Below are 126,412 nucleotides of genomic sequence, written 5' to 3' on the forward strand. Positions count from 1 at the left end.
ATGTCCATGAAGGAATTACCAGGGTGGGATCTGTCTCAAGAGGAGCGATGACCTCCCAGCTTATCGTGAGCCAGAACCCATTTGGTTCTACTCTCTAGTCTGTATTGTTGGTGAAGGTCATGCCCTTGGTGGCCTGTTGCGTAATGTTAAAAGACGGAAGCATTGCTGTGTTTGACCCCAGATCCAGTTGTTTCATCCAGTCAGCAACACACCCCACTTTAGATGGTTGGACACAAAATGGCGCAGGAGGAGGTGGAAGTGAAATATTCACATAGACGTAGGAGGAGGTAATAAGGAAAATCTAGTAACCAATATAGAAATTGGCCATCAGCTTTTTGAGATTTTGTTCAAGATACTGTGGGGGGAATTTGACAAACTGGAGATGACCCAACACAGAGCCCTGGGACCGCCAAACCACCCATGAGAATGAGCTTTGAAAAGCAGCACATTGTCCCAAGAAGAGAAGTTTGCTTTTCTGATTTCAGCAGGGCGACTGAGAGCTGTGAAGGAGGCACCCAATGTACCACCTGTCCTTTCAGATCATTGTTGGAAGGTTAGGACTACCTAGGTAAAATCATAAATAAAACAAAAAAGGAATAAAGTGTGACACACGCATGTACTGTGTGTGTCCAGGACATAAGCAAGTAAGTGTGCGTGTGTGTTTGTTCCTTTCGGGTGCACGTTACCTTTCTGTAGGTTGTACCTGAGTTTATCACTGAAGCTGTCAGAGCAGCTAATCAGTCAATCCCTGTGCTATTGTAGTTTGGTTGGGTGGACTGTAGCAGTTGCCGCCATCTTCGCTGGGCGGGTGAGGTCAGTCAGGCCCCCATCCAGACAAGCGGCCCCTCCACCCACTCACTGAAGAGCTTTCAGGAAGCCTGGTGGTGATGTGGTGGCCTTATTACTATTGGTAGTTTCTCAGCTGTCCAATTGTTCCTGTGAATGAGTGATTGATTAAAAGTTATACCTACTATCTACCACTAGGGGGCTTGACTTGTGCGTATGGTCACAATTTTACAAACTTTCATTTGTTCTTGTCAGCGCAAAATGTCCAACAGGGGATGAAATCGGCCCTCGTCCTGACATTATCGGGAAGTTGTTCTTGGAAAGTTGCCATTCGAAATAATCCTCAAAGCAGTGTGATTAAAACGTGTTTTACAGGTTTTAAGATGACCTCATCACCAGTGCTTGTATTATTTACCTAAATTACATGCCTCAAAAAGTGCCATTTTGGGAAAAATCACCATGAGCCGACTCGTGTCTATGCAATAACAGAACAAATGACACCACACCCTGCAAACACACCAGACTTAGGTTATCTGATGCCTTCTAAACAGTTCAATTTAGCTTAACTTTGTTTAGAACTTTAATCAAAGCTGAAGTAAAATTTAAAATGTCAACAGTGCATGTGGCTACCTTGGAACAAAGACCAATAAACCGTTGGACAACTTTAAATACAATGAGAAACAAAGCTCTGTAGAAACGTCATCTGGGTGTTATGAAGCAATCTTATCACAGATTTTTATGCAATCTGGTTCAGTATTTATCTAATGAGTTAGAAGAAAATCCTATTTTACATTTCCAATTTTAAAAAAAAACCCATCCCAAAGCTGCAATCTAGCCCATAAATGCACATATTCGACACATTACGGTTTACATTATTACTATTATTTGGTGTATTTAAGCGAGGCAGCCCGGTGACCTCAGTGTGTGACTGTCATCCGACAGCGTTTCTTGGTGTTGGAGTATTAACAGATGATCGGTTGGATCAACTACGATAAACGACCAGCCCATCCGCGTCACAAAGTTAACGCGGCGGACCGCGACCGGCCTGGAAACGTGGAAATAAACGCTCCGGCGGACGGTAGCAACAGGCCAAACACGGTGAAAAAGACGCACTGGGAGTTATATGTGTCCTGTAATTCTGGCCAGTAAGATTTTATTCGTCATGGTACATCCGGGCACCTCGTTATTTGATTGACAGTTGCCATGGCAACAAGCTAGAGCATCGCCATTTTGTCAGTCGGGTTTTTTTTCCCCGAGCTCAGTCTTTTCAAATGTTCTCCCTTCCCGCCGGAATAATGCTGTCAATGGACGTTTATTTGGCGTTTTGGGATATCGAAGTGCGTCTGGAAGAACGGATTAAGGAGACCGAAAGGCCGTCGTTTTAACGTAGTTGAAATTTCTAGGCGGCGCCGCACTAACTCGGTTGTCCGTGTCTCTGGTCCACCGGGCCGGTTCACTGCGCAGGTTTGGACCGCGCGCCATTTTGTGAAAATTGACACAAAATTCCTAACCTAAATTACCAGAGGACACGGTTTCGTTTTCGTGACTGAAACAGTCTGCCTCTACTTCTGTGGTCATTTTTGTCGAAGAGACTGACGAGAGATTTGCAAAGACAACGTAAAATCTGAATTTGGCATAACGTTTATTTAGCGGTGGCTAGAATTGTTAGCTTCAGGCTAGCCAGGCTCTACACCTAACCAGGGCTGATAGCAAATGTTAGCTGCGTTCATTTTGTCAACTAGCTAGCCAGTTTCGCTAAGGTTAGCTAGTAAGTTATGCGTGCTAGTTAACGTTAGCATGTTGCTTTTATCAGCTGACGGTAACGATATTTAAAGTTGCTTCGATTGCCGATGTTGTTCGTTACAGCTTGGGAGATGAGTCGCATATTAAATTCTTCCGGCGAATTCTTTTAGTGTGCCGATCAGAGGACGGGGATCGGATTTAACGTTAACATTGCTCGCTAACCGTGTAGGGAGGGGAGAATCTCAAGCTGGATAAGTTTCCTCATCATACAGGTTATTGGACTTTAAATGAAGATCGTGCCATCAGAGGTAAGCAACTGCAAAATATTCTAACCGGGCGTTATTTTTAATACCACAAGGTTAACGTGGTCTGTTAACGTTTTCACAGATGTGTATGAAATATAAGTTGAATGGTAATGGTGGACGCGACAGTGGATTTGAGAACGGTAGCATAACGTTATGGTATGGCGGTGAGCTGGGTTGACGTTGGATGTTGACCCGAGTGAAGCCAAGGAATATTTGCTTGCAGTCATAGGTCAGCAGACTAATTTTAACTTTGGAGCGGACTGGTTTCCAGGTTGTGGGGTAGAGGCTCTGAAGGATCGTGTGTGTGCTTGGACGGCGGCTCATGCTGGCTCGGTGTTAGTGTCACAGCTAACGTTAACCCTGCAACATTATACACTGTCATTGTATGATTACAACCAATGTTGCCCCGTTAGCTAATCTGTCCGCTTGGTTTCCTACCAAAGCTCTCTCGGCGTTAATCTTCACATCTTGTGGTTTACATTTCAGTACGGAAGCGCACACAGCTAACCTGGCTATGGCAGGGGAGCTAATTCGGCTAACCTAGCTAATGGTTAACGCTGACTTGTTGACGAAACAGCTGAATGGGCCCTACAACCCGCTGGCTGAACACAGCGTCACTAGCTAACGTTAACGCTGGATCGGTGAGATAGGCTTGCTTGTCCCGCAGTTTTCAGGATAACGACAGCGACGGCAGCGTTAGCTAGTTACACTGCTAACAGTAACGCGAGGCTGGACACAATTGTCATTTCTACGGGGAAAAATCGAGACATAGAAGATCGCCATGTAGTCCGAGTGGACGCAAATTAACATTGAATATGCTTTCTAGATTTCAACCATGACGAGATCTACCCCATCGTCTGTGAGTACGGCTGATCGGGCACCGTCTTTATCCACGATTCGTCGGCTTTTAATTGTTTTGGTTGGGCTGTATTTTGTTCCGCTTTGGACTGGATTTAAGTGTTGGGCGTGAGGAGATGAGACATGGGCTCGCCACGGAGGTCTTTAGCTATCACTTATGAGATGATCCGGCTACTAATAGCAAGCTAGCTGTCGTTCTATTTACACCTAAATAGGCCCGTCGATGCCGACGAGCTGAGCCAGAAAAGGAACTGTTCATATCTCAGTACTGAAAATAGAGAAGAATCAAAGGTTTAAAAGAGCTACAAGTGCGTCTGCAAAATCCTCTTCTGTTGAAATACACGGCCCATTTAAAGATTTAGTTGGGGTCCCCCCCACCCCCAGCGTGTAAAATCAGCATCTCGGTATGGCAGAGTAAATAGACATTTATGTATTTCATATGAAACTTTGTCAAGTTCCCATAATTCTGCAGGTACCTCGTTAGAATATTTCCATCTGCTGGGTTATCTGCACATGCTGAGAGGAGATCCGTTTAAATCGGCTCCCTTCAGTCAGAATGAAGATACATTCTCATCAACCTTTATATTGGGCCTCTTTAACTGTGGATCCACAAGAAGTTCTCCAAGACGTCCCCTTAGTCTTTTACCCCCCCCCCCCCCAGGTTCATGTGAACCTCAGCATTCTTCAGGTTCCAGCCTCTGTTTGGACTCCCCTGAACTTCTCTAAAAACCTAAAGTTTGCTCCCCAGCACAGATGCAACCGTGATAATCATGTGTTTTTATTCTTTTAGTGGGTTGTGGTTTGCTGCTGGACTCTCCTCCCAGGATGATATGAAATTTTACAGATGATGATGCATCCAGGTTAGCTGCTACATATTAAGCTTTGATTCTCTGCTGCTCTGTTTTTAAAAGGGGGCAATGTATATATTTATATATATATATATATACCTATACAAATATACACGAGTATATATGTGTATGTGTGTGTATATGTATATATCTGGGCTATAAACTGGTGTTGGTCGTCCTCTTTCTCTCAGTATTGGTGTATTTTTCCCTTTCCAAAGCTGCTCGGCTCTCTAACGCTCTCACATAGAGTGCAGGTTTTGGGCTGTGCAGCTATTTTTTTTTTCTTTTTTTTTTCCAAATTTATTTATTTATTTTTTACCGCTGTCAGGCTGTCGTGTTGAAAGCGGCGTCTAAATGTGCCAAAGTTCAATTTTATTTCTTGTTTATTTCTTGTTTTCTCATTGGAAAATGGGAGCAGCTCTGCCCTGGCAACAAAAGTAGGCTATTTGCATACTGCGTTGTGATTGGCCTGTGCGTTGATGGGCTTGCCAAATCACGCCGTATCTGTGTGCTGATAGGCTATGCTAATTAGGTGCTGTTGCTGGGATTCTGAATAGTGGTTACTGTGTGGCGCTGGTCAATTGTGTTGTCTGCTGAGAGATGCTGATAGCTCAACATGCTATTTGATCATTTTTTGAGTCCTTCTGCCTTAAAATGAAGGATGATTCACTGTATTGTGTGGAGATGCTTTCTTTTCACCCCTTTTCCCTCTTAGATCTGCCGTTCGGCTCCTTTTTCTTCACAAAGGTTGACATATATTGCCGTTAGGATTTATGTGGATCTTGTTCTCTGATGCATTTTTTCTGCCTGCGTTTATTAATATCACACGTGTTTTCATAATGGCTTTGATTATGATTTGATCTTAAAAATGACAGTTTGTCAGTATGTGCTTGATCAGTGGAGGATACACGTTAATATCACGACTACATCATTTGCATAACATTTGTTTCTACATTTTTTTTTTGTTGCAAAGAATGCATATACCTGTATATTATAGCGCTGCATATTATCCTTTTAATAACACCCTGTGCAAAGCAGGAAACGCGGCTTCTGTCCTCGAAGATTATTGCCCTCTTTCTCCGTTGTCTTACTTGTCGTCTTGCACTGGAGTAACGTGCAACTCAAAGCGGTGTTAATGTCTTCCAGGAGGAGAGACTTCAGCATGCAAACCTTCGTCCGTCCGGCTTGCGCCCTCTTTTTCTTTACACACTGCTGGTCTTCAGATGGCTGCTCCAATGCCCCATACGCACCAGCAGTACAGTGACCGCCACCAGCCAAGCACTGACCAATCTGTTACGGTTTTACCGTACAGCGACCAGACACCACAGCTCACTGCCAATCAGGTACACGAACCCGAGCCTGTCCCAGTGTGCATGTGCAGCGAGACAGAAGTTCTGATACCGAATGTGATGGGAACATCTTGTCATTTGCTGCTGTCTCCAGGCAGAGTAGCTGCATATAAACTGTTCCTTCAGTCTGCCCGTTTAAAGTGATGCAACATTAATTGCATTAAAGATATTCAGTGTGCTTTAGAATTTTATTTTATTTTTTTAATGGGATATTTATCGGCGCTTTTGGATAAACGCGTGTGCATTTTTTTTCTCTTATAATGCGAGTTTGCTTTCACTACTTTAGAGGCACATGCCCCAGTGCTTTCGTGACCCAACTTCAGCTCCCCTGAGGAAGCTTTCCATTGACCTTATCAAAACATACAAACACATCAATGAGGTGAGTTTTTTTATTTCTACTTTCTTCAGATGGTGAAACCTGTGCACTCTAGGAGGCTTTGACTTGCCGTTCTTTTCAAATTTTCTAGGTGTATTATGCAAAAAAGAAGCGACGCCACCAACAGGGTCAGGGTGAAGACTCGAGTCACAAAAAAGAAAGGAAAGTTTTTAACGATGGGTACGACGATGATAACTATGATTACATCGTCAAGAATGGGGAGAAGTGGATGGACCGCTATGAGATCGACTCCTTGATAGGAAAAGGATCATTTGGACAGGTATTTAATTCCTAAACACGTGCACGCCATTGGGATGTTAATTGTTCCTCATCGTTTACTGAACCTTTATCACTTCTCCTTTTTATTCTGACAGATAATAGTTGCTTTTGTTGTCTTTTGTAGGTTGTGAAAGCATACGACCGTGCTGAGCAGGAATGGGTTGCTATTAAGATCATCAAAAACAAGAAGGCTTTCCTGAACCAAGCCCAGATTGAAGTGCGCCTCCTCGAGCTTATGAACAAACATGATACCGAGATGAAATATTACATCGGTAATGACCTCTTGGGTTTGGAGCTTTCAGAATTTAAATAATTAAAAGCATTTTCCTGACTTTGACTCACCGGCGCACAATGTTTTTTTTTTCCTGCAGTTCACCTAAAGAGACACTTCATGTTCCGTAACCATCTCTGCCTCGTGTTCGAGATGCTTTCATATAACCTGTACGACCTTCTACGAAATACCAACTTCCGTGGCGTCTCACTCAACCTCACCCGGAAGTTTGCCCAGCAGCTATGCACAGCGCTGCTTTTCTTGGCCACGCCTGAGCTCAGCATCATCCACTGTGACCTGAAGCCCGAGAACATCCTCCTCTGTAACCCTAAGAGGAGTGCCATCAAAATAGTGGACTTTGGCAGCTCCTGCCAACTGGGACAAAGGGTATTTATCAGCACTTTTCTCTTAGCAACAATAAAATACACCCGACGAAAGCTCCCCACTGCGCTCCATTCTTCCGAATGTTACCATCCTGCACAGTTAATTCAGACTTGAGAGGCGCGGGGAAAATGTAATTGAATTGTTTTGATTTTTGTAGATATACCAGTATATCCAGAGTCGCTTCTACCGTTCTCCTGAGGTGCTGCTGGGAATGCCCTATGACCTGGCCATTGACATGTGGTCCCTGGGTTGCATCTTGGTAGAGATGCACACTGGAGAACCTCTCTTCAGTGGAGCCAATGAGGTGTATTTCTGCTTAGAGTTGCAGTATTGTTCAGACTACAGGAGATAAGTTCAAGCGTTGAAATATTATTGGCCACATTCTCCAGCTGAAATGATGTTTCTACAGTATTTGCTGGCTATAAAAAATGTGCTTTCACGTGTTGCACGTTGTAATATGATCGCTAATTGTTATCCAAGGTGGACCAGATGAACAAAATAGTCGAGGTTCTTGGTATCCCACCTAATCACATAATGGACCTAGCCCCAAAAGCCAGGAAGTTCTTTGAGAAGCTTTCGGATGGTACATGGAGTGTTAAGAAGACCAAAGATGGTAAAAGGGTGAGCTGAGCTTTTAGCCTTTTACTGCCATTATTGCTGAATGGTTGTGGATTTGGTCTAAATGACATTCTTTTCTACAGTATAAGCCTCCAGCCTCACGGAAGCTCCACTCCATCTTGGGTGTGGAGACAGGGGGTCCAGGTGGCCGGCGGGCTGGGGAGTCTGGCCATGCTGTTGCTGACTACTTGAAGTTCAAGGACCTGATCCTACGGATGTTGGACTATGACCCTAAAAGCCGCATCCAGCCCTACTATGCCCTGCAGCACAGCTTCTTCAAGAAGACTGCGGACGAGGGGACCAATACAAGCAGTAGCGTGTCTACGAGCCCCGCGTTAGAGCAGTCCCAGTCATCAGGAACCACCTCTAGCACCTCCTCAAGTTCAGGTAAAGTCCACTTTTTATTGCATTTCATCTGCATTTTTGAGCTCTCGTATGTTGAGACATCCACCATCAGCTGCATATACTTCTTTGTTTAAGAATATTATGGTTTTCATTCATCTGTAAACTGTGATAGAGAGAAAAAATAAAGCAAATTGTAGAGACTAAGATGATTTTAATGGTTTGCCGTTTTCACAGTTGTTTTTTGAGACGATGTAACCCCGTTGATGCCTTGAGAGTATTTCATGTGAAGTTAACGAGGCTACATTTTGGTGACTCTTTAGGAGGCTCATCTGGGACAAGTACCAGTGGCAGAGCAAGATCTGATCCGACCCATCACCACTTGCACAGTGGAGGACATTTTGGCACGGCCCTGCCTGCCATTGATGGTGACAGCCTCTGTCCCCAAGTCAGTAACAGGAACACACTTTTTTTTTTAATATAATGTGTCAGATGCAATAATCTCCTGAAGTTTGACTTTATTGTGTTTCACTGAAAGCTCTAATTGATGAAAATTGGGTGTTTGCTTTTACACTCACAGACAAGACAGCCTTACCCACCCCCACTGGTGTGGGGAGGTGGCGTTGGACCAGAGCCTGTCGCTGGAGAGACCCACCCGGTCCAGGAGACAACTTTCCACGTGCCCCCTCAGCACCCTAAGGCCCTGCATCCCCACTCACATACTCATCACCACCACGGGCAAATGATGGCGACGCGGCCACGCCCACGCCATTACACCTCCCCGACACACAGCTCCTCGACACAGGACTCCATGGAGGTCGTTCATGGCCATCTGTCCATGACCTCCCTGTCTTCCTCTGCCTCCTCTTCCTCTACATCGTCCTCTTCCACTGGGAACCATGGCAACCAAGCCTACCAGCTTCGCCATTTGCCTGCTGGAGCACTTGACTTTGGTCAGAATGGTGGGCTGAGTATGGGGCTAGGTGCCTTCTCGAACCCACGGCAGGAGACTGGCATGGCAGCACATCCTGCGTTCGCCATGGGCACGAACACGGGGCCTGCCCACTACCTAGCGGAAGGTCACCTGGGCATGAGGCAAGGCATGGACCGGGAGGAGTCTCCAATGACTGGAGTGTGTGTGCAGCAGAGTTCTATGGCCAGCTCGTGACTGCACTGACATTTGGCTGTGTGTTCCCCCTGTGCGTCATTTTTAAGGTGGTGTTTTTTACTACAAGGTGTGTTGAGAACAAAAGCTGCTCACATCAGAAGGGAGATATCACTGAACCGCTACTACAGAGAAAAACCTTTGTTAAAAAGTATATATGTAATTTTCATCAGTTTTTCTTTTGCAGTCATTAGGCACAAAATAATACTGCAGAATAACCATAGTAAGATTGAGACATCCATCTTACCATTTCACCAGTTTCATGTAACCACCAAGTAATCACCATATGGTATTATGTGACAAAATCTTCTTAAGAGCATTTCAGAGCAAAGTTTGAAGCTGTTTCGCAGGTAGCTGTTGGTGATGAAATGCTTGGCGTCCTCTTTCGGTTCAAACCGTGGACTGCCTGACATTACTGTTCCACTGGTTCTTAATTATTTTTTTGCCCTTTTTTTTGTTTTGTTTTTTTAAAGTGAAATTTCTCGTAAAAGCTGCTTGTGAATCCTGTAGCTTGACAGTGAGGGGAAGTGTTTGCGGTGATATTTCTTGTTGTCGGTCGGTATTGTGTAACTCTGTTAAGGGGAGCACATAGCAGTGGAATCCCTATAGAATGTGCTGGCCGGGTGGAAAGGAGACCCCGCAGGTGGATACCGACAACCGGGTCGAAGGAGAATAAAGCACCACCCTTGAGGCCTAGAGGTTCCGTATTCCTGCAAGCTGCAACCGGGCCCAGCACAGATGAGAGCAGCAGTGGGCATGGGAAACATAAGGATCCAGCCCAGTGAAAGGAAGACAGTCAGTGGCTGGTTCTAGATAACCCTTTGGCCTTATGACTCATGGACTTGGAATGGGATGGAGCTGGACATTATCATTTGAATTAAGATGGCTTTTCTCTATTTTTCTCTCTAGACAGCCCTTAATTCTTTAAGGAAATTAAAACAACTTAGAAAAGGTAAATAAGAATGGTAATTTGAGGCCTTTCTCGACAAAGATTTCTTCTTCAGCAGGGCCCCACATAACAGGGTCTTATTGTACACAACAACCTCCTAAACATTACTTCCTTGAAAATCTTCACTGGTTAAGGATTTTGCAGTGGAAAGAACTATCTATTCCAGAGTCTACCCTTTTATGTTTTTGTTATTTTCCCCTTTTGCATGTAGTTTCTCATCAAAACCACCTGCACAAGTCTCTCCATCCAAAACATGGAAACTGAAGAAAAAAAAAAGAGTTTAAGTGACTGCCTTTTTTCTCCTCAAATTATGCTGTGAATTTTACAAGAATTTATTTTCCCTTTGGATATGTTTTTATACCAAAGCAGTTGTTTTATAGCATATAGGTGTCTGTAACCAATAATGTAGCAGTTCACCATGTTGACGCAAAGTTTATCAAGATCTTATTTTAACGTCAATACAAACAGCTGCAATATATTACTTTAGCAAAACTGGAGAGCGTTGTGGAGAGCGTTGGCTATCGTGTATTCTGGCCAGATTTGTTTGCAACGTTTTACCAAAACTGTTTCCATATTAATTGGTAGATTATTTTGGGAGTCTTTTAAAACTTTGGTATGTTAGAAAATTTGGTAGTTACTCTGCAGGCTCCGGAGTAGCAAGATAGAAACTGATGGTTTAAAAAGGAGACTAATGCGTTCTATTTCTGTGTTGTTTTTCTTTTGCCCCTCCCCTCCCCCCATACTATTTCAAAGGGTTTTGCTGCCTTTCATACATCATTTGGTCAACCTGGCTAGTTTCTGCTGTGAAGCAAGACTTTGTCATTGTCTTGGCAGGATAAGGATAATTAGGGCAAATTGGTTTATGTTGAATGGTGTTTCTGATTTGGTAGGGCAGTTCCCCCATGATTGTTGTCCTACTCAAAGGGAAAGGGTGTCAATCAACCCACAATCACATGCTTTCTCAGAAGACATACATGTTCTCAAAACATTACACTCAACAGCCACATTTTTTTTTTTTTATTATCAGGGATTTTGAAGTGCTTTCTTTATTTCCGTTGCTCATTTTACCAGCTTTGAAATTAGACAGAAAACAACAACAACCAACCCTGCCCACAGTCACCTCATAAATTAAGGGCAGGCTACAGGTCATGATCTTGTCATTCTAAAGGGGAAACCATCATAAGAGATCACGCTTGGTATTTCCACGAACCAATGTGTAACGCTACCTATACCAAGATTGGGTTTTATCTGGATGTCACGGTTAATTGCAAATTTGCAATCATTTTTCATACCCCACTGAATTTGAGACATTTAGAAATTGCCGGTGGTTTTATTGCCGGCACGCATACTGGTACTAAACATTCCAAAAATAAAGACTGAAAAAAATTGACTGCAGTGACTCGTGTGCGCCTACTTCAGATCATGCTGATTGACCTCTTATTTAGAGCAGTTGTCATGAAATGCAGCCCCTTTTTAATAGTTGAAATAGAATTTATGTATATATTTATATTTTTTTAATAAAGGAAGTATAGAACTCACTACCTTGCTCCTGCTGGTATGTTGATTATGTTTGTCGATTTGGTGACCATTCAGTGGGCAGGAACTCCTGTTTTCTTAGTGGAAGAACCTTGCCTTTTGGCAGAGGTGCTTGACTACATCAGGACAACACTATGAGGTAGGGTTTGAAACAAACAGGGAAAGCTAGATCTTCAAACCTTAATAATTTTCACAGGGTATATTGTAAGTGCATGTACATCACAAACCTTAGTTTTTTGGTTAAATGAGAAGCACATGGTTGGAAAAAAGGTTCCATCTTTCATAAGCCTGTTGAGTTTGTGGGTTATACAAAACACCTATTCTTATTGACATATCTGAACACCCAACAAAAGTTAAAATCCTATTTAATTTGAATTTTCTCTTTTTCTTTTTTTCTTATTTTTTTCATTTCACATTTTTTCACTTTTTTTGTACATGCAACATGCACTATAGAATTGAACAGCATGGGGGAAAGGATAAGTCCATGTATCCACAGATTGTAAGATCTAGTCAAGACTTTGCTGTGTTTATGACAATGCCCTTTGTATTATATTAAGACAGTCTTATGTATGATATATAAAAAGAAGTTAATTGAACTGCTCTGTGTGTCCTTTTTTTCTATCAGTGCGTCCGTCCCTTTAATCCAACAATATAGTAATTTGAAAACCACTTCGAGAACCGTTGACATTGGTGTCGGAATTTATGTGAAAATGCGCACGCCCAGATCTGTTCAGGCTCGTTGGTCTAGGGGTATGATTCTCGCTTCGGGTGCGAGAGGTCCCGGGTTCAAATCCCGGACGAGCCCATTTTTTACCCCCTACTTCCGTCAAATAATTATTTGAAATCATTTCATGTATACTGCGATGACTATAGCAAATTTACCAAATGTCAAGGATTAGCTGTTCTTTTGATAAATGTGAAAAAATATTGTTTTTAGTAGCCTTTGTAGATTTGCTGCCAAAAAGAAATCCCCCAAAAAATTTCTATTTCGTCGATGCTTGAAAACAAAACCTGAACTCTGAAAAAGAGGGCTCGTCCGGGATTTGAACCCGGGACCTCTCGCACCCTAAGCGAGAATCATACCCCTAGACCAACGAGCCAGTCGTCGTGGTAACGCGACCATTATAATACTTACCATATCAAAATATGGTAAGTAGGTCAGAATTTGTGTGTTATTAGAGATTGTGATAATTGTTATCTCTGACCCTATTCCCAGAGTTGAGTTTGTTCTTCTGACATGACGGTTAAGCGTCAGTACACAGTGTTCCCGCTCAGTACAGCGATTGCGTCATTGTTTTACCCTACGACAAAAATAAACAGTAGGTGGCAGTAGTGCTAGTAGGAGCTCGAAGTGCGCCAGAACAACGGGAGAAGAAGAGTGCGACGAGAACGACCAATGACGTTTCAGATAATACGCACGTGTTATCTCAAAGTTTAGCGTCACCCAATCAGAACAGTTCTTGTCTGACTCGTTTCCACCAACGAGTTTTCGCGGAGCTGCTGCTAATGTTGCCGTGAAGCTTCTGTGGGTTATTTTGATTGTTTATAATTGACCCTCTCTTTGGAGTCTCTGTGAGGTGATATAACGGGTATTTTAGTGTGCGTATCACCCAACGCCAACGTTAAACCCGACTTAAAACCCCAGCAGATGTTAAGGAAGCGGTTTTAGCTCAGGCCGCCTTGAGTGTAACATGCCGAATTTTTGCGCGGCACCGAACTGCACACGGAAAAGCACCCAATCAGATCTAGCATTCTTTAGGTTTCCTAGGGACCCGGAAAGGTAAGTCGTGCAGAGATAATCTGTCCTCGTCCAACACAACGTATACATAAATTCCACACATCTCTACAGCGATGCGCATGTTTTGCAATTGTCTGTAACTGCGTCCTGCAGATGTCGGATTTGGGTAGAGAACTGCAGACGGGCAGATCTGGAGGGGAAAACATCAGACCAGCTAAACAAGCACTATCGCTTATGTGCTAAACACTTTGACCCAGCTATGGTGTGCAAAACGGTAAGTAGTTCACAGATTCATTCCCCTTAAAATCAAAAACAAACGAACTTATTTGTGTTGGTTGTATTTCAGAGTCCCTACAGGACTGTACTTAAAGACACAGCCATTCCCACTATTTTTGACCTGACAAGCCACCTAAAGAATCCCCATGCGAGGCATCGCAAGCGGATTAAAGAACTTGTAAGAATGAAACTCAACAAGTCTCAAGCTTCTCTTTGTATCCCTCATCACCACCACCAGCCCAGTAAACTTTGCAAATTAATGTTTATTTCAGACAGAAGAAGACATAAGAAAGATGAAGGAGAGGAGATGTAAGCAACCGAGCATTTATACTCGGACTTCTGGGCAAAATATTGTGTGTTTGTGGTCCATTTTGATTCCGTTCTCTCTCCCTCAGTGGCATCTTCCATCGAACAGCTCAATTCCAAGAAAGACGCGGCGGCTGAAGACGCAAGTACCAATGAGGAGGAACCTCAGTGGTCCACTGAGGAGAAGGCTTTTCGCGAATATCTGAAGTCCCTCTTCGAGATCTTGGTGATGTTCGTTAACCAGGGCATTCCGTTGGTGGCAAACAAGGTGTCTGAATCTGAAATCACCTCCAGCAACTTCCAGGCCCTGATCAACTACCGCATGAACGCCGGGGATGAAGCGTTGAGAAAGCGTTTTGACACAGCGGCCGTGAACAGAGAATATGTCTCCGCCACGCAGCTGAGCCAGCTCCTGGACATCTTTGAGAACACGGTGAGGGAGGAGATGCTCATGGAGGTGAGGGAAAGCCGCTTCTTCTCCTTGGTCACAGGTGACCTTGTAGAGTTTGCAAAGGAGAAGCACCTGCCTCTGTTTTTACGCTTCGTGAATCAGCATAACGTCCTCCGCGAGGAGTTTTTGGACTTCCTGCTATTCGAGGGCGACGAATCTGTGCTGGTGGACAGACTGGAGGCCCAGCTGACGGAGCGCTGGGGCCTCAGCATGGAGGACTGCCGCGGCCAGGCTCACAAGGCCACCGGCACCTCCACCACCAAAATGAAAGCGGTTGCAGTGTTACTGATGGAGAAGTATCCTCTCGCGCTGCACATGTCTTGTTCGCACACGGCACTGAACATCCATCTGGCCAACAATTTGCCTCTCCCCAATGTCCAGATTGTCATGGTGACGCTCAGGAGGATCGGGGCTTTCTTTCGCACCCCGTTTACTCAAGACGAGCTGGAGAACGCCATCTTTGCTCACTACCATAAAAATGACGAAAAGGCCAATGCGCTGAGGCACGCGTGCGGCCCCGGTTGGGTCGAGCAGCACAACGCGTTTGACCTGCTGCTTGATTTGTTGCCTCCGCTCGTCCTTTGCATGGACGTCGTCCGTGACAACGACGGGGGGAGGTTTGCCAACGCCGTCACGGCGGAAGCATATTCCATCGCAGAAATCTTGGTGGATTTTGAGGTTATTGTCACCGTTGTCATCTTGAAGAACGTTCTCACCTTCACCAGAGCCTTCGGGCGAAACCTGCAAGGCGAAACCTTGGACGTGTTCCTCGCCGCCACCAGCATCACCGCCGTCCTGCATTCACTTAACGAGGTCAACGACAACATTGACGTTTACCACGAGTTCTGGTATGAGGAAGCTGTCGGCATCGCCAACGTGATGGAGATCCCCGTGAAGGTCCCGAGGCTGTTCATCCGCAAGCAGCGCGCTGTGGACGAGGGGGAAGTCCAAGCAGAGCTGTATTATAAGGAATATGTGACTGTCCCTGTGATCCATGGCGTCATACAAGAGGTTGAAGACATGTTCTCAGAGACTAACCTCAAAGCCCTCAAGTGCCTGTCGCTAGTCCCGGCTGTCATGGGACAAATGAAGTTCAACACCACCGAGGAGAACTACGCAGACGTTTACTGCAATGACCTCCCCAATGCAGATACGCTTCCGGCCGAGCTTCACTGCTGGAGGATCAAATGGAAGCACAGAAGCAAAGACGTCCGCCTGCCCACCACCATCCACGAAACGCTCCAGCTTCCAGACGTCAAGTTCTTCCCCAATGTCAACGCCTTCCTGAAGGTGCTCTCCACCTTGCCGGTGTTAAAATTGGAGAACAGCAAAAGTAGCTTGGCCAGCAACCGGCTGCAGGCTTACCTGGACAGCATGCCCGCTAATCAGAGGAACAAAAGCCTCGTGATGCTCAACATCAACACTCATATCAAACATGATTTGGATGTGATGGTAGATAAATACTGCCGACTCTACCCAGAGGATGAAGCTGAAGTCGAGGCTGAGGCAGAGGCAGAGCCTGAGGAAGCAGATGAAGAAGTTGTGATGAAATGATGCAGTGTAGCAAAATCATGATGCTGATATGCACCTCCTTTTGCCACCTATTTGTGTGTTTTGAAGACTTGGATATAAGAGCAATACTGGTGCGTTTAAATTCCTGCTTTGTAATTTCGAATTTCTCAAATTTTCTTTGTCGTATTGTATGCCATTTAACTATGTTGTGATGTATTTTTGTCAGTATTTCAACCAATGAGGAAGAATGTCTAATAGAGACAGATTTTTTTTTTAAAAAATACCCAATTTATAGTATATTCACTGATAAATTTGTTATTTTTGAGCAATTGGTCCTGTTTTTAAAGCCTCCAGTGCTTGCTGTGAGGGATGTTAACCACAAGAGGGAGCTGTAACACCATCTCTGCCACAGAGGCAGAATCCATCTTTTAAAACATAAAGATATTTCTGTCATGTTTCTGAAGGCTCTATGAAGTTGATTTTGATGACACCTGACCTGTTTAACATGTTCATTGATGAACGGAAACGCCTTTTTTTTAATTGTTTGGCTTTGTTTCTTTTGAGTGCACTTAAAAGTTCAATTAGATGTTTTGTTTTTTGTTGTTCTGATCTGCTGATGCCCTGAATAATTACCCTTTAGATTGAATTAGGTTAGGCTGGACAGTTTTTACGGTAATAAAATCTTGTAAATAATGCACAAGGAAGTCTCTCCGCCTGAGCAAAGATGTCCATTTTCAGCAGCGTCACTGACCCGTTTCTCCAAATGGAACCACATTTTGTTGTCTAATAGTTTTATTGGATTTCCTGACGCAGGAGTTAATGTCCCTCTTCTCATTTTCTTCCTCATCTGGGGCTGACCAGACGGTGATTAGCTCTGGGGGGAGGGGGGGTCGTGCAAACTCAGAGTGCAGACCCCTGGAGCATCCCAAGCCCACATGTGGGTGGGGTCGCTTTGATACGCAGTAGGCAGCGATGTGCGTCCCGCGCAACGCACCCCAAAGTCTGTTTAACTTCCAATAAGAGCACACAACCTGCAGAGGGAGGGGAGGGTTGTGGCGTTGCGTGGGCTCCACTTCCTTAGTGACATGCAAAGATTGCTGAGATACACTCGCCAGTGAATTGCATTAAGCTACAAGGAGGCAAAAACCCTGCCAGGACAAAGCTGAGGAGGGTGCACGGGGAGGGGCCGTGCAAGTCTTCGCGTCGTGAGTAGGACTTGTAGACGTTTATCCCCGAGTTGTGTGTTTTATTGAGCGCATCTCTCCCAGTCTGCCTGCTGCTCGCCATGGCATGGCCGTGTATTACGCGTGCTTGCTGCATCAACCGCTTCTGGACCGAGCTGGACAAGGCGGACATCGCGGTGCCTTTGGTGTTCACCAAATACTCCGACGTGGCCGACGTGCAGCATTTTCCCCACCACCCGCAGCCGAAGCAGAACAGGGCCGGGGCCATTGCCATAGAAACTCAGCCCCATCCTCATCGCGGCGAGCCGGAGGCAGGTAAGGCGCCGCCCGCGACGGGTGCCGCAGCGGGCGACGATGGCCTGTCCGTCATGCGCCACGATTTCAAGGCGTGGAGAGTGCGTCCCGAGCCGAGCTGCAAGCCCAGGCGGGAGTACCAGCGCTCGGCGGCCCCGTTCAACACCGAAACGCAATATCAGAAGGACTACAAGCCGTGGCCTATACCGAAGAAGAACGACCACCCATGGATCCCCAAGGCCAGCCCCGGCTCCACCTCCAAGGGCCCTGAACGCAGCGCCAAACTGGAGCAGGCGGCGAGCGAGGCCGAGAGCGGCGTGGAGAAGAGCGAGATCGAGGAGAAGATTCACGAAAAGGAGTCAAAAGAGGTGACGAAGAGGGAAAAGTCTGCAGAGAGAGAAGTGGGAGAGAAGACGGAGCCTGCGTGTGCGGAGACGAGGAAAGGCAGAGCGGCGGCGGATGCTCTCAACAGACAGCTCAAGGAGGTTATGTCGACTTCTAGTAGCTACAGGTATTTCTGTGAGCTCATATAACATCTGGGTAAATCTGGGTGTTTTAATGTGAAATCTCTGCTGAGCCGTTACACAACATCTCATCTCTACTGCAGCCTATCAGAGTCCCTGAACGCAACATTGCTCTGCCCAATAATACAATGTATATGAGACAGGCCATATGTTCCTCAAAGGCTCATGTGATTTCCCAAGATTTGCTGATATCTTCAAGGATAAGATGAGCATCATTACTGATTTTTCCATTTTAATTTCCATTACGTGGCCACCCAATTAAATTAGCAACCCAGTAAAACCATTATTCACCCAAATTGAATCGCGTCGCCCTAATGCGCTTATGTCAAAACTCACTGATTTGGATTTACAATGTGATACTAATGCCACAATTGCTCAGGACTGTGCCCAAGGTCAGCTGTGCATCATGTTATTTTCATGTTTACAAAAAAATATAGGACTGAATTCAAGGCTTACAAGGATGTGAAACCCACGAAGCCTATCAAAGCTCCGTCCCAGTACAAACCCCCGGGGGAGGAGACCAATCTGGAGACCAGCTACAGCGCAACCTACAAGGGAGAGCAGGTGAAGGCGCACCCCGCTGACAACAAGGTGATGGAGCGCAGGAGGATACGCAGCCTGTACAGCGAGCCCAGCAAGGCCGGCGCCAAGGTGAGAGGAAGTCCGGTTGGCCCAGTAGTCCACCACGTTGGTGCCGCTCTGTGAAGCACCGGTGCCCACATTTTTCTTTGGTTAGAACTGGATTCCATTGTGATTGTGTGCATGTTATTGATAATTCAGACAAAAAATGGAGCAGTGATGTGCCTATGATAGTGTGCTCACGTGCCCCCCCATCTCTCGTTCTTGTAGGACGTCTCAGAGATTGAGAGCAGCTCTGTTCTTACTCTACTGTAGTCAGGTGTGTTGTCTGTTTCCTCGAGAAGGCATGGAGGCTGCCCTCAATTGAATTCCAAGAAAAGTCTCACACACACTCACACGCGCCCCAGTCATAACAACCTGGCTGCAGCCATCATATCAACCACATCCTTACCGTCTACCCACTCCTCAAACTGCACCACACACTCTTTTTATAGAATCATAGAATCATTCATACATACCGTAATTTCTGGACTATAGAGCGCACCGGATTAAAAGCCACATAATCTAATTTTAGAAAGAAAATCAATTTTGTACTTATACAAGCCGCACCGGATTTTAAGCCGCAGGTATCCCACGTAGTAATATGAAGAATTAGATCGAAAACATTCAGTACCGGTATGTGTTTTTATTACCGTAAGAGACGAGTCACTGACGAGTGACCAACAGACAGGTAAGAAACAACAGCCACTCTTTGCACTTGTATGTTTATACAGAGGCCTTAAATCCAATTTTCATCATGTCAGGATTTTTTAACTTTTCTTTTAATTTAATCCGCTTAGCAACATAAACAAATATATTCTACCGGTAAATGCTTTTTTTTCTAACGGTGTCTGTAATGCAGCTACCTTGAAATATACGTTTGTATCAGCTACACCCAAATTACGTTGTTTATGCTTTTTTACTCAAACAATGAACAATCTAAACCCCCCCCGATGGCCCACCTCTAAAATCTTCTATTTTCATCGCGGTGGCGATTGCTTTTGCCTTCCGTCTGATTTGTACAGCGGAAACACCGCGGCCGCCTGCTCTCTGTGTGTTCACCCAGTCTTCCAGAACGTTCTGAAGCTCGGGCCACCTGCGATGTTTACGGCTAAAAGCTTTTGTCGTCTTTTTGCTTTCGATCAGTTCTTCAGGCGGGCGCCCCCCCCTTCGCCATCGATTACCATAATGTATGCCAAGATTACGTGCGCCAGCCCGATTTCCTTCTTCAACTGCCAGAGTGATCGCTTTTAACTTAAAAGTCGCATCTTATGCTTTTCTTCTAGTATTTTCCATGTTGATGAGGTTAGTAAAAATGATTCACAATAGTTGTGATAGTGTGCCACGAAAAAAAACATAAATAAGCCGCACCGTAGAATAAGCCGCAGTGTTTAAAGTGTAGGAAAAAAGTAGCGGCTTATAGTCCGGAAATTACGGTAATTGGACCCAAAGGTCTGCAGATGAATTTGGCTGCTTACATGCGTGTTTCCGTGCGTGCACTGTTGTGGGATACACGCTACGGTCCACCTCTGGTCACAGCTTTTGCAGATAATGTTTTCTTTTCTCCTCTTGATGTCTGATTTAGACAGTAGACACTTTTGAAGCAACTTTAAAGATCTATATTCATTTCTCAGGTACCACAGAACCGGGGGAAAAGGTTCATACACTCATGCTAGTTTTTTCATGATACTTTTGCTCATCATAATAATTTCCACCTTTAGCAAAGAAAGGTTGTGGAAACTGCCCAGATTGCTGCCAAAAACCAGCAAAACCTTTCACAGATTGAACACCAGGAAGTCGACTATCCTTCGGTCACATGCCTGTTTAAGCCTAAATATCATCATAAATGAATGCAATAATGGCCTTTAAAGTGTATGAGGCATGATATACTAATAAAATCCTTTTTGTTGATTTTCTACCAAACTGCACGGACCACCGAGATGGAAAAAGAACGGCACTGGTTGTGCTTTTTCTTTTCTTTTGTCTTCATTGCACTAACCACATAAAGGAAAGATCACCTTTTCTCACATGGACTCATTTGCCTTGTGTCATTATATAAAGTAACCTGGGTAAAAGGGTGTGAAGTGCATGTTTACACTGGAAAGCATCAGAGCTTCCATGATTTAAGAGAAATGTGTCATCAAGTATAATGTTTTGATGCTAAGATTTAGATGAGAATATCAATATAAATTAATCGCCAACCTTATATTCTATATTTAGCAGACCATGGGGATGATGCTGGTATTGATCTTCTTATCCAAATCTTCACAGAATAGAATCATTAAACCACTTTAACTGATAGTTCTGTGGGGAATGGGTTGGGGGGTCTCTCATGTTTTGTATTGTCCACAGGTGGATAAACCGGCGTCTCACACCAAACCAAAAAAGACACCGACGACAGCAGGAAAAATGGGGAAAAAATCAAAAGAGAAGCAGATTTCCGGCTCCCAGTCAGCTAAGAAGAAGCCATCTTTGGTCAGCGCAGAACCCAAACCAGAAGGAGTGATCACAAAGAAGAGCAAGGAGATCAGCAATAGACTGGCTGAAGCAAAACACTTAAAGTAGATCTCTCTCTCTCTCTCTCTCTCTCTCTCTCTCTCTCTCTCTTCTCTCTTCTCTCTTTAACGTGCACCACCACAGGTTACCTGCTGGCCTGGGCGCATCATTTCCTGGCTTTTCTGCTGAGCTGTCATTTACTGTTCACTTTTGGGCACTGATATAGAGTGTTTAGAAGAAAATTGTACTGTTCCTGAGCGTATGTGTGTGTGACGGTGCGTGTGTGTTCAAGTTGTCACCTCGCCCCATTTTGACTCTTATTATTTATTGAAATCTTTTCATCAAAAATCACACCTCTGGATCGGGTGTGCTGAAACATGTGGAAGCGCACATACAGTAACTGCTTTACGATATTAGAGCGCACATTATTTGCACAGCTGTTATATTCTTTTTCTTTTTTTTGCCTTAATCTGGTTAGAAGGAAAAACATGAAATCCTGTGTCTGGAAGAGCGTCCATGTTTATGACTGAGTGGATGTTGGAAACGATTTAGCAACACGTCCTGCTTTTTCTCTAAGAGAGTTTTTGCAAAAAAAAAAAAAAAAAACGCAAACCTAAACCCGTGACATCACTTCACCTTATGACAGTGCCTCCTCTGTGTGGTCCTGGTTGTCATTTCAAGTGTTATGAACAATATCTGTTTTCATGAACTTGGAGTGGACTTGAAGGAACTGCTTCAAACTGCATGCACGACCGTCTCTTCAGTTGAGTCGCATCTTAGGTCGCGAAGGAAGCCGTTCCACAGACCTGGAACACGATGCATGAATCAATTTAGGTTCTGGTCAAAAAACAATAATACCTTAGGTGGTTGTAGAGACGCCAATGGGATGGTTTTACTGACTGGCTGCTCCTTTGGTGGAATACTGTAGCTTGTGTGCCCTCAGCATCTTGTGACATTCTGAGCTGTGCTAAACACGAAAACAATCATGCCTTAGGCCTCAAAAGCAAAACCACCAACATAATCACTAATTTCTTCTTTGAACGGGTTGATTTCTGAAAGAGTTGAAGGACCGGAAATGTGCCAGGACAAGAAAGTTCAGCTATTCAAAATGCTGCTGTAAAAAAGAAAACAACACATAAACACTATCTTTACTGTAAGTGCTTTTATAAACCTGTGGTCACAGCCTTTCCTCTCTGAGTGTAAACACTGATCCATCGGCTGTAGGGCCGAGGTGTCTGCAGGGTCGGGTGTGTTGCTCGTAGTTTTAGCTTCTGTGTGCGAGTGCGTGCGAATGAGCCCTTCTTGTCCAAACCTCTCGAGCCTGCTAGCGTTGATGTACTTAGACATGCTTCTATGCACACTGACACCCTGGTGCTATATCCATCTGGTTCCAAAATGTTTGCATTTTCAGATTACATACGTTGTCATGAAGGTGCAGACATATTGTGTTTTTGTGCTTGTATTTTCCCGCTTGCTCTAAATGATCTCTGATTAAAATGACGAGGCAAACGGTTGTGGCATGACTCATTTTCTTCTTTGTGTTGAACAAATATGGCTTTTTACTTGACAACTGAAAAAAACAATATTGCCAAGATGGATTCATTAAAGCAATAAGAATTCATTACAAAAAAAACCCATTTGGTTTCACTGTAACAAAAATAAAATAAAAATGTTGGAAAGAAAACAAGATAATTTGATCCTTTTCAGCCGAATTGGCTGCTTCAGCTTTTTGGACATCTTTTTCCTGTGAATCAGTCATCCTGAGGTAAAACTGTATAAATTATTCATTTGTCAGTCATCCTTATGTTTGCAGGCCAGTATGAAATATTAAATATGAGACCAGACACGGCACTGGAGATTGGCTCTGCTGCATCTCTTAAAAGACTGATGGCTGTGGCTGATCACAGTCTGACCTACATAATTGTTTCACATTGTCGCACCCAAAAGACTCAGGTTATACATTTTATGTGTAAATACTGCTTACACATAATAGTTGTTCACAAATACCAATAAACATTATTCCATCTCATAACATTGCTGCCTTTTGTGGAAAACATCAAGTTAACTTAAACCAAAGAAAGTACACAAATCCCTAATGTATGTTTTTGTAAGTAGGAATATATAAATATGAATATGCAATCTAAATTCTTATTTTATACTGCCATACTCGTATACATTTTTCATGTTATTACAGCGATAACCTCCTGATGGCGGTGTTTCTGTTTTTAAAATAAAAACGACGAAGAAGAAAAACTTCCGCTCTGGCGCGCCAAGATACCGGAAATAAACAAAGAGTCAAGCTCTTAGGAGGGAAGAAGCCGAGTAGGCGTAAGTTCTGCAATATCCCTGTTGGGACTTAGTCTAAAACTTCAACTTTCACAAAAGTTTGAATGTTCGGTGTCTTTATAAATACACTTTTGGGTAAAAGGTAATATCTTCTCTTAAGCGAATCGTATGCATTTTTTATCCTTGGAGTGTAGGTTTTCGAGATCCCTGACAGGCTTGATGTTAGCTAAAGTGTTAGCTAGGACATTAATACCCATTAATAATATAGTAACAGAAAAGTCAACACCCAACACGTTAGTGTTACTGCTGTTGTCAGCAAATAAAATACACATAATTACATTTATTGTCGATAAGTCATGTTGGACGTAGATTGTGTTATTTGATAATCGGCTTACTTGATCAACCTGTCATCGTACGATTTTGTCAAAGACTTAAATGTTGATTCAAAACAGTCTTTGTTTCGAGGATTAGACCACGTTTTATTTAAATAACTTTGATGTTTTCTCTGTTCAGGTTGTATATGGACGCCAAGTGACCATCATCATGATGGCGACTAAAAGATTAGACAATTTTGAGGTCACCTGTGAGTGGTCTTCCTGCACTTTCAAGGGCCACAGTATGGAGGAGTTAAGTGATCACATGTTACTCCATTTAAAAGATTACCTGGGAGATAATGATACCTTAGAGGACCTGGGTGAGTGAGTGACATTTATCTAATTGTTTTTATTCGTTTGTCTATGTTCTGTGTTCATCCTGTGCCATGCAGTATTTTTCTCATCTTTTATTGCATTAGCCTCTTCTCCCCTGTGTTTTTTTAGACGAGTATGCTTGTCTCTGGAAGGGCTGTGAGTTTCTGTCCATGGGTAGCCCTGCAGAATTGGAGGTCCATGCCTACTTTCACAACTACCACGGAAAACTCAAGTTCATTGGCTCACAGCTGCTCACGTCCCACCCCGATTTGCCCAGCTGCAACCAAGGCTTACACAGCAACAACCTTCTTCCCGAAGGATCAGAAAGATTTGCTTGCCTGTGGGAGCACTGTGATGTAAGTGTGTATTCTTTGTTTTGTGGTTCTTCTAGTTCATCATGTGGGTGAAAGCAGCATTATCCTAGACTTCTCATGTGCCCCTCTTTATACAGAGTTCATTTAACAATCCTGAGTGGTTCTACCGTCATGTGGACAATCACGTTGAAAGCGCTGAGCAACAGTCTCTTGCACAACAACAACAGGCTCTCTTCTGCCAGTGGAATGGTACGACGGATTAAACACGTGTTAAAAGATGCCCTTTCCTTTTTCTGACATGTTGTGAGGAGTGTCCATTTTAATCTCGCTCTTGCAGGCTGTGACGCTTTCTTCAAGATTAGGTATCGTTTGCGAGAACACATGCGTAGCCACACTCAAGAGAGGCTTGTAGCCTGTCCCACGTGCGGCAGCATGTTTGCCAGCAACACAAAGTTTTTTGACCACCTGCACAGGCAGGCTGAGCCAGTAGGTAAGAAGGATTATTGTTCTGCATTTCAGTCCTAAAAATATCGTTAATAAACGTGATTTTTATACACTTGTTGCGCTTCAACAGAGTCGCTCGTGTGTGAGCATTGTGGCAAAGCTTTTTCCAGAGAAAGGCTTTTAAGGGATCACATTCGTCAACATGGTAGCGTTATCCCACGTCTTTATTCTTAAACTTATTTTCATTGTGTGCATTTCAGATTTGGGTTTATTTGCAGATATACATTATTAAATGTGTTCTAGTCCAGTTGTAAAGCTTTGTTTTATATTTCTATGATCTCAGTAAATCAGGTGAAGTGTCCATTCTGTGACATGACGTGCACCACACTGGCAGCTCTGAAGATCCACATCAGGTTCCGCCACTGCGATGAGAGGCCCTTCCCCTGTGACTTCTGCGACAAGAGGTAGAGCTCAAGCAGATGGCAAAATATCACCAGTCGGATAAACATTTTTAAGAGCGCTTCCCGTAAATCCGAAAGTCAAGTCATTTTAGCCTCTCGACATTTCTAAAATAACGACTAACCACTTCCATCTGCATCTGTTGTAGATTTAAGAACCAGCCTGATCTCCAAAAGCACACTGAGGTTCACAATGAAGGCACCGTGTATCGCTGCACAGTGGAGGGTTGTGATTACTCCTGTCAGACCTTCTCAACCATGAGCTACCACTTCAAGAGAGCGCACCAGGTTTAGTAGCATCAGCTGCCCTCCAGCATCACATGATTAGATCATCTGTGCTATCTGCCCTGATCTCAGTTGCATTTCAACTTGTGACGAATTTTCAGGTTGGAGGGCTGCCTAAATATAAGTGCCATATCTGCGATAAGGTCTTCTCTTGGTGTTACACCCTTACGCTTCATCTCCGCAAGAAACACGAGCTCAAATGGCCGTCAGGTCATTCCCGCTTCAGGTTTGTAGCAGAGGGAGTTCGTCACCGACACAACAATTAGTTAATGGTGCTCATAAAAGCCCCACCGGCACTAAAGGGAACAAATGAATGAAATATGTCTTGTTTGGAATCGGCTTTCACAGATACAGGAAAGATGTCGACGGCTTTCTGAAAGTGAACATGGTCCGTTTTGAGACCGTGGAGGTGACGAAGGAGATCATGAAGAACATGGCTAAAAAGCCGCAGAGCCTTCGGAAAAGTCAAAGGAGCGGCACCCAGAACAAGAGGGGCGCGGCCTCCCCGGAGAGCGGCCAAAGCTCTCCCGCGGGGTCCTCCTCGCCTTCCTCCAGCTCCTGCTCCTCCTACTCCTCTGACGCGTCGTCTCAGCCCAGCCCTGGAGGCGGCGACTCTCCCAACTACTGTGTCATGAGCACCATCCCCAACGTGGAGGAGGAGCCCGCGGGGTTAATGCCAGACAGTTGTGACGATGGCCACGTGTCTGGGGCGGTGCAGGCTCTCACTGAGGTGGCGAGAGGTCTGGGTATGGATGTGGTTTGATTCTCCCATCATGCACTGCGTCACTACAGGCTCCCGTAGCTCCTTTACATTCCCGGTGCTTCTGAGCAGCGTTCTTACAGACCCTGTTAATGCTATTGAAATGTTACTTAGACATCTGAACAGCTTTTTTGGTTTGGATTCTGGAAATGTTTTGTTATTTATGGCTTGAATAAATTTTTGATACACCATCAACCGTGTTTGCGCTCTTCTACCCCCCCCTGTGGTGTTGCAGGTGTTGACTGTTCATTATTTATATTTACATTTTAGTGAGATTATAGCATCACATGACTTGATTTAGCAGCAAATGATACAGTTTTAATTCAGTTCAGCCAATGATCGAACCGATCCAAGCGTCAGAACGCTAACATTCCAAAACAAAACTGGATGGAAAACAAAAAAATCAACTGAAGCATTATATTTAATGACTAATCTAACAAAGGGATTATGATTAGCACATAATTCCAGATGACCGCACCTTAGGATCCCCTGAACAACAACATATTTGGACTTAGATAAAGTACTTGGATAAAAATCAATGCATCCAAGGTAAATACTGGATGTAAACACATTTTCACTGCGTTCATTTGGCCGGGAAACGACCCTAAAACAGACGCTGTGATTGTCGTCGTGGCAACGGCTCCTTTCAGGGTCCAGGGTAGGATGCTACCAGGAATCCAGGAGGAGGGGGCTGGTGTGTGCAGCAGTTCGGACCCTCCCTCCTCCTCAAACCGTAGACCATCGTGTGAGGGAAATGAGGAGGAGGGCCACAGAAGGGGTAAATCTCCTGTTTGTGCCCCTGAGGGGCAGCAGAGAGCGTGCAGGGATGCAACGGATACTCCTCAAAGGCGCGATGCTGACCTGATCTCCTGCAAACTCCCCACACAGACTCCCATGAAGGGAGAGTCCTGGCTCCTGGAAAAGGGACAAACCTCCCTGTAGGTCCTGGAACGTGACTTGCCCTGATGCTGGGGCACAGCAGAGGTAATTCAGCAGCATAAACATGTGGCACTGGCACGTATAAAGGCGTGGAAGAGACCGGGAACTTTCTGGATTCACTGAAGCTGTTAGACTGTAGCGGCTCCTTCCTGCCAGGTGAGTCCAGGTCAGACATCACACGTCTGTCCAAAGGTTGGTCACCGACAGGTGGGTCTTTAACAGCCTGACGGCCTCTGCGTTTGTCTCTCCAACGCAGGTTTTTGCTCTTGAGATGATGAGGCGATGGTGGGTCCGGGTCGGCCCGGCGGCCACCAGCAGTCGGTGCTGCCGGTGAGACGGACAAACTTCAGTCAAACCAAACATCTCTGATGCAACTTTTCGACAAATTCAGCCTTAAACTCACCCTGTTGTGCCCATTTCTGTTCAGACCGGAGCTCACCCGGGCCCTCGGCTGCAACGTCTACGCGGCGACTGTTGGACTTTTGCTGAATTCTCTGTTTGTAAAGCAGAAACAGGGGTTCTGTGAACAGTCAAACTTCAACACCTATTTTGTGGTTGTTCACAAAACAGAACATGAGATACGGGCACGTCTGTCATTAAAAATCTTGCTGGAGTTTGATTTTCTGTCGTCTGATCACAACCCCGTGCACATGCCCTGTGCATTCATGCCGATGGCATCAGGTCCTTTGTAGCTCACCTTGAGTTGCTTGTGATGGTAAATTTTCCATGCGATGCAGACATGAAGCGCGCCCCATCGCCTTCGTTTCTGGGGAAGACAAATGCACACACATCATCTAAAGAGACTCAAACCCTCCAGAATTTCATCATTATACTGATGCAAAGGCTCACCGACGACCTGACGGACTTCTGGGTTCCCAGAACGTCAGCTGGAGCAGAGCAGCTCGCGGTTCTTCTTCTGGGGAGATGTTCTCTGAACTGTAGAGGGAAATGTCCAGACTGAAGAACTTCAGTTCAAAAACACTGCATATGAAGTTAAAGTGTTCCCCCCCCCCCCCCATCTTACTCTGCTGTGATGAGTTTCCATAGCAGCGGGCAGGATGTCTGGGATTATAGCAGGATGAGAGCGAAGGAGATGCGTTGGAGCACGTAGAGGATGAGAAGGGGAGGTCTCATGTCAGGGGTCGTCTTCAAGCCCCTGAGCAGCAACGTTAATGGAGTTACTGGTGAGTGGAAGCAGGTTTGGATGATGTTACATGGGATTTAAAAACAGAACAATTCAGAGTTCTATTCTGAAAATTCTGAGCACAGATTTTCCCTCAACAGTGGATTCAGAGTTTGGGAGGGAGGCCAAAATCAGAGAAGATTCATGCAAAGAGGCGAAAGTTAAAACCAAAACTCTCTACAATGGAATTTGACCAATTAACATGCAAATGACCAAATCCTGTTAGACTGCTTTACAGACTATAATCTCTTTGGGGCATTTTCTGCTTCAATCCTGTTAGTTTATTTAGGATCCATCCAATTGAAGCACACCTGATCATCAATGCTGTTATAAATGGAGAATGCTGCCATATTCCGAGAAAAAGAAGCTCTTGGAGCCACAGAGTCCTTTCTCCTTTAGACACTATTGTGTGATTAGACATCCTGTGGGTCAGGATTTCTGTCCCTGTCAGCCTGCACAAATCTCTTAATCTCGTCAATTAGACGGTTGTTAGGAGCACAAAGCTGCACCCGAGGATACAGGTGGGAGCATCCCAGGGAAAGCACGGTGTCTGTTCCAGCCTTTCTGAAGTGACGTCTGGAGACATTTCAATGTTCTCAGATGTTTCCCAGCATTTCCATTTGGCATTTAATACAATGATAGTGGCAAATTATTGCTTTTAAGTTGAGCAGATGTCCTTTCTCTCTTGTGGACACTGTTCCCTCAGGAAAACATTCTTAAATTTATTTCAATGTAACAATATCAAATGTTCCTATTGCTGATGAAACCTCTAAGAGCTTCTCACCTGTTTGATGCAGTAAAACTCCTCTCTGAAGCGTCCAAGAACTTCTTGTCTGTTCTTTCCTTGAATTCAGTCCTCGAGCCGATGACAGAGGCTTCAGCGGCTCACCGGACCTGGGCTGTCTGATGGACGCCCAGTAAGTGTTTCTCAGTAACACAAGCAAAGACCATTAACCAATGATTGGTTAATGGTCTTTGCAATCCAACTGGATTAAATCTAATCTAGTAACCTGTCTGATTCAGATCTTCAGTGGCACCAGCAGAACTGTCACACTAAAATAATAATAAATGCTAAAATTTGAAGGTAAAGAGTACTTCTTTTTTTAAATAATTCTAACTTATTTTCATTGAACCAGCATGCATTTACTTGCCAAAAATCTTGTCTTGTCATGATATGGTTTAATTCAAAACCGTAAAATAAATAGTGTTAAAAGTGAAGAGGAGCTTTACTTGCACTGAGGTGCACTTGCTCTAAATATCTTTAAGTACCTGCCTCAATGTAGAAAGAATCTCTCATTTTCTCAATTACAGCTGGACTCTTCTTTAAGGTAGGTAATAAAAGTGAGGATAATCACGATGGAAATGTTTCTGTGTGCTTCTGTTGCGCAAAAGGCGCCTCGCACATTAAGCTATTATTTAATTGGATCCAATTAGGAAGAATAAATTATTTTGAGTGGGGATTTGTAATTACACGTCGCACTCTTTATGCCGCCGCACGCACTAACAACCTTAATCCTTCTGTTAGCGTGAAGCAAAGGAGAAAAAGAAGAATAAGGTGGTAAATATTCGACCATGGATATGTTTGGATATTCGATATGTACCGTTGTTTTACCACCAGGAGGCGCTGAAATCAAGACATTCTCAGGTTTGCGTTTGCGATCGTGTTAATGTTCTGTAGTGGACAATACCGAGTGGTACACCTGATTCCCTGGGACTGCGTTTGTGGCACGTCAAGCCACGCCCACGACGACAAAACACGCCCATAGTCACGTAAAGCGCGTCCTTGCGTACGAGACACGCCCACATGCACCATAACAGCAGGAGCAGTAGTTCACGCCTCCAAAAAGGTACGAATATTATTGTGAACATTTAAAAAATCCCAAACTTTGATTGCACATTGCTAACACATTATCATTACACTCCTCAACGACGCCAGAAAAACACACCAATACTGACAAAACATTCAACATCTGTGAAAGTAATTATTTTTCTAAATTAGTGGCTCAGGATATGCACTCGGTCCAACCTTTTTTTGCACTCCTAGTTGCTTAGCACCTCTAGACGTAACAACCAAAACACTAGTTTTTAATGTTATATATTAAATATTATAGCAAAGCGTAGGAAAACATCTGGGACAACAGGAAATTAAGGTAGACGCACTTTATTCCTAAAACAGAAGCTGCACCATCAGTAGCGGCACACAATTATATATACACATATACACACACAATTTACCTAAATCTGTTATATAAAATATATAATCTGACATTGTACCTTTGAATTCCTCTTCAGAGCTCATTGAGTTACTGTGCGAGAGACTCTGGAGCCAAAGCAGACAGAGAGGTAAGTCTCATCCACTCATTGGGTGGGACACAAATGCCCGAGCCAGCTTTTACTTCATTTTTACAGCATGGCAATAAAAAGGTCTGTACCCTCTGAAAAAATAATATTCTAAAAGCAATCTACAGCAAATTCACTTGAACAGGTTTTTCCACGTTGTAATTGAGAAAATTACACTTCTTAAACCAATTCCTTTACAGCGAGATGTACACACTTGAAGATTTGTAATATATAAAAGATATTAAGCATTAAAAATTCCACATTTAAAAACTTACAATAAATAATATATGCAGGCATTTCATTAAGATAAAATTTCATAGATTGCAATCTACAGTCATTAAAAAGACAATTTATTCTCCTTTATGAAACGTCCCTTGAGCTTCCAAAATGGATTCTTGGCATCTGATTGATTGAGTGGAAATTTCCAGTTGGGAGTTGGAAGGAGCAGGAGGAGCCAAGCTTCCTCCACGTTTGCTCCGATGGGAGCGTGAGGTCCTTGGGACTGTACCTCGGAGCAATCCGCCTAATAGATCTCTGAAGATCCCTTTAGAGCTCAGAGCATGTTCATGATGAAGTTGTACATCTGAGTGAGCACCACGAAGTGAACGGGCAGACAGGAGCGGCGGTCTTGGGTGGCAGGGTCGCATGTTAGCCAGGAGAGGGCGTTGTACTGCTCCAGAACAAATCTGTGGAACGGAACCCAGAAGCACATTAAACATCGCTCCATTTCTACTGACGCTGAGCTTCTTCAAGAGAACTGCTTACCTGAGCACATCAGACGTGTGATTAGAGTCCAGAGGGTGGGAGTGCTTGCTGTGGAGGAGCTCGTCCGATTGGACAGAAGACACGTGCAGGTGCAGGGAAGCCTGTGGGGGGAGTTGGAGAATGAGAATATTCCTACTGCAGCCATTAACCCAACAGGCTTACAAATAATTCGGAGCGATTGTGCACCTTGAGGAAGACTGGGCACTGGTTCTGAGCTTGAGGACAGGCTGACCAGAACCAGTCGGGCAGTGGTCCGGTCTTAGCTGTGGAGACAAAGTAGCCCAGAGCCATCGGCTGCTGCAGGATGTTGAGAGCCTCCTCGTGGGACTCCATACGGTCGGCGCTCTGGCCCTGCGAGGAAGCACAGCACGCGTGAAGAAACGAAGCAAAACGCACATTTTATTCCTCCTGATGACACTTTTACAATGAGTGAGGGACAGTTATAATAAGAATATTAATAATGGCAGACCTTGCTTCCATCTCCTCCGTGATGGTAGTGCGATCCCGGAGAGTGAACGGGTGAGGTTGTGGGGGAGTTGGGAAGGATGTTGATGAGGTCCGGATCAACCATGTCGTTGTCGAAGAGGTCAAAGATGCCCATTCCATCAGATCCATCTGTGAACGAAGGGCAGAGTTTGCCTTTCTGGGACTCCACCCAATGTCTGTGTTACTCTGGAGTCTCCTTTAGGAACGTACCCGGATTTATGGGGTTGAAGTTGATGTCGATGGGCTCCGAAGTGTTGGTGTTGACCTGCACCATGGCAGAAGTGGGGAACACCAGGATGTGCGTGCAGGACGTGTCCTGAGGCGTGCTCAACTGCGACGTTTGCATGTTGAGAGTGGTGCTGCGACCGAACACTGAACCCGTCGACACGGAATCTGACAAGATGGAGGAAGACCAGCAATCAGCTCCACAACTCTCACGCCAAACGGTGGCGCTGGGCTCGAGCTTCTCTCTTACCTGGCATGACGACAAAGGAACCCTGCGGTTCCATCGCGACCAGACAGGCACTGAGGATACTGGGGGTGTCGGCGGCGGAGATGCCGCACATCCTGCAGGTCTCCTTCAGACGTTTACTGAGGGACTGCAGGTTCCTCCTGCTCAGCAAAATACTCCAGTCTGGAAAAACAACGTGGGCGTGAGCTCGGAGGAGAACGGGCGACGCACCTGCGTGGGATCGACGCCAGAGTAAAGCGCGTTTACCTCTCAGCTCGCCGTGACCCATTCTGCCCAACCGCCCGATGACCACCCTCCACGGCAGAGACGTCACCTGCACCAAACCCAGGCACCAATCCCACAGCTTCTGCAAGCCGACCCGCCTGATGTTGCCATTTTTCCTGCGAGCTCTGCAAAAACACAAACAACTGAAAGCTCGCTTTCACCTTTGACCCTCCCAGCGCTGGCGTGGGGCTGTTTAACCCTTTCTTGTACCTGCTGGGGACGTCTATGCTGATGATGCAGGTCTCCAGTAGCTCCCCGTGTTGGTCGGTGCAGGAAGCCAGCAGCCAGCGCTGGTCGTGGGACAGACAGTAGCCGACAAACAGGACGTTGTACTTTTGGGAAGCTTCGCCGAAGGTCTCGCCGAGCTCCGTCTGCTTGTCTTTCACCGGTGCCAAAATAAATGGAGGCGTATACAGACGCAGACATTCTGGCCGCTGCACACGGGGGAAATTAGTTAGCGTGACAGAACGATTCGAAAGGAAAACGCAGAAAATCAATCTTAATCGCGTGTGCTAGCAGAGCAGTGGGTCACCTCTGGGTTCTTGAGCGCCGTGTCGATGGCGAGACCCGGACCGAAGCCCGTGAGTGCCTTGAAGTTGGTGGAATTGGGCAGAGGCCGGCGGCACTGAGTGTATACGGAGAAAGCCAGCGATTTGAGGTGCTGGCTGTAAACGTGGCGCTCCCCACTGTGCACGGGCTGCAGCAGATACTGGCAGGGAACGATCTGTGCAGAACACAACAGTGGCTCTCATCACACACTGCTCATCAAAAACAGTTAAATATGAAACTTGAATAAGCCTCATTTTTAATTAACAGCTACAATCCCGTTTTAAAAAAGGAATTACTTGTTATACTTACAGCACAATTCTGAAGATATAAAAAAGAAGCCCATTAAAGCTGTGATTACATTCACACATTAGCGCGTATCAGCTTCCTGTTCAATGAAGCGATCACCAACAGAATGAAGGTTGTGGAAGTTAACGCCTCCATTAATCTCTGCATGCCTGCTCCTTCCCTTCTAAATGTGTTGCTAAACTGGGGAAGCTGGCGTCAGAATCAGCTGATGTTCAGCAACTGTGAAGTATCGATGTGATAATCTGACACCCTCAAAAGGTTAAAAGACTGAAGGGAGCCACGGTGGCGCCTACCTGTACGGACACGGCGTTTCTGATCCGCGGGGGCAACAGTTTGAGCATTTCCATGTAGCAGCACAGCAGGCCCAGGGTGTAGGTGCTGGAATGGGCCTCTTTGTCTGCGTCTTCATAGCTGAAGGGGTCGACGATGTACACCATGATGGCAGGCGGATAAGACACTGCGTGAGACTCTCCGTCTGTCGGCTTCCCCACTTTGTCCCTCTCTACCGTACTGTTGAGAGAAGGAAAACTATAGATTAGGAATCAGAAAAGGAGATCAATCATCAACACCGACTGTGTAAATACCCCCCACAGACTCCTGATCATTTGTTTCATTCCAGCACCCAACAAGGGGGGTTACAGTACAGAGACCAAGCTGTTTGTGCGCCTGAGGACCAACGCATGCTTAAAGAACTCAAATTATTGAGGAGGAAAGATGAATTCAATTATCTGTGACCATCTTCTGCAAACCCACAGCTGTTTTCCAGCTGTGACCTTTTGCACCAAGGTGACTCAAAGTCACTTGAATGACTTGTTGGTAACTTGCCTCTCTGGCACTTCAGCAGATCCTTGGCTCTGGTTGGTAGAGGGTCCATTTTCTGCTGGGCCCGCGGTACCCTGTGATGTTGCCTGAGGTCCGTTTTGAGAGCTGTTGCTCTGCAAGCCTGTGTTCCCGAATGGCGAGTAAGAGCTTGGTTTGGATGGGGTCATTCCCGCCATAGTCTGGGAGACTGAGGAGGAAGAGGGAGGAGTGCTGCTGATCTGGGCGGGTTGGGCAGAGGTGGTCGTGCTCTGAGTTCCTGAGGTGATGCTGGAAGAGCTGGACATCTGGGAGGGGGAGGATGAGGAGGCCAGAGCTGGGCTGCGCTGGGACAGAAGAGAGCTATCCAAAGACTGCTCCGACAGGTATGGAGCTGAAAACAATTAAGAATGACACAGAATTAGCATTAAAAATTCAACCGCGCAGATCTGGGACTCCGCAAATAGTAAAGATTTTACCTAGATCATAGCAACACACTTGCGCGAAGAGTTTGAGCTTATTAAAGGCTTCATTGTATCTATCTCTGGCAGCCATCTTGAGAAACCAGTCGCTAAAAGGCTGCTCTGTAACGCTCCTTCCTTCTGTGGCACCAAACTTCAATATACCCTCGGGGTGGCTCTTGCAGATGGGCCTGTGTTGGCCAAGCTGACAGGCCTGTTCAGAAAAATTAAGTGCGATTATAAAATCCTGTTGCAAGAAGGAAACCATGTTTCATGCAGGAAGACGCCTACCTCATACGTAGTGCTTAAATCTTTAAAAAACGTCTTTGCTCTGCTGAGGAGAGCTTCGTTTTCTGGACAGATGACGACGTATCCCACGTCTCTCTGAGACCCGAAAGGTTCCAGAAGAAGCTTCTCCCAGTAGGGCAACACAAAAGGAGACAGCACCACAAAATCATACTCGTAACCCACCAAAAATGTGGGGATGGGCAGAGGCTCGGGGGACTCATCAGTGCCTGTAATGAAGAGGGTTCACAATTATAAATGATACAACTGAGACCACAAGCAGTTTTCGACTTTAAACACACCATACGATCCCCTCCCGGCCATCTTGTGGAACTGCTGCCAGGTGAGCGGTCCCTGAACGCCCCAGGAGCGCACGCTTCTCTTTTTCTGAATGGTGTCCTGCAGCACTGGCTGGAGAGACAACAACACCCGCAGGACGTCCTGAGAGAACAGCTTGCTCATGTCTGCTGCTGCAAGAGAAAGTAAACAAAGAACAGTTCAGATACACAACTTATTGTGTGCTCCTTTGTATTATTTAGCACTGAAACGTGCCCGAAGATGGAAGAAGAAATACGCACACTTGCATTTTGGCCACCGATGAAGGCAGGTGCTTTTCACTAGTGTTTCATCTACTTTGCCCCCCGACATATTGTCCATGAACTGTCTGCCGTGCTCCAGCGCCATGTAGCAGTCGTTGTAACAGTCTCGCTCTTCCACTCTCAGAAAAGAAGTCGGGGGGGAGTTTGTTTTGGAGTGCTCCACGCCTGCCATGGGGGCAAAGGGGTTGGTGCACTGGTCCTGCAGCAGCATGATCAGGTTGTCCGGAGGTTTCTCCACTAGACTGCCGGCCTTTTGCACCGAGGAGGCGCGCAGCTCTTCGAAGCACCTTTCCGTGTCTCGACTGGAGTCGGAGCCTCGTCCGACAACGTCCAGTTCATCCTCCAGGAACAACCCGGCGGACTGGCCGAAGCGTCGGTTGGCGACGGCGCTAAAGCCGCAGGTGCAGGGGTACTGCGCTTCGCCGTTGTCCTTGAGGTACACGCCCACGTCCGCACCTCTGATGTTCATGTTGCAGACGCACACGCAGCAGCTGTCAAAGTTGCAGTCCTTGAAAAGGTTCATGACAGACTCGGAGAGGATGAGCGTGACGTAGAGGCTGTGAGCCTCGGGGATGGACGGCACGGTGGCCGGCTCCACGGAGCTGAGCGGGCGGCAGGTCGAGGGGGTGGAAGCGGGAGAGTAAAGGTCAGAGTTGTCGTATTTGAGCGAGCCTTGGACGCTTGAAGGGCCGCGGGGAGTCCGTGGAGTGCGCGGTGTGCGCGGAGTGGGCACGGAGAAGCGCGGTGTCGCTGGGGAGGGCAGGATGCCGGCGCCGCTGTTGCTAGGAGGGGCACTGCTGGACATGAAGGGTGTGTGGGTCTGAGGTGTGTAGGTCTGGCTGTAGTCTGGCTCTACACTGGGGATGTTGCTGCGACAGAAAATAGGCGATTAACGACGGTTAGCATAGAAAAGGCTAACAAAGGATCTAATCATGATAAACAGTAAACAAAGCTACACTTCCTGGTCCGATGCTCGCTCACCTGTCTTTGGCGAGGAGATTGACATTGGTTACGGGGGGGATCAGTTCCATTTTGCCCAGAGACCAGCTGGGCGTATACACACATTCTTCAGGCAGCTTGATAGGCAACAGACACTGGCTTGGTAGCGTCTTCAGGGGAGCGTACATGGAACAGCCCACAAACATCTGACTTGTCTCCGCCTTGTACACGAAGGAGAAGTCCTGAAGGTGAAAGGAAAGTGGTGAAGAACGCTAGGGCGCTTTCCAGTCGTGCTGTGGCACCTGGTTGGATTGTAGCACACCGTACCTTAATGTCAGATGGCTTTGGGCTGCAGAACCCTTCCTCCACCTCCATCTTGAAATGGTTGTTGAGCAGACTCCCATCTGCTCCTGCCTCCAGGCTATCCTTAGTGCCGGAGTTCATAGGAGAATATCCAGGCTGATCCAGGGAGGGCGGGGTGGGAAACATCTGATGCAGGTCTGCCGAGCCTAGAGGAACAGGAAGTTTCACTTTTCTTACAACGCGTGTGTTTGCAAATGTTCTGCCGAGCGAATATTAAAATCATCTGCTTACTTATACAGGAATGGGGGTCTAATGTTGCTGCTTTCGTCTCTTTACAAGCAAACTTGTCATCTGAACCAACACCGGCTCTTTTACATCCAGGCTGAGTAAAGAGACAAAAATCAACTATGGCCAAACCTGTGATCCAACATATCAGCAGAATTCTACAGCAGTTCCCAAAGACTTGGTAAAGGAAATAGAAGCGTTGGGCCACACTGTTTACACTTACAGCTAGCTCATCCTCGTCAGAGTTAAAGATTTTATCCAGGTCACTGTAGGACACCGCTAAATCGTTCACGTGGATCAGGCTGGTTGATGCTGAGGGTTTATTACCAGCTGGGCCTTGGCCATCTACAGCGGCAAGCAAGTGAGATATTAGCAAACTAAGAGTAAGGGGACAAAAATAGCATTTTATTCAGTTACATAACAGCTAAATGACAAAAACCAGACAAGAGTTCTCACCATCTGCTGAAGTTCCACTTCCGTCATCCCCCTTAATAATTAAAAACAAACATTTTTTTTTCATTTTTAAGTTACATCAATGGGAACAGGAGAAGAAAGTTCCTCTACTGGGCCACAGGTGCAAGTCTGGATGTTCTGAAGCCCACCTTGTGTTTCTTGACGCCGTCTTTCTCAGTTCCTGGCTTGTCCTTCTTCTCCGTGAAGGGAAACTCGTCGTCCCCCTCTACGAAGGCGTAGGGGTCCGGCTCGTCGCTCTGTTCCGCGTCTCCTGGGGTGGAGACGAGATGGCTGTTCCTCCGTTGGGTGTAGGTCTTGATGAGCTCCTGGGACACCTTCAGGGGATGGGTGGAGCTTGACATCACCCTGAGACGAGGACGACAGAGAGGGTCAGAGAGGGTCAGACGGTTACAGAGGTGAGAATGTTTGCTGGGGAAAAAGGCTTACTCTGTGATGGAAGACACGCTTTCCGTCCCTCCAGTATCGTCCCGCGTCTTATCAACAGGTAGCTGTGGGGTCGGGAAGTTGAACGCCTTCTTCCGGGGGAGGTTGAAATATTTCCAGGGATTGTGGGTGGTGTCTTCGTTGGGATTGACTGCGGAGCCCACAAACATGGTGGGTTCTAGGGTTTCACTGTAGGAGGGCGGGAAAGGAAGAGGCAGGGGTGCGTTTTCATGCTGCGGCTCCTCAGACGAGCCTTTCTGCGGCAGTATACACGGCTCCACGGATGGCGGGTAGAACGACTGGTGTATGGGCGTGGAGGAGTTCTTCATTCCGCCTGGAGTGCCGTCGCTGTCGGCGTGGTCGCAGAGATGTGGGCTGAGAGGAGGGGGAGGCGGGGATCCACCCAGATCTGCAGGAGGACCGTGCGTGTGCAAGGTCGGGGCCTTGGAGGGCACGGCGTCCACGTGGTGCAGGCTGGGGTACGAGCCCTCCTCCTGCGGTCTCAAGCACAGCCTCTGGGTTTGCGGCTCCAGGGCCTGCTCCTCGCTCACAGAGCTGCGATGGTGAAAGGGGGTCTGGGGCCTCTTCTGCTGCTTCTCGGACTTCTCCAGCTTTTCCCCCAGCTTGTGTTTGGGGATCGGTTGTGAAAGCTGGCCAGAAGATGGTGGGTGTCCTGAGGTACTGTTGGATCGCTGTTTTGGATTCTTATGCCTGTGGGAGCATGAAGAATCAGTGACACTGGAAATATGCATATATTCATAAACAATTTGGCGATTTATACACTCAAACATACCGTAAACAATTGCAATGCAGCCCATGAGTGGACTCAACGAAATCCCAAATTCCAGTCCTGTCAGGTTCTTCCTCGGAGGTGCCGTTGGTTAGAGTGGGAAACTTCCTCCTGTTAGAAACAGAAGCGGTGCACGTGTTGAGCACAGAGGCACTTTTGGAACGTTTGCGTGGAAACCAAGCCCATACATACTTGTGTCCCGTGCGGTTTAGATGATATTCCTGCCACACAGTTTCTACCATCTGACCGGCCATCCTGCGGGGGATTTTCCCCCCGTGAAGAGTGTTGTTGGAGCTGTAGCCGTCAGACGCCGACGACAACTTGGGCCATCTCTGAGCCAGTTGGTAGTCTGTGCAAACAGAAATAGAAGCTTGTGAACCTGGAGTTGACCGCTGGATTAAAAGCCGGCCACTGCGGATCTCACCAGCCTGAGCCTCCTCCGGCGATGTCGGGGGAGTCAGGGTGACAGAGGAGATGGCAGGATCTCTGTGGGCGGCCTGGCCCTGCTGAGCACCGCACATGCTTCCTGAGGTGTTGGCTGAGCCCTGGGGGACCACAGCGGGGAGGTCTGTCAGGGGAAGGAGCACCAGGCAGGAGGGGTAAACCATCCTCACTCCCGCTGGAACCAACACAGACAGTTATTTTAAAACAGACTTTTCACCCAGCTTGTCCCTTAAAAGATTAAAAACTACACGCCGTCTTACCGACGAGGACCTCCACAGCGGCGAGGGAGTCGTCCTCCCAGTCCGAGTCCTCCATCTTGTCCTCCGGGACCTCCTTGGGATTGGGGCTGATGGGATAAAACTGCCTCCATTCCTCGATGAGCTTCTGAGTCGGGTGGTCCGACATCTTAAACGCCTGACCGGTGAGGGTCCCGTTCAAGCCGTAGGGGCTCAGGATGACTGCGAGGCGGAGGACAGCCCATAATGAGCCACACCGATCAAAACCTGCTTCCCAAACGTTCCACTTCCTGTTCTTTCCTACCTTGCAGTGGACTCGAGCTCTGCTGGGCGAGGCTGAGGTGCTCCTCGCTCAGCCGCTGCAGAGGTTGGTGCTGAGCGATCTCCACACTCGTGCACACGTTGCTGTCTCCGTGCACGAAGAAAGTGAAAGCGCACGACAGATGTTCGCTGCGGGACAGAATGAGAGGTCGGATTTCAACGGAGGCGGTCAGAAAGTTTTACTTTAAACTTCTTTTGAAATGGACTCGATCGCACGTCTGATTAGAGCTTCTAACTCTGAGAACGGTTCCGGTTCCGTTCTGCAGGTTCTGCAGGACACTGGGCCCGAGGACGCACTGGCGGCGGAGCGTCAGCAGCTGCTCGCCAGCCTTCTGGGGCTGGAAGCAAAATGTGGACGATACTCATCGAGCGTCCAGGAACATGGAGAAAACAGGAGTTCCTGCTTTAAGGAGCCAGGAGGACACGGAGCAGAAATCCTCCAAAACTCTAAAATGACCTCCTTTGTTGCTTTTTTTACTCCAGAATGGGTGAATACAAAATAAACTTTAAAAGGCACAAAAAACAACAACATATGATCCACTTATTGAGAGTAAAATGTCAAAAATCAATAAGTGCACTTGACCAAAAAAAGAAAATATGGATGAGATTAAAGGTAAAGTGCTATTTTAATTACTATCAGATTAGAATGTTCAGGATGAGGGTGGAAAAATGTGTTTTAGTGAAAATGTTCACTAAAACAATGCAACGATGGCACAATGATGCATCTATTGTTAGGAGGATAAAAACAGGAGGATCTGAGCAGCCTGAGGCTGCTTTTCCCCTGAAACACGCACCCACATTTACACACATTCTGCTTAAATGTGACCCTTTTCCCGATGGGAACGGGACAAAATCTGGGAAATTATTCCAACCCCGACTGAGTACATGGAATACTGAAGTTTACATCCGCTACCCCCGAAGGCCAGCTGGTTAAATGGACTAAAATAGTACTTGTTGACACGGTTGCTGCAAAACCACAGTGCACACTCAGCACTTTCCAAAAACTGTCCTGTTTACCAGCCAGAGAGGGCAGGGGGACGGAGGGACTGCCAAAGTCCTGTTGTAGGTGCTGCCAAAACAACACGGGCACATCTTTAGCACCCTAACAAGCTGGATCACCTCTGAGGTCCGACCCACAGCTGAATCAAAGGGATCCACATCACTCAGAAGTCGGTCCGGATCATGTCTGAGGGGCGGATCTGCCCGGACGGCTACACCCACCCCCCCACAAAACACGCTGCATCTAAACACGCTCGACCCCGCCGTGCACGCGCCGCCATGTCGCCGCCGAAGGATTCCGTGGGAGATTGGAGCGTGCGCGTCCGTGATCGATCGCTCGAGTTTCTCCCCCAACGGCAGGAAATGAAAGCGAACTTCCGAGGAGCCGAGCCAGCTGTTCCGATCTGTGCTGCATGTGGCGCTGCGTTGCTGGCCAGCGTGCACATGCTCCGGGCTGCCCTGGTGCATCTCCAGGCACTCGGGTCTGGAACGACCCTCACTAAAAATCCGAAGCTAAAGGAAACCACGGGAGGTGTGCAGGAAAGCCCGACTCGGCGATTCCTTCCATATTTTTCCGTGTTTCCAGCGATTTGACCTCCCCCAGACACGACCATGCAACCTTTCCTGTCTAAAGAACATTTGGGCGACTCTCAAACATCCCAGGACTGAGCACCAGCGTGACTGACAGCTCCTTTAAAGCGTTTTCAGTGTGCAACGCTCCTTTATTTCAGCAGCTTACGACATTTAAATCTGTTTGCTGAGCACTTAATCACAAATACTCTCATAGTAAACAGCAGAAGCAGGACGGCGTGATATAATGTTCCGTTTAGCTCGCCCCAGAAGGCCTCTACGGGGACGCAGGCGTTACCTTTTGTTGATGCTCTTCTCCTCCTTCTGGTATGGCTTCACAAACCACTTGCCGATGCGGACGAAGCCGCGATTCATGAGGCAGCGCTCCAGCAGGTTGTGGATGGCTTTGAACAGGAGCGTCCGGCACTCGTAGGACAGGCCGCTTTCCCACTCGCCGTCCTCCTCGCCTGGAGACAAACATCTGAATCAGCACCTTCCAGCGAGACTCTTACCACGACAGAAATACAAGTACAGACTGCGCGCGCTTTGAAACATGCCCACCTTGCCCAGTTTAGGCTAATTAACGCTCTCCTATGCGTAAACGCCCCAGCTCTTACAAACGCCATCACTGTTGGCTAAATCCTACAACCTTCAGGCGCGTGGAGGAGGACGCGCGTTCCTCCAAACACCGTGTTTTGAGCTGCGTGAGGGGTAGCGATCCCGGGTCATTAGCAACATTAGCGCCATTCCTTTATGACTGCGGATCTCTTCCGACAGGACGCACAACACCTGGCCGGCACCTGCGGCTATAGAAGCCATTAATCACGCGGGAATCCACCCTGGGATTAATCACAGAACTTCAACAGATTTTAGAAACCAAAAAAAAAAAACAGCCTCGAGAAAAATTAGCCAAGGTGTGACGGGTCATAATGAAACCCGTCGCTGCGGTGATTAACGGCGGCTCTGAGCGACCTAATTAAAACCTGTAATATTTTAAAACCTAACTCGCCTCCTCTTGTAGCAGTTCCATCTTCCCCTGAGATTAATGTGCATCTCCATCACTCTGCTTTCTCTCTAGAACTTTATATTTTGGGCCACTGCTGCCCTGCAGGTACCGGCGCCCCCCCAAGACCTGAGAGGTGTCAGAGAGGTCCGACACTATAGAAACCATGTTTCTTTAGCCAATACATATTACAACTGTAAAAAATGTGGTCATGAGTCACTTGTGAGTAAAAGATCGCCTTACAGGGAAAACACGAAATGTTTGGCAACTCAACAGATGATGCCGAGACGTTGCGAAATTTCCACCGAACACGGACGGGGTTCGTCCGCAACGCTCGAGGACACTCACTTGACAGCTCGTTATGGATAAGTTCGGCAAAACTGGGGTCGTCCCCCCACCAGAAAAGCCAGAGTTCCCTGCGCCCCGGGGTGTGGTGCCTCCTCCACACACTGAGCACGTCTGCAGCCATGCAGCGGCTGAAGCTACACAGGATAGGGTCCTCTTCTGTCACTGGGAAAAGGATGGGCGAGGAGGTGGGACCCTGCCACACAAAACGCCTCCATTTTATTCCAGTCAAATCGGCCTGCGGGGGACAAGAGAGAGAATTTAGTGAATTAAGAACACTGATCATCTGTTAGCCTGTACAACTGCACCGGTTGTGTTTCCTCCCGCCTGCAAAGTAGCAACAAGCCGAAGACTCGGTTTCTTATAAACACAGAAAATCAACTTGAATGGGAAAGTGTGAGACTTGCTGACATCTTGGAAAGTTTCGCAGCGCTTGTGTGCAGGACATGTGAGCTCATAAATGCATCTCGAAATCATAATAATAATAAAGTGCATGAGCTGGTTCACCAGACTGGTCTCAAAGCGTTTGCTGTAAATTTAAAGGGAAATAACTGAAGGATTTTACTTGTTGTGCAGCACTGTAACAGTTCTCTATCCATAATAACAGATTGTGGCATATTTTTAATGATTTCTCTGTTGGCCTGACCTGATTCAAGTGTTTATTACTCTGATATCTCGCACAATTAAAGCAGCGACTCAGGAGAAGCGTAATCTAGCTTCGCGGAAGGGGGATTTAAACTATTTAGCGGATATGCAATAAACAGTGTTTGTTCCTAAAGTTATCCAGCACTGGATCACAAATTACAAACTGTAGGCCCGATTCCGTCACGCCAGTCTGCAAGTGACGTTACAAAGCTTGTTGGCTGATTAGCCAAAATGGCTTTCTGGCCTCTCAGAAACACAGCTAACGCTAGCTAGCACAGAGAGACAGACTTACCAGACAGAAGAGGTTGGAGTGGCAATCCTCCAAACTGGCCCCGTTTGGTACAAAGCACGGATTCATCGTTTCACTGCGAAGTGGTGGCTTTAAAGTCCATCGTTTCAATCACCGTCTGGGGCAAGGGCTGATCTTCGAGTCGTTGACGGCCGACGTTCAGTTGTGATTATACTGTTAAAGCACTGGGTAACCTGCTAGCCACCGCTAGTCAAACATAGAACTTCTTACCCGGGGATAGCCACCGCTAGCCCGGTACCGAAGCTAACGTTGGACAGGCAGCCAGATAGCGTCAACTGGAAGCTAGTAGCTATTCGATTCATCAATCCTATTTGAAATGTATTGTCTGAACTGGTTAGCTTCGAGCTTACTTGTACATGACTTTAACATCAAATGGTCAGCGTTAATACGGCCCGGGCAAACAAGAGACAAAGGCAACAGCAACAGAAAAGTTGTATGCGCGTTAAAAAAGCTCAAAGACTAAAACAACTTCACCACCAAAAGCTTACTCCCTGGTGTGCTAATGCTAATGCGAGCTAACTGGTCTGAAACAATTTCAAAGCAAAGGAACTCTCCCCTCCCCCTGATCTCTCCTAGCCTGCTAGCACAAAAGCTAACATACCAGAGCTCCAAACGCTAGCTTGTTAGCTAAATAAAACAATTAGCTGTCTCGCCGTCCTTTTCGCTAAAACATCCAGGGCGCTCCGTCATGGCAAAAGCGCTCTCGAAAGGGACGAAATGCCAGCTCAGACAGACGACTCATCGGCTACTTTCCTCTGCCAGATCCATGGGTGCTGCGGATTTCCATTATTTCAGTTCATGGATTGAATTCTTTAATGGCGGCCAGGAGGACAACTCTGCCTCTCGGCTCCCATTGGCCAATTTGCGCTAATGGGGGCGTCATCCGTCTTCAAGTCGCTCCGTGACTTCACAGTTTACAAGATGAGAGCTGCGGTGCATCTGTCATGCAGTCAGCGGTCATTCCACACCGATGTCTGTTACCAAACATGTTCCGTGGGCTGCAGCACTCGTGGGGGGGTTCAAAAACTGCTGTTTTGCGCGACGTGTGTCGATCCATGCGCACGGGCTGCGCGTCTATTGTCTGGCTGATCCTTTGTGCGTTGACACATCCCGCACGTATGAAGTTATCTAGGTCAAGCTGTGCAGACAAAGGTGCGTGTGCGCGTTCGGGTCTCCTTCAGCTGCGACGTGCATGAGAAGAAGGGGGGGGGGGGCAAAGCGCAATGAGATATTGTCGCTTGCGCAGCGCAAACACTTGCGGCTGCGCAGGTTTTGCGCATTTATTTCGGCCGCACTTTAGCCCCCCCCCCCCCCGCGTCCTGTCATAGCCACACTGGGCCACAGGGAGGAGACTTTACCCAACAGCCCCCACTTCCCCTCATGTGTCCCCCCCAGAGAGGCGGATCCGGCGGAGCGTGGAGGAAATATGATCCACAGACGGACAGAAACAAGATCCTCAACAAAAAGAGGCAAAGTTAAAGGTTGATGGCATTAAAAGTCAGCCTGGCCTGGTGACTGTCCAGCAATAATGATCTAGAAGTGATCTGGTGCCGTTAAATCGATGGATTTGATCAGCATCCGCTATATGTTGCAGATTTAGATGATATTTGCAGCATGTATGTGTGGAGAGGGACGTATATTTATAAGGATGTTCACGTAGAATATGTATAGGATGACTATATTGACATATAGTTTATATTTATTATTTATTTTATTATAATTATTTTGCAGCGTGTGAGTGTATAAGGGGCGTAAAAGGTGCTTCTTTCTTCCTACTCCCATTTTCAAATTTGTTAATTTTGTTTCCCTTTTCTATATTTACCCCCCCTCCGCCCCGTTTTTATTCATTTTTTTAAATAAAATTGAGAATCTATTGAGTCTATTGATTAATCCCAGAAATATCTTTTCTTTGATCTTTGCCAAAAGATCAAAGCCTGGGTCAAGTGAAATTATTGATGGACGTTCTTTGGGCCTGAAACAGAACCAATAATGTCACCAGTTCTATATTTGTTTGTTTGTTTTATAAAGCCTTTGTCCCTGTTGGCCACCAATTAACGAGCAGGATTATTGAATTTGGAGAAACGTGACAGAACTTGACAACATTCCTGCGGAAAAATTCAGGTCTGATTGATGAGAATGGAAACAATCGTAATCTTAATAGTCATTATTGGATAATTAAGCAAAAAGGTCAATATGTGGCTGATGAGGGACCTCTCACTGGGGGGGGGGGGGGGGGGGTCTTCTCTAAGGTTAAAGGTCAGTTTATACAACATCTTTTTATGTGAGTGTTTTCTAAAATATTCTTGATCTTCACTTCATGAGGATAAAAACGGACAAATGATGTTTTCTATAAATTATCTTTTTACAAGAAAAGATCGTTTATGATTTTTTTGGCGTTTATTACTACAATAATACTATAATAATAACTACTATGTTATTATTTTAGCTATATATATTCACATTTGATCTTGTTTGATCTCCAGCCGAATCTCACAATTACAAATGTAAATTTTAAAGCAAGCAAACAAAAAACAAATCAGGTGACGTTTCAACCAGTTTAAACAGTATATCGCAACTTTTTCGTGCATAGAAAAAAGTATTTAAATGAAATACGGGAGAAATCGTGACGTAAAAATGTCCGCGCATGCGCACAGAATAACGCATGCGCAGAACCGACCAGGTTCAGATCGGTTTCCGGGTTCTGATCGGACGCAACAGTATTGTCAGTTACTTACATTTTACCTGTCAAAAGTGATCCCACAAAATTTGATCCGTGTGGTCCGATATTTAGAGCATCCATTTGCGTCGCAGAAGTACTGAATCTTTGAACAGTTTTGTAAGAAGCTCGTCTGCTGATAAGATTAAGTAGAATTTGTATTTGGGTCGTAAAATCAGCTTTTTAAAAAAATACTCAAACACCCTGTAACATCTACAGGTGTGAAGCTTTCAACAAAACAAACAGTTTGGACGTTGTTCCCAAATTCAGCGAATAATTCTACTTTGATATTCGTAGATGTCCGTAAACAGCAGCGTCTAACCCTGTACCAAGATGGCGGCGCTATAGGCACCTTTCTCCCCAGTCAACGCTAAATCTATGAAAATACATCTATTATATGAACAACATGCCGGAGCCCCGCAGAGGAAGAGACGACCAGCAGGATCGGAGAGACCAGGGAAACATCGTGTCCACGATCTCCCACTTTGTGGATGATAACTTAACATTTGTGAGGGTAGGAAGTGTTTTGTCTCCCAGTTTCCATCTGCTGATGTGAGCCAGTGTTGACCGAGACATCCCCAGTTGTCCCCAGTCTGCATTATGGCATCTTACTGATTGACACCTGTCAGAATTGTCCACCTGGACATCATCTCTGTCTCTGTGTGTCTCTCTGACAGAACATCAGCACCGTGCTGGCAGCCACAGGGGTTGTTGTGATAGTGAGAAGCCTCAAACTGGTGAGAGACAAAAACTGCCAGATCGGTGTTCAATACCACTTATAGCAACATAAAAATATTATTGTTCAAAGTTAATGTGGACTCAAATGGATTCAATAGGACAAAACTTTACCCCCATATGCTGTAAATCATGTTGTTTTAAGTTGAATCATGTTGTTTTATTAAATATTGCCCTTGCGTGTCTTCGCCTATTTAGACAACCAGGTTTCGAGCCGCCTCTGAGATTCCCGCCCGTTTTATCGAGAGGAACGTCAGCCTCAGAGGGAGAGTCCGCTCTGTCTCAGACAGAGGGGTGGAGGTGGAACACGTCCCCATATACCTGCCTGTCCTCTCGCCATTACTGTCAAAAGTCAAAGGTATAGACTTCCAAACACAAGTGACGGGCTAGCTAATCTGCAGCGTTGGTTTGTTAGCATTTAATTTTAACAGGTTGCTCCACCAGCAACTTCACAGTGAAGCATGTTTGAAAATAACACCAAACCAGTTTGAAAGGTTTTGTTGTCAAAGATGTCATCCTCCCTAGGGGTGGACTCGTCCTCCATACTGGTGCACCTTGCAGGCGTGGAGTTGACCCCAGAGGGCAGAGTGTGGCTCCAGGAGAACCTGGCTCCTGCTCAGACCGTCTGGCTGAAGCTCATCAGCCGGGAGGACGACATGCTGCACTGCCTGGTCCGTCGCAGCCAGGTGAGGCGGTGGTCGACTGAGATGCTGCAGCCGACGTTCCTACTGTGTTTTTAAAGTTTGCATCACTTGCCTTCCCTTTCATGTCCAGCAGGGGTCAGTGTGGGGCCGCTGTGTGAATGAAGAGCTTCTCTGGCTCGGCCTAGCCCGCACCGCGCCCGTCGTCGGGGTCCGGACAGACTCTCGCATCTACTGGCATCTCCACAAACGGCTGCACAGGGCAGAGGTCAAAGCCGAGAGGAAGGGGCGGGGCCTGTGGCAGCGGGACAGCACATGGGAGAGAGTCTCCAGAGCAATCCTGGACAGCAGCGTCATCAGAATGATGAGGAGAATCTTTCAGAAGACAGGATGAGACGCAGACTTTTTTCCCCCACTTGAATACTGATTTTCGTTACTTTGACTTTGTTCGGATCTTTTTAAAGCTACACACAAAGTTCCCTGTTGATGTGTGTGTTTGTGAGTGTGCACGGACGCCTCACTCGGCACCAGACGGGGGCAGGGTATGTTAATGGTACTTAAAATGGAGATGGGCAATTGTCCCTCTATAGATTGCCGTTGCCATAGAAACGTCCACTGTGAAACACAAAGCGAGGCAAAGGCTAAACTCTATATTGGCCAGTGTGAAGACCCTTGGGAGCCAGGAGTGGGGGGTTTAAGCACCTCTGTGTCGGGGGAATTTAGGCTCCAACATGACAACATCAGCCCACTGAAGCGAAGAAACTGGACAGAAAAGTGTGTCTAATAATACCCCCATAAAAAGCTGTCAAGCTGTTTATTCTTTGTCCAGGAAGTGTGTGTCACCTGCTGATAACCTACAGAGGAGCCGTGTTTGCTGGGTTACGCTCATGTGATTGTGATCATTCATCACACAACCGCGGTAGGAAGGAGCACGCGTCCTCTCAGGGGTTCGGTGCACGAAGGAGAGGAGGGTCACCAGGGCTGGAGGGGGAGATCTCAGCGGGGGGGCCGAAGCACAAAGGCAGCTGAGGAGGAGTCGGGGTGGAAGGGGACCGCAGGAAAGGGGCGGGCCGATGAATCGACTCGCCTTTCTTTTGTTGTGCAAATGTTAGCAGCAACTGTTGGGGCAGGGAGAGGCTCCTGATTGGTGGGCTGGTTTAAATTGTAAGGTGCATTTCTGGCTGGTGGCCACTGCCAGACTTTGGACTGTCACCCAGGGGAGGGGTGGGAGGTAAACCACGGCAGAGTGGCGTCCCGGGAGATGGGTGGCATTGGCTTTCTGCATCCCACCAGATGGAGCGATCAGGATAGAGAAGAGGGAAAAAGTATGATAGCGATTTGTCAAAGGAGAGGGAGCTATCAGAAATATCCTCACTCCCAGAATTTAATTAGCTATTGTTGGTAAAATTCAGTCAATCTTAAATTCAACCTGATGGAAATGATTCAGAAAAGATTTTTCATCAGCCAACATAATAAATTTCTCTTCAAAAGACATTAAATGAGCGAGTCAGTCATTTGTTCAGATTGTTTTTAATTGAACTCCGCTCCAGCTCCAGTCCAGCTTTTCCCCCACCCCACTGGTCTTGCACCAGTAGCAGTCATTTGAAAAGGCGCTGTGCCTGCTGGAGTGGTGGGTAGTTGCCCACACCACTGGAACTCTTGGGATCCTCTCCTTCCCTTTAACCTCCGGGATTTGCGCCATGTGGCGTGGACGCCTGACACCCCGAGGACCGCCGCTGCTGCTGCAGTGAGGAAACTGGTTTTACAACCTGAAACTGAAGTGACAGAAGTAAGTGAGCATGTGAAGGTCTGACACTTATTTACAGAAACGGAGTGTGACAGGTCGACCACATGATGTACAGATTATTCTAAAGTTGCCACTTTGGGTTTCGGTTGCCGGGATGCTGTAAACGGTGCAGATGTGCACCTGTCAATCAAGTGTAGATGGAAAACTCGACATTCCAACCTGATTTTTCCCTGTATGGCTGTGTGACTGCCGAGACATTTTCACTGTTCCTCAACTCCTTCCTTTTGTACTGTAACAACTGAGACTTGCAGCAGAGCAGTTTAACAAAGGCCTTTATTGCTCTCAGCCAGTAGCCATCCCAGTGAGAAAGAGATGGGGCACCCCCCCCCCCCATCTCAGAGCCGGGTCCCCTGGGACTTCTTGATTTGATTTGAGTGGTAGAGAGAGATTGGGTGTGAAGGACAGAAGGATTTAAAGAGGCAGACAGCTGTCAGGACACCCCTGGAAAGGTGGGCTTTCATGTTTTGGCCTTGTCACCCTCTGGTGTGAGCAGTTTTGGGTTGATTCTGTGGGAATCTTTAAATTCCTCATTTCCCAGACTCACCTGGGCACACATTTCATCCACTTTTCCCATAATCACGGGTTTATCTCCAGCGTAAGCCAGATATTCCGCGTGTGGGTGGGTGTGTAATGGAATTTATCGCCCGAAAAGCGACTCCCTTGTTACTCTGTGACTCACAGCATTGTGAGCAGCGTATCGGCTTGCTGGTGTCGAGTTGTAGGAGTGGTAACCCGACTCTCTATGGGCGCTGTGATCCTACGTGAATAATTGAAGTTTCTCAGTGGGAAGTAATGAGACAAGAAATGGGTGGGGGGGGGGGGTTGGTTGGGATTGAATGACTTATTGTGCACCTACTGTATGTATGAGGGTCAGAACCTCCTGAACTCAGCTTATATATTTCTAAAGGACAGAACAAAATGCTCCAAATGACTTTGAATCCGAGGAGTGGGGTCTCCGCTGGAAAAGGGGGAGCTGACATGTGACCATGTGACTCAGTTTCACCCCACCACTCGCACACATGCATGCGGCAACACAAATCAAAAGTAAATCAGGGCATTTCAGGAACACTGGTGTGTTGTCCTGACTCGCGTCTGATCGTTACATGGAAACCCTCCCCGATCGAAGACCGACAGATCCTCTTTTGTTTTTGTGGTTTTGCTTTCGCAGCTCCGTCGCGTGGGTCTCCAGACAAACTCGGCCAGTGATGCAACTGTGACCTCCCGCGACCCCGAGGGTCCCTCTGTCTCCTTATCAGCTCGCAGAGACTCGTCTGGCCGGGCGGTTTAGATTTTACAGCCTCTCTTTCATCTTTCATTCTGGAACATGCTCATTTAGAGTGCAGAGTATTTTATAATTGTCAGATTTTAGGAGCAAAATTTACAATATATTTGTTAAGTTTGGTTTATAGTTAAACATTTCTAAAGGATAACGTGTTCATTCATGTTCAAATCCAGCAGAAATGGATGTCGCCTTAACAAACGGGTCAGTCAATCAAACCCCTGCAATACAAAAAGCAATTCTTTATTCTCAGTTGCAGCTCTCTCAGTTTGTTGAATGCAACAAAGGTTGGTCGGGTTTTCTCTCTCCGTCCTCTCACAAAACAACTTCTGCCAAACAGTAAAACCTCCAAATATACGATGTTTTCTTGCTGCTCACACACCTCTGGTGGGGTAAAATAAAAAGAAAACAACATTTCAAGGAATAGGACATCCTATACTAGCAGCTTTCTCCCTGATGGTGTCCTTTAATTGGACAGAGCTTCTGTTACAACCACATTAAACAGCATCTTGTGACTTTGCTCACACAGAGAACCTTTCAAAGGTCTTCCTAAATCTCTACATGTCATATACATATATATAATCTCGACTGTTGCATCGCTAATGCTACGGACGTTCTAAACGCCCCCTCTGATGAGAACAGCTCTGTTAATGTGTAAATACTCACACGCCCAGAATGCAAACACATGTAATTCAGACGCTAAAGGCTTGTTTTCCTTTTGCCTTTATTGCTGAGGTTTGGAAGGTATCTGTTTGGTGATGGCATTGTTCAAAATCAGGTCTGGAAACAGCAGCATTAAGCTACTCATCAGCCTACACACTAACTGCAGATTTGACCTGCGTAGCGATGGAACGTGGGGGAAAATACGCGGCGCCACCAGCTGACGCGGATATCGATGAATGTGTAATGATCACTTAGCTTTTACGGCAGCTGGCGACGTGAAATAGAGCAACTGACCTTGATCTCTTAAAGCACGTCTGAACAGAAAGCTGTCTGGCGTATGTCAATACAGGGTGACAGATGCTGCTCTCATTGTCTGCCTGTCCTGAGACGGCCATTGTTAAATACACAGATACAGTTATAACAGCCCCGTTATCACACGATCACAGTATTATTTACCTGTATTGGTTTTTGTTTGGATGTAGCCTATACTGGACTTTATTCTGAGGCCCACACTTTAGACTTTCAGCTTTGGGCAGCATCTGCCTTATTGCATTACTGCTGTCGCGCATGGAAGTATGAGGAAAGCGGGGGCCTTGTAGCATTTTATTGTTTGCTGTTTGTCCATACAGCTTCCCAAAAACAGCATCGCTCCTGTCAGTCAACGCTTGGAGCCAAAATAACAGCATCCTTGTCTTGCTTATAAACCGCTGACCTGAGACAAATGTGAATCCAAGTGTTTTGTGCTCGCTATGATACAGCAACACTGAAGCTGGGGGAGACATCAGCGGATCATCCAGTCTGGCTGGACTGTCTTGTAAGCAGTCCGTTGATGCTCCTCTGCTCCGTAGCTCTGATTTGGACTAAATTAGAAGCATTATACTGCGATTATGCAACAAGGAGCTGCTGGATCAGCAATGAACAGCGCCTCCCACATCTCCCACCTTCCTCCCACCGAGAGAAGAGATCAAGGACAGAACAGGAGAGCAGGCAGACCCCAACGGACCCCCCCCCCCCCCTCCCCCAAGTGTGACATGTGGGGGAACATATGCTCAGCAATAAACATCAGCGTCATCACTCACTGTCTCTTAAAATGGGGTTTGGGCAGGGTCAGAGGAAAGCACTTTCACCTCCGAGATACTTGACCCGTGTTTGGACTCCCCGGGTCAGCGTTTGGCGCCGTGGCGCCTGTAGCTGTCACAGAGGCTCCTCGCTGTTTACTGGGCCTTCATCCTCTGAGAAATCAAGGGAGAGATTCTCAGCGGGAGGCCATAAATCACAGGCAGGAGAACAACAGGTGTGGGGATGTTCAGGAGTGGGTTTCTGTGGGGGGGTGTGGATAACTGAAGAGGAGGAAGAGGAGGACGTGGGGGGAAATTGGGAATCCGGATATTATAGCAAGGAGAAAGGGAAAGAAGATTAATGGGGAAGCAAAGGTCAAAGGGCATCAAATGTGTAGAGTAAAGTGGGGAAAGTATTCTTGTTTCCGCTTTTCTCTGCCTAAAAATAGTTTTATTTCTATCATTATGGTCATTGAATTTTCAGAAGAATGCTGTTGGACTAATAACAAGCAACTTAAACCTTTAAAGTCAGGGTTTACTTGGTTAAATCCAGCCCAAAGGCCAGAAGGAATTTACGACTCTTGCCAGAATTTCACCTACACCCTCTGTAATTTAGCTTTCTCTATGCATGTAGTAGAATGTAAACATCTGGATATTTTTTGATTGTAGTAGAAATCACTCAATTTAATGCTCTTTTCATTTCCAGATTGTTTTTTTTCCGGCGTGTCCATCGTCCTCCCACCATGAGCTCCAGGGTGGTGAGCAGGAAAGGAGAGCCTCAGTATCGCAGGCACTTCCTATCAAACAACAGCAGCTTTCACGGTAAATAACACACACACACACACCCACACACCCACACACACACGAAGAAAAACGTTTGTTCTATTACTGTAAATCACATGAAAGAACAGTAGGGGGAGACTCATCTCCACTACCAAGCCTCCCATTTCTAATCTTTAATGTGGAGACACCAGCAACGTTCAGTCTTATGACATAAGAGATCCGTAAATTACATTTTTATTGTTGCCTTACGGCAGACTACAGCAGTTACTCTGAAAAAAAAAAGAATCCCATAAATCACAGGGGCCAAATAGATGAAGCAAAAATCTTTTTGACGTTTCTGTCAGGCAGTTAAATGTTTGGATGCATCAGCTCGAGTATCCAGACAGTTACTGCACGCACGCGTGTGTGAGAGAGTGTTTCCCTGCCGATCTGACGGCTCTGCTATGAATGATGGATTAACTCGCTGGTCAATACGTTCCCTCTGTCGCGCCGAGAAAAGATGATACAAATTTCACCCGTTGTTTGGTCTCTTTCGTTTGTGCCGGGGCCGGCTGTGGCTTCTGCTTGGTGCTCTTTTGATTAACACCGTGAAGCCTCAAATGAATGGCTCATTGAGCATGAAATGAGTGCATGTATTCATAAAGGCAGCAAATCCTCAGGCTTTTGTTTCCGAGGCTTCATGAGGAACAGAACAGATCCATCTGAGAGCAAACTGTCTGATCAGGCTGATCTGATCTCAGATTTCCTACAGTGTTCTGTCTTCGTACTTGGAACCAGTGTGAAAACAACGGGTCTCTTTTCCCTCTTGGCTTTACTTCTCCTTATTTCCAGTCTTTTAGTCACTAGCAGGTTGGCTGTTGGATTTGTTTGGACACTAATCAGTGTGTGCAGTCATTCAAAATAAGCCATCATGTCAAAATATCAAGTACTTGCAAATCTCACAAGAGTTTACGTCAGTCCCCTCTGCATGCCCCCCTCCACACTCTCGTTGATTTAACGCATGCTCCAGTCACCTAACCTGGCCCTAACCTATACCTATAACCTATACCCAAGTCCCAACCCTTAAACAGCCCTTTGAAGCTGTCCTCACGTCCCAAAATTTCCTCCCTTTGCTCTCAAACTGGTTAATCTTGTCCCCACATTGAGGCAGGCGCGCACACACACACACACACACACGCACGCGCGCACGCACACACACACGCACACACACAGACACACACACAGACACACCACAGAGCTCATATGTTGTTGTAAGTTTGGGTTTCAACATCCTTTTTCAGCCGCACTAATCAAGTAACCGCTACCACAGATAAACAGTGTTTGAATGTGCTGGCGGGGGTGCGCACGCACGCACGCACACGCACGCACGCACGCACGCACGCACACACACACACACACACCCGGGGGGGCCCAAAGTGTAAAATGGGCCAGCGCAATGGTGACTCCGATGAATAACTGACAGAGACCAAACTGGTGCGAGACCAGTTCGTCTCGGTGGGGAGTCCAAGCAGGCTGTCGGGAAATTAAAAACAAACAAACTGATGAAATGTTCACCTAGAGCGGCCACCTGCTCGGCGCCCTCTCACTCAGTCTCGTTCCCTCAGTGCCAGTCTAAAGCTCTCGCCTCTTAACAGCCAGTTTCAGTGTCGGCGGAAAAATCGGTTTATCGCCTCACCCGTGCGCTGCGCGGAGAGGAGAGGAGAGGATGTGCGCGCAGGGGGCTCTGGATGTGAGCTGCTCGACGGCTGAATCCACGCAGCAGATTAGGCAAGGTGCTAGACGCTGAGGAGCGGGGCGTCTGTGTGCGCGCGTGCGTTTTTTCCTCCCATCGTTCGAAGTGTAAGTTTGTTCTTTATGGCGCGCTTCAGTTGACCATGAAGAAAAGGAGCAGTCAGACACGCTTTGACGGCGTTTCACCCAAAATCAGGAGGTAAAAATGATGTCCAAGACGCATGGAGGGATCTTGTGAGCGCAGTCCCAAATGGCAGAACTTGAAGTTTGCAGAAATCTCAGTTTAGAGAAGGGTAAGTGGTCTGTTTTTTTTTTTTTTACCGTTTTGTTTAGGTAATTTTGGCTTGTTATTTCCTGTTTATCTCCCACGTGGACATAAACACACGAAGTCGTGCACACATTCCTTTGGGTGCCTGCTGATCTTTATGCAGCTGAAAGCGATGCGTAATTTTAGCATCGCTCCACCACACTTACCCACGCTGCCCCTTGCTGCCGCGGAAAAAAGATGTAATTGAACATCATTTCAATTTACATTCAGTCCGTGTCCTATAGCGTGCACAGAACCTTTGGGTTTGAATGCGTGGGAGGGGAATTATCTCCTGTAAACTGATTCAATTGGAAAATACCCCCTTTACACCCTTCACCAGGGGGCAGAAAAGCTTCTTGATTTTTCACTCTTCTCTTTGCGTACAGCCCAGGTGTGGATGTGAAAATCCCTTAAACCCCCGCGTGGAAAATCAAAGCAAAGCCGAGACATTTGGTGTGATAGTGCGAGCTCCTACGGGTGCATCCTGAGGTTGAATTGTTGAGGGAAATAGGCAGCCAGACGGGCATGTTTGTACCACACAGTGTCAAACAGCTTTAGGTTGAGCCTTGATGGCAGAATAATGGCTCCAGACGTCTCAGGGCCATTACCGCCACTCCCCGAAATATGGCTCACCCGTGGCACATAGAAAACACAATGTGTGGAGCTGTCAGGCATCACCCCCCTGGGCGCCTGCTTTCTTTTATCGATGTGAGTGTTGAGGTGAGAGCGGAATGCCCCCGCCGGCCTTCCTGGCCCAGGGTTCCTTCCTCTTTATTCGTTTTGGCAACAAACAGAGTTGCACAGCCATCACAACCCTTTGAGGAGAGCGAGGCAGCGGCAGGGGTGGGGGGTGGGTGGGTTAGGAGAAGACTGTTAATCTCCCTCACATGGAAGAAACAATTTTCCCATCCAAAATGCGTGGTTCCTCTTGTGGGATCCCCGTGCAAATGATGATAAATCTGAGCGTGTGCGCTGTCCTTTTGTCACTGCTTCTTCCTCTCTGTCCCTCCAGGGCAGAGGAACAACAAGCGGGCGACAGGAGCAGGAGATCTATGTTATCTCTTTATGTTCACTATTTATAAAATGGATCATTATGAATTCCTTTTCGGTCTGATTCCATTTCCTGTTGCTCTTTATCATTTGTGCTGATCAGAAATCTGGATTTTACACAAAATCAGATTTACAGTCAAGAGTCAAGTACTCTCACATAGAAGCTCCGCTCTTCTTGGCTCAGAACAGCACCCCCCATCCTTCTCTACTTATTTACATTTCACTTACATGTCATTTTCAAGCATTTGAGATCATGTCAGACTGGCTCTGCCGCCCAAGATACTATATCTCAATCTCCCCATCCAGTCTATGGAGGAGAAGAGGCTTGAAAGATGTAGCAGGGCGCACTCACACACGCTCGCGGTTCTTTGATGTTGGGACTGAACCCCTCCACTCGGGGAGCCCCCCTGCAGCAGCTCTGCCGATGGTGAATGCATTATCATGCTGCAGTTGTCATGTGTTTATTTTTAATTCTCTGCCGCTCTTGGCTCAGCACTCCGGGGGAACCCTGGAACCCATTTGTAGCGTTGTCAGCCTGAGGGTTGCCCAAGGTCCTCTTAATTAGGTGAAGCAAGCGAGTGCCAAATGAGGGTGTGTATTTCCCCTGAATTTCCTGACGTTTTTCCTTCATAACCCCCTTTTTTGCCTTTGTTTGTTTGTAAGACCAAAAAGCCAAATATGCTTCCATGTGTATTGTCATGCAATTCCAGAGCTTAACACCATTAAATTGAATTAAGCTGTAATTAAGTTGTAATGAGCTGCAAAGGCATTCTGATGCACACAGTCACAATTAGCGTCCGCCCGTCTGAGTGGATTGAAAGACAGTCGGCTTATATTTTAAACATGTCTTGTTGTAGACATGTGAGCAACAGGGTCTCACAGAGGACATCCACTAATGCGGAAATTCTGCTTCAGGTCATAGTCACATTTGTTGCTTTTTTTTCAGTCAAGTGTTTTTAAAAAAAATATTTTAATGTGGTCAAAGCTTAAGCACAGTGCTGCTGCATAATGTTTTGGCGATGCTAGAGTGGGCTGCAAAGGACAAAAGCTGATCCGTTTTGACTCTGACCTCACTCCTGGAAATGAGTTTCAGGTTCAGGGGTTCCAACAAAAGGCACAACAGCATAAGAGATTTCCTCCTTTGTAGGTTTGGTTACAAAGACTTTGACACCTTTATTTTCTCTAAATTTATGAAAATGTTGCTTCTTCATTGAATTACTGGGTGACTCCTCCTGTCTCTATGCAGTGTGTTTATCCCTCTATGCAGTCTGTTTATCCCTCTTGCACATGTGCAGTTCCCTCTTTCTGTAACATCGCTAATACGCAAAACAGGGCAGAGCACCTCCAGCTTGTCCCCAAGGTGCAAACGAGTGTCCCTGTCTATCTCTGTTAGCTCTGACTGACAACTGATTCAGTCTGTTTTTCTGCCGTCGATCTTAAATAGAACCTGTTTACTCCCTGCAAACTTCAAAATTCAATTCAAATTTTATTCATGACACGCCTTCGGTCCAAAGTCAGAGAAAAAGAAAAGGAAACAGACAGAAGTAAAGCACAAAACACTCGACAAATCTCTCATTTACATACAGGCAGTGTGGCCACTGGTGCCACGAATCAGAGGAAAACCTGGCTGAGCTCTACATGGGGCTCGTCAGTGTGGAGACGAAGCTTTTTGCTGATTTACATCTGTACATATGGTTACGCAGCACAGCGGCGGCTTGGCACGCCAACACCTGCAAACATCTGGCTTGTGCTATATGCCACACCGAGTCTCTCCGTCCTCTCCTGTAGTGTTAATGGCCACTGGCTAACGGGGCGCACTATGCTTTAAACAATGCTATTTTTATGGGCACTGAGGACATGGCAAATTTCCTGAGTAACATGTGTGCTTGTGTCTCTAAATGTCCCTATCATCAGAAAGATCATCAGTGATAGAGCGTCCTAGGTGTTTAACCTCATCACAGACACTCAAGAAGGCACCAGACTATCTGAAGCCACGAAAAGACATCCTGCCATGCCATAACATGTTGCGACGGTTGCTATTTTCACACAGGTATCCATACGATGCGTAAAAATTGTAAAATCCTAATGCCTTGCGCTGTTGCACGGAGCCAGCGTAGTTTGACTGTAATCTGCAAAGCACTGACTAAAATGCCTGAAGCAATAATACAACACCATCTGCACCTCACGGGAGTCCAAATCATCGCACGTGTCGGAGGAGGAACAGTCGGCATTAGTTCTACAGCGCTTGCTAAGCTGTGTAAAAGAGCAGGAAACAAACCAGGCATAAACATGTTCTTCAGCTTCGTTGGCTTTGGGGAGTTTGAGTTTGCACAACGCTGAATAAGCAGGGGTGAATTTCCCAAAGAGCAAAACAAGGGATGATGTAACCACAAAGATGCTGTGATGGGATTACATGATTTTTTATCTTAATCGCCTTTGATTTAGGCATGATTCAGGACAGAAATCCAATAAAACGCTCATATATTTTCATCCACCAAAAGCCCAGAGATGCTAGGTTCTTTTAGAAGTTCTCACAGAACATTTACCGGTATAGAAGAGGGTGATTCATTGTCGAATAAGCATTCTCAACTAATGATCTCGATATTAATTCGCCCTGTGTCTTTTCCACATGGCACCATGGTTCCTGGAGGTTGCCTAGGCTGTGTAAACCAGAAGGACTGTTCATTAAGAGAAGGACAGATGTTTTGTTGCCCGTGCCATCTGCAAGCGCGCATGTAGATCAGCCCATTAAACCTTTTAGTAGTGCATTATGATGACTGTTATGTCATCCTCTGATCCTTGCATTTCACTGGTTGACCTTAATGAACTGCTACCGGGGGGGGGGGGGGCGCCCATCTGCTCGTCCTCCTCACCGCCTCATGAACAATCAACAAAACACAGGGATGCTCCATCTGAATTTGCAGGTGCCGTTTTGACACCGCAGCACAATCCGAGCAGCCTTGCGAGGGAGGTGGATTGATCCTGAGGAGGAGGCAGCAGAGGGGTGGTGACCCGGAGACAGGTGGGAATGGACGTGCTGCCAGACTGGACCAAGATCCACGGAATCCCCAGCGACGGGTTCTGAGGATCTCGTTTGTCTTTTGGGGCACAGACAGAAAACGGAATCAGGGGAAACCGAAAGCGACTGATTTTTGGGCCACAGGTGGATGCACACATCTCGGGAAGACAACCGATACATTCTCATTGATGGTCTTGGAAGGGGGGGGATGGAGGAAACCTTTTCTCTTTTTGGTCCCGTTCCGCTGTCTTCTCATAAAGTACGGGGTAACTTTATGTACAGCCCCAGGGAAAAGTCAGCTGTGTTGACCGTAGCGACGCTCCTGGCGCGTACCGTCTTTGACGTTGGTGGCACAGTGGCTGTACCACACAAATGCAGGCTAACGCAGATCGGTAAGTAAATTTGTGCCTTTTCGCATGGACAAAGACATTGCTTGTCAAAAACATCGCTCGCTGCGGCTATTTTTATCCCGGGAATGGAGCAGGAGCTCATGTTTATGTATCAGCATATCCCCTGGGCGATCGAACGTCTCCGTTTCTACCACAACTTTGAACCTGCGGGACTCTTCTCTTAATGAGCTGTTGCTCATTACACACTAGAGAAGACCTGGCTGGTTTGTGCACAGATTCAGGACCATTTTAGCAATCAATGGCGTGTAAATGTAATTCAGTTAGTCTCATCTCGACCACACCTCGATTAAACATGAGAGTGGAAAACCAACCCTCGGGTCAGAAGAGGAGCAAACAGACCATAAAAAGAAAAAAAACATTCTTTCCACCCCTTCAACTTCTATTTGAGATTGATTGTTTTGCTGGTTGCGTTTTATTAGGAGGCTAACTAACTCGGCTAGTGCCTTATGTCCCATGAATAGTGCATGAAGGATCAGGCAGATGCTGCTGAATATGAATATATGTAGTTATGAATAAATTATTATCCACTCATAACCTTTAGACCAAGTCCTGACGTGCATTCCATGTGCACCTTCTCCAAGACTGTAATTATTAGCCCTAAGTGATAACAAAATTCTTAAAATGAGACAGCGCTGGAGGAGCTCCCCCTCCCAATGAGATGGAAAAGGACAGTTTGAGATTGAAAACGATAAATGAATAAATCTGGCGATTGTGTCGGTTGCGGCGGCCATTATCGGAAGGTTCTAAGTGCGGATGAGCTTTGTTCATCAGGCTATCACAGAGGCGGCGCTCTCGCCCGCCCCATTTAAATGTGTTTGAATTGGGCGTCTGATGCGAGACAAAGCTTTGATCTGCCCTCCCTGCTCTGCTCCGACGGAGATGATGAGCTTTTTACGCGTGCACGTGCGCACGCGCACGGAGACACAAACACACAACAGCGGACGCCGCCACAAAGACTCGTTCTGGTTTAAAAGCATCTTGGAGGCAAAAAGTACAGAGTGCTGCACTTTCATACAGCGCAGAAAATGTGTGTTGTGTTTTTTTTTGAATCTTCGGTGGAGATGTTTTGCTCACACCACTGTAGGTAAAACTGTCTTCTGGAAATGAAATTGAAATGCCACGTGGGATTCAGACAACGTCTGTAAGCATCCTCTAGGAAAGATCCTGGAAAAAGGTGTTGACGTTAAAGGGAACGTTTAAATCTTCATTCAAAATGGAACAAAAGCAGCTTTGAGATAGAATTCCAACCCGTCTTCTGCTCGTCTGAGGGCCACTCGCATGACTTCTCATCTCTGATGACGAGACAGAGCTCCCCTCTTGCAGGCAGAGATTAACCCAGATACCTTTTCACCTTCAGCTTAACGGGGCTGGAGGTTTGACTCCTCGTGGGGCAGCGCAGGCCTGACACCTACAGCGCCTGCAGGGATGGAAGGCAACAGGGAGAGACTAGTGCGGTGAAGAAAAACAAAAACCAAGAAATTTGAGAGATAGAAGATGAATGCAGACTTCATACTTGAAAATATTAGTCCTGCTTCCACAGAAGCTGCAGGAAATAATGGACAACTTTGAGATCACTTTTGTGAAATCTGTCTGACGCCCTCTCGGAAATAGACTTTAATGCCGCTTCGCTGGGAGGGAACCGAGAGAAGCCTCCTGCACTCAATTAATCGTGAACTGTGGAATTTTGGGTGCGATTTATAACAAATTAAGCATTTGAAAGGACTGTCAGGGAGACGGTCTAGTCTGAGTCATGGGTTTCTTTCCTGCTCAGGCTGAAGATGATCAACTGGACACATCAGACTCTCCCGCCGTAATGGCGATGCTGTATAATGACGCGATTCATCAGGAGCTTTGTGCGATAAAGGATGCGGCGCAGTTGGTTCTCTTGTTTCTGTTTAATTGTTTTTCTTGTGCCGTCAACCTTGTTTTGTCAGTAGCCAATTATGTTTGCTGCTCTCAACAGATTAATGTGCGGCATCTGGCCATCGGTGCCTTGCTCAATCGTGAGGTTGAACCACTAGCTGTTCTGTGACATGTGGAGACACAGAAGGTGGAGTGTTTCAGTGGTGCTACCGTTGGTGCATTCATCTTTCAGCAAGGTTCCGGGTTTGTCAACATCTCGTTTTCCATTCTTTGGCCAATTATTGAGCAAATAGACAGTCTAAAAACATACACATTAGGCGGGTTGGAGACTGTAAACTGCCCCTTGGTGTGAGTGTGTAAGTGTGTGTAGTGCAATGAGCTGGTGACCTCTCAGCCTGTGACCACTGCGATTAACTCCAGCGACCCCTGAAGCCCTAATTAGGAACAGTCAACCAATAAGAGGAAATGGATGGAGAGGAAAAGAAGGTCAGAAAGCATCGCTTTTGAGTTTCCAGTGATTTGCACCTAGCAGCAGCAACAAAACCAACACAGAAGCAAAATGTGAATGATTTCATTTGACAGAGCAGCTTTACTTACTATCCACATCAAAACAACAGCAGCGAGGACACCGAGCTTTGAAAGGCGACCGTTTTGAAAGGTGACCCATTAATCTTGGCTGAAACCTGAGGGATCGATCAATCAGTCATCCCGCAGCAGCCCTGTTTAGACTGGAAGGAACGAGCTGGAAACAACGAGCCGTAGCTGCTCTTTGGGTCTGACGTTCTCTTGGTCCTGCAGATCCTGAATTCATTTTTTACTGCAGTTAATGGCTGAACATTTCTTCTCTGGCGACAGATGTTGTGCGTTCGTAATTCCTTGTGCCCCTCGATGAACCACAGGCAGTGTGTCTGAGACTATTTGTGTGTGTGTATGACACACTGTCTCGGATGTGAGCATCCACTCCAGGAACTGACAAAATATTGAGAGCAAAATATGTGTGTTTGCTGAGCCTGTCCTGAGGACAGAGGAATTCTGCATTCTGCCATCACACTTAAATAGGTGCTTTAGCTCCATCAGTCCTGCAGATCAGGTCTTGACAATACTCGCGTTGTGTATTTGCAGCCGATGTTGATGTTTGAAAACTGTTTTGTGTAATAAATTGGTATTTGGATATATCAGGGGAGGACGCTGTCCATCAGGGACTTTATACATCCTGATCTCAGCCACTGAATTTGAGCAGCGCTGCTTTTAATCTCCCAGCGTCTCTTGTGTTTTCTCAGACGTTATGTAAGCACAACATTAAATCACTGGAAATACTCCTTTGCTATAATGATACGTCGTTTCTGCTGAAAACGAGTAATTGCTCACAGGCATTTGAAGGCTGCTCATACTGGTTTTTTATCACTTTATTATCTGGAATCGTGTTTTTTTCCTGACCATTTTGTTTTCAACCTCACTGCAATGCTGTAGCATTTCAGATAGATTCAAACCTAGCTTTTAATATAGATATTATCATACAGATATAGATATTATTATTCTTCAGCAACTGCAGGAATATAGAGGTAATCTTTTTAAATTGTTTGGAGAACTTAGTAGTCCCTGGAGAGACCTTAAGAAATTACCTGGAGAGACCCAGTTTCATGTCTGGTGAATTGTCCATATTTAGTGATCAGTAACTATGTGATAAATCAGCTGTTGGGTCATTATTGGGCTTTAAAAATACACATTTGCATGCATTTTATTACACATATTATTTGTGTCCTTTTGAGGACGTGCTGTGCATTTAGCTAATTGCATACATCCGTACACACAAAAAGGCGCGGGCGCACGCTTCTCTAATGAGGATAGAAATCTCGCAGTCTCTCTGCTGTCATCTGTGTCTGTGTGGCTGCCAACAGCTGCCGGGAGAAGTTTGAAGTTTTGTCTTTTATCCTATCTCTGGATTGGACAGCACCAGGCTCTCCAGCGCGCAGCTGCCAAATTATTTCTCCTGCTTGTGCCAGTTTAGAAACCTTGGCCGCTGCAAACTATAAGCTGGTCCTATGCACGTTTTACCTCCATCCACAGTTTCATACCTTGACGCAGAGCCATATTTTTGGGACCTGTAACGAGCCGATACACTTTTCCTGACCTGCTGATGCGCTTTTGTGTTAGTTTTATTGGCCCCAGATAATTAATTCCTAATTAGCCTCAGAGTTGAAATTAGGCTGTGGTGTTTTGGTCCAGGGCAGCTGCTAAATTAAATGCGGTGCTTGGGCCAATCTTCGGCGGGTACACCCTCCACTGTCTGTGGTGTTGGTGTGCACACAAGCGCATTAGTTTGATTTCATTAATAATACATTTATGGTGTTTACGTATAGCCACCGATCAGTTCTCCCTCCACTATAAGCTCTCTCCTCGTTTTCATGCTCTCTTGGGTGCTCCGGGCAGATGTTAGCGTCTGATAGAACAGCCACCCTGTGTGTTCACACAGTACCATCTCTGTTGCACTTTTGGACTCAGACCCACATCAGCTGCTGGGTTAATTGTGTGACACTTCACCGCGCTTCCTCCTGATACGAATAAAGCCAGGCACCTGTTCCCTCCATTTTAATAAAGTGCTCCACTGATCCCAGTGTTTTTTTTTTGCCCCTCTTCTTCTTCTCTGCAGTGGAGCGATGCATGTGTGTGATGCAGTCCGGCACACAGATGGTAAAGCTGAAAGCTGGGTCCAAAGGGCTGGTGAGACTGTTCTACCTGGATGAGCACCGCTCCTGCATCCGCTGGAAGCCCTCACGCAAGAGCGAGAAGGCCAAGAGTGAGTATGCGCACACTCATGCAGCGGCATAGGCAGACACTGTCTTACTGTACACGGGCTGATGCTCACTGCTGCACACCTTCAAACCGTGAGTGTTGAAAGACAAATGGTATTTTTGGATCTCATTTTCAAAGTGCACGTAAAGCATTTCCATGCATATAAATGCGTGTGTTCATATATGTTTTAGTTGTCATATATTGGAGCACAATTTTAGTCTCGAGCTTATGTAACAGGATGAGATTGCTATATATAATGAAGAGGAATGGAGGGAGATGCTTATGGAAAAGGCAGTCTTGGACTGGTTAATGTCAAGGCCGATATTCTTTAATCATTTTTGTTAATATAGGTGTTTCCCAAGCATAATGGCTGGTTGGGAGATAAAGCATCCGTACATTGATATGTATAATTATTGCATTGTTTTCATTAACAACATTAGCTCCATGCTAATGGTTCTCAATTAAGAGACGATCCAGGAGGAAGAAATAAGGCTACAGACACATTATACACATTATAATTGTATTAATTCAGTTTAGTTTAATATTTGTAGAGCTTCTATCGGAGAGGAGGGGAGAGGGGGAGGGCAGGGGAGGTGGGGAGAGGAGCGGAGCGGAGAGGAGAGGAGGAGAGGGGAGGAGAGGAGACGTGGGGAGAGGAGAGTAGAGGGGGAGGAGGGGAGAGGAGAGGGGAGGAGAGGGGAGAAGAGAAGAGGAGAGGAGAGGGGAGGAGAGAAAAGAAGAGGAGAGGGGAGGAGAGGGGGGAGAGGAGAGGAGAGGGAGGAGAGGGGAGGAGAGGAGAGGAGAGGAGAGAAGGGGAGAGGGGAGGAGAAGAGGAGAGGGAGGAGAGGAGAGGAGAGGAGAGGAGAGGAGAGGAGAGGAGAGGAGAGGAGAGGAGAGGACCTGAAGGTCTTTCTTTCTAAAAATCCCACTGTGTTGGCATTTGTAAAGCATTTGTAGACTAAAGGAAATGAAATCATGTCCCGTAAACAACATTTTTAAATGTTCTTTTCAGCTCGTAAACAAACATTCAATTTATGTATAAAACTGTTTCATCAACCGCTCTCCAAGACTTGCTGGATTCGTGCTTGTGTCTGTTGTCAGGGGTTCCAGTTTCCTCTTGGAGGAATTAAGAGTGTTAAACAGCCAAATTCAGACAAAGGAGCGAAATATAAAAAGCCAAAAAGATAAGATGTCTAAATGGCCTCGTTATCTCCCCATGGTGCCATTCAAGGCTTTATGAGCTGCATATTATCAATTTAATTGTGCGGTCTTGTCTTTCCTCTTTCTGTCAGTCACCATCGACTCGCTCTACAAAGTGACTGAGGGCAGTCAGTCAGACGTCTTCCATCGCCACGGAGACAGCAGCTTTGACCCGGCCTGCTGTTTCACGGTGTACCATGGAAATCACATGGAATCTCTGGACCTGGTGGCATCAAATGCCGAAGAAGCTAGAACCTGGGTGACCGGCCTCCGCTACCTGATGGCCGGGATCAGTGATGAAGACTCGCTGGCCAAGCGGCAGCGCACGCATGACCAATATCCTTTAACCCCTGCTGGTTTGAGTGTGCCATTTGACTTTTTGGAAAAAGGAAAAGCAAACCTAAATAGCTGAATCCACACTTTTCCTCAATGTCCGCTGTGGAACGTGGCTGAAACAGACGTTCGAGGAGGCCGATAAGAACGGCGACGGGTTCCTGAACATCGAGGAGATTTACCAGCTCCTTCACAAGCTGAACGTGAATCTGCCTCGGAGGAAGGTCAAACAGATGTTCCAGGTAACGAGAAAGTAGCTATTTTTGATTTACTGTCAGCACCAAACTGTCCCAGACGCTTCGATATGTTGCCAAAGAAAGCGGAAGAGATATTTTTTAATCGGATGTAGCATCAAAACGTATCGCTTCCTACCAAAGCTTTACAAGTCAGACCATCACAACATATCAAAAATAGCTTAGCAGCATTTTAAATTCCTTTTGAATGAATATTTGATCTCCCTGATGTCATATTCCTGATGCATTTTTTAAGTTTAATGTGAATTTGTGTATATCAAATAAATATGAAAGTAATATTAGATATTATAATGCACTTTAATGGGAAAGAGGATGAAATATGAGCTCGTGAGGTGAGGACAGCTTCAATATTTTAAAGAGCAGTCGCTTTCTGTAATGTTCTGTTTCTGTAATGCCGGCACTTTCTTTTGAAACTTTTTTTTGCCAGAAATGCCAAAATCAAAATGAGAGCATCGCAGGCGGCGATAGCGTCGCCTTTTGCATTTCGATCAAATCTCATTAATTTATCTTTTTCCATGTAGTGGCTTGCTGACGACTGCTCGCCACCTGAACAGCTTGTGCAGCTGCTTAAAACACCGCAACCTGCCTTTGTTTTCCATTTTTGTGTTTCACATGAAGTCCATTGCCGTGATTTACCCAGCTGGTGTGTCGGTTCTCCCTGTGATCGAGTCCCTGGTGCACACACTGAGCTCATTACGGGCCTGTGATGGAAGCATTAGTTGGTATTATTAGATTTGGTGCAGAGACGAATGGGCCCCCTGTGAGATTCAGGTAAAATGAAACGCGCGATCCCGGCGAGCAGACAGAGCGAGGTGGCAGGATGGAATGAGCAGCGGGCCACGTCGCCGTGCGTGTCCTCAGGCAAAATGTTGCAGGGATATGAGGTCATGGAGAAAAAAGATGGCTGTTCAGGTAATGGAGTTGTGCTTTGGTGAGAATTTGAAACGTGGGTTCTCTTGAGTATTCTGAGACTGGAACATTCAGCTTTAGACTAGATTAGACACAAGTTTGACAAGTTGAGTAATTATCTAGGCTGACAGTGTCCCTGAAGTCCTTTTTGGACGATATGAAATGCACACCAGTATTTCTCTACATTCTCCACATAGGAAAAGACTCCAGGATCGTGTTTTTGGTTCCTTATCGAAATGTTTTTATGGGTTGTCAAAGTAAAGTCTGGATCACTCCAAATCCTTTTATGCAGCATAATTAAAAAGCACTTAGGTTGAGCCTGCGATGACACCTCCTCGTGCTCACAGGAAGCTGACACGGACGACCAGCAGGGCACGCTGACATACGAGGAGTTCTCCGTCTTCTACAAGATGATGTCCCTGAGACGCGACCTCTTCCTGCTGATGATGGCGTACAGCGACAGGAAGGATCACCTGACGGTGGAGGAGCTGGCCAACTTCCTGCGCAACGAGCAGAAGGTCAGAGGTCGCGTTGATGATACCATCTCTAACCATCCTTGTTCATGAAATTGCCGACTCAGCGGTGCCCTTTTCTTCATCTCTCTTTCTTCGGTAGCTATTTATTGAGTTTAACACACATTTTAAGTCTAACCTGAAGCGCTTTGCACACGGTCTGCAAGTGGGGCTGCTCAGCAAGCAATACTGTCCTTTGTGTTCGCCGAGATGTGTGAGTAAAAGTGTGAAGTCGTCAGTCTCTTCGGCAAGTTTCCTCTTTCTCCCATGTAGATGACCAATGTTACTCCAGAGTATGTTACGGAGATCATCCAAAAGTTTGAGGTGGCCGATGAGAACAAACAAAAAGGAGTGATGGGGATTGAAGGTAACAACGTCTCTCTCTCTCACACACACACACACACACACGCACGCACACACACACACACACACTCTCTCTCTCTCTGTCTTTGCCTTTCCTCTTTTGAGAGCATCCGTATAAGTCAGCCTAGCCTATTATTCTAATGTACCAAAACCTGGTCTTGGGAAATAGGCATAAACATGCTCCATCCTGTCAAAGCAGATTGAAAAGCTGTGTTGTGCATTGTGGTGACATCAGATAAAGCCTAGCAACAATATTCTAGCAAGAAGATGAGGAATTTCCTATATTTGATTTCCAGATACAAGTGGAATCAGTACGAACCCCAATTTTATTTTCACTTCCACCTCCAAAACAAACCAAATAAATGTGTAGATTAAATAATCACCGTGACAGTTTTGGGCCATCGTCTTCAGCACATGCTAATATTCAAAATGTTTCTTTCTCAAGTAAGCGGCGCATTTAATAGAAGGGCGAGCTTTAGGGAGAAGTAGAGAGGATTGAGTCAGGATGTGGGTGGCGGGAAAGAGGAAAATTTGACAGAAACGAGAGGAGTGTGTGCAGGGAGAGGAGGAGGAGAGCTGAGGCTAATCTTGTTTGTTGGAAGCATGAAGGTTAAGACTGTGGATGTCTGACTGATCACACCAGCAGGCCTGATGTCTCGCCTGCGGGCCCGAAATATGTGTGTTTAATCATGTGCCGTGTGCAGATGAGACAGATCCACGCCGACCTCCTTTTGATTGGCTGTTACCTACACCCCCTGGGTCACTGTATCCACGTGCACGCTACAAAGAGTTTGCAAACATGCATTTACTGTAACCATAACTGCAGCTGACTGAAACATTGGATCCAGTCTGTTCACCTCAGCACTGAAATCTTTTTAATATTATCTTTTCACGGCTCAGACCCCTCTCCTTTTTTTTTTGCACTTTCCTTTCTCTTTCATGTGTTTTCTCTGGATGAAAGGATGCCTTCTGCCCTCTCTCTCCCCATCATGCTGCGACACATAAAAGATGTTGGCCTCATGAGGCGCGTCTCGGGTTTTGAGTCCCACCTCTTGGGTTTTCCTTGAACAAAAACGATTAAAAAAAGACACAATATTATTGAAATCCACGCGCGCAGGAGGGATTGAGGTGTCACTGGAAGGCCACTGTGGCTTCATCCCCAGTGCAGTGAACCGGCATCACAGCGCAGAGGTCTGATGTAGCTGTCACGCACGAGTTCTCTTTAAGGCCCCACGTCAACCCTTTGCATCTCCACCTGTATTCCTTATTTACCCTGGAGGTAATTAGGACCATTGGTGGCAGCAAAAGTCATTAAAAAGATGCAGTTTTTATTCATGACCTGAACACGCGGCGTAAATCGAGGGGAGACGGCGGCCATTTTGCTGTGTTCAAATGAAAGAGAAGAACTCTTTACCAGTGTCCAGCTGCTATATGCGCACACTGGTGGAAGCCTGATTCTATTCAATGTCGGGATTATCCACCCGTTTATTTTCTGTTAAGCACCATTCATGCCCAGAGGGCTCACACGCCAAACTCACTCACATCCAGGGGCAGTGGAGAGCTTCCAATCAGGCTAATTGGTTTTTAGATAGAGCAGAGAAACCAGAGGAAAATACAGGCAGGCTTCATCCATCCATCCATCCATCCATCCATCCATCCATCATCCATCCATCCATCCATCCATCCATCCATCCATCCATCCATCCATCCATCATCCATCCATCCATCATCCATCCATCCATCCATCCATCCATCCATCCATCCATCCATCCATCCATCCATCCATCATCCATCCATCCATCCATCCATCCATCCATCCATCCATCCATCCATCCAGGTGAATGATTATCTCTGCACGCTTTCAACAGGATTCACAAATTTCATGCGCAGCCCAGCGTGCGACATCTTCAACCCCCTGCACAATGAGGTGAACCAGGACATGGAGCAGCCCCTGTGTAGTTACTTCATCGCCTCGTCCCACAACACTTACCTGACTGGAGACCAGCTCCTCTCCCACTCCAAGACCGACATGTACGCCTGGGTGCTGCAGTCCGGCTGCCGCTGTGTCGAAGGTGGGCTTTAGGAAAGGATGATATATGAGGACTATCTAGAATGCGCACGGGTGACATTTTGACACATAGCAATTGGAAAAGCACAGGTGCAAGTAAGGAGATAAATGTTTGAAATGCACGAAGCGATGCGGGGACCCGTCTGACTGGCATGGCTTAAGGTTAATATTAGCAACACTTTTGCTTTTCCCGTATTGGCATCTCAAGCTTTTAGAGCTTCCTATTGCAGTAAAACCTTTGCTAAACCACCTGGTGGAATCATTTAACAGCAATATCAAATCATCAAAATCATAATAGATCGAGTAAACGAGAGCTGTCACTCAAAATAAATGTGACTGGTGCATCATTTCTCCTGTTTCTTCTTTTTTTCCCCACAGTGGACTGTTGGGACGGTCCCGACGGGGAACCAATGGTCCAACACGGCTACACCCTGACCTCCAAGATACCGTTTAAATTCGTCATAGAAACCATCAATAAATACGCCTTCGTCAACAACCAGTGAGTCTCAGCACCCTGATATGTTTTTTTGTGCCATTTTCCTGAAACAGGCGCTTATTGTACTGGAAAAAAAATATCCCAGAATGCCAAGCAGGAGAGGCACTTTTTTTCCGTTTATTTTTTTGGAACACTAATCCAAATAACATTTGTGTAATGTTAACATTTTTCTAAACGTGTCGTGTTTAAGGTGACACATGACAGAATTCTTTGTTTTTCCTGTTTTTTTTTCTCACAAGATTAAAGCACATCGGCAACATTTAGACTACCAGGTTTGTGCATGTGCTTTTTAGGGAATATCCTGATTGTTGGCAGTAATTAGCACCTATTACTAAGCCATCTGCTGAGCAGTGTTTCCCCGGACTCCCAGAGGAGCCCCTGTTTGTCTCTGCTCAGTCCAACAGTAGCCAAACAAGTAGGTGAAGGATGCAGCTTCCCGTCACCATGTTGGCTCACTTTGACTCAACACTGACGCTGTTTTACAGCCATTTGCTCAGTTCCAACACGAGATGACGAGTTGGAGTTGAAATGAATGGAATTAAACTGGAGACATCTGGCTTATAACTAACTCATGTTGGTCAGTGAGTCTTCCACTTTGTTTTGGTTTTTAAGGTGTAGATTTTAATTTTAACTGAATTTACAGAATAAATGTGTTTTTGTTTAGAAGTGTGAATATGTTTTACAAATTTAGGAGAATAATTTGATGGATTATTAAGTGCCCCATTAAATGTTCATAAAAAAATGATGACCCTAATTAAGGATTCCTCCCAATTCAACAATTTCCACACTGTCAATCAGTTTCTTAACTTAGATGATAATGTGCAAATTAACAGGGGGGTGAAAACAACTGCTAATGGTAATAATGGGATAAGTTATTCAAAAGTATGCTGAAACAATTTTATTAAACAGAGCTCTACTATTGTGATCTTTGTTTTCATGCAGGAATTCTTTACACCCAAAAAGGGTTGAGTGTATGTTTTATAGCATTACAATCTCACAATATATTTAATGAGTAAATAAATAGAGCATCTGTCTGTCACTCGCTCTTCACGTCACACTCAACTAATGTTTTATCATCAGCACCACCTGTTAATGTGATTAATGCTCCCTGGGGCGCAGACACACACACACACACACACACACACACACACACACACACACGCACACACACACCCCACAGAGCTCATATGTAAGTGACAACGCTATTTAATCTGAGAGATGTTCCTGTCTCTGTGTCGACTCTGATGGTTGCTGTTTATGTGCCGATTGGTTTAGGTTCTTTAAATTTGACAGAAATATCTTATTTACTGATTTTTTTTCCACCTTTTGTTGCTGAAAATATATATGCTTCCATACATCCAAATGAAGAACGTGTAGGTCAAGATTGACTGTCAGGGTTTCATTATTGATCCCCCTCAGGAAACACTGTTTTGTCAACGTTGGCCCATCAAAACATGATCTAGGAAAGCTCCCAGAAATTTTCCAGTTCATCACGTTCTGATGGAGACATGAATCCATACTGAATTTTGTCTGACAAGCAAATTTAAAATGTTTGTTTTTTCACACTAGTAAAAAAAATGTCAGTGTCATTTGGTGTAAATAAACCATAAAAGTCATTAGTTTTAGTTACTGAGCTGGAACAAACAACAAAATGTAAGAGAGAGGGAGACAGTGTGTTCTTGTAACTTACTGAGTACCAAAAGCCACATTCTACTAGCAAAGCGAGGACAATTTTGTTGATCCTTACAAATTCAAAATACTGTTTGAGGGTCATGATTTCAAGTCATGATTTTAAGGTTGAGGTTAAATCTGAGTTCAGATTTGGGTCAAGGTTAGGGGTTAGTTGGAATGTTAGGGTTAGAGTGAGAGCCTGGGGCATGCGTTATGGCTATAAAAGTCCTCACAAAGATATACAAGTGTGTGTGTGTGTGTGTGTGTGTGTGCGCGAGCTTGTGTGTGTTATGGGGGATCAGTGGTGGGGTCCCTGAGGGAGGGGTGTCAGTCTGCCAAGGCTGACATTTCAGCGTTTACGAGTCATTTCACTTTGTGGCTGGACACACACACTCACACTCACACACAAATACACACACAGATGCTGCAGTGCTATGTGTCTTTAACACACTTTTATTAAAAAAGGTTACTGAGAAACATCTCAGCTCCCTCCAATTGTAGCAACATCCAAACAAAAAAATCTGAACTGTCCTCAACCATCTGGCTACCGCAGCACAAACGGACGAATGTGTGTTCATGGACTTTGTCTCCATTTCAACGTAAAGCTTATTCTACATCAGATTCCTAATTACAACCCAGTTAGCCTCACGAGAGCATTAATCCAGCTGGTCTGGTGGCTCTGGTGCTGACGTGGACTCTTCATCTCTGCAGGTATCCGGTAATTCTGTCCATTGAGAACCACTGCACCATCCAGCAGCAGAAGAAGATTGCTCAGTACCTCAGAGAGATCTTCGGGGACAAGTTAGATGTGGGAGACGTCCTGAATGGAGACTCCAAAACACTGCCCAGTCCAAACAGCCTGAAGGGCAAGATACTCATCAAAGTAAGAACAAACTTGTAGATCTGACCGTTGGACTCTACCCTTAACTTTCTACTCTAGCAAGACAAGCAGAGCACTTCATTCTAAAGATTTCTCTAGAATGGCTGCAGCCAATGAATAACCATAAAAAGATGAGAAGATGGAGAAAGTGAAAGGAAATCATCATATTGTCTTTTGAGTTTGCACTTGTCCAACCGCTAAATGGCTATGGGAACGTTGAAAAGCTTTTAAAAGTAAATCCGGTTACATTTTTATTGCTTGCTATCTTGTTTGCATGCAACAATCCTTCAACAATCCTTCAATTTTATGATGACTCCTTCAAAATAATTAGCTAAATCGTTTCATCTGCCACTCATGAGGCCATTAGACGTTTTAAATCACCACATGTGATATTTTATGTCTAAGTGTGTTCAGTTCATGTGCCAAAACTACTCATGCCTCAGCAAAATGGGTGATTTGGAACAGTTACACGAGCCTTAATCATTTTTTTATGTATAAAAAATACACTTTGACACGTGTAGAGCCAGAATAAAGCATATCAATCACAGAATCAGAGAATCTCCTGGAAAACACTTGTAGTGTGAAGAAAGCCTGATGTTGTTGGAGGAGTCCCTGCCCGACGTGTGGAAAGCGAAAGAGGGATATTGATTTTCTATAAAGCCCTTTCTCCCATCCTAGCAATCCTCACCCCCTCTTTTCTCCCCTTCTCTCCCTCGTGTGAGACCCTTTCACTTCTCTCCACCGAACGTACCGGGAGAGTCACGTGACCGTACAGGACAAAATGGGGGGGGGGGGGGAACTGTTGACGGTGACAGAAATAGACAAAAGAGGTGGGGTGGGAACTTGTGGCAACATCTGCAAACAAATCTGGTGACGTCTCGCAGCTGTGTCGGTGAGCGGGTCCGCGTCCTGCAGGGAGTCGGCCATTGATTTTGGAAGAAGCTTAGAAAATCTTCACTCCCACTCACACCTTCACAACAACTCACTAATGGGCTTCCACCGCTGAAAGGGCTGCTCCGGGAGCTTCTCTCAGAATCTGCAGCTGCGCGTGTGTTGTTGCGCACATCAAGAGTGTGTGTGTTTCCTGTGGTGACTGCTTTAGAATTCAAAAGACTCAAAATGGCCACTTTTCCACAGTTAATTACGCTTTTGGGTCGAGCGTCCTGTGTTTTTTATTGGAGCATTTCTGAGGTGCAGGCTGCGTGAGCCTCCCAGTGCAGGAGAGCTTTAAAAAGCATATATGGGTCAAACGTCATGTCAGCGCTGCCCTCTCATCTCCTTCTCTTCCCCTCGTCTCCCTGCAGGGAAAGCGTCTGCCTGCGTATCTGTCCGCAGACGCTGAGGAAGGGGAGGTGTCTGATGACGACAGCGCAGATGAAATTGAGGATGACTTCAAGCTGAAGAGCAGCAACGTAAGAATTGTGCACATCGATGTTATAGCGACGTCAGATCCATTGGTTCAACGACGATAATGCTGCTGTGCACAACCAAGGGCGGTTGAAAACAGCCATAATGGTTTTTTTTAAAAATGTTGTACAAAAGGGAGGGGGAAAAAATCTCCTGCTTCCACAAATGGTGCTTACATCTTAAAGATCATTGCTCTGTTTCATTCCTCGAACCAGTAATTAAATTATTCAAAGGCCATTACAGCAGTTTTATTGCAGAAATATCAAAGCACAGTGCAGATGTTACATTCCAATGAATGCATTTGTTTTTATTCCCTGATGCGTTAAGAGAGAAAACACCTTCTTAATTCTTGTCACTTATCCTGTGATACTGTCGAGCCAGGTTCCCCCAACGACATTTAAAGCATAAAAACACACTCCAGATGGCTCACTTGTGTAATGGAATATGACATCAGCCTTCTACGTTTAGCTGCAGGCATGAAGCTGCACATGCCACATGTAATGATCGCTGCCATTTTCAGAGGTTTTCGCGTGGACAAGAGTTTCCGTTTTAAGCTCATTAAAGTGACTTTTTCTGTGGCCATCATGTCGCGTTAACGGCCTCTTGAAGCCACGATCCACTTGCTGGGGTCTTCTGGTGGTTTGTAGGTGTTGTTTACACCTACTGTGGTTGTCACACTGGATTAATGCTTACACTTACCTTCCACCTCATTCATATTTAGCAGGGAGTCGAGGAGCTGCTGAGACTTGTTTTACACTTTTCAACTTGTGCCACATGGATTAGAGGGAAAACACCACCAGGATCTTGGAACAAAGTCACATTCAAGCTGGTCTTTAAATACCCAGTACCAATGTGGCAGCCTCAGTCAGCTACGTCCAGTCCAGGATGAAAGTATGTGGAGTTTGGGAAGAAAGAGAATGTCCGAGGAATGCTGCTCAGGCTATAGTCTGGTTACAATAAATCTTTGATCACTTTGAAGCATCTGCGCTGCCATAAATACACCCACAGAGCAACGTAAGCCCGAGGAAGAGATTATATTAGAGCAGACAGTTGTGCAGATGTAGCAACTAGAGATGTGATACGGCTAACGTGAAATAAAAATGGACTCCTGCTTCCTCACATCATATGCAATCAAACGCAACGTCTGTACAGAAGTAGGACTAAAAGTGCAAATGGGATATTTTATCCTTAAGCTTCCATTTTAAGTTCACTTAAAAAAAAATTGAAGAATGTGTGCATTACGTACACGTCGTTGTCGTGGGTCATAACATTAGTAAAGGGATTTTTATTCACAGAAGGGAAGAAGAAATTCCATCAGAGTTTAAAAAGTGATGGTAGTAACTGTTATTGCCAACATCTTACATTTTTCCAAGTTTATTAAGTGTTATTTTATTCATTTATTATTTAAAATTTAATAAAGGGTTTATCACAGTTATTAATTCTACCTCTACCTCTTTTAGAAAAGAGATCCACAACAGTGGTTCTGTCTGGTTCTGTCTACTCACAAATGAGGTGGTGGGAAGAGATGTTGTATTTTGGGAAATGGTTCTGAGGATGGGAGAAGAACAGAATCTTAATAAACAAGCATTGGCTTGTGTGTCCACTGAGATGTCTCGGGGTTCCAAAAACCTCCCAAACTTCTCATGTGTCTTCAAAAGGACCTCGTATCTCTACGCTTTGTTATTTATTCTTTTTCCGCCTCAATAACTCTTGTTTTCCTACAGGGCAATGGCCACCATCAGGTGGAGTCCCACATCCGAAATAAACTGGACTCTCTGCTGAAGGAGTCTCGGATCGGTGACAAGGAAGACACCGACAGCTTCAGCATCCGAGCGTTGCTCAGGGCGACACACCAGGGCCTCCAGAAGAATCTGCGGCAGGTATGGCCCCCAGGCGGAGAGCGCGGCGTGATCCTCGCCGACAGTTAGGGAGGAGAAACAACCGCGGTGTGATAAAAACTAGAAAACTAGGCCATGGCATTAGTCACGGAAGGAAAGTGAGAAAAAAGAGGAGTACCGTGGTTACTTTCAGATGAAGCCCATCCATTGAACGGATAAAAATAAATGAAGACAGACAGTTAACCAGCACTTCAGAGGAGGGAGAGATAGCATATGTTTCCTCCCAAGTGACGGGGGAACCACATATCTGCAGTGTTACTTAATTTTTAATTTCCCAGCTTGTTTCTGGCACTATATATAGCATCACTTCCTGACAGCCATTTTATGGCGTGCAATGTGCACAAGGGTTTCCTATTCTCTTTTTTCCGCCTCTGCTTTCTGGGTGATCTCCTTCACCTCAAAATGAATTCCCTCTCTTTGTTAAAGACAAAAGGAAATATTGCACCTACTCTCTCTGTGTGTGAGTGTGTGTGTGTGTGTGTGTGCTGTGCCCTATTTTTCTGGCTTTTCTGCAGTCGGATCTAAACGACTCACTGTTGTGTGCAGACTCGCATCATTTGACTTATATGCACAGCCTGTAAACACGCGTGTGTTCAGATAAAGAGTGGTGAGTTGCTAAAATGTCTCTTCTTTCTAGAGTTCCAAAGGGGTCTTGAAGAAATCCCAGAGCAGATCCTTCATCACAACCCTCAAAGAGAAGGTGAGGAGGAAGATGATACAGTTCCTGTATTAGTTATGTAATGACCAAGTTCCAATAAAGTGCCCTTCACAAACAAGAACTGATGCATATCTGAATAAATTGTTTTTTTATTGTGGCCCTAAATGGGGAGAATTTGCTGATCGGAGCCAGTGCGCTGATTGATTTTTATGACCTTGGTATTGTCACTGAATATTATTCCTACGCTTGCATATAACAACATAAAGCTCACGCAGCCCTTTATTAATTCCGAGTCATTGTTTCCAGTTGTGACCCGTCTGGGTGTTGTTTGACCTCTCCTCTTACAACCAGCTGGACATTGTGAATAATCCAGCAGATGGATCGTGGTGCTGTTGCTCCAGCTGTTACTGATTTATCTGTTCAAGTTGATCTGACAGATGTGACCTCGTCTCCTCTTTTGGGACTAATTAAGTGTAACGATGATAATTATGTAGCTCAATATTAATTGTAGAGATCCAGACAATCACACACACACACACACACACACACACACACACACACACACACACACACACACACACATACACACACACACACACACACACACTTGGATCATGGTGGATTTGTTTTGAGATCTGCTGTCACAGATTTGCACTGACTGCCAGTTTCCGATGCGGCCGATATATTTGTTGCGTTTTTTCCCCCACGTTCCCTCGTTTTCTCACCCAGATATATCCCACGGTGAAACCCTTCCTCTCTCCATTTGCCTCTTCTCCTCTCTGCTCTTCCTGCATTTACCCACTCGTGTCTCTTCATCCTTTTATGCCTCCCTCTATGCATCCTCCCACGTATGTGTACACAGCTTATGCGCACATTTAACATGTTGGCAAGCACCCTAAACCCTGTAATTATGGCGACCCTCATCCTCTTCTGAACTCCAGTTTAGCCCTAAGAGGGACGTTACCGTACTTCTCTTTAAAAAGAAATGCACACTTCATCAAATATACACCCTCACTGTAATTACATAGGCTACACCTAGAACACCCACTAACATGTAGAAACGGCTTCCACAATAATGTTGGTGCGATTGCCGCAGAAAAACAGCCCTCTTGGTTAAGATGTCTGTGCAGATTCTCAGATTCTCCCCCTTGGTTAAGAAATGTGGTGTAGGTGGGATGTAGGTCTCATGATACCACATGGACAGAGACACTCCTTTTTAGGCTCCAGTTAAAGCTGAATTCTCCCTTTTCTAATATATTCCCTTGTCGATGTGTGTGTTGTGTGCTGCAGAGGCACTCCAAGTCCCGGCTCACATGTCAGAATGTGGAGAAGGAGGATGACGCTCAGGAGAGATCAGGAAGGGAGGCTGGAGGACAGTTTAACAGGTAACCTTTGACCTGCTTCAACACAGCCCCGGTGATCCCTGAACACCGAGAGGTTCGGTAATTGCCGGGAGGAAGTGGGGGGTGACGCGGCTCAGGCCTCTTCAGTGGTGATTTATGCTTGTGGGAAGAAAAAGGATGACGGAATGTAAGCATTAAAAGAGGAGGAGCAATGATTTGAATATGTTATTATGTCCACACCTCCAAGCCAGAGAAAATGAAGGGCAGGAGGAATGCTAATGCTGCTTACATGACATTTTTAACATAGCATGAGGAATAACATTAAACCACCAAAAACAGGTGGCTCTGAATTTGCCGCCAGGTTTAGCGACGGAACGTGCAGTGTCATCATGCATCTTAAAGCAGTTGTTAATGCATATTTATAGTAAATTAGCAAAACAAATTATCTCAAAGTTTAAGTGGAGTACACAGACTTGACATCCAGTGAAAAGCAACATTACAACTTAGCTCTGGTTTGCTAACGAGAAGAGGAAGCTTTTGCTTTATTTACAGAGCGAGGCGCACGCTGAAGAACTGGGGGCCACTGTTTTTGTCTGCAGCCTGATTATATCCCAACTTCACACATGTTCCCTGTCTCACATCCCTCTCTGTGGCTGAGCACGAAGAGTGGAGACGCGTTTGTGTTTTGTTCTCTTTGTCACTCTGCGTGTCAGACGTTTGCCTTTGCGCATCCTGCCCCTCTTCCCTGTTGAATATTCATATATGCACTTCCATGGGAACTGTCAGCGTGTAGATGCAGCATGTGTCTTAGTGGAGATGTGACTCTCTCTGAGCCAGACCGGGGTGCATAGCTTGTGTGTGTGCATCGAGGGGTTGTTGTGTGTGAATCTTGCTGCACCGCATGCACTCTGGTCCCTATTAAGCATTTTTCCTTTGATGCTCTTTCCTGTGGTTTCCAAGCTGCCTGACTGATGCGCAATCCTCTCTTGCATGCTGCTTTAGCTGGTTTGCTCTAAGGTCCAGTGAATAGGACAGAAAATAGATATAATATTCATAATTATCCATGCATTCCTAGACTCCACAAGCCATTGTGTTTTCCTTACCTTACATAGAGCCTTTTTGTCCTGCGTGGGTGCTCTGCTTACTCAGTGACCCTTTAAATAGTGTTCTGGTCTTCATATACTTGCCACACCTGTCTCATTTATCTTCATGTGATCTTGCGTGCTCTCTTCCCTCGTCTCATCTCCTGTCCTCTGGCAATTGTTCAAGAGGTGGGAGGAAAAGGAAGACAATGAAACTGAGCAGGGATCTGTCAAACCTGGTGGTCTTCACCAACTCTGTTGCCTCTCAAGAGTGTCTGAATGAAGGTAAAGACGCCTCTGCTCTGACACTTCCACAAACACAAACTGGTATGTTGAATGCTTCCCCCTGTCATCATTTCCTCACACCTAACCCCTCGTTGCTGCATAGGTAGTCCAGCCGATGTTCTGTCATTCAGCGAGACCAGGGCCCAGTCTCTGGTCAATCACAGAGCCGAACAGTTCCTAGCTTTCAACCAGAGGCAGCTGTCAAGGATTTACCCCTCGGCGTATCGCATCGACTCGTCCAATTTCAACCCCCAGTTTTACTGGAACGTAGGATGCCAGCTGGGTAAGACAGACGTCACTCTCACATGCAGGCAGGAAGGTTACCTGTTTACCTGCACAAATAAAAATGCAGCTTTAGTTTACACACATGTCCAAAAATTTTAGACCCCGTTCAGAGCGGAAGGTTCCTCCTGATTTCAGCTCACATAAGTCGACGTTAACAGCCTTGAGGGAAAACTGGGATCTTTCACAGAACTATATTCTGTGATGTGTTTGTCCACTTTACACGTTACAATTCTCACATTTATTTTTAAAAAGTCTGGTTATACTGCAGTTACACTAGGCGGTGAAACAAACTGCACTTCAGTGGGAAGCAGAGACACCGATCCATTGTTTTTTTTTGTTGTTTTTTTTTTCTTGTGCAGAGGATGTCACATGAGTTGGCAGTCTGTCAGTGTGACTCAAGATAGATTCTCCTCCTGCTAAAAGAATATGGCAGCATATGGCTTAAAACTGACTCTTCTCAACCGGAGAGCCAGGAACCCAGTGGCGGGACTAATTAGGGCTTTATCTAACGGGCTTCAGAAGCACTGGCATTATTTAGTAGCAATTAATTTTTTTTTTTAAATTAGTCATCTTGAGAGTCACAGGAGTCACAAATAATTGGTGTATTAAATGAATGAAGCAAAAGTATTGACTTGCCCACTACAGATAGGCCACAGATATCAGCATCATGTTATTAAAAAGTGCCTGTGGGTGTTGATTTTCTCTTTCAGTTGCTCTGAATTACCAGACAGAGGGCAGGATGATGCAGCTCAACAGAGCCAAGTTCATGGTGAATGGGGGAATCGGCTATGTCCTCAAGCCGCCACCCATGTGTAAAGGTAATGCTGCAGACAGACGGCATGCACGAAATCCCAAACACAGATCCATTCAGTTTATTCACCTGTAAATTCTCCTAAATCATTCCTGTTTTGTCTCCGAGCGGGTTTTATTCTATCTAAAGTAGTAAAAACTCTTGACACCGCAATATTGTTCATGCAAAATCTAAATTCACTTGCAATGTTCCTATTTAAATAAAATAGGATCTTTGTGCCTTATGTAGTAGATTTTCCTTTGGCTCACTTCTGTAGGCCAGCATAACATTTTCCATCCACAAATTATTAAAATGTCACACATGAGATATAAAAACCAGCCATAACTGCTATTCATCTGTTATTTTTATTTTAGAATGTTACGATCATCCAAGTGTGTCAATTTACTTTTACTTGGTACTTTGGAATAATTTGCTTTGCTTTATGATGTGGGCCTTATTGAGGGAGAAACATGGCATGATTATTATGCCAGTTCCAGAAATGGTGGCTCATTTGGTGCTCAACACAATCGGAGAAGCAAAGCAATTATGACTGGATTTCAGGGTTGAGTGACGACATAAATCAAAGTTTGTCTCCGCTGTTGTTCATTCCCTCCAGGCTCATTTAATCCATTCAGCGATGACCCTCTTCCAGCCTGCCCCAAGAAGCAGCTCATTCTCAAGATCATTAGCGGGCAGCAGTTGCCCAAACCACCAGACTCCATGCTGGGGGACCGTGGAGAGGTACAAAGACACCACAAATATACCCATGTTCTCTCTCTCTCTCTCCCTCTCACACTTTCACACACATCGAAATCTTTTCCGTTCTTTCTCTCAGATTATCGATCCATTTGTCGAAGTGGAGATCATCGGCCTGCCAGTGGATTGCTGTAAGGAACAGACAAGAGTCGTTGACGACAATGGTAAGAGGAGAAAAGTGTCAGAATTTGCTGCCTGCCCTGCTGTCGGTGGTGGCAGCCTGTTCCTGTACTCGGGTTTGACTCTAATTTGACAAAATCCTCATCTGCAATTTTATTTGCATGACCGATCTGTTCCACACCTACAATTCAGCAGTCTGCTAAAGTGCAAAGAGACTTTTAAGTTATTAAAACTTTTCAATTCTTAAGGCACGTTTCCACTCCAGGAGTTCCTAGTAAATACTGAGGGATGGAACTTTACAGGAACCGTTCCTCTCACTTGGCCCTCTCGATGGTCGAGTCTCCACTGTGGGTTAGGACCTTTCACAGATGTCACGAGTGTCCATTGCTGCCTAATCGGTGTGCAACAGTTTTGTTCTTGTCGTCAGCCGGGTGGGCCGCCAGAAGCAAAAATAATCACAATGAAAACAAGAAAGAAGAAGTAGGTAAACATGGATGGAGCTGACATGGTGTAATAGTCTAAGAGAATATGAATTCCTACAGCTCTGTGAAGTCCATGTGACATTTTGATTTTGTTCTGATCTAAGTAAATAGCCGGGATGAAGGACTCGATTCGGCAGTTCCTGCAGTGGAGACACGCACCAATGGCCCCGGCCCCGTAAAATTCCCCTAAAGTTCCTACAGTGGAAACGTGCCTTAGATGTCACAGGTTCTTCAAGAAACACTGATGGAATGGTAGCTGCAACTTCAAGTGAAGCACATGCTCCACAGACATCAACCCGCTCTGCCGCCATGTGTCATCAGTGTCAGTGCCCCTTTTCATTCAGTCTTTCTAGACAACTGGCAAGTCAAGCGAAGAAGTACCCATTTGTGGAACGCGTTGTCATTGTGGGAGATGAACCAACTATTTTATTGACCTTTTACCCAGCACGCAGCATGACTTGATGCCACTGTATTGGAAGTAAACACATTGATTGACCAATGACTCGTAAAAACTCAACACGCTGCATGTGTATTAGCTTGTAAGCTGTGTCCGCAGAGGTATTTGGAATCATTATCCTTCTTAAACACGGACATTATTGGCTGAATATTGACGGTTATTTTTAGAGCAGTAATGAAATGATGCCATAGTCACAGATGCTGGACGTGAAGCTATGATATACTTCCAGTATTGAAAGTCTGATGAATTAATCAGCAGGATAAACATAATGAAGCAGGTCTGCTGCTGGCACCCTCGAATTGTCCCCACATTTGATGGCACCCGGAAGGGGGGAGGGACAAAAGCATCCTGTCGGAAAGGTTATGGAACCCTGACAGTTCAACAGTGTAATAAGATTAGTCAACAGGGCATTGATCCATGAAAAACTTACTTTAACACATCACTACCTGTATAGATGTACTCTATAAATTGCGCAACATATATGGTTTTCGCTTTGTTAAAGTATTGCTGTAATGATTTTTGTATGCACACATTTTTTTCCTCCAGGCTTTAATCCCGTTTGGGAGGAGACACTGTCCTTCACCCTTCACATGGCTGAGGTGGTTCTGGTGAGGTTCCTTGTCTGGGATCACGACCCAATTGGAAGGGACTTTATTGGTCAGCGAACTGTTGCCTTCAGTAGCCTGATGCCAGGTCAGTTCTATTTCCATATATTCTGTATGTTTTATTATTTCTTCCTGTTTCATGGTGTTTCATTTGTTTATTGATCCATGATTTACTTGGTTTTTGCAATGACAGGTTACAGACACGTATACTTGGAAGGACTGACTGAAGCTTCCATTTTTGTGCATGTGTCGGTGCATGACGTATATGGGAAGGTAAGAGCCGTACGGTCCTCTTTCTGTTTTCTTATTCATTTCTTTTCATGTTTATACATTTATACATCAGGCATACATAGTAACACACGCTATACTCCTTAAATCCTTTGTCCTTCTAGTGGAGCCCTCTAGTCCTGAATCCCAGCTATACCATAATGCACTTTCTTGGATCTAACAAGGTATCCAGGTGTCCTAGATTCTGTGTGGAGCTGCATGAGAAATGTATGCGGCACAAATGAGCATATTCGGTGAATTGGGTGTTTGTGACATTAAGTGCTGAATAACATCTGTTGTTACATTTGTTTTTATGTAAATATTGTTGGGTCGTGTGATGGAAAGATGTCGTGTGATGTAAAGGTGTTATACTATGCGGCGTAAGTGTGCATGATTGATCCCGCATGGTTTCGTGCGTAGTCTAATGCAAATCAGGGACAAGGGTGCCCCCTGCAGGCAAGTTACAGCATGGCTCTGTACCCTTACTGTGGCGTATTTTTGTATTGATGTGATAAAAATGAGCATCTGTGTGGAAAACTGTAACCTCCTGTTTTCTCCTTGATGACATTTGTATTTCTCTGCTGTCCTGTTTCAACTACCAGGGTCATCAGCTACGAGGTATCCGCGGACTGTTCAACCGTTCTTCCAAGTCCTCCATAGAAACGAATTCTGGTGGCCTTCGGAAGCGTTCCATCAGCGACCACCTCCTGCGGCGTACGGCCAGCGCCCCGGCAAAGGGAAGGAAGAAAACAAAGATGGCCCTCTCGGAGTCGGTGGCTTCCATTTCAGAGCAAAAGAACGGCACAGATACTTTAATGGGAGATGAGGGCACGTCAGTGAGGGTAGGAGGGGTGGAGAAGCCACTCCAGCCACGGGCTCCTCTCACTCACAGACCCATCTCCATGCCCTTAGATAGGCTTTTGCAAGGGCAGTTATCCATCTGCTCTCCAGAAAAGGAGCCCCGTGACCTGGGTGCTGACGCTGTTATTGGTGAGCGTTTTACCTAGAATCCTATAAGAGTTCCCTGAATTTCAGACTGAAAGATGCAATATTCTTTATTCGTTTGCTAATATAAACACAACAAGCCATTAAAATCTGTGCGATTAATACTCAATTGTTGTAACTCTTTAAACTTCTTTTTGTAACTATTATTCTTGAAACGGCATGTCATTTGGAGGCATGTATGACGTAATTTTCTCTGCCATACATTCTGCTCTATTCAAAACACAAATAACCTTGTGAACTGACTACAGCTTTCCCTCCATGATGCCTTAACATGCCTTTTCTGTCCCATCTTCATTTACTGTGCTTCTCTGTAGTAGAGAACTGACTAGGATATTCCTGCAGGTAATCTCAAATCCCTCTGTCTGGCAGTTGCATCAGTCAAAAACATGCCAGCATTGCGTCCACCCAGTGTATTTTGTTCCAAAGTGGTCTGGAAATATATTGCTGTGTCATTCTATTCCATGTGACTAACCCGATCTCATTTGACCATATCGTTCCCAATCTGATATATGTGGAGTCTTTTCTTTTTAAAGACAAAAAAATGAAAAAACTCCACAGCCTCATTGTTCCAGTGTCCCTTTCACAGTTGCACTCGGTGATCCATTTGTCTGTGTATTGCTATCGCCTTGTATTGGCTGGACTGTTATTTGTTGTCATTTATTTGGTTGGTCAGTGGGATTGATGTTTTGTGACTAATACTGGGCGTATAATAATAATTATTCTATCTGTGTCCACAGGAGGTTGTCCCTTCAACATGCCCAGGTCTTCCTCTTTGGACCCTTTCATTGAATCATCATTCTCTGTCAAGCCAAACACATCCTCCCCCTGTAAAGTTTTGGTCCAGGAAAAGAAAGACACTGGCCAGTCAGCGGAAACCTCTTATCTGGTTATTGGTGGCAGAGAGACGAGCAAGGAACACGATTATGTCAATTACCAGGGTGAGGATAAAGATCTGGACAAATCAAAGATCCTCTCCACTGGAACGGAAAAGAGCTGTTTTGTTTCACCTGTTATAAACTTCCCCATGCGTTCAGATAAACCAGAGACATTATCAAGCAGCACAACATTCACAGTTGCACTCTCTGTCGCCTCATCTTCCTCCTCTGGCCCTCCCCCTGTGTCTCCTCGTTCCCCTCTCAGCATGGATCACGATCTGAAGTGTCCCAGCTCCTTACATGACAGCAACATCTCCAGACTTATTGATGCAGTGTCCTTAAGCAATGAACTAGAGTCAAATGGTTCTATTTCTGCTTTGATTGGTCAGTTTGAAAGCCCTGTTAACCAAAGCAACCTTACAACCATGTCCCACAAAACTCCTCTCTGTCTGAAGTCTGTCCAGGACTTAAGTTCTCCTCTCAGGACTAATGCTGCACCAACAAATGAGATAGCCCTAAATAGTCCCCACCAAGCAAACAATATGAAACCTGGACTCATTTCCCAGGCAGATGGACCCACTTGTGCTCTCTTCTCTAGCCCAGAAACTGCTGAACTCGAGGAGGTCTATACCATTCTTGACGAGGAGGTTCTGTTGCCTATTTCAGCATACAGTCAGAGTAAAAGCCCGATCCAGGTTCAGGCTCATACCGTGGACAGTACACCCTCTAAAATCCTGGGCCTCTCTCCAGCAAAAGCAGTTCATAGCATAGACAAAGACCACACATTAGGATGGAATGATATGCAACATAAGAGGGGTGGGAGTGAAAAAATTGAGGAGATGGAGGAACGCGTGTATGAGGAAGTATTTGATCCCCCAGCACCAGTTCGCAACATAGAATGGTATTCTTCTAAAAAATACACCAACACCTCTGCAAACAGAGACTCCTTCCAGTTTCTCCAAGACTCAGCTGTTAACAGTTTTTCAGAAGTGGAGTTAAATGTAGATGAGGACCCATATGGAATTACATCGCTCAGTCATGAGAGCCGCTGGCAGGAGCTCCTCAGCCCAACCAAACGACTGGTTGTTTACCAAAACCAAGAGTCCACCCCCAACCACGCCAAACAAAAACAGCCTTCTTCATACTGTGATTATCAGCAAAGGTGCCTGTCACATGCATCTAATGTAGCACTTTCACCAATTCCCTCCCCAAAGACTCATCAGCTGTCCAACAATCACCAACACCACAATAACTTCCATCCTTCGCCCTTCCATAGGACAGCAAACGTTAGATCTCCCAACCCTAGTTTGTTCCATTCCAAGAACTACCCAGCTCTTCAGAGAGATTCTGAGAGCCCCCGCAACGGTAGAGACTTTAACACTTCATGCACACAGCAAAGGAGCTATGAGGCCAGGCCTTATCAAGATTGGTCAGGGTATAAACAGAAAGAACAGGAACAACTAAGGTACTTCAAAAATGGCCTCTCCTCCTCTGAAAGCCTTGCACAGAACAATGCCAGAGACAGTGGGCCCTATTCTCCTCCACTGGATGCTGTTTATAGTCATGTGGACTATGACTGCTTCACCCCTAAAATGGAGTTTCCCCCAAACCCCCAACCACACTGCCAAAGTTGGACTCAATTACCCACCCCAAAACAATCATGGGACCAAAAGGTTTCCATCAACAATCAAGCACAGCCTGATTCCACTGTTTCCTTACAATCAAATGTAGGCGCGAACTCTGGGTCTTGTATCACAGACTCTGCAGGCCCCAACACGTGCAAGTCCAAGTCTCTGGGAGACCTCACATCAGAAGACATATCATGCAACTTTCAGAGCAAATACCGCATCATCAGTCGCAGTTTTATCACCCACCAAATGCGAAAGCAACGAGCTAGGACTGCCTTGGGTGAAGGAACTTACCAGTCACAGTCTTGCGATCCACTTACGGAACAGCTACGGAAACTGGTCAGTCTGGAGGGCGAAGACAGAGACAGCGATATACCCCAGGAGCAGCCTTTGCACCAGGCTGCAAACCCATCATGGTCTCATCCACAGTCAACAGGCGAACCCCCTGCTGTTCCCAGGGATCCAGATGATTCCCCTCCACCCCTCACGCGGCGGCTATCCTCTCGGAGTCAAAGCCGCGTCCGGCACATCAACAGCCGTGCCCGCGAGAGACAGCAAGAGGCTCTGAAGCCTCGAACTGGCGCGGCCATTAATGGTAGCTCTGGTATTGGTGGGGTGGTACTGAGGAATAAACCGACCTCACAATACTCACTCGCCAACAGACACTCGACCGGCTCTTACATAGCCGGCTACTTTGGTCAACTTGAAGACAGGGGACTTCCTGAGGGTGCTTGCACATCATTGCATCATAGAAATGGGGACAGTTACGGAGATCTGTGTTATACAGGCGACTCACTTCCACCTGCTGACTCCATCCACTCTGCATCCGAGCCAGAGGTCTACTTCCTACTCAGACTGTAGCTCTGATTGCTGACGCTCGGATGAAGATGAAGGACCCACAGTAGATGCTTACCACCGTCTGGCACCATCCACTGGTCATTACTCTGGGCTATTTCTAATAATTTTAGAGGAACATACAATCCTACAATATAAGTGTAACATTACATATAATCCATTGTTGGATCTGACAGCATGAATTTCCTGTGAAGCGTCCACTGTTCAGTAGTGAATGGTCTAGTCTGGCAGTGTAATGTCTATATCCCGCTCGATGTGTTAATGTTCTTGGGAAGTTTGATCCGTAGACTGATTGTACAGATACGTGTCACCTTTGTCCATGTGATGTACTGTTAAAATTTGTACCTTTGAAGCAAAAAGGACGTTTTTTTTTCTTCTAAAAAAAAGAGGGAATGTCCTTGCTACCATTCGAATGTTTCGAATTTTAGTATGTGTTTTCAGAGATCAAATGTAAGTCTTCCTAATCTTTTCGGTGGTATTTCCTCATCTGTTGTGTCGTGTGTAAATATCAATGTCATGGCCATCTGAGGTTCTAGTTGAGAGCAAAATCCTAACTGTTTGTGCATGTTATCTTTGAACATGTCAGGCATGACTATGCACCAATTTATACACTAGATGTTGAATCACCCCAAATTGCACCAAACACAGTGTTGCATTGGGAAGAACAGAGTTACGGAGGCTCGTTTTTGGAACGGTTGGACTCGTTTCGATCTCTATGATTTGTAATCTTGGAAACACAATTGCAGCTTTTAAAGAGAGGGCGTTAATAGGTTTTTATTTTTATAATTGCTTTGATACAGACCGCAAAAATGATATCTTGTCTGTTATGGTTATTTTGTTTTTTATAACTGGAGTGAAAAATGAGAAACAACAGGAAGGGCACCAGGAAAGCCGTTTTTTTTCTATCATTTCAGTGTTGCAACATCCTTTTTTCTTTATACGTTGCTCATTGGAGGACCGAGAGCATTTTCCTACCAATGCAATAAAATCTTTGATTCTGAAAACGTTTATTTTCTGCTTTCTTTTCAGCTTAAGCTAAAAGTCAGTTCATTTTACAGACAAGCAGCCTTTTCCCGTTCTTTCCACATAGGCCATCTTGAAGATAATGGGACATAATTGCTTACGAAATTACATTTAAACAAAGGCGCCCAATGGTGCACCTGTTGCACAGGGAATATAATTCCCGTACTGGTTTCAGCCTTGTCTGTCCCATATTTTAACCGGTTTAATAGGTCAAGAAAGACCTGTTATATTTTAAGGAGATCTATGAAGGGCAATATTTTTACCAGCATTCTGAGGTCAGTCAAATAACCACACACATACTCACACCAGTCAGCACCGATGACCTGATTGGTTGTTTTTCCCACATCACCTAGAGGGGGATAATTTGAGAGAGTGTGCTGCTTGTGTCATCATCTTACACTGTTATAAATACTGGCACCCACCCACCTATGCAAACAGGGAGGGGGGGTTTGTTTCAGTCAAAAAAACAGTCAAAGCTTTGCAAGCCAAATGAAACCCAGTTTCTCGTCTTGCTTCTTATTTGTGATCTTGTGAACTTGTGACACAAACTTAGATTTTTTCCCCCTTTTCACAGTTTCTGTGCAGGTGCACCTATGTCCTGGCTTCTGGCGCTCCTGGTGCAGCGGCCCCGCTCACCCGCCTCGCTGCTGCTTCTGTGTGTCATGGGAGCGCGGGCAGGGCTGGATGTGACGGGCGCGATGCTGTGCTCGCACTGGGGTCAGAGGAGCGACAGGAACCTCTCTGCAGATGGGGATGTGATGATCGGTGGACTTTTCAACCTGTACTATATTCCTTCAGCTGTACAGCAGGAATACACTCAGCTGCCACATTATGAACGATGCTCCAGGTAGTTTAATTCCAATGTTCTTTTAGAATTGTGTGTCACAATACTACAGTGTGTTTTTCCTTTTTCCTTTATTGGTTTCAGTCTGGACATAGAATCTTTGAAATATATGTACACCATGGTATTTGCTGTGGAGGAAATCAATCGTGATGACAGCTTGTTGCCTGGGGTGAGACTGGGATACCGTATACGTGATAGCTGTTTCAGGTACCCCTGGGCACTGGATGGCGCGCTGTCACTGGTGACAGGAGACTCCAACAGTTGCAACGTGGCAGCCTCGTCAACCCGCTCTGCCGGTGGAAACACTGGAGCAGTAGAAGGTAAGAGCTGGCTGAAACTAAGGAATAGAATGAGATTAATGGAGGAGATGTTAAAGGTTTTCTCATGCAATCAGCAGGCGAGAAAGTTGTTCCTCTAATCATCGGCGCTGCTTCCTCAACAACAGGCATCATGCTGTCCAGCATCCTCCAGTCCCTCTCAGTGCCAATTGTGAGTATTTCATGTTTAAAAAGCAAATAGAGATACTTGTGTGGAAGTCAACAATATTTTTCTTTGTCTCCTCCTCCTCAGATTAGCTACTTGGCTAGCTGCCCTTGTCTTAGTGACCGGGCAAAGTTTCCTACCTTTTTCAGAACTATTCCCAGTGATATTTACCAAGCCCGGGCCATGGCACAACTGGCCATTCGCTTTCGCTGGACGTGGCTTGGAGCAGTGGTGGTAAATAATGACTATGGTCAACTGGCAATCCAGGTATGGATGGTGCTAATTTATTAAAAAATAAGCTGAACACTTGCACAGGCAGGAACCCGTTTGCCATTTTAGATCTTCCAGGAAGAAATCCGGGGAAAGGAGATGTGTATGGAATTCATAGAAACTGTCAACAGAGAAACTCTGACCACGGATGCCAGACGAATTGCGCTCACAATTCAAGCTGCTACTGCGAGGGTCATTCTGATATTTTGCTGGTATATAGATGCAAAAGAAATACTTCTTGAACTGGCCAAGAGAAATGTAAGTGAATCACATAGAAAAACATTTTTTCTCCTAACGTTAAAGTGCTTTTTGTGCCATCCAGATTAATGTCATTGTGCTTTCACTGCAGATTACTGGTAGACAGTTTCTGGCCAGTGAGGCCTTGAGCACCAGTGAGGAACTTCTCCAAGAACTCGCCATCGCCGAAGTGGCGAACGGTGTTCTTGGAGTGGCCATTCAGAGTTCCACCATACCTGGATTTGAACATTTTCTCAGGAGTTTGAACCCAGTTCAGCGCCCCGATGACGAATTCATAAAAGACTTCTGGGAAATGGAGTTTAAATGCAGTCCAGTACTTCAACTTTTACATTCATGTGTGTTTGTATTTCTCTTTGACAAAGGTCTGACCATGAAAGGTGTTTTATTTCCTTCAAAGGGGTCCACGAGGAAGGCTTCCCTGCCCCCTTGCAGTGGTGCAGAGTCCCTGGTTGAGATGGAGCATCCTTTCACCGATACCTCAAAGCTAAGAGTGGCACACAATGTCTACCTTGCAGTTTACGCTGCAGCCCACGCCCTCCACAGCCTTCTCTCCTGCCCCGGACAAGACAGCCCTCCCGGAAAGTCCAATTGCTCCTCTCCAAATCACATTCGACCCATAGATGTAAATAGATTTTCCGCACATCTTTAAGGTGGGTTTTACTGACATGCTAATAACGCTACTATTACTCCCCTCTTCTCATGTCATGTTTTCAGGTACTGCAGCACTTGAACAGAGTGAATTTCAGCACACCACGTGGGGAAACCTTTTATTTTCAAGGCAGCGACATGACAGCAAGGTACGACCTTGTCAACTGGCAGAAAACCCCCAATGGGCCACTTAAGCTCGTCCTGGTGGTCGTGTGGATGGATTTGACCTGATCCTGAATGAGTCAGCCATTCAGTGGAGCACAGGCCTGAACCAGGTAGTTGGATCAAATGACTTTAGCGACGAAATCTTTTTTAAATGTAATTATGAGAGAGCGGTTTATTGTCTAGGTGCCTGTGTCAGTGTGCAGTGAGAGCTGCCCCCCCGGCACCAGAAAGGCCAACAGGAAGGGAAAGGCTCTCTGCTGCTTCGACTGTATCCCCTGTGCTGACGGCGAGATTAGCAACACAAGCGGTGAGGGAAATATTACAGCAGCTTCTTTCTGTTCTGAACTTTGGGGGTTTGAACGTCTGACTGTCACTGTTTAGGTTCTCTTCAGTGTGACCGTTGCCCTCCTGAGTTCTGGTCCAACGATGGACGGACTGCTTGTGTTCCTCGACAGCTGGATTTTCTGTCCTTTAATGAAACCTTGGGCGTTGCTCTGACCGCCGTGGCCGTGTCGGCGCTGTGGTGACAACAGCCGTGTTTGTGGTGTTCCTTCACTATCGTCACACGCCCATGGTGAGAACTCAGAGTCACGTCCTGGAAAAGAAATCCACTGAATCTGTTTAATCAATTCATCCTAATTTCCATTGGAAGGTTCGAGCCAACAACTCTGAATTGAGCTTCCTGCTGCTGCTGTCACTCAAGCTGTGTTTCCTGTGCTCGCTGGTGTTCATCGGTCGTCCGTCCGTCTGGTCCTGTCGGTTCCAGCAGGCGGCTTTTGGGATCAGCTTCGTGCTTTGTGTTTCCTGTATCCTGGTAAAGACCCTTGTGGTTCTTGCTGTTTTCCGCTCAGCTCAGCCCGATTGTAAAGCCACAATGAAGTGGTTCGGCCCGTCTCAGCAGAGAGGAAGTGTCGGCCTCTTTACCAGCATACAGGTATAGACATGTTAGCATGTTCATTTGTGTAAAAAAAAAAATTGATATCACAATATAAAATCTGCATGTGGTGCTGTGTGATTTGTGGACTTGCAGATCGTCATCTGTGGTATATGGCTCTCTGTCAGCCCCCCAAAGCCTGAACGAGATTTGGGTTTCCAAGGGTCAAAGGTCACCCTGGAGTGCGGCATGGCCTCCGTGGTGGGCTTCTCTCTGGTCCTGGGCTACATCGGTCTGCTGGCCTGCACCTGCCTCCTGTTGGCGTTCCTGGCTCGGAAACTCCCCGACAACTTCAACGAGGCCAAGCTGATCACCTTCAGCATGCTGATCTTCTGTGCCGTCTGGGTGGCCTTCGTCCCCGCTTACGTCAGCTCTCCCGGAAAGTATGTTGTTGCCGTGGAAATCTTTGCCATCCTGGCTTCCAGTTATGGCCTGCTCTTCTGTTTCTTTGCTCCAAAGTGTTTCATCATCCTGTTGAGACCCGAAAAAAACACAAAGAAACACCTGATGTCAGGAATAAAGCATGAAACTCATCTCAGATATATTTATGTGATTTCTATCAGTTAATTTCTCATTCTCTTACTTGAAAGCACGCAATCACCAAATGTCTTGTAGCTTTAAAGAAAAAGATGCACAACCAAATTATGTAATTGAAAAGCAGTTCTCTACATTTAAAGTAACATATGCTGAGAAATGAAAGCATTACACTGTTTTTAGTTATCTTGAGTGGATTCAATTCTTTGCTTGCATGACCTTTGACCACATTCCTGTTGATCTGCTTACTTCAGTAATATAGTTTGTATTGACTTACAACCACTAGATGGACGCATCTACCATTTACAGATGTGCTGATGTTTCTCTTAACCTCTCAAATGATGTCCCACCCCAGCATTGTACTTGTAGATGTACACATATGCATTTATCTTTCACAGGAGATCAATGCACGGACAAATATAATTGCTACAATTGACCACTAGATGGCGTCTAATCCAACCGTTTGATGCGTTTGTGTGTGTTTTATAAAAATGTAATTCTTTTGTCTTGTACAGAACATATAATCGTGTTTCTGCATGAAATAAAACTGCCTTTTCCACAGCTGTTTTGCTTCTTTCCACAAGAGCAATAAAAACAAATGTTAAGAAATCCTAGATTATCTTATTATCTTATCTTATTGATTATCAATTTTCCCTTCAGACTCCAGTTCTAATATTTTCTCTACTTTTATCACAGTTATTTGTTTAGATGCTCACATGAGTCAGATAGCTCTGAGCTCTCACACATTAAATATTGCCTTAATGAAGCAAGTGTCTCACTTATAGCTTTTGCACCCTAATTAATAAATAATTCTAAATTAGATTTGCAAAGTTCAAGACACCCAAGGATTTATTACAAGAACAGAGAAGACAAAACAACAGATAGGACCAACAACACAGGAAATATTTCAACCCACTCTCACCTTCAGTCCTCATTTAATCTCTAGTGCTCTCCAGGTCCTTCATCCCTTGACAGGTTCTTTAGATTTTAAAAATGATCTTAAAATCCTTATGAAGGTTTGTCTGTCCATCTTTGTCAGGCCCATGTCATAAAATGAATTTGTATGATCCTGGTCCTGCTCAAGGGTTCTTCCTGTTAAAAGGGAGGTTTCAATTGCTGCCATTACTTGCTGGAGGTCAGGCCCTGGGTTTCTTTCAACGCCTGGAGACAATTTTGATGGTTAGACGCACTTCAATAAAAATGATTCATCTTTGATCTTTGATGCTCTACTTGTGATAATGTCACTGTCATTTTGGAAGTGACGTCATGTTGATGGAATACTCATAATTCTGTCATTAGTCTGTAAATATTGGGCTCGTTTTTGAAGCTGCGGCTGCTTGTTTGCCTCCCGAGAATTGATAACTCTGGTGAGAACTTGCGAGACCAGTAACCCCAACGTCTCCTGGGACGTTCTCGGTTAGAACGATGAGTGAGGTAAGAATATGACCTGATGAGAGTGAACAGGGCATCACTGATTGTCTCCCAGTAGTCCAACCCTCAGTACCATTACTGGAGACCAGTGTGAGCAGCTCTATAATCAAAAAGGAAACTATAGAAAGGGTGACTCCAACCTGGGGTATATTTGGAAAATGGTTCCATGGAAGAGACTGATGACCAGGTTCAAGGTTCTTCTTGATTTTGTGAAATTCAAAGGCTGTGGGAACCACCAGCAGCTGCATCTATCTGTTTAATTACCAAGAGACTTAATCTGGTTTTCAACCTCTGACCTGGGTTCTTCTCATATCGGTCACAGTCCTCTGAGGAGTGATGAGATCACGCTGATCAGGAACAACAATATAACACCTGCTAAAAAACTGTGCCAGTCCCACCTCTGCTGCCAAAACAGGCCTGACCCATGGAGACATGGACTCCACTAGACCCCTGAAGGTGTGCTCTGGTTTCAGGCCCCAAGATGTGGGCAAAACCTTTAAGTCCAGTAAGTTGTGAGGAAGAGCTGAAAAATTTGAAGGAGATCTATGAAGGGCAATATTTTTACCAGCATTCTGAGGTCAGTCAAATAACCACACACATACTCACACCAGTCAGCACCGATGACCTGATTGGTTGTTTTTCCCACATCACCTAGAGGGGGATAATTTGAGAGAGTGTGCTGCTTGTGTCATCATCTTACACTGTTATAAATACTGGCACCCACCCACCTATGCAAACAGGGAGGGGGGGTTTGTTTCAGTCAAAAAAACAGTGAAAGCTTTGCAAGCCAAATGAAACCCAGTTTCTCGTCTTGCTTCTTATTTGTGATCTTGTGAACTTCTGACACAAACTTAGATTGTTTTCCCCCTTTTCACAGTTTCTGTGCAGGTGCACCTATGTCCTGGCTTCTGGCGCTCCTGGTGCAGCGGCCCCGCTCACCCGCCTCGCTGCTGCTTCTGTGTGTCATGGGAGCGCGGGCAGGGCTGGATGTGACGGGCGCGATGCTGTGCTCGCACTGGGGTCAGAGGAGCGACAGGAACCTCTCTGCAGATGGGGATGTGATGATCGGTGGACTTTTCAACCTGTACTATATTCCTTCAGCTGTACAGCAGGAATACACTCAGCTGCCACATTATGAACGATGCTCCAGGTAGTTTAATTCCAATGTTCTTTTAGAATTGTGTGTCACAATACTACAGTGTGTTTTTCCTTTTTCCTTTTTGGTTTCAGTCTGGACATGGAATCTTTGAAATATATGTACACCATGGTATTTGCTGTGGAGGAAATCAATCGTGATGACAGCTTGTTGCCTGGGGTGAGACTGGGATACCGTATACGTGATAGCTGTTTCAGGTACCCCTGGGCACTGGATGGCGCGCTGTCACTGGTGACAGGAGACTCCAACAGTTGCAACGTGGCAGCCTCGTCAACCCGCTCTGCCGGTGGAAACACTGGAGCAGTAGAAGGTAAGAGCTGGCTGAAACTAAGGAATAGAATGAGATTAATGGAGGAGATGTTAAAGATTTTCTCATGCAATCAGCAGGCGAGAAAGTTGTTCCTCTAATCATCGGCGCTGCTTCCTCAACAACAGGCATCATGCTGTCCAGCATCCTCCAGTCCCTCTCAGTGCCAATTGTGAGTATTTCATGTTTAAAAAGCAAATAGAGATACTTGTGTGGAAGTCAACAATATTTTTCTTTGTCTCCTCCTCCTCAGATTAGCTACTTGGCTAGCTGCCCTTGTCTTAGTGACCGGGCAAAGTTTCCTACCTTTTTCAGAACTATTCCCAGTGATATTTACCAAGCCCGGGCCATGGCACAACTGGCCATTCGCTTTCGCTGGACGTGGCTTGGAGCAGTGGTGGTAAATAATGACTATGGTCAACTGGCAATCCAGGTATGGATGGTGCTAATTTATTAAAAAATAAGCTGAACACTTGCACAGGCAGGAACCCGTTTGCCATTTTAGATCTTCCAGGAAGAAATCCGGGGAAAGGAGATGTGTATGGAATTCATAGAAACTGTCAGCAGAGAAACTCTGACCACGGATGCCAGACGAATTGCGCTCACAATTCAAGCTGCTACTGCGAGGGTCATTCTGATATTTTGCTGGTATATAGATGCAAAAGAAATACTTCTTGAACTGGCCAAGAGAAACGTAAGTGAATCACATAGAAAAACATTTTTTCTCCTAACGTTAAAGTGCTTTTTGTGCCATCCAGATTAATGTCATTGTGCTTTCACTGCAGATTACTGGTAGACAGTTTCTGGCCAGTGAGGCCTTGAGCACCAGTGAGGAACTTCTCCAAGAACTCGCCATCGCCGAAGTGGCGAACGGTGTTCTTGGAGTGGCCGTTCAGAGTTCCACCATACCTGGATTTGAACATTTTCTCAGGAGTTTGAACCCAGTTCAGCACCCCGATGACGAATTCCTAAAAGACTTCTGGGAAATGGAGTTTAAATGCAGTCCAGTACTTCAACTTTTACATTCATGTGTGTTTGTATTTCTCTTTGACAAAGGTCTGACCATGAAAGGTGTTTTATTTCCTTCAAAGGGGTCCACGAGGAAGGCTTCCCTGCCCCCTTGCAGTGGTGCAGAGTCCCTGGTTGAGATGGAGCATCCTTTCACCGATACCTCAAAGCTAAGAGTGGCACACAATGTCTACCTTGCAGTTTACGCTGCAGCCCACGCCCTCCACAGCCTTCTCTCCTGCCCCGGACAAGACAGCCCTCCCGGAAAGTCCAATTGCTCCTCTCCAAATCACATTCGACCCATAGATGTAAATAGATTTTCCGCACATCTTTAAGGTGGGTTTTACTGACATGCTAATAACGCTACTATTACTCCCCTCTTCTCATGTCATGTTTTCAGGTACTGCAGCACTTGAACAGAGTGAATTTCAGCACACCACGTGGGGAAACCTTTTATTTTCAAGGCAGCGACATGACAGCAAGGTACGACCTTGTCAACTGGCAGAAAACCCCCAATGGGCCACTTAAGCTCGTCCTGGTTGGTCGTGTGGATGGATTTGACCTGATCCTGAATGAGTCAGCCATTCAGTGGAGCACAGGCCTGAACCAGGTAGTTGGATCAAATGACTTTAGCGACGAAATCTTTTTTAAATGTAATTATGAGAGAGCGGTTTATTGTCTAGGTGCCTGTGTCAGTGTGCAGTGAGAGCTGCCCCCCCGGCACCAGAAAGGCCAACAGGAAGGGAAAGGCTCTCTGCTGCTTCGACTGTATCCCCTGTGCTGACGGCGAGATTAGCAACACAAGCGGTGAGGGAAATATTACAGCAGCTTCTTTCTATTCTGAACTTTGGGGGTTTGAACGTCTGACTGTCACTGTTTAGGTTCTCTTCAGTGTGACCGTTGCCCTCCTGAGTTCTGGTCCAACGATGGACGGACTGCTTGTGTTCCTCGACAGCTGGATTTTCTGTCCTTTAATGAAACCTTGGGCGTTGCTCTGACCGCCGTGGCCGTGTCCGGCGCTGTGGTGACAACAGCCGTGTTTGTGGTGTTCCTTCACTATCGTCACACGCCCATGGTGAGAACTCAGAGTCACGTCCTGGAAAAGAAACCACTGAATCTGTTTAATCAATTCATCCTAATTTCCATTGGAAGGTTCGAGCCAACAACTCTGAATTGAGCTTCCTGCTGCTGCTGTCACTCAAGCTGTGTTTCCTGTGCTCGCTGGTGTTCATCGGTCGTCCGTCCGTCTGGTCCTGTCGGTTCCAGCAGGCGGCTTTTGGGATCAGCTTCGTGCTTTGTGTTTCCTGTATCCTGGTAAAGACCCTTGTGGTTCTTGCTGTTTTCCGCTCAGCTCAGCCCGATTGTAAAGCCACAATGAAGTGGTTCGGCCCGTCTCAGCAGAGAGGAAGTGTCGGCCTCTTTACCAGCATACAGGTATAGACATGTTAGCATGTTCATTTGTGTAAAAAAAAAATTTGATATCACAATATAAAATCTGCATGTGGTGCTGTGTGATTTGTGGACTTGCAGATCGTCATCTGTGGTATATGGCTCTCTGTCAGCCCCCCAAAGCCTGAACGAGATTTGGGTTTCCAAGGGTCAAAGGTCACCCTGGAGTGCGCCATGGCCTCCGTGGTGGGCTTCTCTCTGGTCCTGGGCTACATCGGTCTGCTGGCCTGCACCTGCCTCCTGTTGGCGTTCCTGGCTCGGAAACTCCCCGACAACTTCAACGAGGCCAAGCTGATCACCTTCAGCATGCTGATCTTCTGCGCCGTCTGGGTGGCCTTCGTCCCCGCTTACGTCAGCTCTCCCGGAAAGTATGTTGTTGCCGTGGAAATCTTTGCCATCCTGGCTTCCAGTTATGGCCTGCTCTTCTGTTTCTTTGCTCCAAAGTGTTTCATCATCCTGTTGAGACCCGAAAAAAACACAAAGAAACACCTGATGTCCAGGAATAAAGCATGAAACTCATCTCAGATATATTTATGTGATTTCTATCAGTGAATTTCTCATTCTCTTACTTGAAAGCACGCAATCACCAAATGTCTTGTAGCTTTAAAGAAAAAGATGCACAACCAAATTATGTAATTGAAAAGCAGTTCTCTACATTTAAAGTAACATATGCTGAGAAATGAAAGCATTACACTGTTTTTAGTTATCTTGAGTGGATTCAATTCTTTGCTTGCATGACCTTTGACCACATTCCTGTTGATCTGCTTACTTCGTAATATAGTTTGTATTGACTTACAACCACTAGATGGACGCATCTACCATTTACAGATGTGCTGATGTTTCTCTTAACCTCTCAAATGATGTCCCACCCCAGCATTGTACTTGTAGATGTACACATATGCATTTATCTTTCACAGGAGATCAATGCACGGACAAATATAATTGCTACAATTGACCACTAGATGGCGTCTAATCCAACCGTTTGATGCGTTTGTGTGTTTTATAAAAATGTAATTCTTTTGTCTTGTACAGAACATATAATCGTGTTTCTGCATGAAATAAAACTGCCTTTTCCACAGCTGTTTTGCTTCTTTCCACAAGAGCAATAAAAACAAATGTTAAGAAATCCTAGATTATCTTATTATCTTATCTTGATTATCAATTTTCCCTTCAGACTCCAGTTCTAATATTTTCTCTACTTTTATCACAGTTATTTGTTTAGATGCTCACATGAGTCAGATAGCTCTGAGCTCTCACACATTAAATATTGCCTTTAATGAAGCAAGTGTCTCACTTATAGCTTTTGCACCCTAATTAATAAATAATTCTAAATTAGATTTGCAAAGTTCAAGACACCCAAGGATTTATTACAAGAACAGAGAAGACAAAACAACAGATAGGACCAACAACACAGGAAATATTTCAACCCACTCTCACCTTCAGTCCTCATTTAATCTCTAGTGCTCTCCAGGTCCTTCATCTCTGCCTTGACAGGTTCTTTAGATTTTAAAAATGATCTTAAAATTCTTATGAAGGTTTGTCTGTCCATCTTTGTCAGGCCCATGTCATAAAATGAATTTGTATGATCCTGGTCCTGCTCAAGGGTTCTTCCTGTTAAAAGGGAGGTTTCAATTGCTGCCATTACTTGCTGGAGGTCAGGCCCTGGTTTCTTCAACGCCTGGAGACTGCTGCCTTCTGCTTGTTTGTTGCCTCCCGAGAATTGATAACTCTGGTGAGAACTGCGAGACTTAACCCCCAACGTCTCCTGGGACGTTCTCGGTTAGAACGATGAGTGAGGTAAGAATATGACCTGATGAGAGTGAACAGGGCATCACTGATTGTCTCCCAGTAGTCCCAACCCTCAGTACCATTACTGGAGACCAGTGTGAGCAGCTCTATAATTAAAAAGGAAACTATAGAAAGGGTGACTCCAACCTGGGGTATATTTGGAAAATGGTTCCATGGAAGAGACTGATGACCAGGTTCAAGGTTCTTCTTGATTTTGTGAAATTCAAAGGCTGTGGGAACCACCAGCAGCTGCATCTATCTGTTTAATTACCAAGAGACTTAATCTGGTTTTCAACCTCTGACCTGGGTTCTTCTCATATCGGTCACAGTCCTCTGAGGAGTGATGAGATCACGCTGATCAGGAACAACAATATAACCACCTGCCAAAAACTGTGCCAGTCCCACCTCTGCTGCCAAAACAGGCCTGACCCATGGAGACATGGACTCCACTAGACCCCTGAAGGTGTGCTCTGGTTTCAGGCCCCAAGATGTGGGCAAAACCTTTAAGTCCAGTAAGTTGTGAGGAAGAGCTGAAAAATTTGAAGGATGAACTCGTGCTCTTCAATTGACTCCTGAGCCAAAGAGGCCACGGCCATCAGGGAATATTGCAACTACTGTGTGTCTGGGTAGATGTCAGACTAACAGCACCATGAGGGCAGGAACCCCATCAGATCACCCAAATATGCCCACTACCTCTCCTGGATTGAATTCTTCCCATAATGCATCCTGGTGCTGTGTGTTCACCCATGCGCGCACGCACACACAACACACACACACACACACACACACCACACACACACACACACACACACAGCCCTTTGTGTGATGTAAAACAATACCACAGCACCTTCCTCCAAGACTCAGTGGTCCAGTTCTGAGGCTCATCTGCACATTGTTGGTGCTTACAGAGGTGGACAGGGGTCAACATGGGCACCCTGACTGGTCTGTAACTGGTCCCCATTACACTGAAATCTGGCATCATGTTGATTATTACGATCCAGCTGTAAAGCAGCTGACGGCTCAGAAGATGAAGTCTGATTGTTGATGTCTGATGTTCCTTCTTAGCCCAGTTTAGCTGGTGTAGTGGTGAACAGATCCCTGTACTCCAGGGGAGGGGCCCCATGTTTCTGGAACTGGACCCCTGGTGGGCTCTATTTTTGCACTAAATAATGAATTTAAATGCTGTATTACTTTTATTTATCATTAAATTTTGATCTTCCACCATGATCATAAAAAACTGTATCACATTAGGTCAGTGTGAATTTACAATGTGGTTTGAAAAATTTAATGAGGCATCTTCATAATGATCCCAGCCGTGCCCGCGAGAGACAGCAAGAGGCTCTGAAGCCTCGAACTGGCGCGGCCATTAATGGTAGCTCTGGTATTGGTGGGGTGGTACTGAGGAATAAACCGACCTCACAATACTCACTCGCCCACAGACACTCGACCGGCTCTTACATAGCCGGCTACTTTGGTCAACTTGAAGACAGGGGACTTCCTGAGGGTGCTTGCACATCATTGCATCATAGAAATGGGGACAGTTACGGAGATCTGTGTTATACAGGCGACTCACTTCCACCTGCTGACTCCATCCACTCTGCATCCGAGCCAGAGGTCTACTTCCTACTCAGACTGTAGCTCTGATTGCTGACGCTCGGATGAAGATGAAGGACCCACAGTAGATGCTTACCACCGTCTGGCACCATCCACTGGTCATTACTCTGGGCTATTTCTAATAATTTTAGAGGAACATACAATCCTACAATATAAGTGTAACATTACATATAATCCATTGTTGGATCTGACAGCATGAATATCCTGTGAAGCGTCCACTGTTCAGTAGTGAATGGTCTAGTCTGGCAGTGTAATGTCTATATCCCGCTCGATGTGTTAATGTTCTTGGGAAGTTTGATCCGTAGACTGATTGTACAGATACGTGTCACCTTTGTCCATGTGATGTACTGTTAAAATTTGTACCTTTGAAGCAAAAAGGACGTTTTTTTTCTTCTGAAAAAAAGAGGGAATGTCCTTGCTACCATTCGAATGTTTCGAATTTTAGTACGTGTTTTCAGAGATCAAATGTAAGTCTTCCTAATCTTTTCGGTGGTATTTCCTCATCTGTTGTGTTGTGTGTAAATATCAATGTCATGGCCATCTGAGGTTCTAGTTGAGAGCAAAATCCTAACTGTACTTTTTTATGTTTGTGCATGTTATCTTTGAACATGTCAGGCATGACTATGCACCAATTTATACACTAGATGTTGAATCACCCCAAATTGCACCAAACACAGTGTTGCATTGGGAAGAACAGAGTTAGGGAGGCTCGTTTTTGGAACGGTTGGACTCGTTTCAATCTCTATGATTTGTAATCTTGGAAACACAATTGCAGCTTTTAAAGAGAGGGCGTTAATAGGTTTTTTGTTACGCTCGAGGACTGGCGGTCAAGTGTGGCGGAACCCCAAAGAAGGCAGACAGACACGGGAATTAAAAGTAAACTCTGAAGGTTTAATGAAGCAAAAAAACCAGGAGGAAGAAACTAAATGAGAGAGGCCGAGACAAACTATTGGTGCGTGATGCGGCAGACGAACCAAGTTCGAGATCCAGGGGCGAGAGTCTGTGGGGGAGTCCAAGTGTCCAGAGGATAGGAGAAATCCGTCCGAGGAAGGGGAAGAGGAAGAGGTCAGAGGAAGAGGGGCTAGGAAGGTTGCAGAGGAGTCGCTGGAAGACGCAGGGAGTCGCTGGGGAGCCTGGAGAGATGCTGGGTCCACGGGACGTGTTGCCAAAAACATCAGTAAGATCAAGCACTGGCCTGAGTGCATAGGGGCCTTTTATGGGTGCAGAGTCGTTTGGGCGGATTGGGTGCAGCTGCAGGAGAGGGCCCAGGTGGTGGTGGTTGAGCTGATTGCCCAGGAGGAGGTGGGCCAGAGTAGGAGTCACAACAGTACCCCCCCCCTTACGGGAGGCACCGGACGACCGCCCAGGAGCATCCGGTGCTCTCGGTAGAAGTCTTCGAGGAGGGAGGGGTCAGCGAGATAGGATGGGGGCACCCAGCTCCGGTCTTCGGGGCCGTAACCCACCCAATCCACCAGGTACTGGAAGCCCCTTCCCCGTCGGCGGACCGCCAGCAGCTTGTTAACGCTCCACACCGTTCTCTCCGTCGACAGGACCTGTGGGGGAGGTGGAGTCGGAGCAGGAGGGGACAGGGGGCTGGTGGAGAAGGGTTTAATGAGCGAGACGTGGAAGACCGGGTGAACCTTGAGGGCGGCAGGGAGATCCAAACGGACTGCAGAGGGGTTGACGATGCTGCAGATGGTGTATGGACCGATGTAGCGGGGGTTCAGTTTTCTGGAGGAAGTCTGCGAGGTCTGGAGGGGCAGGTCCCGGGCCAACAGCCAGACCTTCTGGCCAGGCCGGTAAGCAGGGGCCGGCCTCCTTCGCCGGTTGGCCGAACGCCGGGACTGCTCAGTGGCCCGCAAGATGGCTTTGCGGGCAGTCTTCCAGATGCGCCTACATCGGCGGAGATGGGCCCTGGTAGACGGCACTGCGATCTCCAGCTCCTGCTGGGGGAACAGAGGGGGTTGGTAGCCCAGGAAACATTGAAAGGGGGACATACCAGTAGCAGAGCTCTCCATGGCGTTGAGGGAGTATTCCACCCACGGCAGGAACTTGGACCAGGAGGCAGGATTGCTGGTGGTCACGCAGCGCAGGGCCGCCTCCAAAGCCTGGTTGGCCCGTTCGGCTTGTCCGTTGGACTGGGGGTGGTACCCAGAGGACAGGCTGACCGTGGCCCCAATCCCCTTGCAGAAGGCCTGCCACACCCTAGAAGTGAATTGGGGGCCACGGTCAGAGACCACGTCAAGGGGGATCCCATGGAGACGTACAACGTGGGAGACCAGGAGTTCAGCTGTTTCTGCAGCAGAAGGGAGTTTGGGGAGGGCGACAAAGTGGACCCCCTTGGAGAAGCGGTCCACAATGGTCAGGATGGTGTCGTTCCCCTGCGAGACGGGGAGGCCCGTCACAAAATCCAGGGCTACGTGAGACCAGGGTCGACTGGGGACGGGAAGGGGGTGCAGAAGGCCTGCTGGCGAGCGATGGGAGGCCTTGCTGCGGGCACAGACCGTGCAGGCGCCCACAAACTCCCGAACATCCTCTTGGAGGTTGGGCCACCAGAAGCGCCGCTGCACAAACTCTGCCGTCCGACGCACGCCAGGATGGCAGGCGAAACAACTGGAGTGGCCCCACTCTAGCACCTGCGGCCGGACGGAGGAAGGCACGAACATTCGGCCCTGAGGCCCGTTCCCAGGATCTGGCTCGTCTCTCTGGGCTTGCTCGACGGCCGTCTCGATCGGCCAGGAGATGACCCCTATGACCCGGGCCGGGGGAACGATGGTGTCAGGGTCCCTGGGGGCGCCGGGGAATTCCTCCGGAAACTGGCGGGAGAGGGCATCAGCCCGGATATTCTTGGAACCAGGACGGAAAGTGAGGGTGAAATCAAACCGACTGAAGAAGAGAGCCCAGCGGCCCTGTCTGGGATTGAGTCTCTTGGCCGTTCTCACGTAGGTCAAGTTCTTATGGTCCGACCACACAAGGAACGGGTGCTTTGCTCCCTCCAGCCAGTGTCTCCACTCCACCAAGGCTCCATAGACCGCCAGAAGTTCCCTGTTGCCCACATCGTAATTTCGTTCAGCCAGATCAAAACGGCGGGAAAAGTAGGCACATGGGTGAATCTTCTGGTCTGCCTCGGACCGCTGGGAGAGGACTGCCCCGATGCCCGCGTCCGAAGCATCGACCTCGACGATGAACTGCCGAGCGGGGTCTGGATGGGCGAGCACCGGAGCCGTCGTGAACCTGTCCTTGAGGGCCGAGAAGGCGGTCTCAGCCTCCGGTGTCCAGGCGAAAGGGCGCGAGGTGGAGGTGAGAGCGGAGAGAGGGGCAGCCACTTGACTGAACCCTTTGATGAACCGCCGGATGAACCCGGCGAACCCAAGGAACCGGCGAAGCTGAGTGCGGTCGGTGGGACGTGGCCACTCCACCACAGCCTGGATCTTGGCCGGATCTGCGCGCACCCGCCCCTCCTCCACGATGTAGCCGAGGTAACCCACTGAGGCGGAGTGGAAGACGCACTTCTCGGCTTTGATGAATAGTCTGTTCTCCAAAAGCTGTTGTAGGACCAGGCGAACATGCTGGTGGTGCTCCTCCATGGTGCGGGAGAAGATCAAGATGTCGTCCAAGTAGACCACCACAAAGACGTTGATCATGTCCGGAGCACATCGTTGACCAACTCCTGGAAGACGGCGGGGGCGTTGGAGAGGCCGAAGGGCATGACCAGGTATTCGAAGTGCCCGAGGTGTGTGTTGAAGGCGGTCTTCCATTCGTCCCCTTTCCTGATCCGCACCAAGTGGTAAGCGTTGCGGAGGTCTAACTTAGTGAACACCCGGGCATGAGTGAGAGGCTCGAACGTGGAACTCATAAGGGGAAGAGGGTACTTGTTCTTAACGGTGATGTTGTTGAGTTTGCGGAAGTCGATGCAGGGCCGCAGGCCGCCATCCTTCTTGGCTACAAAGAAGAAACCTGCAGCTAAGGGGGATGACGATGGTCTTATGATCCCAGAGGCAAGGGATTCAGTGATGTAATTGCGCATCACCTCCTTCTCTGGGATGGAGAGACTGTAAAGTCGACCCGTGGGGTAGGGAGCCCGGCCCGGGAGGAGGTCGATGGGGCAATCATAGGGCCGGTGAGGGGGAAGGGACAGAGCATTGTCCTTACTGAACACTGGGGCTAAATCTTTGTAGATAGGGGGAACACCAGTGAGATCCGGGGGAGTGAGCGCGGGCCTGGGATTACTGGATGGAGAGGGGGCGGAGCGAAGGCAGTTGGCGTGACAGGCCACGCTCCACCCCAGGATCCGACCCGAAGCCCATGAGATGTGGGGGTCGTGCCTTTCCAACCACGGTCTTCCTAACACGAGTGGAGCAGTGGGGGCGTGCAAAACCAGGAAAGGTGTACTCTCTATGTGATTACCGAGAGTGTTAGGTGAGTGGGATGGTGCGATGCGTGATGTTACCCAGAGAGCGGCCATCGATCGCCTGGGGGGACAGGGAGCGATCGAGAGGAACCAGGGGAATGCCAGCTTGACACGCGAGAGAAAAGTCCATCAGGGACTCATCAGCCCCAGAGTCAATGAGAACACTCACCGGAATAGACTCCTTATCCCAGGAGAGGGTTGCGGGGAAGAGGCGGTTGTGTTGCTCGGTGGGTTGGGGAATCACAGCTCGGCTCACCAGTACTCCCCCTACTGGTGAGCAGGCCCTTTTGGTCGGACGGGGCAGGCTTGGATGAAGTGGCCGTTGTTTCCGCAGTACAGGCACAACTGGTCTCGGAGTCTTTGCTCCCGCTCCTGCCGTGAGAGACGGGACCGGCCGATCTGCATGGGTTCCTCTCCGACTCTGGGGGAGGAGTGAGCTGGGGATTGCAAGAGGATGTGAGGAGGCGGGGCGGCAGTGCTGGTAAGGGAGAAGTCAGGGACAGAGGAAGTGCGGTGGGAGAGTTGGCGGGTAGAACCGCCCGCACGTTGGGCGCGTTCCTGGCGGCGCTCCCGTAGACGTTCATCCATCTGGAGCGAGAGGGTGATCAGCTCGTTGAGTGACGAGGGGCGGTCTCTCACAATCAGGTCCTTGATTGCCTCACTCAGGCCCCGTCGATAGACGCTACGGAGCGCGGTCTCGCCCCAGCGGCTCTCTGCAGCCAGGATGCGGAACTCAAGGGTGTACTCCGCAACTGACCGTGACCCCTGCTGGAGAGCGAGCAGACGACTCGCGGCGTCTTCACCGTAGGTGGGGTGCTCGAACACAGCCTTGAACTCCCGTCGAAAGGCGCTGTAGTCTGAGGAGAGGCGGGGGTCCAGGTCGACGGCAGCTATGGCCCAGCTCAATGCCTTGTCGGCCAGGAGGGAGGTTATAAATCCAACCTTGGCCTCATCGGAAACAAATCTGGAGGGCTGATGGCGGAAGAGCAGCTCACATTGGTGGAGGAACCCCTTGCCCAGGTCGAAATCCCCGCCGAACACACGGGGGCTGGCAAGGTTGGGCTCGGCTCGGGGAGAAAGCGGGAGAGATGGTTCTGATGGAGCAGCCCCACCGGGGTCGCTGCCTAGCTTCGGAATAATGGAAGCCAAAACGGTTGCCATGGCGGACATCTGGTTGGAGAGGGCGGACAGGGTACTGGAGGTGGTCTGAGAGGAGCTCTGGAGTTCGGAAATCTCCCCCTGGATTGTGGGGAAGGCCTTGGTTAGCTCCGACTGAAGGGAGGAGAGCTGGGCAGAGTGGGCCTCCACTCTACTTTCGAGGGGGGAGGGTAACGTGGGGGTCCTAGGGCCGCCCGGCTGCCCCGGGGTTCCACCTTGACTCATCTGGGCTTGATCTTTCTGTTACGCTCGAGAGGACTGGCGGTCAAGTGTGGCGGAACCCCAAAGAAGGCAGACAGACACGGGAATTAAAAGTAAACTCTGAAGGTTTAATGAAGCAAAAAAAACCAGGAGGGAAGAAACTAAATGAGAGAGGCCGAGACAAACTATTGGTGCGTGATGCGGCAGACGAACCAAGTTCGAGATCCAGGGGCGAGAGTCTGTGGGGGAGTCCAAGTGTCCAGAGGATAGGAGAAATCCGTCCGAGGAAGGGGAAGAGGAAGAGGTCAGAGGAAGAGGGGCTAGGAAGGTTGCAGAGGAGTCGCTGGAAGACGCAGGGAGTCGCTGGGGAGCCTGGAGAGATGCTGGGTCCACGGGACGTGTTGCCAAAAACATCAGTAAGATCAAGCACTGGCCTGAGTGCATAGGGGCCTTTTATGGGTGCAGAGTCGTTTGGGCGGATTGGGTGCAGCTGCAGGAGAGGGCCCAGGTGGTGGTGGTTGAGCTGATTGCCCAGGAGGAGGTGGGGCCAGAGTAGGAGTCACAACATTTTTATTTTTATAATTGCTTTGATACAGGCCGCAAAAATGATATCTTGTCTGTTATGGTTATTTTGTTTTATAACTGGAGTGAAAAATGAGAAACAACAGGAAGGGCACCAGGAAAGCTGTTTTTTTTCTATCATTTCAGCATTGCAACATCCTTTTTTCTTTATACTGTTGCTCATTGGAGGACCGAGAGCATTTTCCTACCAATGCAATAAAATCTTTGATTCTGAAAACGTTTATTTTCTGCTTTCTTTTCAGCTTAAGCTAAAAGTCAGTTCATTTTACGGACAAGCAGCCTTTTCCCGTTCTTTCCACATCTTGAAGATAATGGGACATAATTGCTTACGAAATTACATTTAAACAGAAGCGCCAAATGGTGCACCTGTTGCACAGGGAATATAATTCCTGTACTGGTTTCAGCCTTGTCTGTCCCATATTTTAACCGGTTTAATAGGTCAAGAAAGACCTGTTATATTTTAAGGAGATCTATGAAGAGCAATATTTTTACCAGCATTCTGAGGTCAGTCAAATAACCACACACATACTCACACCAGTCAGCACCGATGACCTGATTGGTTGTTTTTCCCACATCACCTAGAGGGGGATAATTTGAGAGAGCGTGCTGCTTGTGTCATCATCTTACACTGTTATAAATACTGGCACCCACCCACCTATGCAAACAGGGAGGGGGGTTTGTTTCAGTCAAAAAAACAGTCAAAGCTTTGCAAGCCAAATGAAACCCAGTTTCTCGTCTTGCTTCTTATTTGTGATCTTGTGAACTTGTGACACAAACTTAGATTTTTTTCCCCCTTTTCACAGTTTCTGTGCAGGTGCACCTATGTCCTGGCTTCTGGCGCTCCTGGTGCAGCGGCCCCGCTCACCCGCCTCGCTGCTGCTTCTGTGTGTCATGGGAGCACGGGCAGGGCTGGATGTGGCGGGCGCGATGCTGTGCTCGCACTGGGGTCAGAGGAGCGACAGGAACCTCTCTGCAGATGGGGATGTGATGATCGGTGGACTTTTCAGTCTGTACTATATTCCTTCAGCTGTACAGCAGGAATACACTCAGCTGCCACATTATGAACGATGCTCCAGGTAGTTTAATTCCAATGTTCTTTTAGAATTGTGTGTCACAATACTACAGTGTGTTTTTCCTTTTTCCTTTTTTGGTTTCAGTCTGGACATAGAATCTTTGAAATATATGTACACCATGGTATTTGCTGTGGAGGAAATCAATCGTGATGACAGCTTGTTGCCCGGGGTGAGACTGGGATACCGTATACGTGATAACTGTTTCAGGTACCCCTGGGCACTGGATGGCGCGCTGTCACTGGTCACAGGAGACTCCAACAGTTGCAACATGGCAGCCTCGTCAACCCGCTCTGCCGGTGGAAACACTGGAGCAGTAGAAGGTAAGAGCTGGCTGGAAACTAAGGAATAGAATGAGATTAATGGAGGAGATGTTAAAGGTTTTCTCATGCAATCAGCAGGCGAGAAAGTTGTTCCTCTAATCATCGGCGCTTCTTCCTCAACAACAGGCATCATGCTGTCCAGCATCCTCCAGTCCCTCTCAGTGCCAATTGTGAGTTTCATGTTTAAAAAGCAAATAGAGATACTTGTGTGGAAGTCAACAATATTTTTCTTTGTCTCCTCCTCCTCAGATTAGCTACTTGGCTAGCTGCCCTTGTCTTAGTGACCGGGCAAAGTTTCCTACCTTTTTCAGAACTATTCCCAGTGATATTTACCAAGCCCGGGCCATGGCACAACTGGCCATTCGCTTTCGCTGGACGTGGCTTGGAGCAGTGGTGGTAAATAATGACTATGGTCAACTGGCAATCCAGGTATGGATGGTGCTAATTTATTAAAAAATAAGCTGAACACTTGCACAGGCAGGAACCCGTTTGCCATTTTAGATCTTCCAGGAAGAAATCCGGGGAAAGGAGATGTGTATGGAATTCATAGAAACTGTCAACAGAGAAACTCTGACCACGGATGCCAGACGAATTGCGCTCACAATTCAAGCTGCTACTGCGAGGGTCATTCTGATATTTTGCTGGTATATAGATGCAAAAGAAATACTTCTTGAACTGGCCAAGAGAAACGTAAGTGAATCACATAGAAAAACATTTTTTCTCCTAACGTTAAAGTGCTTTTTGTGCCATCCAGATTAATGTCATTGTGCTTTCACTGCAGATTACTGGTAGACAGTTTCTGGCCAGTGAGGCCTTGAGCACCAGTGAGGAACTTCTCCAAGAACTCGCCATCGCCGAAGTGGCGAACGGTGTTCTTGGAGTGGCCATTCAGAGTTCCACCATACCTGGATTTGAACATTTTCTCAGGAGTTTGAACCCAGTTCAGCGCCCCGATGACGAATTCATAAAAGACTTCTGGGAAATGGAGTTTAAATGCAGTCCAGTACTTCAACTTTTACATTCATGTGTGTTTGTATTTCTCTTTGACAAAGGTCTGACCATGAAAGGTGTTTTATTTCCTTCAAAGGGGTCCACGAGGAAGGCTTCCCTGCCCCCTTGCAGTGGTGCAGAGTCCCTGGTTGAGATGGAGCATCCTTTCACCGATACCTCAAAGCTAAGAGTGGCACACAATGTCTACCTTGCAGTTTACGCTGCAGCCCACGCCCTCCACAGCCTTCTCTCCTGCCCCGGACAAGACAGCCCTCCCGGAAAGTCCAATTGCTCCTCTCCAAATCACATTCGACCCATAGATGTAAATAGATTTTCCGCACATCTTTAAGGTGGGTTTTACTAACATGCTAATAACGCTACTATTACTCCCCTCTTCTCATGTCATGTTTTCAGGTACTGCAGCACTTGAACAGAGTGAATTTCAGCACACCACGTGGGGAAACCTTTTATTTTCAAGGCAGCGACATGACAGCAAGGTACGACCTTGTCAACTGGCAGAAAACCCCCAATGGGCCACTTAAGCTCGTCCTGGTTGGTCGTGTGGATGGATTTGACCTGATCCTGAATGAGTCAGCCATTCAGTGGAGCACAGGCCTGAACCAGGTAGTTGGATCAAATGACTTTAGCGACGAAATCTTTTTTAAATGTAATTATGAGAGAGCGGTTTATTGTCTAGGTGCCTGTGTCAGTGTGCAGTGAGAGCTGCCCCCCCGGCACCAGAAAGGCCAACAGGAAGGGAAAGGCTCTCTGCTGCTTCGACTGTATCCCCTGTGCTGACGGCGAGATTAGCAACACAAGCGGTGAGGGAAATATTACAGCAGCTTCTTTCTATTCTGAACTTTGGGGGTTTGAACGTCTGACTGTCACTGTTTAGGTTCTCTTCAGTGTGACCGTTGCCCTCCTGAGTTCTGGTCCAACGATGGACGGACTGCTTGTGTTCCTCGACAGCTGGATTTTCTGTCCTTTAATGAAACCTTGGGCGTTGCTCTGACCGCCGTGGCCGTGTCCGGCGCTGTGGTGACAACAGCCGTGTTTGTGGTGTTCCTTCACTATCGTCACACGCCCATGGTGAGAACTCAGAGTCACGTCCTGGAAAAGAAACCACTGAATCTGTTTAATCAATTCATCCTAATTTCCATTGGAAGGTTCGAGCCAACAACTCTGAATTGAGCTTCCTGCTGCTGCTGTCACTCAAGCTGTGTTTCCTGTGCTCGCTGGTGTTCATCGGTCGTCCGTCCGTCTGGTCCTGTCGGTTCCAGCAGGCGGCTTTTGGGATCAGCTTCGTGCTTTGTGTTTCCTGTATCCTGGTAAAGACCCTTGTGGTTCTTGCTGTTTTCCGCTCAGCTCAGCCCGATTGTAAAGCCACAATGAAGTGGTTCGGCCCGTCTCAGCAGAGAGGAAGTGTCGGCCTCTTTACCAGCATACAGGTATAGACATGTTAGCATGTTCATTTGTGTAAAAAAAAAAAATGATATCACAATATAAAATCTGCATGTGTTGCTGTGTGATTTGTGGACTTGCAGATCGTCATCTGTGGTACATGGCTCTCTGTCAGCCCCCCAAAGCCTGAACGAGATTTGGGTTTCCAAGGGTCAAAGGTCACCCTGGAGTGCGGCATGGCCTCCGTGGTGGGCTTCTCTCTGGTCCTGGGCTACATCGGTCTGCTGGCCTGCACCTGCCTCCTGTTGGCGTTCCTGGCTCGGAAACTCCCCGACAACTTCAACGAGGCCAAGCTGATCACCTTCAGCATGCTGATCTTCTGTGCCGTCTGGGTGGCCTTCGTCCCCGCTTACGTCAGCTCTCCCGGAAAGTATGTTGTTGCCGTGGAAATCTTTGCCATCCTGGCTTCCAGTTATGGCCTGCTCTTCTGTATCTTTGCTCCAAAGTGTTTCATCATCCTGTTGAGACCGACCGAGAAAAACACAAAGAAACACCTGATGTCCAGGAATAAAGCATGAAACTCATCTCAGATATATTTATGTGATTTCTATCAGTGAATTTCTCATTCTCTTACTTGAAAGCACGCAATCACCAAATGTCTTGTAGCTTTAAAGAAAAGATGCACAACCAAATTATGTAATTGAAAAGCAGTTCTCTACATTTAAAGTAACATATGCTGAGAAATGAAAGCATTACACTGTTTTTAGTTATCTTGAGTGGATTCAATTCTTTGCTTGCATGACCTTTGACCACATTCCTGTTGATCTGCTTACTTCAGTAATATAGTTTGTATTGACTTACAACCACTAGATGGACGCATCTACCATTTACAGATGTGCTGATGTTTCTCTTAACCTCTCAAATGATGTCCCACCCCAGCATTGTACTTGTAGATGTACACATATGCATTTATCTTTCACAGGAGATCAATGCACGCACAAATATAATTGCTACAATTGACCACTAGATGGCGTCTAATCCAACCGTTTGATGCTTTTGTGTGTTTTATAAAAATGTAATTCTTTTGTCTTGTACAGAAGATATAATCGTGTTTCTGCACGAAATAAAACTGCCTTTTCCACAGCTGTTCTGCTTTCCACAAGAGCACCATGTTAAGAAATCCTAGATTATCTTATCTTGATTATCAATTTTCCCTTCAGACTCCAGTTCTAATATTTTCTCTACTTTTATCATTTGATGGTTAGACACGCTTCAATAAAAATGATTCATCTTTGATCTTTGATGCTCTACTTTGTGATAATGTCACTGTCATTTTGGAAGTGACGTCATGTTGATGGAATACTCATAATTCTGTCATTAGTCTGTAAATATTGGACTTGTTTTTGAAGCTGCGGCTGCTTGTTTGCCTCCCGAGAATTGATAACTCTGGTGAGAACTTGCGAGACCAGTAACCCCAACGTCTCCTGGGACGTTCTCGGTTAGAACGATGAGTGAGGTAAGAATATGACCTGATGAGAGTGAACAGGGCATCACTGATTGTCTCCCAGTAGTCCCAACCCTCAGTACCATTACTGGAGACCAGTGTGAGCAGCTCTATAATCAAAAAGGAAACTATAGAAAGGGTGACTCCAACCTGGGGTATATTTGGAAAATGGTTCCATGGAAGAGACTGATGACCAGGTTCAAGGTTCTTCTTGATTTTGTGAAATTCAAAGGCTGTGGGAACCACCAGCAGCTGCATCTATCTGTTTAATTACCAAGAGATTTAATCTGGTTTTCAACCTCTGACCTGGGTTCTTCTCATATCGGTCACAGTCCTCTGAGGAGTGATGAGATCACGCTGATCAGGAACAACAATATAACCACCTGCCAAAAACTGTGCCAGTCCCACCTCTGCTGCCAAAACAGGCCTGACCCATGGAGACATGGACTCCACTAGACCCCTGAAGGTGTGCTCTGGTTTCAGGCCCCAAGATGTGGGCAAAACCTTTAAGTCCAGTAAGTTGTGAGGAAGAGCTGAAAAATTTGAAGGATGAACTCGTGCTCTTCAATTGACTCCTGAGCCAAAGAGGCCACGGCCATCAGGGAATATTGCAACTACTGTGTGTCTGGGTAGATGTCAGACTAACAGCACCATGAGGGCAGGAACCCCATCAGATCACCCAAATATGCCCACTACCTCTCCTGGTTTGCATTCTTCCCATAATGCATCCTGGTGCTGTGTGTTCACCCATGCACGCACACACACACAAACACCACACACACACACACACACAACACACACACACACACACACACACACACACACACACTCAGCCCTTTGTGTGATGTAAAACAATACCACAGCACCTTCCTCCAAGACTCAGTGGTCCAGTTCTGAGGCTCATCTGCACATTGTTGGTGCTTACAGAGGGGGACAGGGGTCAACATGGGCACCCTGACTGGTCTGTAACTGGTCCCCATTACACTGAAATCTGGCATCATGTTGATTATTACGATCCAGCTGTAAAGCAGCTGACGGCTCAGAAGATGAAGTCTGATTGTTGATGTCTGATGTTCCTTCTTAGCCCAGTTTAGCTGGTTTATTTATTATTAAACTTTGATCTTCCACCATGATCATAAAAAACTGTATCACATTAGGTCAGTGTGAATTTACAATGTGGTTTGAAAAAAAATTTAATGAGGCATCTTCATAATGATCCCATGATGAAACAACAATGTGCTGAGGGGGGCCTGGAGGGGCCGGAGCCTGACAGGCCTGCTGGGATACGCCTGGTCACTGCCCTCCAGGTGAACGCTCCAGTCCCTCTTTCCTCTCTCCTCTCTCTCTCCTCTCTCTCACACATGCACACACATGAACACATGCACACAAATCACTCAGTCATTTCATTATTGTTTTTCTTTTGCCTTTGAGAGCGGTAATTTGATGCTGTGCAGTTCTGTTTACTGCCACCCCTCCCTGGGCTTTACAGCAGTTATAAATATCAGCGCAGCCTGCTGGGCAGTCATATGTTCGCTCCGTGTCATGTGTAAGGAGTGATGCGTTGCAGCGCCGTCAGGACATGCCTGCGCTCCATACTTTGCCTCTGTCGTGATCTGCTGTATTGGTTTGTTTGAGCAAATGTAACTTTCCATTTCCAGGCTGTTGTCTGGTCATTCCGTCGGCGCGAGGTGGGCAGAACAGCATCATCCATGTCTCAGTTATCACGGATCTTCACCTTGATTGTGGGCTTCGGTGGCAGGGAGCTGGGACTCGGGGGGGTCTTACAGGTAGTTCAGGCTCTGACTTGTTCTCAGTGGTCCACACCGACTGAACAGGGCCTCTTCCAGGATGGGGACGTGGTTGTCGGTGGGCTCTTTAACCTTCATTACACGCCTCCAGACACAGCCAACAACTTCACTCAGCAATCGCATTACAAAGCTTGCACCGGGTACAGCTGCAATCTTTCACGCCATTTGTGTGAACTGTTTTGACCTTTTCCCCCTCCAAATCCAATGTTTACACTTGGATTCTCCTCATTCTTGGCTTCAGGCTGGAAAACCTCCCTTTGCAGTACATTTACGCCATGGTGTTTGCAGTGGAGGAGATCAATCACAGCGCAGCGCTGCTGCCAGGCGTGAAGCTCGGGTACCACATTCGCGATAGCTGCGCCCTCCACCCCTGGACCACTCAGGCGGCGCTGGCACTGTCGGGGGAGACAGTGCCAGCTGTGATTTGGCAACCCCAGCGGACTACTCTGCAGAGACGAGTGAAAAAAAAGGTACTGACTAAGCCTTGCAATACCTGATGAACTCAAACTTGATTTAAAATTGCCATTTTTAAACCAATTAGGTGCTGCCTCCGTTCCTTTGATTATTGGTGGCGCTTCTTCCAATGCAGCAAAAATACTCCTGGGAACCCTGAGTCCACTATCTGTACCTTTAGTGAGTTTTCCGTCCTTTCAGTTTATATAAATCATATGACATGTTTTTAAAGCACACATGAGCCTGCGGATGATGTAATTGGATTCTATTTATAATATATAATAATAATAATAAAGCTTTTAAAAATATGCCTATGTAGAGACTGCACAAGCTTTAAGGATCTTTGTGGTTGTTCTTCCAGATAAGCTACACAGCTAGCTGCCCTTGCCTGAGTGACAGGCACCGATATCCCACCTTCTTCAGGACCATGGCCAGTGATATTTACCAAGCTCAGGCTCTCGCCCAGCTTGTGTTACGCTTCAACTGGACGTGGATCGGGGCAGTGGTGGCAAACAATGATTACGGTCATGTGGCAGTTAAGGTGAAATATTCTGGCTAAGCATGCAAGACATTCTCCTGTGGATAATCCTACATGCACAGCTGCGGTGTGTTTATCTGTGTACGTCAGGTGTTTCAAGAGCAGACTCAGGGGAAAGGTGTGTGTCTGGCGTTTGTCGAGACTCTCCAGAGGGAGACGATCGTGGCAGACGCCGTGCGTGCGGCGCGCACAATTCAGGCCTCGACTGCGAGGGTGATTCTGGTTTTTAGCTGGTACACTGACGTAGGGCATCTCTTCCATCAGCTGCAGAAAATAAACGTGAGAAGTTCTGTGCAGGGATCTGAGTGTCTAATCAGTCAGAGGAGTTCTGATCTTTGAACGCTGCCTCCGCTGCAGGTGACCGACAGACAGTTTCTGGCCAGCGAGGCCTGGAGCACCAGTGAGGTTCTTCTCAAAGATCCTGACACTTCTACAGTGGCGAGTGGAGTCGTCGGCGTGGCCATCGCAAGCCAACACATCCCCGGATTTGACCGTTTCCTCAGAGGCCTGAACCCGTCTCTTCGGCCCAGCGACAAGTTTTTACAAGAATTCTGGGAGGAGGAATTTGGCTGCAGCCCATCACCTTCTTCTTCAGAGACCTCTGGTGATTTGAACGCTTCGCTGCCTCCCTGCAGTGGTGCAGAGTCTCTGGAGGGAGTGCAGCATCCCTTCACCGATACCTCACAGCTGAGGGTGACGTATAACGTCTACCTGGCTGTATATGCTGCGGCCAACGCCCTTCACAGCCTTCTCTCTTGCCCCATTCATAACAGCCCTTCTGGAACTTCTCACTGCACCTCCCGAAGGGCATTAAAACAACAGAGGTAAAGAAAATAATACACAGATCAAATAAATGCAGTAAAATCACAAAATAATAATAAGTTGCAACACCGTCGTGTTTACAGCTGCTGCAACACTTGAGCAGAGTGAATTTCACCACGCCGCAGGGCAAACACTTGTACTTCCGAGGTGCAGATATTCCGGCAATGTACGACCTCATTAACTGGCAGAGAGACACAGACGGGACCCTCCAGCTCGTCCTGATCGGTGGCGTGGCTGGATTTGACCTGCAGCTCAATGAGTCAGAAATTGAGTGGAGCGCCAAAATAATCATCAGGTGATTCAGAGGAAGCATCTCAATCACAAAAATCTGGATATATGGAAATGTATTTAATATGCTGGGGGTGTGCATGTCTAGGTGCCTGTGTCAGTGTGCAGTGAGAGCTGCCCCCCCGGCAGCAGAAAGGCCAACAGGAAGGGAGAACCCCTCTGCTGCTTCGACTGTATCCCCTGTGCTGACGGCGAGATTAGCAACACAAGCGGTGAGGGAAATATTACAGCAGCTTCTTTCTGTTCTGAACTTTGGGGGTTTGAACGTCTGACTGTCACTGTTTAGGTTCTCTTCAGTGTGACCGTTGCCCTCCTGAGTTCTGGTCCAACGATGGACGGACTGCTTGTGTTCCTCGACAGCTGGATTTTCTGTCCTTTAATGAAACCTTGGGCGTTGCTCTGACCGCCGTGGCCGTGTCCGGCGCTGTGGTGACAACAGCCGTTGTTTGTGGTGTTCCTTCACTATCGTCACACGCCCATGGTGAGAACTCAGAGTCACGTCCTGGAAAGAAATCCACTGAATCTGTTTAATCAATTCATCCCAATTTTAATTGGAAGGTTCGAGCCAACAACTCTGAATTGAGCTTCCTGCTGCTGCTGTCACTCAAGCTGTGTTTCCTGTGCTCGCTGGTGTTCATCGGTCGTCCGTCCGTCTGGTCCTGTCGGTTCCAGCAGGCGGCTTTTGGGATCAGCTTCGTGCTTTGTGTTTCCTGCCTCCAAGTCAAGACTATAGTGGTTCTGGCAGCCTTCCGCTCGGCCCGGCCGGGCGCAGGGGCCCTAATGAAGTGGTTCGGCCCGTCCCAACAGAGAGGAAGCGTTTGCATCTTTACTTGTGTACAGGCAAGAGTTGCAGATGGATTAAGAGAAAACATTGTTTTTTTATGTCAGTATGATTTATGTGATGTTATATGAGTGTTTGTTTTCACAGTGTTGAGCTGATGTTGCACAATGCTTTCTTTCATCAAGGTTATCATCTGTATTGTTTGGCTGTCACTGAGCCCCCCAGTGCCCCAAGCTGACTTGGATGTGCCGGGCTTACAGGTCACCCTGGAGTGCGCCATGGCCTCCGTGGTGGGCTTCTCTCTGGTCCTGGGCTACATCGGTCTGCTGGCCTGCACCTGCCTCCTGTTGGCGTTCCTGGCTCGGAAACTCCCCGACAACTTCAACGAGGCCAAGCTGATCACCTTCAGCATGCTGATCTTCTGCGCCGTCTGGGTGGCCTTCGTCCCCGCTTACGTCAGCTCTCCCGGAAAATACTCAGTTGCCGTGGAAATCTTTGCCATCCTGGCTTCCAGTTATGGCCTGCTCTTCTGTATCTTTGCTCCAAAGTGTTTCATCATCCTGTTGCGACCCGAGAAAAACACAAAGAAACACCTGATGATGCGATAGCAAACAAAATATGAGATTTATATTCCTTTTTTAGAAATATGTGTTATTTATGCATCTGCATCAATAAAACGCTGAAAGAAATTGTAAAACAAGTAAAAACATTCTGATTCTTATTTGCTTTCATTGGCTATTTAGAAAAAGGTAATGCATTATGGGACATTTAAAGCACAGGGTTAATAAAAAGTATACTATATCATGTGTCTGTTGTGTGTATATTCTAATGCAGTTTGATTATTTATTCATTATGGATTCCTTATCATGCCATCAGATCTGTTCACAAACCCTCCTTCCCACCCAGCGGTGGGGGGAGTGAGCGGTGGTGGACCACAGTGGTGAAAGTGTGAGGCTGGTTTTGTGGATTGTGGACTGTGGCTGTTGGTTGCTCTTTTCGGTGGAGAAGACAACTGGCCTTACTAATTGTTGTTGGTTTTCCCATTGGTGTGGCGGCATTTTCAGTGTGTTGAGTGTTCTTGTGGCTTATTTTGTTTGTTAGGCTGTGTTAGGTTACCTAACCTGATCCATAGAATATAGTGTTGGCCAGTGTTATACGTTGATATATCATTAGTTTGTTCTTCATTAAATAATCAAGAAGTGATTTTACCACCAACAGCCTGTGTTTTCTTGTTCCCCCCCGCTCCCCCGAGGAAACAATTTGTTTTCCTCCCTTCATCCCCTAACTTCAGTGGTCTCTTTAATATTGTATGAGCTTCTGTCATGAAGCAGGGTGACATTTACAGCCGCCGTGCTGCTGGAGTAGATGACTAAGTGTATTTGGAAAGCAAAACCCACAAGACCTTCTTGTAAAGAAAGAAGTCGGCATTCAGAGCTGTTTATTACACTTTAATCAGAAGAGGGACGTTGTTCCATCTTATTTCTCAGCGGTCTTTTTAACAGTATTCGAGGTTAGATCTTTTTACACCGTTTTAGGGGAACACCGCCATCTTGTGGTCAGAATATATAACGGCACACGCGAGACTAAAATGTCTAACAGAGGCAATAAGTAGTGAGTAAGATTAGACCACAACATTCTGGTTTACAGGTTTCCATATCTGTGACGGCAACAACACGCAAGTAAAACAGCTGTTGCCAACACTGACATGTTGCTTTCACTTCCGTCTGAAGCCATGGTTTTAGCAAAAGTGATAAAATGCTTGGACATTCAGGGTACCGCTAAGTTCAGTGGCAGAACTCCAATGATTATAATCTTTTATATTGTTTATTGTGCTCAGTCATGCAGCAATATAAGATTATATAGATATAAATGCACAAACATATAGACATACACTGTATTTCCATCGAGATGTATTGACAATGACAAATTATCAGCCTTTATTATTGATTCATTTTGAAGCCAGTGTGTCTTATTTGGTGTTACCTCAACCTTCCACTAGATGGAAGCAGAACTTCACACACTCCTATCTGGTTTTGACAATGAGGGTTTTTCCTGCTCACCGCAACGTCTGCATAGCACAAACTTAAATTTGGCTCTCCAATTAAAAGGACCTGATGGAGCAAGAAACCACAATTAATGATCCTGAATAATCCCATTTATAAAATAAAATTGCAAAAAAACATGATCCAAATTAAAATTATGATGAATGTATTAATTTAGGAACATTAAATCGGCTGAATTCTTTATATATGGTTTTACTTGACTCGACCCATGATGGCATTCTTTGTGTTCTTCTCTGGTCTCAGCAACACTATGTAACATTTGGGTCCAAAAAGTGAAGCCAAGAGGCCAAAACTGGAGGCCAGGATGGCAAAGACCTCGACGGTATCTGCATATTTTCCTGGTGAGCTAATATAAGCTGGGACAAAGGCCACCCACACGGCACAAAAGATCAGCATGCTGAAAGTGATGAGCTTGGCCTCATTGAAACTATCTGGAAGCTTCCTTGAATAGAATGCAATCAGAAAACTGAGAGTAGCCAATAAACCGATATAGCTCAGTAGCAGAACAAAGCCTACTGTGGAGCCGACGGCACACTCATAAATGATCCTTTCATTGCTGTATTGAGTGTTCTTGTGAGGAAACGGGGAGGCTAAAATAATCCATGATAAGCAGATTGCTGCCTGAATAGAAGTAAGAATGATCACTGTCATTCTCTGCTGCACAACACCAAACCACTTCAGAGTGGCGCCCCCTCCTGGCTTGGAGGCCCTGAAGACAGCCAGGACCACCATGGTTTTCACCAGGATGCATGAGACACAGAGCACAAAGCTGATCCCGAAAGCTGCGTGTCTCAGCTGGCACGTCCACAGCCTGGGACGACCGATGAACAGCAGAGAACAGAGGAAACACAGCTTAAGGGACACCAAGATCTGATAACTGAGCTCTGAATTGTTGGCCCGTACTACAGGTGTACTGCGATGATGGATGAAGATGCCCAACACAACCGCGCTGATCACTGTTCCCAACAAGGAGGCGGCTGTCAGACAGATACCCAGAGGTTCATGGTAGGAGAGGAACTCAGTTTTCTTGGGAACGCAGTGGTCCCGCTGGGGGCTGGACCAGAAGTCCTCAGGACAACTGGTGCACTCCATGGAGTCTGAAGCAAAACATGGACGCAGCTTTGAGATTAATGTGCCCAAAATAGTGTTTTTAATCATACACCAACCTGTTGTGTTGCTGATTTTCCCCTCAGAACAAGGAAGACAGTCAAAGCAGCAGACAGGTTGTCCTTTCTTCCTGGACATGCGGGTTCCAGGAGGACAGCTTTCACTGCACACTGAGTGTGGGGGCTGCAGGAGGAAAAAAAACAAACTTGAATGTTATTAAAGTAAGTTACATCATGTAAAAAAATCATTCAATATTTCACCTTTTTGGATTCAAAGTTCCAGAAGATCTTGTCTTCATGGATCGTGAGTTCTTCATCTCTGGACGGTGACCTCTTGACCTCGCCTATGTTCTGGACTTTCGCTCTTCCATCAGGGAGCCACAGCCAGTTCATGATGTCATAGATGGGTAAGGCGTCGCCGTTTTCATCAAATGATACTTGATCGCCAAACGGTGTTGTGAAATTGACTTTTTCCAAGTAGTAAACAATCTGGAAATTTAATAAAAGACAGATTGATTATTATTTTTTATCAGTTTTTAAATTCTTAGATTTGAGAATGTGGCGCAGTCGTCACACCTGCCACGGCTCCAGCTGCTTCAAACTGCCACAGCGCTTCCTCCAAACGGCCCCCTCCCTGGCTCGCACTTCAACATGTCATTGATAGCGTACGCCAGAGCGTACACGGCTTTGTACACGTTATACTCTGGTCTGAGGTTCGACAGATCCATGAACTCAGTCTCTGCATCCTCCAGATGTTCCCGTCCTGTGCACGGACGCCCTCCAGTGTCTACCTGACCTGCTGGAGGTGGTGCGAATTTGCACTGAAACGTGTGCTCCCAAAACTGCTTTACCTGTTACACATTCAAATAGGGCAACGTTTCAGAACCATTATTGCTCCTTCAGGTATCTGATCGGAGTAGCACCGTTAGCTCCCACCATGCTATTTCCATAATGGTCGTTGGAGCGTTCCTCAGGGTGGATCCCCTGGAGGAATTCCCTGAGCCCTGAAATTTCACCTCGGCGGATGGCGATGCCCAGCGTGCCCGCCAGGAACGGCATGAGCTCGGGGGTCTGGAGCACAGACGCTGCCGTCCAAGCCTCGCTGGCGATCCACTGCAGGCCAGTAACATTCTGCCTCCTCACCTGCGGATCAGAAACCATCAATTCCTGCCATCTTACATCTGCAATTACTGATAAATGAGCATCCCTATCAGTGAACAGTTTTTCTCGTCACTTCTGACCTCTTCCATGAGGTTAATCATGTGAGTCTCGTGCGCGAAGACAATGACCACGAGAGCTGTGGATGCCTTCATTACACCCACAATCCTCCTCAACTCTGGCCGGTCCTCGCCCCAGGGCAGCACCTCCACATAGGCCAGGCAACCTCCGCCTGACGCAGCCAGGTCTGACTGAAAGGACCGGGCGGCGTGAAGCCCATAATCATCGTCGCTGACCAACAGACCCGCCCACGTCCAGCTGAAGTGTTTCAGGATCTGGATCATAGCACTCACCTGAGGGAATTTAGCACAATAGTTTATGTTCTGCATTAAATGATTTAATTGCTTTTTTGCCTTTTTAAGGCATGCAATGCACCAATTAAATGCTGATTGTGACCAACAGGTACATTTTTGAGGGGAAAGAAACACTTTTGTTGAGCAGTCGGCACCTGAAAAGCATCACTTGGAATTGTCCTAAAGAAAGATGGAAACATCTGCCGGTCGCTCAAGCAGGAACACGTGGCGAAATAGCTCACCTATAAACATTCAAAACCATTGTGTTACGCTTTATTTTGCCACCCTATAACAAAATTACATCATTTCAAAAGCTGAAGTTTGGACCGAGAAAACTTACCATGGGCACTCTGTACAAACCTAAGACTGTGGAGATGGCAATGGAACGGGTGGAGGAGGAATCACCCACGATTCCGATGACAGGCGGGCTCCCTTTACAAGTGTCTGTTAATTCAAACCTCTCCTCTTCCCCACTGATCAAGGACAACGCCGCACGAAATCCGATGGCTAGTTTGACGCAGTTGTCGTATATGCTGTAGCCCAGGGTCACGTTAGGCAGCAGGTGGGGGTTTCTGTTGACCTCATCGATGGCGAAGGCCATGGTCTGAGCCTGTCTGAAGCCTAAAACATCAAAACTGGAATGACAAAACAGCTTGAAATGAAAGATCGCACATCTGCATCAGCTTTCACAATTCTGAAACAAATAAGACTCAAAATCAATAAACCCACATGTTAGGAGACCTAGAGAGTAATTCCTGGTGGGACTCACCCGTGGCAGGTGGGTTGCTGCGGCTTTGAGCTGAAAGACAGATCAGGAAAGACGGAGAAGAAGTGGATTTCGAAAAGCCCGCCCAGAACCACGTCCCCGGCCCTGTGCATGCCGCTAAGATTAAACTGTTCCTGCATCCGACAGGAGTGAAGAGGGGAGCACTCCAGGAAATAAAAGTGGGAATCAAGAGAAAGTAAACAGAGAAATGAGCACAGGCTGACTTGTGACGCCGTCCACATGACTTTGCTGCTGTTCTCGTGCTGCTGGTTTGGCTTCTTTTTTATTGACTTGCTTGCTCGCGTGCTTTCGTTACTTCCTGTGGACCACCCATCAGGGCGAAGGCATTAGCAGGGGCAGGGCAGTACTTTCCTATTGAAGTTGCTTTAATGTTTTATTTTTTGTACTTCCTCTCTGAATTTTATTAGATTATTCAAAATATTTAATAAAAATTGATATTGTTTTGTATGCGTATTGTTTTGTTCCTAACGTCGTATTACAGACACCATGAACCATGAAACATCCCCCACTTTATTTTGTCCTTTACTCTTCCCCAATATAATATTTTAAAAGACAGAAACAGTACAAAGTAAATCTACTGATCACTGACATGTCTCTATGTTTAGTACCTTTGTTTTATATTTTTGTGGCATCTCGAGAGATGATCGCTTTCTTTGTGTTTTTATTGGGTTTGAACAGGATAATATAACACTTGGGCCCAAACAGTGCAACTAAAAGCCCAAAGCTGGAAGCTAAGATAGCAAAGACCTCGACTGCATCTGCATATTTGCCCGGTGAGTTGATGTAAGCTGGGACAAAGGCCACCCAAACAGCTGAGAAGATCAGCATGCTGAAAGTAATGAGTTTGGCTTCGTTGAAGTTGTCGGGAAGGTTTCTGGCTAGAAATGCTAACAGGAAACTGAGGATTGCGAGCAAACCAATGTAACCCAGCAAGGCTGAGAAACCAATTGTTGACCCCATGGCACACTCATACACAATCCTGTCATTGTGATACTGAGTGTTTTTCTGAGGTTCTGGTGTGGCTGAAGCAATCCAGGCAACACAAATTGCTGCCTGAACACACGTAAGAACTAGAACTGTTCCTCTCTGCTGCACGGCACCAAACCACTTCAGAATGGCGCCACCTCCTGGCTTGGAGGCCCTGAAGACAGCCAGGACCACCATGGTTTTCACCAGGATGCACGAGACACAGAGCACAAAGCTGATCCCGAATGCTGCATGTCTCAGCTGACACGTCCACAGCCTGGGACGACCAATGAACAGCAGAGAACAGAGGAAACACAGCTTAAGGGACACCAGGAGCAGGAAGCTGAGCTCGGAATTGTTGGCCCGTACTACAGGTGTACTGCGATGATGGATGAAGATGCCCAACACAACCGCGCTGATCACTGTTCCCAACAAGGAGGCGGCTGTCAGACAGATACCCAGAGGTTCATGGTAGGAGAGGAACTCAGCTTTCTTGGGAACGCAGTGGTCCCGCTGGGGGCTGGACCAGAAGTCCTCAGGACAACTGGTGCACTCCATGGAGTCTGAAGCAAAACATGGACACAGCTTTGAGATTAATGTGCCCAAAATAGTGTTTGAAATCAAACACCAACCTGTTGTGTTGCTGATTTCCCCCTCAGAACAAGGAAGACAGTCAAAGCAGCAGACAGGTTGTCCTTTCTTCCTGGACATGCGGGTTCCAGGAGGACAGCTTTCACTGCACACTGAGTGTGGGGGCTGCAGGAGGAAAAATCAACATCTGATTTTCATGCGTTTCTTTTAACAGATAACAGGAGAATTTATTTACAGGACACAAGAATAACCTTATTAGATTCAAAGTTCCAGAAGATCTTGTCTTCATATAACGTGAGTTCTTCACCTCTGAACGGTGACCCTTTGACCTCACCCACATTCTGAACCATAGTTCTTCCATCAGGGAGCCACAGCCAGTTCATGATGTCATAGATGGGTAGGACGTCCCCATTTTCATCAAATGATACTTGATCACCGAACGGTGTGGTGAAATTGACTTTTTCCAAGGAGTAAACAAGCTGGAAAGAGAAATACATTCAAAGATAACCTGTTGATTGATAATACTGACTTCTACTGAGTGGAATTCACATGAATTGACCTACAATGAATACAATAGAGAGAACAATGTTTTCATGAGGAGAGTGAAGGACAAAGACCACGAATCACAGATTTCTACAGGATTTTTGTGAGAATGAAGCAGATGTATTTATAACACGAGTAGAGGGGAGATAATCACCTGCCATGGCTGCAGCCTCTGATTCTCTGCACAGCTGTGTGCACTGAACGGCCCCCTCCCTGGCTCACACCGCAGCGCGTCGTCAAGTGCATACGCCAGAGCATACACAGCTTTGTACACGTTATACTCTGG

At 46.4% G+C, this 126,412-nt stretch overlaps 12 protein-coding genes, 2 non-coding genes and 2 pseudogenes across 26 annotated transcripts in view; 12 read left to right on the forward strand and 4 right to left on the reverse strand.

The window, feature by feature from the left end:
• Positions 1–1,986: 1,986 nt before the first annotated feature.
• dyrk1ab (dual-specificity tyrosine-(Y)-phosphorylation regulated kinase 1A, b) lies at positions 1,987–12,405 on the forward strand. 4 transcript variants are annotated; one of them, XM_057049375.1, is made up of 13 exons: positions 1,987–2,837; positions 3,661–3,693; positions 4,483–4,552; positions 5,687–5,883; positions 6,176–6,268; positions 6,357–6,545; positions 6,669–6,816; positions 6,916–7,202; positions 7,357–7,503; positions 7,680–7,820; positions 7,901–8,204; positions 8,483–8,607; positions 8,740–12,405. In XM_057049375.1, exons 3-13 carry the CDS (start codon positions 4,537–4,539, stop codon positions 9,325–9,327), a joined length of 2,235 nt encoding a protein of 744 aa, XP_056905355.1. In that variant the 5' UTR covers positions 1,987–2,837; positions 3,661–3,693; positions 4,483–4,536; the 3' UTR covers positions 9,328–12,405. The 4 variants fall into 4 exon arrangements, with proteins under 4 accessions (XP_056905355.1, XP_056905354.1, XP_056905356.1 ...); XM_057049374.1 differs by lacking the exon at positions 3,661–3,693; XM_057049376.1 differs by lacking the exons at positions 3,661–3,693; positions 4,483–4,552.
• A 137-nt stretch (positions 12,406–12,542) lies between these two features.
• On the forward strand, positions 12,543–12,614 carry trnap-cgg (transfer RNA proline (anticodon CGG)). The gene has a single exon. It is a non-coding gene; the product is annotated as a tRNA-Pro (tRNA).
• A 223-nt stretch (positions 12,615–12,837) lies between these two features.
• On the reverse strand, positions 12,838–12,909 carry trnap-agg (transfer RNA proline (anticodon AGG)). The gene has a single exon. It is a non-coding gene; the product is annotated as a tRNA-Pro (tRNA).
• Positions 12,910–13,268: 359 nt separating this feature from the next.
• Positions 13,269–16,792, forward strand: thap12b (THAP domain containing 12b). The gene is made up of 5 exons (XM_057049401.1): positions 13,269–13,589; positions 13,701–13,821; positions 13,894–14,001; positions 14,096–14,132; positions 14,219–16,792. Exons 1-5 carry the CDS (start codon positions 13,501–13,503, stop codon positions 16,132–16,134), a joined length of 2,271 nt encoding a protein of 756 aa, XP_056905381.1. The 5' UTR covers positions 13,269–13,500; the 3' UTR covers positions 16,135–16,792.
• A 245-nt stretch (positions 16,793–17,037) lies between these two features.
• On the forward strand, positions 17,038–22,717 carry map6b (microtubule-associated protein 6b). 3 transcript variants are annotated; one of them, XM_057049407.1, is made up of 4 exons: positions 17,038–18,081; positions 18,532–18,745; positions 18,944–18,992; positions 21,065–21,200. In XM_057049407.1, exons 1-3 carry the CDS (start codon positions 17,378–17,380, stop codon positions 18,986–18,988), a joined length of 963 nt encoding a protein of 320 aa, XP_056905387.1. In that variant the 5' UTR covers positions 17,038–17,377; the 3' UTR covers positions 18,989–18,992; positions 21,065–21,200. The 3 variants fall into 3 exon arrangements, with proteins under 3 accessions (XP_056905387.1, XP_056905386.1, XP_056905385.1); XM_057049406.1 differs by lacking the exon at positions 18,944–18,992 and having other exon boundaries at positions 17,040–17,297; positions 17,361–18,081; positions 21,065–22,717; XM_057049405.1 differs by lacking the exon at positions 18,944–18,992 and having other exon boundaries at positions 17,041–18,081; positions 21,065–22,717.
• Positions 22,718–23,443: 726 nt separating this feature from the next.
• On the forward strand, positions 23,444–26,639 carry zgc:112083 (uncharacterized protein LOC550461 homolog). 3 transcript variants are annotated; one of them, XM_057049402.1, is made up of 10 exons: positions 23,444–23,536; positions 24,008–24,188; positions 24,313–24,539; positions 24,635–24,746; positions 24,835–24,987; positions 25,072–25,146; positions 25,285–25,405; positions 25,549–25,687; positions 25,786–25,910; positions 26,033–26,639. In XM_057049402.1, exons 2-10 carry the CDS (start codon positions 24,038–24,040, stop codon positions 26,445–26,447), a joined length of 1,518 nt encoding a protein of 505 aa, XP_056905382.1. In that variant the 5' UTR covers positions 23,444–23,536; positions 24,008–24,037; the 3' UTR covers positions 26,448–26,639. The 3 variants fall into 3 exon arrangements, with proteins under 3 accessions (XP_056905382.1, XP_056905383.1, XP_056905384.1); XM_057049403.1 differs by having other exon boundaries at positions 23,509–23,636; XM_057049404.1 differs by lacking the exon at positions 23,444–23,536 and having other exon boundaries at positions 24,008–24,192.
• Positions 26,640–30,711: 4,072 nt separating this feature from the next.
• On the reverse strand, positions 30,712–45,135 carry LOC130534884 (mediator of RNA polymerase II transcription subunit 13-like). Its single transcript, XM_057049513.1, has 30 exons — positions 43,961–45,135; positions 43,027–43,261; positions 41,974–42,142; positions 40,090–40,235; positions 39,810–40,007; positions 39,530–39,724; positions 39,298–39,454; positions 39,109–39,216; positions 38,319–39,026; positions 38,021–38,237; positions 37,875–37,905; positions 37,642–37,763; positions 37,425–37,515; positions 37,158–37,339; positions 36,873–37,072; positions 35,871–36,760; positions 35,595–35,762; positions 35,299–35,522; positions 35,026–35,221; positions 34,574–34,940; positions 34,042–34,258; positions 33,426–33,617; positions 33,104–33,327; positions 32,876–33,018; positions 32,633–32,791; positions 32,368–32,550; positions 32,141–32,286; positions 31,858–32,022; positions 31,672–31,772; positions 30,712–31,592 (listed from the first exon to the last, which is right to left on the reverse strand). The coding sequence occupies exons 1-30, from the start codon at positions 44,024–44,026 to the stop codon at positions 31,460–31,462; spliced, it is 6,333 nt and encodes a 2,110-aa protein (XP_056905493.1). The 5' UTR covers positions 44,027–45,135; the 3' UTR covers positions 30,712–31,459.
• A 1,515-nt stretch (positions 45,136–46,650) lies between these two features.
• On the forward strand, positions 46,651–49,569 carry c18h3orf33 (c18h3orf33 homolog (H. sapiens)). 4 transcript variants are annotated; one of them, XM_057049756.1, is made up of 6 exons: positions 46,651–46,913; positions 46,992–47,208; positions 47,372–47,431; positions 47,628–47,787; positions 47,955–48,115; positions 48,204–49,569. In XM_057049756.1, the coding sequence occupies exons 2-6, from the start codon at positions 47,092–47,094 to the stop codon at positions 48,462–48,464; spliced, it is 759 nt and encodes a 252-aa protein (XP_056905736.1). In that variant the 5' UTR covers positions 46,651–46,913; positions 46,992–47,091; the 3' UTR covers positions 48,465–49,569. The 4 variants fall into 4 exon arrangements, with proteins under 4 accessions (XP_056905736.1, XP_056905735.1, XP_056905738.1 ...); XM_057049757.1 differs by having other exon boundaries at positions 46,659–46,814; XM_057049755.1 differs by having other exon boundaries at positions 46,651–47,208.
• Positions 49,570–55,131: 5,562 nt separating this feature from the next.
• Positions 55,132–89,321, forward strand: plch1 (phospholipase C, eta 1). Its single transcript, XM_057049759.1, has 23 exons — positions 55,132–55,684; positions 64,691–64,837; positions 66,126–66,369; positions 66,479–66,608; positions 67,877–68,047; positions 68,315–68,408; positions 70,273–70,476; positions 70,851–70,971; positions 73,351–73,522; positions 74,824–74,931; positions 76,651–76,806; positions 77,462–77,524; positions 78,773–78,867; positions 80,095–80,192; positions 80,296–80,475; positions 81,188–81,295; positions 81,884–82,008; positions 82,103–82,187; positions 83,629–83,775; positions 83,881–83,960; positions 84,080–84,139; positions 84,557–84,944; positions 85,697–89,321. Exons 1-23 carry the CDS (start codon positions 55,642–55,644, stop codon positions 88,321–88,323), a joined length of 5,646 nt encoding a protein of 1,881 aa, XP_056905739.1. The 5' UTR covers positions 55,132–55,641; the 3' UTR covers positions 88,324–89,321.
• A 609-nt stretch (positions 89,322–89,930) lies between these two features.
• Positions 89,931–91,440, forward strand: LOC130535322 (extracellular calcium-sensing receptor-like). Its single transcript, XM_057050315.1, has 7 exons — positions 89,931–90,187; positions 90,269–90,504; positions 90,582–90,673; positions 90,755–90,934; positions 91,007–91,195; positions 91,287–91,374; positions 91,433–91,440. Exons 1-7 carry the CDS (start codon positions 89,934–89,936, stop codon positions 91,438–91,440), a joined length of 1,047 nt encoding a protein of 348 aa, XP_056906295.1. The 5' UTR covers positions 89,931–89,933.
• On the forward strand, positions 91,357–94,090 carry LOC130534940 (extracellular calcium-sensing receptor-like; annotated as a pseudogene).
• Positions 94,091–95,800: 1,710 nt separating this feature from the next.
• On the forward strand, positions 95,801–99,593 carry LOC130535426 (extracellular calcium-sensing receptor-like). Of its 3 annotated transcripts, XM_057050440.1 has the most exons (12): positions 95,801–96,057; positions 96,138–96,373; positions 96,448–96,542; positions 96,624–96,803; positions 96,876–97,064; positions 97,156–97,377; positions 97,462–97,686; positions 97,779–97,988; positions 98,062–98,185; positions 98,260–98,453; positions 98,531–98,812; positions 98,909–99,593. In XM_057050440.1, the coding sequence occupies exons 1-12, from the start codon at positions 95,804–95,806 to the stop codon at positions 99,338–99,340; spliced, it is 2,643 nt and encodes an 880-aa protein (XP_056906420.1). In that variant the 5' UTR covers positions 95,801–95,803; the 3' UTR covers positions 99,341–99,593. The 3 variants fall into 3 exon arrangements, with proteins under 3 accessions (XP_056906420.1, XP_056906418.1, XP_056906419.1); XM_057050438.1 differs by having other exon boundaries at positions 97,156–97,686; XM_057050439.1 differs by having other exon boundaries at positions 96,451–96,542; positions 97,156–97,686.
• A 10,636-nt stretch (positions 99,594–110,229) lies between these two features.
• LOC130535281 (extracellular calcium-sensing receptor-like) lies at positions 110,230–113,508 on the forward strand. Its single transcript, XM_057050247.1, has 9 exons — positions 110,230–110,403; positions 110,476–110,664; positions 110,756–110,977; positions 111,062–111,286; positions 111,379–111,588; positions 111,662–111,785; positions 111,860–112,053; positions 112,131–112,412; positions 112,509–113,508. The coding sequence occupies exons 1-9, from the start codon at positions 110,320–110,322 to the stop codon at positions 112,941–112,943; spliced, it is 1,965 nt and encodes a 654-aa protein (XP_056906227.1). The 5' UTR covers positions 110,230–110,319; the 3' UTR covers positions 112,944–113,508.
• A 2,045-nt stretch (positions 113,509–115,553) lies between these two features.
• Positions 115,554–119,360, forward strand: LOC130535278 (extracellular calcium-sensing receptor-like; annotated as a pseudogene).
• Positions 119,361–119,994: 634 nt separating this feature from the next.
• LOC130535279 (extracellular calcium-sensing receptor-like) lies at positions 119,995–124,524 on the reverse strand. The gene is given in 10 exon segments (XM_057050245.1): positions 119,995–121,719; positions 121,789–121,912; positions 121,990–122,217; positions 122,305–122,342; positions 122,345–122,579; positions 122,665–122,871; positions 122,970–123,239; positions 123,395–123,481; positions 123,580–123,874; positions 124,009–124,524. Coding segments are annotated over 10 exon segments (2,628 nt in total). The 5' UTR covers positions 124,248–124,524; the 3' UTR covers positions 119,995–120,814.
• Positions 124,525–124,535: 11 nt separating this feature from the next.
• Positions 124,536–126,412, reverse strand: part of LOC130535323 (extracellular calcium-sensing receptor-like) — a 6,196-nt gene continuing 4,319 nt past the window's right edge. The window contains exons 3-6 of the mRNA XM_057050316.1: positions 126,281–126,412; positions 125,835–126,062; positions 125,625–125,748; positions 124,536–125,555 (exon numbers count right to left, since the gene is read on the reverse strand). Coding sequence (XP_056906296.1) covers positions 124,642–125,555; positions 125,625–125,748; positions 125,835–126,062; positions 126,281–126,412 — 1,398 coding nt within the window. The 3' untranslated portion in view covers positions 124,536–124,641. The remainder of the gene's footprint in view (positions 125,556–125,624; positions 125,749–125,834; positions 126,063–126,280) is intronic.

Source organism: Takifugu flavidus, chromosome 12 (assembly GCF_003711565.1).
Source record: "Takifugu flavidus isolate HTHZ2018 chromosome 12, ASM371156v2, whole genome shotgun sequence".
Lineage (NCBI taxonomy): Eukaryota > Metazoa > Chordata > Actinopteri > Tetraodontiformes > Tetraodontidae > Takifugu > Takifugu flavidus.

Excerpts from the sequence above, each read along its gene's own strand:
- dyrk1ab (XM_057049375.1), top strand. Across the intron at positions 6,546-6,668 it reads GAAAAGGATCATTTGGACAG|GTTGTGAAAGCATACGACCG; the intron begins GTATTTAATTCC and ends TGTCTTTTGTAG. Across the intron at positions 6,817-6,915 it reads CGAGATGAAATATTACATCG|TTCACCTAAAGAGACACTTC; the intron begins GTAATGACCTCT and ends TTTTTCCTGCAG.
- thap12b (XM_057049401.1), top strand. The coding sequence starts at position 13,501 with ATGCCGAATTTTTGCGCGGCACCGAACTGCACACGGAAAAGCACCCAA. Across the intron at positions 13,822-13,893 it reads CAGCTATGGTGTGCAAAACG|AGTCCCTACAGGACTGTACT; the intron begins GTAAGTAGTTCA and ends GTTGTATTTCAG. Across the intron at positions 14,002-14,095 it reads GCAAGCGGATTAAAGAACTT|ACAGAAGAAGACATAAGAAA; the intron begins GTAAGAATGAAA and ends TGTTTATTTCAG.
- map6b (XM_057049406.1), top strand. The coding sequence starts at position 17,378 with ATGGCATGGCCGTGTATTACGCGTGCTTGCTGCATCAACCGCTTCTGG. Across the intron at positions 18,082-18,531 it reads TCGACTTCTAGTAGCTACAG|GACTGAATTCAAGGCTTACA; the intron begins GTATTTCTGTGA and ends AAAAAAATATAG. Across the intron at positions 18,746-21,064 it reads CCAGCAAGGCCGGCGCCAAG|GTGGATAAACCGGCGTCTCA; the intron begins GTGAGAGGAAGT and ends TATTGTCCACAG.
- zgc:112083 (XM_057049402.1), top strand. The coding sequence starts at position 24,038 with ATGATGGCGACTAAAAGATTAGACAATTTTGAGGTCACCTGTGAGTGG. Across the intron at positions 24,189-24,312 it reads TGATACCTTAGAGGACCTGG|ACGAGTATGCTTGTCTCTGG; the intron begins GTGAGTGAGTGA and ends GTGTTTTTTTAG. Across the intron at positions 25,406-25,548 it reads TGTGACTTCTGCGACAAGAG|ATTTAAGAACCAGCCTGATC; the intron begins GTAGAGCTCAAG and ends CATCTGTTGTAG.
- LOC130534884 (XM_057049513.1), bottom strand. The coding sequence starts at position 44,026 with ATGAATCCGTGCTTTGTACCAAACGGGGCCAGTTTGGAGGATTGCCAC. Across the intron at positions 39,027-39,108 it reads CTGCATTGCAATTGTTTACG|GCATAAGAATCCAAAACAGC; the intron begins GTATGTTTGAGT and ends ATGCTCCCACAG. Across the intron at positions 32,287-32,367 it reads CTTCAACCCCATAAATCCGG|ATGGATCTGATGGAATGGGC; the intron begins GTACGTTCCTAA and ends CTTCGTTCACAG.
- c18h3orf33 (XM_057049755.1), top strand. The coding sequence starts at position 47,092 with ATGAACAACATGCCGGAGCCCCGCAGAGGAAGAGACGACCAGCAGGAT. Across the intron at positions 47,209-47,371 it reads ATAACTTAACATTTGTGAGG|AACATCAGCACCGTGCTGGC; the intron begins GTAGGAAGTGTT and ends TCTCTCTGACAG. Across the intron at positions 47,432-47,627 it reads TAGTGAGAAGCCTCAAACTG|ACAACCAGGTTTCGAGCCGC; the intron begins GTGAGAGACAAA and ends TCGCCTATTTAG.
- plch1 (XM_057049759.1), top strand. The coding sequence starts at position 55,642 with ATGGCAGAACTTGAAGTTTGCAGAAATCTCAGTTTAGAGAAGG. Across the intron at positions 66,370-66,478 it reads CGGCAGCGCACGCATGACCA|GTGGCTGAAACAGACGTTCG; the intron begins ATATCCTTTAAC and ends CCGCTGTGGAAC. Across the intron at positions 83,776-83,880 it reads CTTCAGTAGCCTGATGCCAG|GTTACAGACACGTATACTTG; the intron begins GTCAGTTCTATT and ends TTGCAATGACAG.
- LOC130535322 (XM_057050315.1), top strand. The coding sequence starts at position 89,934 with ATGTCCTGGCTTCTGGCGCTCCTGGTGCAGCGGCCCCGCTCACCCGCC. Across the intron at positions 90,674-90,754 it reads AGTCCCTCTCAGTGCCAATT|ATTAGCTACTTGGCTAGCTG; the intron begins GTGAGTATTTCA and ends CCTCCTCCTCAG. Across the intron at positions 91,196-91,286 it reads TTGAACTGGCCAAGAGAAAT|ATTACTGGTAGACAGTTTCT; the intron begins GTAAGTGAATCA and ends CTTTCACTGCAG.
- LOC130535426 (XM_057050438.1), top strand. The coding sequence starts at position 95,804 with ATGTCCTGGCTTCTGGCGCTCCTGGTGCAGCGGCCCCGCTCACCCGCC. Across the intron at positions 97,065-97,155 it reads TTGAACTGGCCAAGAGAAAC|ATTACTGGTAGACAGTTTCT; the intron begins GTAAGTGAATCA and ends CTTTCACTGCAG. Across the intron at positions 97,989-98,061 it reads GGAGCACAGGCCTGAACCAG|GTGCCTGTGTCAGTGTGCAG; the intron begins GTAGTTGGATCA and ends TTTATTGTCTAG.
- LOC130535281 (XM_057050247.1), top strand. The coding sequence starts at position 110,320 with ATGGCACAACTGGCCATTCGCTTTCGCTGGACGTGGCTTGGAGCAGTG. Across the intron at positions 111,589-111,661 it reads GGAGCACAGGCCTGAACCAG|GTGCCTGTGTCAGTGTGCAG; the intron begins GTAGTTGGATCA and ends TTTATTGTCTAG. Across the intron at positions 112,054-112,130 it reads ACTATCGTCACACGCCCATG|GTTCGAGCCAACAACTCTGA; the intron begins GTGAGAACTCAG and ends TTCCATTGGAAG.